Source organism: Miniopterus natalensis, chromosome 12, assembly GCF_054644295.1.
Source record: "Miniopterus natalensis isolate mMinNat1 chromosome 12, mMinNat1.hap1, whole genome shotgun sequence".
NCBI lineage: Eukaryota > Metazoa > Chordata > Mammalia > Chiroptera > Miniopteridae > Miniopterus > Miniopterus natalensis.
In genome coordinates, this window is record NC_142092.1 from 47852292 (window position 1) to 47986960 (window position 134669).

A 134669-nucleotide genomic window follows, 5' to 3' on the forward strand; every position below is an offset into this window, starting at 1 on the left:
CAACAGTAGAGGCTGTTTCCAGTCCAATGCTGTATCCCTAGGACCTAGGACAGTACCTGGAGAACTGGAAGAGGCTCAATAAATGTTCATTAAATGAATAGGCAGAGACTGGGAACCCCAAGCCCATTCTTGGGGTCCTCTCACTTGTCTCCTAGCACCCACTCTTCCCCTCCAATCCATGCTCCACACGATCCCTCAACATGACCAAATATGGGAATTGAATTCTGTCATTCTCCTGCTCAAAATATTTGATGCCTCCCGTTTGCCCAGAATACAATTCTCCCATCATTTTTACCAAATTGAACTGCTTCTTTTTCATAGCCTTGACCAAATTTGGCTACTTCTGTATTACTTTCTGAAGCAGAATTCATCTCTCCCCTAAACCTTATGGTAGTATTTGCCCTCACTCCCTAGATGGTGAGCTCCCCAGGACAGCAGCTGTCTTGTTCATTTCCATACCTCTAGCCAGGTGCCTGACATATGGTAGATGCTAAAAAAAAAAGAGTGAATGGCTGCCCTGGCCAGTGTGGCTCAGTTGGTTGGGAGTTGTCCCATATACCAAAATGTTGCCAAATTGATTTCCGCTCAGGGCTTGATCTCCAGTAGGAGGCAGCCAATCAATGTTTCACTCTCACATCGATCTTTTTTTCTCTCCCTCTTCTTTCCCCTCTCTCTTTTAAAAAAAAAAAAATCAATTAAAAAAAATTTTTTTAAAAAAAGAAAGAGTGAATAGCAGGCATTCCCAGCAGTGATAACTAGATGAACAAAGGTGGTCAGCGGTTTTGGGGAAAAAGGAATAGTTTAATTTGGCTGGAGTATGAAGAACAGTAGGAAGAGATAAGATGGGAAGGTCTCGGGTAAAATTTGAAGGGACATGGAAGTCAACTAGAGGGAGAAGATGGACAGATGGAAGAGACTTTGGGAGACAGTGGGAAGTTAGTGAAGGTTTTTGAGCAGAGGTGTAATATGATCAAAACTAAATTTAGTTTAAACCCATAAGAGTCCCTCTTGTACATAAACTCAGTTTTCCATTCATACTCAGATTTACCTCCCACCTACCCATCCACCCCCCCCCCCCCCCCCCCCCCCGAGCTCCTGCAGCAGCTTGCCCTCCCCCTTTCCTGCTCCCTGGCTGGGCAGGGGATGCACACATGGACTGCTCTCTTCTCAGCCAGCGGACATGGGGGCCCCAGCTCCCTGTCTTTCCCCTTCTCTGCCTGGGGCTGGGAAGCAGGCCAGTGTTAGCTGAGGCTGGCTGGCAGGCTGCCGGGAGGTGCCCAGGGAAAGCCTGCGCAGTGCCAGGTGGTGCCTTGGGTTCCAGGCTGAGCCCATGACCCCGATAACCTTGTGCCTGTGCACACACCTGCCCTCACTCCACCCCAATCCAGGCCATGGTATCGAGGAGGGGGCACAGGGCCAGGCAGACCCGAGGGACTTTGGCTCCATCTCTACAAAAGGGCACTCTGTGAGTCAGCCTGCTCCCCTCCAGGCTTGCTCCTCCCCCACCAGCTCCTGTTTCCAATGCACGTACAGCCCGCACACACCGTGTCTGGAACACCGTACAGTCAGCCACATGGCTCCCCTGTGCCCCAGTCCCTGGCTCCCTCTGTTGATCTCAGCCCCTGCTCCAGGCCCCACTGTGCAACTGCTGCTCTTACTGCTGCTCTTGGTACCTGCCCATCCCCAGAGCCTATCCTGGATGCAGGGGACTCCCTCCGTGGGAGGAAATTCATCTGGGGAAGATGACCCGCTGGGTGAGGAGGACCTGCCCAGTGAAGAGGATCTCCGTGGAGAGGCGGACCCACCAGGAATGAAGACTGAAACAGAGGAGGACTCTCTGAAGTTAGAGGATCTGCCCACTACTGAGACTCCCACTGACATTCAAAGGAACAACAAAGGTAAGCAGTCATCAGCCCTCCAAATCTAGGTTCCAAGAGGTTTGTGTCTCCTTTCACTAAACTCCCAGCCAAGCAGAGATTATTCAGGAAAGGAAAGGAGCCTGTACTCTGACGGTAGCTTTTCCCAACCCCAGGGGTTCCAGTGATACCAGGCCCTTCCCCCCTTTCAGAGCAAAAAAGGGGGCGGATGGAGAGACAAGGGTAGGAAGAGGTGGGAAAGCGAGGGGAAGGTTGCGGAACATGAAAAGAGAGAAAACGTTAGGTAAAGAGAAGTAAGAGTATGAGGGAAGTGAAGAGGAAAGAGGGGAGCGGAAGAGCAGGAAGGGCTTGTGGACATGGCCTCATCTTCAGTTTACAGGTGAGGAAACAGATCTAGGAAGAAGGAAACAGCCTGTAGGGGGTCCTGGTATCTTGACTCCCAAGCCAGGAACTTTGGGAAAAGAGTTGGAGACCAGAAAGGGAAGAGGGATGAGCAGGGAGGAGGGATAGGTAAGGGAGAAAGGAAAGATGCTCTACTAATTTGGGCCTGGGGACTGAGCCCCCCCATTTTACTAACACAGTGGTTGCAAACTGGCATCTGCAGGACCGGTAGGATCTCCGAGCGGCCGCCAGGCTGTGGTATTCTGTTTGGCTGCACACTGTTGTGCTTTACATCTGGTCAGCTTTGGGCATTTCTGTTCGCTGCTATGCCCACCTGAGTTTGTGAATTCCTGCTAGTGAGCGGGGCCCACTTCGTCTGGCCACTGGGGGTGGGGTGGGGTGGGGGCTGGGCTCAAAGACCCGACTCCTAACCCTTCTCTTTTGCGCAGGGGATGACCACAGTCACTGGCGCTATGGAGGTGAGACAGCCGGCGCGGCATAGGCCCAGCTCTGCCCATCTGCCTCCCGGCCATCACCGAGCTCCAGTCCTGGGCGTCCCCCCCATCCGCACCCGCCTGACCCCCACAGTGCCCGCTACCTCCGTCTGCGCACATTCCGATTTCTCTTTCCCCACTGTCTTCAGACTCCACCTCTTCGCTTGTCCCATCCTACTCCCTAAAAATTCCCGATCCTATCCCTGGACTTCCCGTCCACACTCTGCCACCGCAGGCGACCCGCCCTGGCCCCAGGTGTTTCCAGCCTGCGCCGACCGCTTCCAGTCTCCGGTAGATATCCGCCCGCAGCTCACCGCATTTTGCCCCGCCCTTCAGCCCCTGGAGCTCCTTGGCTTTGAACTCCCGCCACGGCCCAAACTGCGCCTTCGGAACAACGGCCACACGGGTGAGGCGGCCCCGGGCGGAGCCTCAGGCGAGGGGCGGAGGCTCTCTGGGGACCCGGCCTTGAGGAGAGGGACAGTCCCGCCGGCGCGGGGGGTTAGGCTGGCTGTCCGGGCGGCGCGGCGGCCAGCGGCCGGCTCACCCGCTCTCCCTCCGCAGTGCAGCTGACTCTGCCTCCGGGGCTGCAGATGGCTCTGGGTCCCGGGCGGGAGTACCGGGCCCTGCAGCTGCACCTGCACTGGGGGGCTGCGGGGCGCCCAGGCTCGGAGCACACAGTAGGCGGCCACCGTTTCCCTGCCGAGGTGAGCGCGCCGCCGCCTGCAGAGGGACTAAGGTGGGCGTGGGGGGAGGGGATCTTGCCCATTCCTACCCGCCTGTCCTTTGCAGATCCACGTGGTTCATCTGAGTACTGCATTTGCCAAAGTTGACGAGGCCTTGGGACGCCCAGGGGGCCTGGCCGTGTTGGCCGCCTTTCTGCAGGTACCAGCCCTGTACACCCCCCACACCCTGCTTCCCAATGCTCCCCCCGGGCTCAGTATGCATATTCACCCTGGCAGCACCTCCTTATCAACCTCATTCACTCCTTAGTCCATTCATTCAACACCCACTGTGAGGGAGGCACTGGGCTTAAAAATGGATTCAGAAACTTGGATCCTTGTCTCTAAAGACAGCTGATATGGTAGACATATACAACGGGACAGAGTAAAAGAAGTGGTCAGGGAAGGCTTCTCAGAGGAGGTGAAACTTGAAGACTTCACTAGTGGGAAAGAAAAGATGTTCCATGCAGAGCAAATGGTATGTGCAAAGACTCAGAATATGGCCCATTCAGGGAATGACAGATGCAATAAAGTGGACATCAGGAAGAGTAATTTCTCTAATGCCCCTATAACAATAATGTCCCCTTTGTGAAATGCAGTCAAGTCTAGAGAAACATTTAGTGACCTCTTTGGACCTATAATGATCAAGGCTACATACACAGTGATTAGAGGAAGCTACTAAAATGAAGGGACCAGGACACAGGTGCTAGGTTCACTCATACCCTAACTAACTCAACGCCAGCTTCAAATCACAAAGTTCAGATAAGTGCCTCGGAAATAACATGTCTTTCCTCCAAGTCAATCACATGGATTATTAATGTGAATGCAGAGGTAACATGAGTACAAAGGTCATTATGGTTTTCAGGAATGGGGCCCAGGTCATGAGGGCCTTGTATCCTCATGATACGAGTGGCCCACCTTCCTCCTCCTCCGGCTCCTCCAATTTGCCATTGAAAACTAGCCTGCTGAGCTTGTTAGGTTAGTTTGCAGAACAAGAGTAAATCAACTCTGAGTAATACATAAGATTTTGTTTCCTCTGGCATTCTCAGAGCTGAGAAACGAGGGAGGACTGTGGGAACCCCACCTCACCTTCAGGCCTCTAGCTGTAGCCCTAGATACGTGTATTACCTGTCTTGCACTGTCATCTCCTAGGAAGGCCCAGAAGAAAACAGCGCCTATGAGCAGTTGCTGTCTCATTTGGAAGAAATTGCTGAGGAAGGTAAGGAGATGAGGGTCCCTTCCATAGGGAGAGTGTTGATGTGTGAACTGAATGACTAGGATCTTGATAGTAACTATGAAGCTGAACAGAGGCAAACAGGCAAAGGCAAACTTCTGCTCACAGGTTTTATGGTTTAAAAACCAAACACCAAACATAAAAAACAGAGTAAGACCCAAACCAAATAAGACAAAAAAAAAAAAAATTAAAAAATAGTGTTTGGAACTTCAGGGGTTGAGTCTGGAGAACTAAAATTTTTCTGAAAACTATCTATTCTCCTTCATAAGCATCACATATTTTAAATTTGTAAATACTTTTGTGGGAAATCTTTTTCTTCTCAGTCACTCTGGGTCATTTTAAATCTCACCCTACTGGACCTTAAGTTTTGCTAAACTAGAGGGAGCTGTGCTTTTTGAGTTTTGTGTGTGTGTTTTATAGTTATAAACATATTTATTTATAAGTTATTCAGCTCATTTTCCTTTTTTATCTTCTCTGGGCTTAAACCTGTGGTCCAGCATGTTATCATAGTATGCAAAGTAAGAGTGGAGACTCTGAGGGAGGAACTAAGGAGCAATTCTCTTACTCTGTGAGGCCCCAAAGCCCTTTGCTTTCTCCTAAGTTGTCTATGCTGAGTTTTGGGAAGGGATACGCCTAGTGAAGAAGTGGTCTCAGGGAACTGAGTCAGCGTGGCTTCTGGGATATGAAACTGTATCCCTACACCCAAGCTTTGGAGGGGAGCCATCTAGGTGAGATTCCAGCACAGGTCCTTTCCACAGACTCAGAGACTTGGGTCCCAGGACTGGATGTATCTGCACTGCTGCCCTCCGACCTCAACCGCTACTTCCGATATGAGGGGTCTCTGACCACCCCCCCCTGTGCCCAAGGGGTCATCTGGACTGTTTTCAACCACACAGTGAGACTGAGTGCTAAGCAGGTGGGGCTGAAACGTGTGGATGTGGGGGATGTCAGGAAAGGGGTCTAGAATGAGGTGAGGAAGAGGAGGCATAGTGAAAGGGCCATGTGGGAGGAAGAGGGGAACATAGAGGGTGGAGACCTGATGCGTGGGCTGTGAGTAGGCCTATGGTCCTTTCGTTTTCTTGTCTTGAGCCCCCCTTCCACTGTCTAATGACCTCCCTAGCTCCACAGCCTCTCTAGCTCCCTGTGGGGACCCCGGGACTCTCGGCTACAGCTGAACTTCCGAGCCACGCAGCCTTTGAATGGGCGAATGATTGAGGCCTCCTTCCCTGCTGGAGTGGAGCAGACTGTGGAGCCAGGTGCAGCTTTGTCCGGTACCCCATGTTACCGTGTTCCCCAGCCACAGGTTTCTCATCCTCCCACGTGTCCTCATTTGCCTGTCACTGTTGTCACAGCCCCGGCTCTAACGTCTCCTTTTCCTCTTCAGTCCACCTGAATTCCTGCCTCGCTGTTGGTGAGTCTGGGCCTCTTCTCTGGCTCCTGATGCTGGGGACAACCCTTGGCACAGTTTAGTCCCAGGGGCTAGTCAGGACCACATCTAGGGCCTCTCCTGTTCTGCAGAGCAGACCTTCAACCCCAATAGGACAGAGTGTCAGATCAAGGTGGTGGTAGGGGGTGTCCTTTATTGTCCCCAAGGGCAAGAGTTGGTCAAATGAAGCTCCAAAAATCTCCTAGCACCCTCCTTCCAAAACAGCCTTTTACTTCATTTTTAGGGGGGGGAAAGGGTAGTTATTTTACCCCTTTTTTTGTACCCATCTCCATCCCGTTGCTGGTCTCTTCTAGATTCTGATGTGCTGGGGGCAGCTGGAGAGCTTAGGGCCAGGGTGGGGAGATATATAGAAGCAGGCCCTGAGGGAACCCTGACTGACTCTCTTCACTCCCTGAGGCAGCCTCTCCGCTCCCTACAGGTGACATCCTGGCCCTGGTTTTTGGCATTCTTTTTGCGGTCACCAGCGTGGCCTTCCTTGTGCAAATGAGAAGGCAGCAAAAGTATGTATTATACTGACCCTCTCGCTCAGGCACAGCCCCACTGCCTATGTGGAGTCCAGAACAGCTTCATGCAAACTGCACACAAAGGAGCTCATCCTGGGCCAGTTTTCTGATTAGGCTTCCCTGTCATGTAGACATCCAAGTGGGACCAGAGGGACCGCCAGCTACCATCCAGCAGAGGTCACAGAGACTGTTGCCTAGAGGCCTGGAACTTGGAGAAAGTGCAGAGAAGCCAGCCAGAGGAGTCTGAGGGGGAGCTGGAGGCTTTGTTCTGTCCTTCTTATTACACCACTTCCTTTTTAATCACCAAAGATTTTTTTTAAATAAATGTTTTAAATAAAAATATGTGGAAGGTAGCTTTGTTCCCTAAATCAGGATGGTGTATCCATTTCTTACTGCTGCTGTAACAAATTATCACAAACTTCACGGTAATGTGAATTTATTCTCTTAGATTTCTGGAGGTGTTGGCAGGGCTGGTTCCTTCTGGACACTGAGGGGAGACTGTTTCCTTGCCCTTTTCAGCTTCTAGAAGCCAAGCATTCCTTGGCTTGTGGCCTCTGCCTCCCATCACTCCAAACTCTTGCTTCCATTGTCACTTCTCCTGCAACTTTGACCTTCTTGCCTCCCTCTTATAAGCACCCTTGTGACTATATTGGGCCTATCCTGATAACCCAGGATAATCTCCCCATCTTACAATCCTTGGCTTAATCACAAGGTCCCTTCCCACGTTAGGTAATATTTCACAGGATTAGGGTATGGACATCTTTGGTGGTGGTGGGGCATCCTGCTATCAGGAAGGGAACAGAACTGACTGAGATTGTTGAAATGGCCGTGTGTGTGTGCGCGCATGCGCACGCATGTACATATATGTAGACCAGTGTATGTATCTGGGAGTAGGGCAGGCTTAGCATCTAGGCTTAAATTCACATTGAGGCTTTGGGGCTTTCACCCTGCTCAAGTAAAAGCTGTGTAGCTTTGCAGTTTTGCCTTCAGATTGTGTTGTCCAGCTCAGCCACCTGTTGGGATGGGGCAGTCATGCTGACAGCAGCTCCTCTGCTCTTTGAAGAGTAAGGGCCTAGATGTAACCCCAGCCCTACCAGTCCTGTCTGCTTCACCCAGACTATTCACAACCCCTCCTAAATGAGTGCAGCACCCCACACCTTGGCTACTATGGAAAAGGAAGTGTCACAGAGCATGGAACCGGGCCCTGCTCACTCGGGACCTTCCAACTCCATTGCTCCCCTCAGGCATCCTCTCAGCCTTCTCCACTTTGGAAAACCACCACCACCATTGCCAACACCAAAGAAAGGCTTAAAGGGCCCTGCAATGCCAGTAACATCAGTTTTATTGGGTGGGGCGGCAACTGTAGCCTGGCTGGAGGCAGGGCCAACCCTCACAGATTGTTGAGCTCCAGCAGGGTCTGGTCGAGGGTCTGGTGAATCTCCACGTTCTCCTCCTTGGCACTGGCCAAGGTCTCTGCGAGAGGAAGCAACACATGAGGGGAAGGGGGGACATGAGGAGAGAGACATGGGGAGGCATGGACAGGGGATGTGGCAGACAGACATGGAGGGGGTTGGCGGCTCATGAAGACACAAGCATTCAGGGATCTGAGGACCCCGTGGTAGGGACAAATGGATGGACTGACCAGGACAGACACGGATGCCTCACTCAAGACTCTGGAGTCATGGAGGTGGGATGGGAAGGCCTGAGTCAACAACTAACTTACCCTCATCCTTTAGAAGGTTTAAGAGAGTTGGAAACAGAAGGAAGGACAAAGACTGAGCCAGGAAAGGGAGGGATAGACAGACAGACAGATTTGAGCAGAAAACAGACCTGCAGTGAAAACCCCATGTTGCTGGCATCCAATGTTTTTCCAAACTTCATCTCAGACCTTTCACAACCTGCTTGCCCTCCCCTTCACCTCACCACCCCATTCCCTTCCGGTCATTCCTTGAGATCCTGGAACCCCAGCTCAGCGCTTCAAGGTCAGTGACAGGCCTGGGTGTGCAGGGGCACCAGAGAGCTCACGGTGACTGATGGAGTTATACCATGCTCACATGCAGCAGTGACAGAGCGACAGACTGTGAGTGCTGTGCAGAGGGGATTTCAGTGTGGACCACAGAGTTTTGTGGGTGTCACAATATTGGGGTGACTATAAGAGCCAAGGTCTCAGCAGTGCTCTTGTGGGGGTAAAGGAAGTGTTCTCTGGAGGGCAGGAAAACAGCATGGAGACCAAGTTGAGTTTATTAAGCAGCAGAGAGAGGTAGAGGCTGGCGGGGGGAGGGGGAAGTGGGTGGATAGAAGGAAGAAGCCAGTGCCAGGGTGGGCAGCACATGTGATGGGTGCTCTCCTAGGCTGTGCCCAGCCTGGCTGTGCAATGCTGGCAATTTTTGCTCCTCCTGACTGATCCCTCCTCAGAGAGAATAGAAAGGGGAGGAGAGAAGAGGGGCCACACTGGTGAGGGGCTCAGAGAGAGGTGATGTCATTGAGTGCGTTGTCCAGCTCCTCACTGATGGCCTTGTACTTCATCTTCTGCGCATAGACTTCGTCTGGAGGGGTCCAGGGATGGGTGGGAGTGTGGGGAGAGGGAATAGAGGGAAAGAGGAAAGGAAGGAGAGAGGATAATGGAAAGAGAGAACAAGAATCAGAGAGGTGGACAAAGATGAGAGAGAGAGAGGCCAGAGAGCAGGCTAGACAGTCGTCAGGGCCCCCTCCTCCCCTCTCTGTACCCGTCTCTTTTGTTCTTCTCTGTACCCTAAATTGGTTCTTCTCCCAGGAGTTCCTGTCTCTTCTGGGGACCTGAGGGCATAGTCCTTTGGATAAGCAGGAGTGCTTGCTTCAAGGGAAGGGTGCTCAAGCCAGAAAGACCTAAAGTCTTACAAAGTTGGAGATAAAACTGATGCTTGCCCAGCTGGCATGGCTCAATGGTTGAGTATCGACCTAGGATCCAGGAAATCATGGTTTGATTCCCGGTCAGGGCACATGCCCCGGTTGCGGGCTCGATCCCCAGTGGGAGGTGTGCAGGAGGCAGCAGATCAATGACTCTCATCATTGATGTTGCTATCTCTCTCTCTCCCTCTCCCTTACTCTCTCTGAAATCAATAGAAACATATTTTTTTAAAAATGAGGCTTGCCTGAGAAGGCTGGAAGCAAGAGAAATTGGAATTATGAAAGTGAAGGGTTATCGTACAATAGAAAGGAAAGACAGTTTTAGGTACAATATGATAATGAGAAATAGGCATAGACTAGCAAATACCTGGATGATTATTTACACCAAATCTAGCTTAAAGTAGTACTTTATATCAATGTTGTTTTGCAAACCTAGATATTAAACCAAACAGCTCTCTATGTAATAAAGAAGTCTCTGTGATATAGCTCTACTGTGTTGCACTTGGAGATGGAATAGGTGCTACTCAAAGTGTGGTCTGAGGACCAATCAGCAGCATCAGCTTTACCAGAGAGCTTGTTAGATATACAAATTCTCCAGCCCAAAGTCAGCAATCATTTCCGAGTAAGACCCAGAAATCTGCATTTTAAAACCTCTGGGGAATTTTCAAGCATGCTCAAGTTTGAGAAGCACTGGAGTTGTAGCTGGTTACAAATATGTAAATAAATGGTAGGCACCGACCACCAGAGTTTGTAGAGTCCTAGGTGGTCCAACCCTAATTTATCTGTAGCATATATAATGGGATGCAAAGATAAGGGGCAGACTGACAGTCATGGGGAGTGCAGTTTGGGGGTACAGGGGAGATCCCCTTTACCTTCCAGGTCATCGATGGTTTTCTCCAACTTTGCCACAGACCTTTCGGCAAACTCTGCTCGGGTCTCAGCCTGGGAGTAAAGGCAAGATGTGGAAATGACAAAAAAATGAGGCCTTCCTTCTCTTCTATCACTATCTCCAAATTTTCTGCCACAGGCAGTCTCTGGTAGGGACTGTGGGGCTTGAGGGGAGGGTGGAGACTGGAAGGACTCACCTCCTTTAGCTTCTCCTCCAGCAGTTTGATCTCCTCTTCATATTTATCTTCTTTGGTGGAATACTTTTAGGGACATACACATGCCATTAGTAGATTGTCCCCATAAATCCTTCATTTCTCCTGAGCCCCACAGGCTACTCATGATCTTGTCTCCATGGAACACCCAGCCCCACCCTGCCTGGGCCCGTCGCCTCCCTCCCCTGCAGGACCCCATCCTCACTGCCCCTCTACCCCCCTCTACCTTGTCTGCTTGGGCTTCCAGGGATTTCAAGTTGTTGGTAACAATTTTCAGCTCCTCCTCTAGGTCCCCACATTTACTGCAGGGGGTGTGTGGCAGGGTGGGGTGTGAGGGCACAGTGGGGGGAGACAGTGGAGATGGCACAGTGGGGGAGGGGGGAGGAGAGAAGAGAAGAGCAAAGTTGTGAGAGTGACAGCAGGCAGAGTTTGGAAGCCCAGGCCCTTCCCGACCCCCAGCAGATGAGAGAGAGCAGCCTGAGATGGAGGGGAAGGTGAGATGAGAGAAGGCGCCATTGCCCAGAAAGGTCCAGAGAGGTTACTACCTCCTCCTCTGAGGCCATCAGGGACTTGAGGGCCTGGTCCATGGTTCGAAGTTCCTCCTCCAGCTGCCTGGCTCGGCTGGGGGCAGCGGGGAGGGGTCAGATGACAGGACCTGACCCTATGGTCCCAAGTCTGAGAAACTGCCTCCCCACTGTGCAGAGTGCCCCATAACCAAGGGCTCAGGCTAAGTCTCACTTGCCAGCCCAGCGTATCCTTACCTCTCAGCCACCTCAGCTCTCTCTTCTGAGCGCTCCAGCTCTCCTTCCAGGATCACCAGCTTCCTGGCCACCTGGGGTGAGGGCGGGGAGAGAGAAGGAATAGATCCATGGTGAATGACTGGGGGTGTTTGGGGCTTGGGAGTGACAAGGAAGTGGAGCAGGGCTGTCACCTCCTCATATTTGCGATCTGAGTCCTCAGCGATGTGCTTGGCCTCCTTCAGCTGCATCTCCTGCAGCTCCATCTTTTCCTCATCCTTCATGGCTCGGTTTTCAATGACCTTCATTCCTCTGAGAGGCAGGGAGAGGGGTGAGAGTGGGGTCAGGACCAGCAGAGACAGCATCCCCCCTCCCTGGCTCAACGCTGAGGGCCCCCTGCCCACCTCTCACTCTCATCAGCTGCCTTCTCAGCCTCCTCTAGCTTTTGCAGGGCTGTAGCCAGGCGCTCCTGCGCCCGGTCCAGCTCCTCCTCTACCAGCTGAATGCGGCGGTTCAGGGAGGCCACATCTGCCTCGGCCTATGGGTTAAAGGTTAGAGATCAGAAAGGCTTTGTCTACCTTGGATGAAGATCAGCGAGGCTCCAGAGGATGGTTAGATTCTTATTAGACAGAGTCTATGCTTCCTGTCTTCCTATTTTTTACCCTCTAACCAACCATCTATATCTTCTGCCCAGACTCTATGCTCCAGCCCCAAATATGCATTCCTAGACAAGCTCCACTCCTCTGCTACAGGACCAATTCAGGCACTGTGCATAATTAGGCTCCCAATGGTTATCTGCATGTAGCTCTGTCCCCACAGAGAACACTCCAAGTGTTGGGACCAGGTCTGAGGCAGCCCCGACTCCACAGCAGAGCCCGCCAAGGTAAAGGAGTGGAGAAGAATCAGGCCAACCTAAAAGCAATGCTGCTTAAAATAGCCAATCATAGACTCAAGCTCAGTGACGTTACTAGTTGCCAGGCAGACTCCCAGCAAGGGGTTAGGAGGCAAGCCCAACCTGTATGGAACATCCATGGCTGTAGAAAGGGGTTCCCTGGCAAAGCAGGGAGGCAACTGGGGGCGGTACAAGGACAGTGTGAGTGAGGGATACTCAGACACTGATCCTGAAATACAGAGGCAAAGCCATGCAGGTTTTGGAGAAGTTCCATGGAAACTGATGGTATCTTGAGAAAAAGAGAGGGCAGACCTAGCCAGTTGGGCTCAGTGGTTAGAATGTCGATCTGCAGACTGAAGGGTCCCGGGGTTCAGTTCCGGCCAAGAGCACATACCTGGGTTGCAGGCTCAAACCCTGGCTCCAGTTAGGGCACATTAGGAGGCAACCAATCAATGTTTCTCTCTCACATAGATGTTTCTCTCTCTCTCTTCCTCCCTTCCACTCTCTCTGAAAAGCAATGGAAGAAATATCCTTGGGTGAGGATTTTTAAAAAAAGAGAGAGGGCAGAGCAAGAAGGGCCCCAACAAAAGAAAATGAGAGAAGCAGTCCAGTTTGGTGTTAAGAGAATCAGCTCTGATTCAGACTGTTTTCTTTGAGCCAGGCTCAGCCACTCAACACTTGTGTGATCTTGGGCGACTTATTTAGTCTGTCTAAGCCTCAGTTTCCTCCTTTTTAGATCTGAGTTGACAATAACAGTTCCTTCTTTGTAGGCTGTTAATAGGACCACCTAAGGGGCTTATATAACTAAACAGGTTCTCTAGCTCCTTGCTAGATCCACTGAACTGAGATCTCCAGGGCAGGAACTTGGAAAAAAAATTTTTAAGCTTCCAAGCAATTCTGATGATTTTGGGAAATAAAATAAGATGCAAAAAGCACTTGAGCACATTGCCTGCAGAGTCCACACTCCAGAAACGTTAGGTTATCCCTGGCTCTTCATCAGAGACAAAGACATAGAGACCCTGAGATTTAAAAACGGAGAGGAGAAAGGATTAGTATAGGGGAAGAAGTGAGAGGGAAGAGACGGGTGGCAGCACTGGAGGCAGAGGGGGTAGAAAGCAGGTCCTGGGTGGTACTATCGGGTGGAAGAAACATAGTACCATATATAGAAAGTAGTCGGCTTGTCCTCCAGGTGCTGAAGGCCACCTACAGTGACAAGAGCCCATCAAGGGCATAGGGCCAGGTGACTCAATGTGGAAAGACTCTGTGGATAGCACTGGGGGTTGGGAAGAATGACATGGGGACATTGTGGGGGTCTACTCTAGAGAAAGTTGAAACTTTGAAAGGAAAATGCTTCATGATAGTGGAGTGACAAAATAACTGAGAAGTCCTGGGGTCCTCATAATAGGACTAACATTGACCATTTTCTGCTTTTCAAGCTCTTCTTGGCTATGGATACTGCTCTCTAACAATAGACAGGCACTACTGTCCCCACTGGACAAATAGGAAGCAGGAAAGGGAGAAATGGAGGAAGGAACTCTGTAAGTTAAGTGCTGCGTTCAAGGTCACAAAATAAGTTTGGGCAGTTTTCTTTCTACTCCTGGCACTGCTGCCCAGCTTCCCATGCTCTGTCCCTGTCCACCCTCCTCCCCTCCAGCCCCCACCCAGCTCCTTGGGTTTCCAGTTCTGCCTCCAGCTGCACTGGGCCTTGGTTATTTATAGAGTGTCAGATGTCCAGGGTTGTCTTTGCTAGCAGCTGCAGGTCAGCTCCCTCCCAAGTGCCAAGGCTGGTGGAGAACCAACACCAAAGGCCGGAGGTCAGAGAAACCAGCCTAGGGTGGGAATTGGGGGAGGGAAGTGGGAAACATGGGTAATGGTCAACACAAACAGTAATGCCATTTCTGATCTCATGGTCAGACCATGCTTATGCTAATCCCCCATCCCACCAACACAACAGTAGGCTCATCTTAAACTTAAAACAATCCTGGGTACAAGGCAAATGGGGAAACTGAGGCAGAGAATGGTACAAGTAACTATGTCCAAAGTCTTATGACCATTCTACTACCTCAAGGTGGGGGTTGGGGATGACAGGAGCTAGAGAAGTCTGCTTAGGGGGTGTGGGGTGGGCAGAGAAATCTGAGTAAGCAAGACCTGCCAAAGTAGCTGCCCTGGCAGTTGTGGCTCTGTCCCTCTGCCCCGTGGCCTGGCATGGTCTCGAGGCTGACAACTTAATGAGGGTAAATGAGGGGCCTTTTAAACCTGAGCTGGGGCCCCAGTGCACAGCAGGGCTACTAGAGCCAGAGGTCAGGACCAGGGAATTTCTAATGCCCCCCCAGGAGTGTAACTCAAGTCAGGTTCCTCTCCTCCTGCCTAACAACACCTACACAAACACCCCACACCCCACAAATGTAGCTATAGTTTCCTCTCCATTTTCAGCTGGAGGATTAATTGAGGTGGATGGTAAATTCTTCTACCACCCAACCCCACGATGACTCACTGTTTGAACACTGTACATTCAAGGAGCTGGAGCCAAATGGAATTACAAGGCTACTACGTCCTCTGGAGGAAGTGGTAGGTGGTTTTGATTTACCCACTGCTTGGGATTATTTGTGCAAGCTTGCCCTGGCCCGGGTTCCTGAGGGAAAACATTTTTGTCCTGGTCCTGGGATATGTAGCTCCCCACTCCCTTCATCCCCAAGTCCAGGACCCCTCCCAATGCGCAAACTCTCCACCATCCCCCAGGTCCACACTCACGTCGGTAGCCTTCTTCTCGGCCAGCTCCAGTTTCTCCTGGGCGTCCTTCACTGCCTCTGAATACTTTTCCACCTCATCCTCAGTCCCTTTCAGCTTCTTCTGGAGGGCCTGCTGTTCCTCCTCCAGCTGGGAGACAGAATCCTCGGTCAGCCAGGCCCAGGCTCAGAGAGGAGGCAGGGTGTGTGAGGGGGTACTGAGAGACATTTAGAGGCAGTCAGGGAGAAGGGCTAGCAGAGGAGGGACAGTGCAGCCAGGAGTGTTGGAGGGAACTGATGGGGGCAGAGAGAGTGTCCAGCCCCGGAGAAGCAGGGCCCATTATTGCTGTGCAAGGGCAGGAGTGGAAACTGGGGGACTGTGGCTCCCCAGGCTATGGTGGGTAGCTGAAGTGTGGCTCTGGCTAGGTTCCTGGGGGTACTGTGAGGGTCCAACCTCCCGGCACTGGGCTGAGAGAGAGCCTTAGCGAGCAGGCCCTAGGATAAGGGGCCCAGGGCAGGGCAGGGCCTATCCCACCCTCTTTGGGGTGGGGGTGGGGTAGGGGGTTGCACTAGGCCCCGGGCCCCCACCTGCTTGCAGCGGTCCTCAGCTTGCTTCTTGTCGGCCTCGGCCTGCTCGGCGCGGTCGATGGCATTTTCCTTGTCCAGCTTTAGCATCTGCATCTTCTTCTTGATGGCGTCCATGGCTGCGGCGGGGGACGGGCGGGCCGGCGGCGGTGCGGACCGGGAGGAATGGGCTGGCTGCGGGCTGGCTGCGCGGACCGGGCGCGCGGGCGGTGGGCGAGGAGCACCAGGCGGGACTGGGGTGTTCCAGCCGCGCGAGTGCCTAAAAGGAGGGGAGGAACCGGGCGGAGCCGGGGGCCGGGACCCTCCCCTGCCGCGACCCAAACCTTGTAGGGGCAGAAGCGCTGCCCGGACGGGGGCGGGGGGGTCGGTCGCCCCCCGCGCCCACCCCCGCTGGACCGCCTCCTCGGGGCCCCGCCTCCCCCCCCCCCAAGCCGTCGGAAGGGAAAGTAGCCCTGACGGTCTGGTAAAAAAAAAACCCTAACTCTGGGGAGGGGAGGGGAGGGGAGGGGAGGGAAGGAGACCCTCGGGCTGGGGGGCTCTGAGCAGACTCTGAGTGACAGCCCGGCAGGGTGGCAGCTGCGGCTGGGGCCCCCGGGGCTATTTCAGGGCGTGAGCTCACGGCAGCTGCCCAGGCCCAGGGACCTGCGTGCCCCCCCTTAGCTGCAGCAGCCGCAGACCTTAATTTAGAAGTTTCCTGTAAATCCCCCCCAGATTAAATGTCTCTTGGGAGGCGGGGCTCCACCGCGGTTCCAGTGCCTCAGTTTACCCGGAGTCCCAGACTCTGGATTTGCGTTACCGACGTGGTAGTGATAACGGAGAGCCTCACCAGGGACTTGGGGAAACTGAGGCAGGAGGCGAGCCCAGAGCCCTGGTCGCGGTGCAGAGCGCGGCCCGGGGTTGCTGCCCCCAAGGGCGGGCTTGACCTCTCCTCCCCTCGCTTCCCCTTTCGGCCCCAGCCCCAGGAGCCAGGGCCCCTCCTCTACAGTCGCCAGGCGGCTGGGAACCCAACTCCGAGCCCTGCCCGCCCCGCCCCCACGTGCCCCGCATATTTTCCACGCGGCTAGAGCCGGGCGGGACACGCGCGCCGCCCGCCCTCACCCCCACCCGGGGCGCGTCCCTGCCCGCCCCTCCTCGCTCCCCTCCTCGCTCGAGGAGTCCGACCGCCCCTCCAGTCACCCCTACCTCGCCCCCGCTTTCCCTCCCTTCTCCCTGCGGGCTCTCCTCTCTTCCCCGTGGGCCAACTTTACGCCGAAATATCTTTTCTGCCCTTTTTTGGGATGTTTCTCCGTGGGGAGGCGGGGCTGGTCTGGGGCGGAGGAGGCTGGGGCCGTGGGGAAGAGTTACTGGGCCCCGCGCCGGGAGCCGGGGAGAGGCGGCCCCCCTCCTCCAGCCCGCACGGCGGGGAGCAGTCGCCGGAGCGGGCTCCTGGGGTCGGGGAGAGTGGAGCCCCGCGCGGGGCTGTTTTCGTCTTTCTCGGGATGGGGTGGGGAGAGGAAGCGGAGGCGGCCTCGGCGTGGTTAAGGGAGACCAGGCGAGGAAGCGGGGCGCAGCGCTCCGCCTCGCTCCCCGGCGGCGGGGTGGGAGGCCTGGCTTTTGCTGGTGGGGGTAGGAACCGTGGGAACCGGGGCGGCGGAGGGGGGGGCACGCAAATGCATTGAGATCTGTTTAGCTGCCTGCCGCTACTCGGGGAACTAGCCTGACCGTATACTAACTCCCTGCTTCCCTCGCTTTCCCCAAACTCCTGAAGGTACCTCCATCCAGCTGTAGCCAGTGCTTGACCCCTGGGCATGATCAAGCGCTGCCCTGTTCCTCACTCCCCACATCCACTTAATCCTGTGGATTCTGCTTCCTACTTAGGAGGTTCCTCTTCAGAGTCCCTGGGGTGGCCTTGGGCAGTTCCTTTTATTACCTCCTGCCTGGGTCTGTGGTGGTCTTACTCCTGGTTCTCCAACTCACTCATTCAACTAGTCCTCTACATTGCTACCCAAGGTCTTTTTAAAATTTGGTGCAAAGAGGATACTAGAACCCTCCAAAACCCTCCCTACTCCCTCCCTCTAGGATAAAAGTCCAGATTTCTTAATATGGTATAGACGACGGCCCTTTGTTTTGACCCCTGCAGAGCTCTCTAGCCTCATCTTTCATTCTCAAGCTCACCCCCAATATACAGACTTGTATTTCTTGCTGCATTCATATTGAGCTACTGTAGGCACTGGAAATAGCCATACTTTTCTTAAAGCCTCTACCTTTTCTGCACTCTGTTCCCTCCCCCTAAAATGCTCTCCCTTGGCTGAAATCTGGTGGCCCTATGGACTCACATGAGTGTCTGCTCTTCTGGGAAGCATCCCCTGGCTACTTCCTCTTCCACCCCCTCCACTTAATAGGTGTATGCTCATGGTGCAGGCTCCTATCACTCTCATCATAGTCCCTTTTATAACTGTTCTCATACCTGTTTGTCTCCTCCACTAGTCTGTGAGTCCTTCAGAACAGGGACTGTCTTTTTAAATTCTGAATCCCCCATGCCTAGCACGGCACCAGGCATAAAGTTGGCACTTGATAAACCTTTGCCAGGTGAACTTTTTATGCATTATATTCCAGGAATGCAAAGATACCAATACTATGAGGATCTAGAACTCATGGTCTAGTGTGGCAGTTCTCAAACTTTTTGTCTTAGAACCCCTTACACTCTTAGAATTTAAGGATGGCATTTGAAAATCCAAAAAGCTTTTGTTGAAGTATGTTGTATCTATCAATACTTACCGTATTAAAAAGGAAATTGAGAAAAATTTAAAATATTGTCATAGAAATACACAATCATGTTAACATGTTTTTCATGAAAAATAACTATATTCACCTCCCCAAATTAGTGAGGATGGCAGTTATTTTACATTTTTGCAAATCTTCTTAATCTCTGGCTTAATAAAGGACAACTGCTTTCTCAGAATCTACTTGGCTTTCTATCTGTTGCTATACTTTGGTTTGTTTTAAGTACTATACAGTGAAGAAAATCTAGTCTCAGAAACACAGTGGGAAAGAGAGTAGTATATTTATAGCTTTTTCAGGTAATTGTGAATATTCTTCTTGCTATGACACTAACACTTGACAAATGGTAGTTTCTTAAGGGTTAAAAACCCTTAACCATAAGGGTTCATGTGGAGCCTGAAACCATATCTATAACTTTTATTATTTTACATTAAAATCCATTGGTCTGTATTGCACTTTGGTTGGATCTTTCACCCAGGGGTAATTTTGTAACATCATGCATTGGTCATTTGGAAAAAAACATTGACTCACTGAGCTATGCAGATGTTCCAAATGTTGATACATTTCAGTATGCATTATTTAAAAAAAAAAAAAAAAAATCATGTTCCTAAATATCAGGATTGGTTTCAACAGCAAAGTCTGTTTTACGTTTTGGGAAGTTGTGAAGTTCATGGTGGCAGATACAGGTTTTCAAAATTCTAATTTTTACTTGAAAGCTCCAGTGCTATCATTGGCAATAAATACTGTCAGGTTTTTCTCTGAATTGACAGACTCGCTTTGTTCCTTTTTGGGAAAAGGTCAGCCTGCTACCCGTCTGATAATCATGCTTTGTCTGCCAGTTACTCTTTCAAGTCAATGTGGAGCTCCATGAAAAAAGCAGCTGGTTCAGTTCACAACTCAAAAAACCGCCCAAGTGCTTTCCTCAAGACACTGTCATACTCTCGAGTCCAGCAGAAGTGCCCTGTGCTCACTTCCCAGTTCATCACAGAGAACACTGAGAACACTTGCTACTCAAGGAATAAGATGAAATAAAATCAATAAGGTTTCACTGCTTCATTAAGGACAGTCTTGAGTGAAGCCAGCATTTGTTTTTTAAATTGCTAGTACATGGTGGTGAGAATACAATGACTATTAGTACACTGCCTTGATTTGTGTTAAGGTAGTTTACCCAAGGTTTTTGCACCATCAGCACAAATGCTAACACTGCGAAAAAGGAAAATAATGTCCTGGTATTACAATGAAAATAATCTTCACCTATGGACCCCTGGGAGGGTCCTGGGAACCCCTATGCCTGAGGACATTTTAAGAACTGCTGGTCTAACAGGTATTCGATTCACTCTCCAGAAGGCTCCCTGGGGCATCACTGGTGAGAGGTATGTGATCGGGGACGTGGAGACATGACAGGGAAGTGGTAGCAGGAGTGAACAGCTGTCCTGGGCTCATAGCTGAAGTTCAGTCTGGACTACCACTTGGGGAGGTTGGAGAATGGATTTGATCCCTAAGATCCTCAACTCACAATGCTAGAACACAATTTGGGGTTAGAGAGCCACAGCAGTGTATTGGAGTTGTCGGTCCTCTGCGTCAGGGAGGTGATAATACATCTCTATGTTCCAGTACTTAGCACGGGCATCGCTTAGTAAATATTGAATGAATCAAAGGTGACGGGGTAGTGGTAGGAAGTTGGCACCTTCCTCAATGCACTGCCCTGGGAAGGACAAAGTAATTCCGTCTACTTTATACTGACTCTTAACAGGGTGGGAGTAGGTGTCATGGCTTCAGGGAGGCGAACGGTGCGCAGAGTAGCAGCAGATGGGAATAACATACTGGGCAACAGGGCTGGCTAAAAAAATCACGCATGAGAACAGTGGCAGACCTATGGGGTCTTCCAGATAGTCCATGCAGTGTGGACAGAGGGGATGAATGCAGAAGGAAGTGGAAGCACACATCACTCACCTCCTTCCTCCCTGACCACCTCCCTCTGGGAACTTCCAGATCACAGGGCAGCTGGAACAGGGCGCCCAGCACTGGCGCGGCCACTAGGGGAGCTCTGCTCCTAACTGTAGTCTCACACCTGGGTCAAGCTTTTTCAGTTTTTCTTCTAGTGCTGTTCTAGGCAGTGGGATAAGATCTCAGAGGGACTAAAAGTGCCCCAGTTGGATTTTTCTGCTTGTTAAATGCCTCAACCAAATCTGTACCCATAATTCTCTTAGGCTCAGACACTTGTATTTTATAGGCTTATTATTTTTAGCTTTTGAAAATTCGAATTTGGCCAGGAACTGGATTTGTTCACATACTCTGAGCAGTTATGAAGAACAGTGTGTCCCTGGTAGCCACAAAGCACAGTGGCAGCTGTTGTCCTTGCCACAGTAGAATGACAGTTGGTGAGGCATGGGCACTGGCCAGTGAAATAGGGGACAACAGGAGTATGACTTCTCTGGGAGAGCTTCCCAACTAGGATGACTTTAGGAATCTGGGTGCAAGGAAGAGGAAGGGGCCTCAGAGGGCAGATTGCCACAGTCTGCCCCACTCCATTCCTGAGTCAGATCAAGCTGGTGACAGAACTCAATCCCATTCTCTCCCCACTGTCCTGGGGATTCTCTCATCTCCTCATGATGCCGGGCAGAGTTGCAGGCAGAATCACCTTTATTGGAGCATGACCTGTTTGGGGCTTCTGATCCCACAGCCACCATCGGTAGCTGGGGTGTGAGGAGGATAGTATCAAAAAGGATGAGTAGAGCTGAGGCTGTGGGGACTTGCCAGAAGCTGCTGGCAGGTGGAATGGGCTGGGGCCCTGGCAGGTTCAGATTGAGGTACAGCAGCGTTAATACTCTTGGAGCGTTAATACTCTAGGGAGGGGCAGGCACTTAGGGGGCCCTAGGGCATGAAGGCACTTGGAGCTGGGAGGGGACGGGGATGTGCAGCGGGACTGGGCGGGGCCAGGCCCGGGGTTTGGCAGGCACTTTGGGGAGTGCTGGGATTGGGCAGGTTGGGCCCGACAGCCCAGAAGGCTTTGGTAGTGGCAGGCACAGTCTCTGGGCTGGGTCTGCGTTAAATAGAAGCGGCTACGTTAGTGCTCATCTCGAAGCTCTGAAGGCAGGAACTTGTACTGTTGCTGTCGGATCTGGGCCAGCTTCTTCCGTGCCTCTTCCAGCTCTCGTTCCTTCCGGAGCATCTCTTCCTGGGCGGCAATGATCTGAGGGATGGAGGTCAGGAACTCAGTTCAGTGAGTATGTGCATTAGGGTACAGGGTAGCTGGGACCAGCACAGGCAACGTTACTGCCCTGCTGACAGTGTTGCTGAGTGTCTGGGGCAAAGCTCACCTGGGCAATGCCCCCGACCATCTTCTCCTTCACCACCACTGTCTCATTTTCCTGGTCTTCAAAGGCTGCGGCCTTTTGCGCCGCCTTCACCAGGTTGTCCGAGGCTCGCTTCACCGCATTGCCGGCAACCTGGGCAAAGAGAAGGGAGCAGGAGGTTGAGAATTCAGGTAGGGTCTCAGGTGAGAGAATCCCGCCCCCCGCTCCCCGCCCCGAAAAGCATGCCTTGGAGGGGACAATTTAAAGCAGCACAGCCCAAGGTTCAATGGGATGGGTGAAGGTTCCTCACCTGAAGCCGTTTCATTGCCTCAGAGTCCTGGTCAGCCTTGACCTTGCAGGCCACAAGGAGCTGGGCTGTGGAGGCAGCTACTTGCTTGGCTGATGAGATGAGCTTCTCTTGGCTGGCGTGGCCTTGTACAGCTGCATTGGCTGCCTCACACAGATTGTTGGTGGCTGCAGCCACCATCCGGGCCTAAAGTGAGAAAATAGGATTAAAATGTGCCTCTTACCCTGGTCCATCCCCTCTCTAGCCTTCTCAAGTCTTTCTAGCTCAGAGAGACCTAGTGGGTGTTGTATACTCACAGCAGAAATGAGGCCCTGGGACCATTGCCCATCATCCAGTGCGTTGGCTGGAATGGCACCCACCTGTGGAGGAGGGAGGAGAGCCTGCTCAGACCTGTACTCTCTGTATGTATGTAAAAGCCTCCTGTTACAAAGATGCTGCTGTCCCCATGCTTCTGGGTATCCAAGTACCTACCTTCCCTTGGGCTACCAGCTCCCTCTGGGCAGCTGATGCAGCCTTTACTAGGGCACTTGTGGCAGCTGCAATGGACTTGGCAGCTTCCAGTATCTGTTCCTCAAAGTTCAAGGATTCATCCGCCTCCTGCAATGGAGACAAAAGTTGCAGAGAGAGATGCAAAATAAGAGGGGGCTGAAGGTGGGGACATTCTGCCATTAGGAGGGTAGGAAAGAGGGAGGGAGCAGGACTGACCTTGGGTTTGGCCCGGGGCTTCAGCTGCTCCAGCTTTTTGGCTGCAGCCTCAATGGCAGCTGCAGCTCCCAGGAGCTCATTCTCAGCAATGACTGTGGGGTCCTCTGGGTCTACCCACTCTGTTCCTGGTGGGAAGAAGTGGGGAAGGAAGGGGGTAAGCCAGAGCAGGGAGGTCAGGAGCACTGGGCAGCATGGTTAGTATCACCAGGCCTCTGGCACCTGTGGGGAATACTGGCAGAGGCTACCTCAGAGAAGTCCAACCAGGAAGCAGGGATCTCCCCATGACAAAGGTTTCCCTTTCCTCCCTGGCCCTGGTCACCCCTCACCCTTCATGGCCTCAGCAGCCTGGATGAGCTCAGTGACTGAACCAGCTACACGTTTTGAGTGTCCTGTCAATTGCTGCTTCAATTCTGGGCTTGGCTTCTGCAGGGTCTGGGGAAGAAAGGGGAAGGGAACAGAGAGCATCAGACCTTAGCTTCTACCCTGACCTAAAAATGGGGCAGACCATGGCCCTCAGCACCATCCCTAAACCACTCCATACCACAGCCCTGAAACACCACGCTGCCTATCCAGGTGCACTCGGCACACATGGTCAAGACAGTGGGCTGCATGTCACTCACCGGCTGACAAGGAGCAAGGAGAATGATGAAATGAGAAGAAAGAAGAGATGATGAAGGTAGAGAAGGAGGAGGTCAGGTGGGAAGAGAGGAGATAAGAAAAAGAAGAGAAAGAGGTGAGTGAAAGGACCAAAGATGCTAAGAATAATGGGGCCCTGGTGGAAGGGAGGCCTGGAAATAAGAACAGATTTGGGAAATAGGATGAATGGGGTGGGGTGGGGATTTGAACGAAAAATTAGAGCTGGGTTTAAGGCATGTGGCAAGAGGACTGTGCGTTCAGGGAAGCTGGTATGAGGGGCAGGTGACTTCCTCCTTACCAGGAGCACATGGTCCAGCAGTTCCAGGTAACCATTGGCACATTCCCGGCCATAGTGCAGGGCTCGAAGCCGCACATCAGGGGCCACTTCTGGGTGGTAAGCAGCTTCCTATACCACAGAGTAATATGTTAACTTTGGGATCCCAAAGAGCTCCAGGTCTCCCAAGCCTCTGTAGTTTCTCCCCTACCATGTTCTGCCCTAAAGGTGCCTCACTACCAGGGCTACTACCTTGCAAGCCCGAAGCATATCTGCAATAGCACGACGACTCAGGTTGGCTGTGGCAATGACATCCTCCTGGCGACAGGAGTTGCCAGCGGCAACAGCCTTGGCTGTTGCCATGGTGATACCCTTGGTCATTCGGATGAAATCTTCTGGGGTAGAGGTCTTGGCAGGCGGCTCTGGGGAACAGAAGACCTATTGGGGCAGAACAAGGAAAAACATTTTATAGTGAGACTGTAAGACAATGTAGCACTTGGCTAATCTGGTTCATTCATTCATGTGTTCACTCAGCAAGCATTCACTGAGTTCTCATCGTAGGTCAAGTCCTCGGAGAAGTTCACAGACTCAGCTAATATTATAGCAGGCAGCAGGGTCCAGCAGGGTCATCATTTCTGACTGAAGTAATTGGGGAGAGTTTGCTTGAAATTAAAGAAGCAGCTTTTGAGGTGGGCTTCTTATTCCTAAGCTACAGAGGAGCCTGAAGGGGTAAGTGGCTGAGGCAGGGCAAGAGGGCATTGGGTCTTAAGAGATACAGGGAACAGAGATATTCACTCTCCCTCACGGGCCTTTCCCCTCCCCATCCCTCTTATTCCCCCATAGGCATGCATTTCCTAAACTCTCAAGAGACCCCAGCAATGGGCAGCAGCAGTTCAGCAGTTCATCCTGGGCAAGCCCCCTGAACCTGTCTCAAAGGCCCCTTTTTCTCTGACTTCTTAGTGAGTCAAAGCAGCTCAGTCTAAGCTCACTTCCCCACCTAGTCCCTCTCCTATTATTCTAGACCCTTTCTTGTTTCACTGTCCCCAACTTCAGTGAAAGTCCTCTAAAAATAAAAATTATAAAAAGAGATATAGGTAACAGAAGTGTATTTTAGGTAAGTGGTAGGGCATGAGTAACCAGGATATCAAGCAGGACAGTATTAAGGAGTATTCTAGACTATATGGATGGTGGAAAAAAGGCTGTTGGGGCCTTGAATATTAGACCAAGGAACTTAGAATTTTACATAATATATAAAAGTAATAAAAATATCTCGATGTATGTGTCCCTCCAACAAATTATTACAGATCAGCGAGGTGGCAGATTCTATGTGAGGTGCTAGGAATGCAAAAGGGGAAAAGGTAGACAAGATCCTTATTCTTGTGGAGCTTATATTCTATTTTGGACAGACGAAAAGTAAGTAAACAAGCAGAAAAACTAAAGACATGATCTGGGCTTTGAAGAAAATAGAGAGGATGCTATGATGAGAAATAAAAATGAGGTCCTATTTCAGATCAGTGGTCAGGGAAGGCCTCTCTAGTGAGCAGACATTTAAGCTGAAGCCTGAAGGATTGGAAGGAGCCAAATGTTAAAATAGCTGGAGAGAAGCAAGTGCAAGGGCCTACACTGGGCAAGAACTGACAGAGTGCGATGGGACTAGGTATGGAAAAGGAGAAGAGAGGGACAGGATGGGTTTGGGAAAGTCAGCAGGGGCCATAGGAAATGGCCAGTGATGGTAAGAAGTGTGAATCTACCACAGAAGCCAGGGCAGTCACTAAAGGGTTATAAGTAGTGAAGTGACACGACCTAATTTATATTTTAAAAAGATAATTCTGGCTTCTGTGTAGAGAAAATGGATTGGGAGGGGAGGCTGGTGAGTTGTAGAAGCAGGGAAATAAGATTGAGGCTATGACATAAATACAACTAAGGACTGATGGTTGTTTGGACAAGGTGCTGGTAGTAGAGATGAGGAAAAGAGAAAATGAGATCCGAAGAGAGCACTAACAGGACTTGCTGATGGGCCTAGATGTGGGGAACAAGAGGAAAACATTAAAGCTGGGTTTCTGGCTTTAGGAACTGAGTTACTAACAGGTGACATTTACTGAGATGGAAAGAACGAAGGAATGATCAGGTTTGGGAAGCAGAAAGTTAAAAGTTTCAATTTGGACATTTCCAAGTAGAGATGAAAACAGATTATCAGAAGGATGAATTCAGAAATGAGAAAGATGAATAGGAGAGATGAGACTGACAGAGACTAAAGGCAGGGAGACCAGGTAGAAAACTGGTTCAGCAGTCCCAGTGGGGGAGGGCGGGGAGGGGTGAGACAAAAAGAGAACGGAGAAGGGTAGTTGGAGGACTTGGCAATGATCTGATACGGCAAATAAGACAGTGAAGTCAGAGATGACTGAGGGGAATCTTCATGCCTGGAGGTTGTTACCACCATTAGCAGCAAGTAAGCAGCATGTCAGGAAGAACAGCTGGCTGGAACGCACTGCATCTCGGTGGTAATGTCAAACAGGCGTTGAAAATAGCTAAGCTTAGAATTGGAAGTCAACTTCTTAGAGAACATAACGAAAATGGTTGAATTTGACAGAGAGTAGAGAAAGAAGGCTATCTGTAGAACTTTGGGAAGGCCTCTTTGTTTACTAGGTTGAAGGTGATGCAATGATGATTGTAGATGATGTGTCAGGCAAGAGAAAAACCAATGTCCAGAAAGCCAAAGGGAGAAAGAATTTCAAAGACAGGCTTACTACCACTCAAATGTTCTGGAAATGTGTGAAGAGGATGGAGGCCAAGAAGAGGCCACTGAATGTGGCAACTAATAGGCCACTAATGATGGGAGAAAATGGGAGGATGGTGGTGAAAGAAGATAGTTGTCAAATGCTAAAGAGTAAAACGGTGAGGAGGGAAAGATCTGAGTATAGCTCCATTAAGAACTTGTTTGGTGCCCAGCCTGGCCGGGCATAGCTCAGCAGTTGAGCATCGACCTAGGATCCAGGTGATCAGGGTTCAATTCCCGGTCAGGGCACATGCCCAGGTTGCGGGCTAGCTGATCAATGACTCTCTCATCACTGATGTTTCTATCTCTCCCTCTCCTTTCCTCTCTCTGAAATCAATAAAGATATATTAAAAAAAAAAAAAAAAAAAAAAGTTTGGTGCCCGGATAGAGTGGCTCAGCAGTTCAGCATCGACCTAGGGTCCAGGAGATTGCGGTTTGATTCCTGGTCAGGGCACACACCCGGGTTGTGGGCTCGATCCCCAGCAGGGGACGTGCAGGAGGCAGCCAATCAATAACTCTCTCATCATTGATGTTTCTCTCTCTCTCTCCCTTCCTCTCTCTCTGAAATCAATAAAGATACATTTTAAAAAAAGGTTTGGCAATGAATGAGGAGAATGTGTTTACATTTCTGTGAACACGTGAGATACAGCTTCAGTCTAGCACAACCCCTCTCTTTCACTTGAGGTCCTGATGCCCCAGACTCGTGCTCACCGCCAGTTCCTGCCGTATGTGTTCTGTGGTTGCCTCCAGGGCCCGTGTGCCTTTGGTAGCCTCATCTTCCACAGCTTTCACAGTCTTGAGCAATGATGTCACATTGGTCACCATCACCTAGGGGCATCAGAGTAGTGGGGGGAGGGATCATTTAAGGAATGGGGGAAGCACGTTGATGTGCTCCCTCTCCTGAGGTTGCTCTCATTCCCTCCAACCTTGGCAGAGTTCTTGAGCTGCCACACAGCAGGGTCATCCCCAACTTTGCCAGCTGCAGCCTTTGTTGCACTAATGAGGTCTCCCAGGGCCTTGGCCACATCTTTCACTGCATTGATCAGCACCACCTGTGTGGGAGAGCAGAGGCTCTGGTCTGTGGGAGGAAAAGGGGGAACAAGAAGTGGATCTGACCAGAATTAGGGGTGTCAGGTGAATACCTGGGTCTCGGGGTCCTCAGCTCCCAGGCTGGCTGCACCCAGCTTGACCACATCAGCGAGGCGGGTGATAGTGCCTACAGAAGACTGGGCGGCCTGTGCCAACTTCTCCTGGCTCCCAGCTGCATTCTGCACCAGGACCTTGGTGTCCTCCACCAGCATCTTTGCAGTCTTCAGTATGCCCTCCCTGAAGGAGGGCCCGGCCCAGTCAGCTCTCCTCAGGTCCCCTGCCCCTCCATCCTCTTCTGGCCCTACCCCCACCCTGCCTTCCTGAGACCCCATTCCCTCCTCACCGGTGGTCAGCAAAAGTTTCAGCACCCTCACGGTTGAGTGTGCCGGCTGTAGCGAACATGATCGTGGTGTCAAGGTCGGCAATGATGCCGGACACAGCACTGGCCGCCGTGATGCAGGCCTGGGTGCCACGATTCCCAGCTTGGAGTGCAGCCAGTACATGGGAGACCTAGGGGTGGGAAGTCACACAGTGACTCTGGTAGGTGCCATGTGAAATGGAAAGGTCACTGAGTGCTGGGAGAAGGAACAGAGGAGAGGGCTGGGAAAGCTGAAGGATGGGAAAGGCTGCAGGGCTGGAGGGCCAGTCCCCCAGTCTGCATGGATGAGCACTGTCACCTTTTCAGAGACTCTCCGGGCACACTCTATGAGTTCCTTCTTGGTGTAGGCATCACTGGGACTACATTGCAGGGCACCTGCCTTGGTGACGAGAGCAGAACAGCCATGCCCCAGCTCCTGTACTCGGTGCTTGATGTGGGCTCCTATCTGTGAGCAGATGGAAAAGGGAGATGGATTTTACCAGAGGCACTCAGACATTTCCACTGTGCTTGGAAGTCACTGAGTATCTAAGAAAACATGCATCGCAGCACAGAGACTTTTCCTGTTTCACATCCTTCCGGCAGGAGGTCACCTCCTACACATGGATAATAATAGCATGTGGGCACCAGCTGGTGAGGATTGTATTAAGCACAGTGAAGAGGAGAGGGGAGAAGCACTTTATGCTAGGGTATTTGAAATCAGAGGGCCATGGATTACAACTTGGCCTGTATGCAGTTGTGGAGGGTTTTGGGGTTGGGGATTAGGTGTATCTTGCTGAGATCCAATTACTTGCTTTCTTGGAAAGCCAGGAGCTTAGAGAAGGAAGAACTAAGAAGAGAATACAGACTTGTAGTAGAGCAAAGCAGCAGTCATAGGCCCAGAGGAGAGCGGGCAGAGACAACAGTGGCAGACTGGGATATCCTAGGTCACAGGCCCTGAGGGTGTGTTCCTCATTCTATGAAAGACTAGGTGGAGTTGTGGGTGGGACAGCCACAAAGGCTGACATGGTGGGGACAAGGGATATGCCACTGGGGTTCTCTGTGAGAAGCAGGGGGAAGGTCACGGCTGCCTCTATGTTTACCTCTTCATTTTCAGCAGCCACAGCTGCAGGCTTGGCCTGTGAGGCCAGACGTCCGTAATCACTGGTCAGTTGGTTAGCAAGAGGGCCCAGCTCCTCAGGGCTGGTGTTTGACTTGGTTACCTGGTAATAATGGAAAGGATGAAGTTATGTCCAAACTCAGCTCCCCAAGGGAAGTCCTCTTAAACTCTCCCAAACTTACCATCTCTTGAACGGTGACAGCAATGGCTTTGGCTGTCCGCACCATAGTTGTCTGGTAATCCACGAAGGAACCTTCTGGTTCACCCATTGGTCCTTCATCTAGCTGAGGGGGTAGCATAAGGGAAGGACAAAGATTGTCAGGGTCTCTGGAACCCTGGCCCAGGGTAGCCTCAGTGTTCACAGGCACCCCAAGACTCTAACCTGGTTGATGGCCTGGGTGATGGAGTCCACCATGCCCCCAACGACTCCAGCAGCACTGGCTGCCTCATTGAGGGTTGTTGTCAGGTCCTCTACGGCCTCTGTCATCATCTGCACAGCCTCCTCCAGGGCTTCCTGGGTGTGAGCTGCTTGCTGTGGGTTAGAGTGAGTGAGTGGAGGTGGGGTCCTGTTCCCGCTTCTCCAGCCCTTAACTAGCAGCCCCTCCCTCCCAGCCCTCAATACCTTGGGGTTGCCGCCAGCCTCCTTGGCTGTGTACAGCAACTGCAAGGCAGACTCTGCCAAGGTTTTAGTCTGGTCCAGGAGTGCCATCTGCTGTGGGTGGCTCAGGGTCTTGGAGGCAGCACCCACTGCAGCCAGGGTGAGTGGCTCAAAGTACTGGGCCATCTGAGACACCTGAAGCAAAGTGTTGGAATAGTGGTCAGCTGGACCAGGTACCCTCTTTTACCCTACCCCTGGGACTCCCCACTTGTCTCCCCAGATACCTTGTGTCCCAGCTGGGAGGCTTCAGCTCGGGCAGCACTGGCCAGCGGCTCAATAAGATGGGAGATTTCCTGCACTGCAGTGAGCATTTGAGTGTGCAAGGCCTGGAGAGGAAGCAGACTTTAGCCTTGTAACCTAGAATAGGACCCTCTACTTGCATAGGACCCCATGCTTCCTTCCATACTAACCTAATTAACTAACCCCCTTGGCATGTTCCAGCTTCTTGATGTCCCTGTGAAGCCCATTCTGGAATCTGTCTCCTTCAAGTCTGTCCTCTCTCTTCCCAGACACCACTTTGCACATAACCCTCTTCCTCCTTACCTCCTGAGAGATTCCCTCACGGGGAGCAAGCTGCTGGCTGACTGCAGCAAGGGAAGCCTGGTCTAGGTCCCGTAAACAGCTATTCAGAGCTGCAATGGCCGTATCACACTCCAGCTGCCCTGGAGCCTTGTCCCTGCAGACACATCACAGGCTCTAACACCAAGAATATCCCCTTAAAACAAAGCTAGCCTATCTATCCCTATATCCCCCAAATCTGATAACAGGAGTCCTCTAACACTATCCCATCCAATTGCACTTAAGCACCCACCCCTCCATTCTGCCACAGTGTATGTACCCGTCACAAGGGTTCTCCATCCCAATACCTCATGCTTGTAATAAGCTTCTTAATGGAGTCCGAGACAGTACGGGAATGGCCAGCCAGCACTGACCAGCGTGGGGGGTCCCGGGGATTGACTGCCAGGGCTCGAGCTGTCTGGATTAGTCCCCCAGCACTCTCCAACATTGTCTTGGCAGAGATTACAATGGGCTCCATGGCAGCCCGGCCCTGGGGAGTGGGGAGGAGGGAGGTGAGTCTTGCAACTGACAAGGAGATGAGGTGGATGCTGGCCCACTAGCTCTCCTTTCACGTCAACCTCACCTCAGGGCTGATCTGGGCAGGAATGCTGGCGAACTCAGGGTTGGATGCAAAGGCACTCAGATTGTCCACAGCCTCCAGTAGAGGGGCTGTTGCTGCCTGGCACTGGGCACGGTTCTCCTCTGTGAAGGCCCCATCTAGTGCCTGGAAATGGGTGTAACAGAGGCCCTCAGGAGGGACTAGAGGCAAAGGAGGCGTAGCCCAGGTCTCCCTCCTGGGCGTAAAGGTGCAGGGACAGGCTGGTAATGACCAGTATAAATAGGAAAGGGCTTGGGCTCAGGAAGGAGGGATTTGGTAGAAGGCCTTGGGGAATGATTGGGGGGGGGGGGGGGCAGTTCAGGGGAGAGAAGACTGGATAGGTCAGGGAAAGGCTGAGAATTCAAACACTGGGAACCTTGATGGTCTTGACAAGATTGGCTGTGCTGTTGGCCACCTCCTTGGCTGACTGGACAAACTGGCGCTTGGCAGTAGGATTGGCGGTACGAGCAGAAGCCAGGCGGCAGCTGTTACACAGTGCAGAGGTGTGTTTGGCCACAATGGTGGCTGCAGAGAGCACCTGAGGAGACAGACATGTGGAAGAGCCATGATGAGGGCAGGAGGGAAGAGTACACACCCAGGGAAGAGTCAATTTAGGTTGGGGGATGGAGAGCAATACCTCTGGAAGTCTAACTAAGAAAGATCTGGGAGACAGAGACACCCAAAGATGAACAGGGTGTGAGGGAGGGGGAAATGACAGACACAATAATGGAGAAATTGTAATAGGGTCAGTAGGAGAGTAAGCTCAAACATCTACAGAGAAGTTGTGAACTTAGCAGTAACTGAAAGAACTATGAGAAATGTGGCAGGAAAAGACAATCACCCAAAGAGAAGCTGTGTGTGGAAGGTGTGAGATGGCGCTCCGCCCTCTCCTTCCCCACGGGGCCAGTCCATCCTGGCTCGGTATCCTTTACCAGACTTGCCCATGGTACCTGTTCCCTTGAATTACCTGGGCCTGGGTACAGCCAGGCTCCCCCAAACTCTGACAGGCCATCTGAATTGCCTGGTTTGCACGGGCAAACTGTGTGGGCTCCACCAGTCCTTGCTGTCCAGCTTGGCTGTTGGGGTCAGAGACACCAACCAGATATGCAGCCTGGGGAGAGAGAAATAAAGAATATTCCTCAGGTAGAAGTCAAATAGGGATAGTGGGGACAAAAGAGAGTAGGAGTAAGTTTAGTGACCAGGGTTCTATGTGAGTGGAGGTATTAACAAACTACACAAATTAGGTATTAACAACTTAAGTTATTAAACAATGTTAATGAAATGATTACTAACAAATAAACCATCACTAATAAGTTAATAACAAATTAAAGGTATTAACAAACTATAGTGACACAATAGAAAGCTCCCCAGCCCACCCCCTGCATGCAAAGCCTCTTTTAGACATAGTTCTAAAACTATGGAGGTTGTTAGCCTAATTAACATTTACAACACTTCCAAGCTTTAACGATTTGGAAAGAGGAAAGGGGAATGGGTGTAATGGTTGCCAAAATTTTTTTATGCTTCAAAGACCATCATAAGGTTTGGTTCGTAATTCAACGCATGATAGCTGTGCTTTTTCCTCTTTAAGCTCTCCCAGAAATAAGTCAAGCCATTTAGAGGAGGCCACCCAACAGAAAAGGGCAATGGGAGGTAGGGGAGATTGAGGGAGCTGAAAGGTAGGCTTTTAGGGAAGCAGTCTGAGATGATAAACTCTCAAGCGAGTATTAAAATTTTATATACTAAAGCAAAATACTCTCAGAGCTAATAGGTTACTTTATATTTTATAATGTAGAAAAAGCAAAGTTAAGTGGTAATGCAGATAACTGGAAATTTAGTCACTGATACTATTTTAATAAAGTAATAAGTATGTGAAAAATTATTGACATATGCTAATTAGTATATACCAAGAAAGCCAGGGCTGGAAAAGGCCCAATGGTAGGACAGTGTAATCATAACCCAAGTACCTGGGTTCAGAGGTGACAGTGATCAGAACTGTTGGTGTTCTGATTACTGACAAACCTCTGTACTTCAGGAGGGATAAAGAACCCGTTTCCATAGAGTTGGCTTTGCAAACATAATGTGTGTGTCAGGCTGCACAAGGTGGGGAAGGGAAAGCAGGGGCATTTCAGGAACTGAGAATAACCTGTGCAGCTGCCTCAGTGAAGCCACAGAGGGCCTTGGAAGCTGTGGCAATGGCCTCTCCAAACTCCGGCAGGTTTCCATTCTTGGCATTTTGGGAGATGCCAGTCATGGCCTCACCCAGTACCTGAGGAACAGAGGGTATCAGGAGTCAGGTTCTATCATCAGTGGGGTAGAGCAGCCCCTGGTTAGTTCCATCTTCCTGCCCTTTGGCCTCCTGGGTTCCCAGCTGCACTTACCTTTGAATTCTCCATTACACTGTCCAGGCAGCCAAAGTAGGACATATCGTTGATGGGCTGGACTGGGTTCTCTAGGAGTTCCCGGACCGTCTGTTATAGGTGGAGAGCAAAGTAAGATACCCCTCATCCCAAACTCAGAACACCTTCCTCAACCTCAACCCTGCCAAGTGCCCACCTCCAATTCTCGCAGGGCATTGTCACACTCTTTCTGGCCTGGTGCCTGCTGGGTGCACATGGTGATGAGCTGGTTGATACTATCAGTCACAGCCCTGGGAGGAGCAGAGTGCTGAGTGAATGGGTGCACAGGTTATCATTCCTACTAGTTACTTCTCTTCTGTATGGAACCACTTCTAAGCCAGGGACATCTCAAGAAATGCCCCTTCCCCAGGCTCTCCAATGTTCTAGAACTGGGCTTCCCAGGTCCCACTTACCGGGCAGCTGCAGCCAGCTGACTCTTGAGGTTGGGAGCAGCCGGGTCTGTGGACAGAGCCTTGGCAGCCAGAAGAAGTTTACTTGAAGACATAGAGATGCCCTTCAAGTTGGACACAACCTGGGCTCGGTCCTCTTGGCTCTGTTGAAGGTGAAGAGGTCAACACAATGTCCAGTCCCTTCTTACCTGTCTCTAAAAGGTATCTTCTGTCCACTCACTGAAGTACTGCTAGACACTGGGGAGGGGAGGGAGCCAGGAGCAGGGCAGGACTCCATGGTCACACAGGTGCCTCCTATCTAACCCTTGAACCAGACCCTGTGCCTCTTCATACCGGAGCCTGTCCTGCCATCTCCACGCCAGCTTCCAAGAAGGTGCTGAAGTCCTGTCCAAATCGGCCTGAGGCTCGAGCCAGGTCCTGAGGGGTTCCCCGAGAAGCCTGCACCAGTTCTGTGGCTGCCTGGTTCAGCCCAGCAGCAGCTTCATTCAATCGGCTCTGAGCTTCTTGAAATGTCCCAGTGCTGGGGGGAAGCTGCAGGGTCAGAGAGAAAGTCAGATGCAAGAATGTGAGGGAGACCTTGGTAAAGGAGTGCTGGGAGGTGGTTCCAGAGCTTGGGAGCAATGAAAAGGAATAAATCTGGGAAATCAGGCTCAAGGAGAGGTCTAGAGATGAAAGAAGCTTGGATTTCTTGGGCTCCTATGTTCCCCCCACACCCCTAGTCCTACCTACCGAGTCACTGAGGAGTCGCTTGCTGGCATCTCCCACTGCTCTCAAGGCGTTATCCACATCTCTCTGGCCAGGCAGGCAACTGACACAGCGATTCAGTGCCTGGGTCACTGCTTTAGCCACCTGAGGTAGGAAGGAGATGGGACACTGTCAAAGTGGAAACAATTTGGGAGATTCCCTCTTCCACCTATGGGACACAAAAGATAACTGCTCTACTGCTTCTGAAAGTGAAAGGGGGAAAGGGGTGTTGCAGCTGAGTAGGCTGAAGTTAGAGTATCAAGTAACAGCGATCAAATTTCCCAAACCTGGTGTTTAGATGTGCCCCTGCCTCAGCCTGAGACACGTGTACTAGGATGGAGAGAAAGTATGGGATCCAGGAGGAGATCTCAAGAGCAGAACTGAGAAGCTGTCCCTTCGTCAGTGCGGATGAGGCTTTGCCCCATCGGAGTGGGCCTTCTCATGGGATCTGGGGGAGAGGGAGGAAGTGGCCCCTTCCCAATACCTGACCTGGGCAAGCCGTTGCTGGCTCTCAGGGTCCCCTGGATGACCAGTTGCCTTTTTTGCCTCCTCAATGAGGCTGCTGGCCTTGTCCAGTACATCACTGGCCGTGTCAAGCACAATGGCCTGCACTGCAGGATCTGACGTCAGGGCAGCTACGCCCCTAGCGGCCTGGGCCAGTGACCGCAGCCCACCTGCCACATCCCGTGCTGCAATGCCTGGGAAGACAGGAGAGGAAGGAAAGGGGAAAAGGTACCTTCATGAACAGGCCCTGGTCCCAGTGGTTTCCTGTGAGGCCCCATCCCTCACCCAGCTCCTTATTCCCCCACCCCCCTCACCATATGTCCCATTCCTGGCCCTGCCCACAGACCTGCATAATTTTCATTGCCCTGGGCAACCTCCCCCAACAACTGGGCGATGGCGGAGCTCACTGCTTTGGTGCTGTTGCCCAGGTCCTGGGCACATTTCTCCATCTAGGGTTAAATGGGGAGTCTCAGGGGGGTGCTCAGGTACAACAGGAAATGGAAAGCGGGAACGTGAGAAGCTATGTGGGGACAGCAGCAGTTTAAATGAGGTTTTGGGCAGCTCTGGGGCATAGGTGGGAAGAAAGACATCAGGGTTTGAGTAAGAATGAAGTCTTAAGAATACTTACTGTCTCTCCAGGTAAGGGTTTAAGTTTGCCGTCTCGAGCAGCTGCCTTCACCTCCTGCAGGTCTCTCTCTAGATTCTGTACCACACTCAGTGCAGAATCCATCTCCAAAGGCCCACACGCTTCCTGAGCCTACAATGACATGGGGGTTTGGGGTGTAGGAGGTACTGCTATATCCCACTGATGCCTCAGGTTACATGAGTATCCGTTTTAGATTATTCTACAGATTCCCCATTATCACAGGGCTCTACCCTCATCTTCCAAAAAGCAAGCCAACTCCCATACCTTCTGGGCAGCGGTGCGGAGCTCAGCCAATGCGGTGCCAAGGTTTTTAGCACACTGACTCAGCTGCATGGCCGAAGCCTGGTCCTGAATTGTGGGTACTGAGGCCTTCGCAGCTGCCACCATCTTCCCACCTGGCTGTTGGGGAACAGGCAGGCAGATAAAGGGTACCATCCTTCCTCTGAGCTTGGTACAGGGACTAATGACAGGATGTGGTGAACACTGGGGCTCAGTACTGGACAGAGGCTATTGGTAGAGATTTAAATTGTGGGAGCTCTAGGGGACTCAGGAGCGTGGGAAGGGTTTGGTCTGAGAGGTGGGGAGAGGGTGCCTTGCCTGAAGGAAGCTCTGGCTGGCAGCAATGAGGGCTAGCTGAGCACTGGGACTGTCAGGCTGGGCTTGGCTCCCTCGGACGCCCTGCACCAGTAGTGGAATCTGCTCTGCCACAGCCTGTAGAAGAAAATGTCGTGAGCATCACCCCCTCTCCCTCTAAGGCTGGGGGAAAGTCCCTCTCCTCCCACACCTCCTCCCACCCTCACATGCTTCAAGGGGGTCTCACCTTGCAGCTCTGCACCAGCAGGGGCTGGGGGCCAGCAGAGACTTTGGGGGTGGAGGCTGCATGTTGGGCCGCAGCGATGGTCTGCGTAGCTGAGGCTGCAGCCTGTTTGGCTGCGTGCTGTGAGGACAGAGTAGTCAGGATAAGCCCCAGGCATTTCATACCCAGTCCCTGGCCTACTCTGCCCATGACATCCTCCAAGGAAATATGAAGTGACTCTCTCTTCACATATCCCTCCCAGTTTCAGGCCCCCCACAGGACTCACACTCTTGCTCCTGGTTTATTTCCCAGCCTCACCTCCAGGCGCTGCACCAGCTTTTTCTTGATGGCATTCTGTGCAGCCGCATTAGTTGCCATGCGTAGACCCTCAGCTGCCTCCCGTAGCCGCTGCTGCTGCTCCTCACTGTCAGGGTGGGCAGCTGCTCCCTAAAGGGTGGAGAGACAGACAGTCGTTATCCAGCATCCCTGTGGACCCTCAATAAACTCTGCTCTGATCTCTCCAGACTCAGACTTTTTCTCCTTAAGTCATTTCTAATATCCCTACTGAAAGGTAATCACCACTGAGAGGAGACACCTCAGGCAGGCGAATGGGAAATCTTGGGTGGACCCTGGATTCCCTGTGGGATGCTGAACTCCCTTCTTTACGTGAAACTGTTTCTTTCCTTCTTCAGGAAAAAAGCCATGTTTCTCCCCTGACTCCCCACAAAATACTACTAGCAAATGGGGGTAAGCAGGATTCTCTGGACAAGAAGAATGCAGTTTAGAGCAATACCAAAGCAGGGGATCCGATTACTCCTGCAAACTGAAACACCTGAGCTCAGGGGACCTGGGAGTCTTTCAGCTTCTTCCTGGTAGTCCTCTGCACCCTGTGTCCCTGTGTCCCACTGCCTTGTCTTTGCAGTGCTAACAGTGGAAGCCCTGGGACTGAGGCCTATGTGCATTCATAGGAGAAACCAGGAAGCAGAGGGATCCCAGGCAGGTGGTGGCAGCAAAGTAGGGGGAAGTAGGAACAGCAAACCTTGGATTCAGAGGAAGAAAATGGGTATAGTTGTCAATCAGTCAGCAAGGACTCTGGAAATCATATAGGCTGGAAGCCTGGGCCACCATCCACCGGTAACTTAGGGACACATTTACTTCCTAAGTGCTCCTGTGTTTGTTCTCTTGTATTTTCTGCTTTACCTGGGTCTTTCCCATCAAATGAAGGTGACCATCCGGAATGGTCTACTTCCTTTCAGGGCTGGGAGTCTACACAGAAGTTCTGTACCTTGGCAGCCTCCACCATCTTGGCTGTGGCATCAGCTAGGATCTTGGCAGCACTTAATAGCTTGCGGGAATTCTCCAGGTCACTCTCCCCTTCAGCATCAGCCTTGATGGCATTGACCAGGTCAGAGGTAGCTTGGGCTAGGATGCGGGCCTGTCGCACCATCTCACCTGAGGGGACAGGGCTCAATCAGGTGAGGAAGCCAGAGACACTGAGAGGGTCCCAGGGGCGCAAGAAAATGGTGCAGACAAAGTAGAGATGAGGCTTTTTGTCACCACAGAGACTGGGGGGAAATTCTCGTGTGATCTCCTTGGAGTTATGACTTTCTAGGCTTAGGATCTTGGTGAAAAACAGATTTCCCAGTGGGCTTTGATGGGAGGGAAAATAGTCTTCAATGGGTATTTTCAGCAAACAGTTTTGAGAGGATGAGACACTTTTTGTAAAGGCTTTTGGGGTGATGGGGTGGAGTTGAGTGGGGAAGCCTATCTCCTAACAGTGCCACTTTGCATGTGTCTCTGTATACACTTTCATGTACTCTTTAATGTGCCATGGAAGGCAGAGCAGGGATTCTATTCCTGCATTACAAATGGGGAACCCAGTCTACTGTGCTGAGTCCTTAGGGGGAGATGTCAGGTCTGCAAGGGAATGTCCAGTGGGCTTGGTGAACCTCAGTGGGGTTCTCTGTCTTCCCAGAGGTGGTGTCCTTACCAGCATCACCCATGGAGCTGAAGATGTTCTCAGTGACAGTAAGAATGGTGTCAGTGGCCTGGTCATAACGGCCAGCAGGCCCAGCCCCGGAGGCATGGGCCCTCACATGCTGCAGCAGCTCATTCAGGGCCTGGGTGACAGATGTAGCTGCTGCTCCTACCCCCCGTAATAGCTGCCCATCCTCTGTTGCTGCCTGGGAAGCAGACACACAGCCCTCCACAGCTTTGGCTACTAGTCGTCCGGCCTCCACCAGCTGCTCTTGGCAGACAGGTGAGCTGATTGTGGGTGCCACCACCTGTGGGAAAACTGAATGTCAGAAATGTAGGCAAGGGAAAGGAGTCCTGAGGTGGGGTGTTTGTCACTGGGTTAGGTAAAGAGGCTGCAGGAACTAAAGAGATAAAGTGAGAGGCTCTTGTGTGGGTGGCAGCACCACTCTTCGGCATGGGCTAGAGCAACCTTTGGGACTCACCTTGGTACAGGCCACCAGCTGGGAGGTGGACAGGGCACACTGTGTTGCTGCAGCAATAACCTGGGTCTGAAGCCCTGAGTCCTCTGTCCGCTGTGCCACACTCTTGGCCTTGAGGACCAGGGCAGCTGCAGCACTTGCCACGGCCTTGGCTAGTTGCATTAGCACCTCCTGTGAGAAAAAAGCAGTAAGTATGGTCTGAGATCAGGCGTGGATCCCTGGACCCTTCTCAGAGGCGTAAGCTGGTTCATTATTCCCACTGACTCCAATCACATGACAGTGTATGCAGAAGCAACCAGAACCTACCCCAAGCCCCTGCCTTCAGCACCCAGTAGGACAGAACCCACACCAAGAGAAACAGAGCCTACACCAAAGGGAGAAATGTGTGAGGCGGATACACTCGGTCAGCAATGGGAGGGAAGGGCAGCGCTGTTACAGCAGGATGGAGAGAGGAGGTACTTTTAGCAGTCCCTCCCATCCCCAGCTTCTTTTCTTCATTTCTTCTCATTCTTGGTTGGGAGCAGTTACCATGGAGCCTTGGGAACAAGTCCCTGCACTACCCTCCCGGATCCCATTTCCCAAGCCCTGCCTCCCCATCTCCCATCATGTCCTGCTCCCCCAGGAGGCTGGGGGAGAGGTGCAGAAGCGAGTGTATGCGGCTCAGAGGACAAAGCTGGGAAGGCCCAGGCCAGAGGCCATTACCGTGGGGGGATCGTGGGGAGATCGAACCCCAGACCCTCTGGGTGCACATATCTGCATGGGAAATCCAGGATGACAAGTCAAATGAGGAAACTGGCATGGAGTGGGGAAAGGGGGGGGGGGCTAGAGGAACAGTGTCCTCAAGGTGGTAAGGTCTAAAGGATTGGAAGGGGTTTAAGATGTTCTCGAGTAAGGGCTGGGGTTACATATGGGAAAGACAGGGAAAAAGATGACAGACGGCTAAAAAATATCATCAATTAGGGCCAAGGATGAACTAGCAGGTTAAGTTTGGACTCAGAGATTCTGAATTCTCATCTCCTAAAAAAAAAAAAAGAGTTGAAGGTTCCCAGTATCATTCCTGGAAACAGGTTCAGGTTAACTCTGAGGGGTCAAGTCAGAATAGCAGGACTAGGAGCTGGACTCAGGATCAGAGGTCACCTCTTCAAAGCTGGGGTTCTGGGGGTTGGGTAAGTCACCAACCTGGAAGTGGGGGTCAGTATCACTTTCCCCAATTTGTTGCAACAGCTCCCCACTGGCCTGGCCCACGTTCCCAGCTGCTTGCAGCAGGTTCTGACGGGGCTGTGGAGAGTGAACACCAGTCAGAAGCTGCCCAATCCCTTCCCACACGCCCACAGGTCCTACGTGCCCATGGATCCCACACTTTCATTCTGTAGCTTGAACTGTCCCCTATTCCTTGGGCTCGAACCATCTACCCTCCCTAGCTCCATCCCCGTGGACCCTGACCTCAGCACTGGCTGGCTGGGCACTGCGCAGCAGTTCTGACACTGCCCCCGCAAGGCCCTTGGCTGCCTGCAGCAGGGGACGGCCACTGCTGCCTTCATCCTCCAGCAGGGCAGCGAGCAGCTTCACACCACGGGACATCTCCGTCAGGTTGGAGGAGATTGTGGTGACTGCACAGCCCACTGCAGTATAGTCTGTCTCTGCAGGGTCCCCTGAGGGGAGGAAGAGGAGCATGTGTGAGAGGCAGGGCAGACTAGACGATAGCTGGGAAGGAACACAGTCACAGGCACTTACTCACACACATGTCCCGAGACATACACACACAGTCCCTTCCATGAGTCAAGGTGCAGTCACACCCGAGCCAGTCACACTCATGCTTGCACACCCTCCCCCTCCCCCTATCCCACTACACACAATGAGCTTGGCATCCAGCCTACCCGCTGTCAGGTTCACCACGGAGGCAGTACCGGCTGTGATGGCATCTACCTGGGAGTGGATCTCATGCTTTGATTCATCCATCTTGTTCTTCCGCCAGGCCTTAGAGGCCTGAGAGAAAGAGAAACAAAATTCAAGATCTGCTCTGTTTTGATTAACCCCAACCCTGTTCCTTGGAGTCCCAGCTTCAATACAGTTGGCCTCTCTTCCATCCCATACTCACAGCATCCTGGCCCAGAGGGGGCAGAGTGTCAAAGTCATCCAGAGTGGCCTGGGCAGCCTGCACAGCCTGCATGCTGGAGTTGATGGTTCCAGTGAGTGCCTGCTGGGCTGAGGTCTACAAGGAGAGGAGTAAGAGGGAACACTTAAGGGAAGAGAAGATAAATGAGGACATAAGGCTAGAGAGAGGAATACAAATAGGGACAGGGGAAAAGACTGCTTAACTTGTGACTAGGCTCAGCTGAGGGTGGGGGCAGGGTTAATACTGTGGTGGCAGTGGGGGCACTCTTACCAAAGGAGGCATGTGTCCTCGGTGCATCTGGCCACTGGTAATCTGCTGCTGGGCAGGTGGCATGCTGCCCATCTGGAAATTCTCAGGACCAGAGGCTCCAGAGCGCATGATGGCAGGCAGGGCCACAGAGCCATGCTCCACTTTCCCCACCCGGTTATATTGCTGCTGAAGGACTGTCGACCTAGACAGGGGAAATACTGAGGAGCACTCAGAGGTCTTCCTCTCATCCCCTTCCCACCCAGCTCTACCGCCTTCACAGGTTCTGTGGTCTGGGGTGTGTGTGAGGTCTCATTACAGCCTTCAACTAGTTAAAGAACCATCCTAAGGATTCCATACCCCCTAACAGTCTGTGGGGTCAAGGCTGGCCTTCCTGCCCCTGAAGGATGGGATGAGCCCTGCTCCCTTCATACTTTTTGGGGGAAACTGAGTCCTCTAGCATAGTAGACTCCTCATCTCCTTCCATCCCAAAATGGTCTTTGCTTTTTTTCTGTAAAAAGGAAAAAGGAACAAGAGTTAAACAGGAAGTGAGGGAGAGGTAGCCTCCTTTCCCAAATCAGCTGTTTTCCAGAAGCGGGGTCCCCATTTCTAAAGGAGCAGCTTGGGGAGAAGGTGAGATAAAGAGAAGGCTGGTGGGGCAGGAGTGCACACCTTCTTCAGGATGATATCGATGTAGCCGGCAATGAGCTGTGCGATCTGCTCCCCCTCAGTTGTCTGTACTGAGTAGTAGCCATCTTGGTAGTCCCCGAAATCCTAGGGTGATAAGGTTGGGCTCAGTGGGAAAGCTTGGCAATCTATCCAGGATGGGAAAGGGCAGGATGGGAGCTCCAAGGTCAAGCTGATAAGGGTTTCTCCCCATGCCAATAGCCCTCTAGGAGGGAAATATTTTATTTCTGAGGAGTGGTCTTTATGCTACACATGCCATTTAGGAAATCTCTTTTCTCTCAGGATAATAAGATTAGAAGGACATTAACATTTACCGTTAAATGACCACACTTGAAGGTTAGCACCAGCTTTGAAAATGGAAAACTAGCATTTACTAATTTCTCTCATTGGGGTACTTCATCAAGTTAATACCAAAATATAAAGCCAGAGCAGAAAATTACAGTGTACAGTTGCTGCTGAAAGAGGGAAAGCATGTTTTTCAATTACCTTTTTCTTCCCTCTCCCCAAGTTTCCTATGATCTCAGCTTAATGTTTACAATTTTGTTCTGCTGATTTTAAAGAGTACGTTTCATTTAAGCATCACTCAACTCTCCAGCAGTTTCTCCTCTACTCTAACCTCCGTGCTCCTGCAATAGTTCCAAAGTTTTCTTTTTTTTCTGGAGTTACATTCAGTGCACCTGCCCCAAGGGAGGTAGAGAGACCTCTGCAGCTGCACCTTCTCTGAAAATTCCAAACCCTTTCCCCTCTGAGCCCCCAGGCTCACCAAGGTGAAGCTCTTGGGAGAGGCAGCCCAGCGTTTGATGTTGGTGAGGTTCCATTCCTGGATCACCTCTTTGGTCTTCTCATCCACTCGCATCACACACTCCTTAGTGATACCCAGAAGCCTGGGCACCAGCTTATTCTTTCCTTTCATCTTTTCCTGTGAGGCAGAGGTTGTCATTGGAGTTATAGGTAAGAGGTTGAATGAGAAGTGAATGGTCAGGTCAGATCAAGACCACAAGGGCGTGCTGAGGTGGGAAGGAGTACTAAACTAGGGTGTCTATGGATGTCCCCGGACAAAGCTACTTCAGGGAAAACGGAAAGGGAGGGAAAACACAAGGTAGGGAGAGAAGTGGTGGTGGAGAACTGACAATGGAAAAGTTTTCACAAGGTAGAGAATAGGACTCTTAGGGAATGCTGGGAAATGAGACTGAGGGCAGGATCAGACTTTCAGATAGGCAAGGGTAAGAGTGGAAATAAGAAGGGCAGTGAGAAGGGTCCATAACTCCATAACCCACCTTAACCAGGAAGAAGGAGACACCATATGTCTTGAGAGAACGTGCTAGCTTCACATAGCGTACCTTGGCCTCAATTTCACTCATCTGTCCACAATTCTTGTGTGCCTTAGAGCATGAAATGAGAAAAGATTTAGCAAAATATGGGGAGGCTAATATCACAAAGAGTTAGGTTGGGATGTTAACTATAAAGGTTAGGGGGTGCAGGGTATGAGAAATGAGAGGGTGAAGCTCTGGGGGCTGATAAAGGATCTGCAGAAGCAAAAGTTCAAGGGATATAGTTAGGGAACTTGCAGACATTCTGGAGATGTGAATGGATAGTTAGAAAGTAGGTCAAATAGAAGGCCTTTTGGGCTGAATATTCAAAGAGTGGGGATAACACCTTATATTTGTACAAAGACATACTTTTCACACTAATTTCAGGTATACTATCTCATACGATTCTCCTATCAACCCTACGCAGGGAAGGTACTGTTATCCCACGTTAGAGGTAAACAAAAGAAAACAAGAATATTGAATTGAATTCCAAGGCAAATGTAGTGATGGAGCTGAGATTAAAAGCCCAGGTCTTCTGCTTTCTTGGCACAGGAAAGGTGGGAGAAAAGCTTGGTGGTTGGAAGCGAGGAAGGAGCAGATGGGGAAGGGGCGGGGGTCCATTTAGTCAGTAGGATTAAGCAGCAAAGCTCCCAGGTCATACCAAACACTCTCCCCTGTCCCCATTCACCTGGAAGATCTTACGCTCTCCCTTCTGCTTCACATACTCCTTGGGCAGGAAGTCCTTCAGGCTATACCAGAAAAGGGAGGATCAGCATGTAGTGGACAGCATCAGGGATATATGGACCATGGACTGTGGGCCTAGGGGTGTGAGGAAATGTCTAGGACAGTGTTATCTTTGGGAAGGAAAACTCTGAGCGAACAGAGTCCAAACTGTCCCTGAAATTGAGGTGACTGAGCATTAGCTCTTGAATGCAGCCTGTGTCTGTCCCTACAGGGAAAAGGACTGAGGGAACTTGAGTTGGAAGCTCAGTCCCTGAGGGAAAGAGGGTCAGGAACAGAATTTCAGGCAACCAGGTACAGAAGGCACTCACTAGAAGGATGACCATGCCTGTAGGAAGCTGAGAAAGTCAAGCCAAACTCTACATTCTGAGCAACACCAGAGGATGAAGACTTGAGACTTTTTAAATGTAATGTTCCCTATGAGTAAAAATGTACCCTATTTCCCTCTGGCGACTGCAGTAGAATTCTTCAGACATAGGTAGCAGGGGCAGAGATTTGGACTATTTCGTATTCCACATGGGACCAGTAAGGAGATAAATGGCTGATGGAAGCTAAAAGGGTACCTATGTGGGTCAAACTCTGGTATCTCAGGAGAGAAAATGGGGTGAGAAGGCCTGGGATGGAGACAGGATGATTGGTGTCACAAAGGCAAGAGTCCTAGGCCCAGATGGGGTGTGGAATGTGAGTCACTCACTCAAGGAAGCCGGCCTTGTGCTTCTGCTCATTGTGGGGCCCAAACTGGATCTGGCATTGGAAGCCAGCAAACTCACAGGCTTTGTCAAATGAGACAGGGTGGGAGCCATTCAGGATATCATCACGTGCCTGGAGAGCACAGGGAAAGGAGGCAAACTTTGTGTGGGCAAAGGGATGCCCTTCATGGTCCCCTCTCCCTACCTCCACCACCCCAGGCAAGTCCTCTCCACACCTGCACATAAAGAAGATTCAGCTGTACAGGGTCCCGGGAGTCCACGTTCTGGTCCGAGTAGAAGAACTTCCTCCGCAGCAGAAGCGTCTCGTTCTCCTCCACTCCCTGTTCCCTTAGGGTGCGGCCATGGTCCAGCCAGTTCACTGGGACACACACAGTCTGCTCAATGCCAAGCCCCCACGGCCCCTGTGCCGCCTGGTCTCTGGATTTCCGCTTGTTCATTTCTTCATTTCCTACCTCCTCTCACTAATACGCTATGTTCTGTGAGTACAGGACTTTGTTTTCTTACTGTTGCATACCCGGTGTCTAAAACAGTGCTTTGTGAAAGCAGGTCCTCAATAAATAAAAATAAATGGCTGCCCCCTGCCACCCTGACCACTTCCAGTGCCCTCTCTTTTCTACTTCTGCTTACACTCGTCATCTGTGTGCAATTTCTGCTTTAGTTTCTCCATCTTCTTTTCATCCCGTAGCAGAGTCTTGTCCTTCCGTAAGGTGCCGGTCACGTCCTCCTTCTTCTCTTCCATCAGCTCTCGAACCAGAGAATATTCATCATGGTTGGTGATGCCTGGGGGAGGGGGAGGGGTTGGTAGCAGCATCTTTTGCCAGAGTTGGAGTTCCCTGCCCAAGCCGTCAGCCCCACCGAGACCCCTTACCAATGCGGGCACAGATGGTCATAAGCATGTCGGTGACAGTCTTAGAGTCATCCACCATGATAGTCTTCACAGTTCCATCCAGCATACGGATCTTCAGGGGCCTCTGTTTCTTCCTGTACTCCATGGTGTCCTGTTGGGGCAGGAATAGGAGGTAGGGGCCCACTTAAAGCTAGCGGTATTACTTCCTTTTAACACAGTCAGAGGGGAGGAAAGATTACTAAAAGGACTACAGTGAGTCACTCAAAAGCAGGTAGTATGACTGTCTGTGATAGAAAGCACGGGAGGGGTCAGAGACAACAGATGTGGGTGCTGAAAAAATAGAAGGTGGAACAGGGAAGTTGACGGAAGAGGATGTTGGTGATCCTTGATGAAGTGATACTCACCCCATTTCGGAGCATGTAGTAATCCAAAGCTTTCCCGGCCTCCAGCCATATACCCTTTTTGGGGTCATCATCTGACAGAAACAGCCCAAAGTCGCTGGCTAAAAGAGAGAATGGATCACCTCAGACTTATGAGGACCCCAACGTGGCTGAATGGCTGTGCCACTGCCCTTACTATTTCCCCAGTGATTCAGGGCTTAAAGGTGAGGACGGGAACCATGGAGCATAGACCTGAGGGATGAGTAGCCTTAGGGGACAATAAATAGGGTCATCCTTCAAGGCCAAGAGCCTGGGAACAGAGAAGGGACCGAGGACTCCCACCCCAGCCACATGGATAATCAGACTCACGAGGGCCAGCTGGGGCCTCTGGGATACGTTCACGAATGATGCGACAAGCGTCGTACACCATGGTAGACGGCTCGAACTGCATCGTCTTCACCACATTCCCAATGCTGATCTTCAGCGAAAGTGCAACCATGGTGGCAGCTTCTCCTCTCCAGGCTGGCTACACCTGTCCCATGGCATCAGGGCATTAGAACACCCTCATAGGAGGAGAGGAGGTCCCCCAGATGGAGTCCCAGGAAGGGCTGTTTTTGAAAGGAACTCACCAAAGCAGATAGCAATGAGGTTGTTTTTGTTTTATTTAATTCTAAAGAGTGAAAGATTAGTTACTTCAAAAGGACCAGTACCAACCATCTAAGATATCTGAAGGAAAGGCTGCTGTGCAAGGTGCAAGAGCAGGTCTGAAATTCAATGTTACCTGAGCACAGTGCCCTGTCCTTACCACTGGAATCTGTGCCTCCCTTCTTTCTTCCAAGTGTCTCTCTCTTACCTTGTCCCTGCTCCTTTCCCAGCCCTGACTCTGCCTTGTTTTCATCTTTTCCTGGTTCAGCCTTTTTCTCTCTGTCTCCCACTAAATCCTGCTGGCTTTTCCCTGTCTTGGATTTTCAGAGCTCTGCCCTGACTCATCGCATGACCTTCCCTCTCACAGCTTCAGCTTCCTTCTCTACAAAATGAAGATGTTATATTAGATAATTCCCAAGGGCTTTTGAAGCCTGCAAACACAGACTCTAGCTAGTCTGGCAGGGAGATCAAATACTGGCCATTCAAGCCATCTAGGCCCACTCCTGTCCCAGCTTTCCTTTAACTTGGGATGCTGGGGGGCTCCCCAAGGAGCTTGGCCCATATTTGGCTTCCCTGGAAATCAAACTAGAATAATGACCCTCTAATCCAAAGGGATCTCAGAAATTATCCAGTCAACTCTTCTATTTTGCAGAAGGGGAATCAGACCCTGTGGAAGATGGGGAGAGGGGGAAAGTTCAAGGCAGGCCAGAGAGAGAACCGAGTCCTTCTCAGTCCCTGCTCCTTCTAAGTCAACAAATCCTCACAACTCCTCCTATGCTAACTCCTCTTCAGTAAGTCCTTCAGAGACTTTGCCCTCAGTCTCAGAGGCCTCCCCTGAAGGTATTTTCAGTGCTTCTCAGGATGCTAGTCCCAACCTGCCCCGTCCCCACACCCTTCTGTCACCATCTCTTAGTGGGCTGGAGGAGCCACTAGAGGCAGCAGGTGGCGCACAGTGCACAAGAGGACAAGTCTGCCCGGCAGCTGATGATGTGACCCAGCTCCATGAGGGGATTGGTGCTTCTTAACTAAGAGAGTGAGCACATCTAGGCTGCTCGTTCCCCTCCTGGCCAACTGCTAGCCCCAAGGGAAAGCAGGACTAGGGGCAAAAATGGAAGCAGAAGTGGGAGTGTTGGAGTACAGAAGGCAGTTGAAAACCAGGGAAGTTGGGAAGGGGTATTTTTTTTGGGGTGAAGAGGTTAGAAAGCATGGGTTGAGGGAGATTGAAAATTTAGAAAGAAACAGGGGACAGGAGGCAGAGGTGGGAAGGGTCTGGGTGAGGATCTGATGGACCATTTTTGACATCCTCAATAGTCCAGAGTCTCAAAAGAGAGGAAACCACAGCTCACTATCTTTACTCCCAAAGAGAGAGGACCCTCCCAGTCTCCCCAGTTCCAGCTCTCTGCCCACCTCCCCATTCCTCGGGCACTTCTCCCAGGAGTTGGACAGACCTGGATGTGGGGTCTCTGGAGGGTTGGAGCGAAGCTGGTAGAGGAGTCAGAGGAGCTGAGGGCAAGACTGAAAGGACCCTCCACCCTAAGCTGAAATTGCACATCTCTCCCCATTTCCTCCGGACATATGGACACCCCCTTCTTCCTCAAGTACGGAAACCTCTGCTGAGACCCCGATAAGGGAGTTGAGTCATGCCTACCCTTACTCTCAGGCTGGTTCTAACTGGATATCCACATAGCTACAAGAGGGTGAGGGAGGAAAGGGAACTGAGGAATGAATTGGGGGTGATGAGGGCATAGAACAAGTATAGGGAGAAGCTACCCAGTTCCTGCCATAGCCTGAGAACTTTGTTACCCTCTCCATGTTTTATGGAACAGCAACAACACCCCCCCATGTCCCCCTCCCAGGGAACTCCTCCTCCCTCAAGACATTCCTGAGATACATTCCAGAGGAGTTGGGCAATTGGAGGGGGGTGGGGGAGAGGAGGACAGGAGGTCAAATCCCAGCAAGGAATGGAATGTAAGTGTACTGGGGGTAAGGAATTTGGGGCACATGGAGAATACAGTCAGAGCAGATACCCACAAACAGAGTTGCAGAAAGACAAGGGGTTATAGAGAGGTACAAAGGGAGAGAGAAAGCCGAAGAGAGTCAGAATGGAAGAAAGTTGGGGGAGTAACACTCAGTCTGTTACCAAATTTGGCCTCTGAGTCCGCAACCACGAGGAGGGGGGTAGTGAGGGTTGTGGGTGAGACTGACATATCCGGCCTCACGTTGCTGGAGGCTCATTTAGGGTTGGAAGGGGCAGCTGAAGATCTGGATCTGACCTCCCACAACACAGCCCCTGCTCACCTACATACACCCTTACCCATGCATATTCATTCTCCCCAAATGCACCCCAGCCTATGCACAGAGCTCTTTCCCACAAAGCTCCTTACATTGTTTCTAGGTACACGCTATCTCAAACATGCAGCCCCTACACAGATCCCATCACAACCACATTATCTTCCCATAAAGACCTCATCCCACACACACAGCTTCCCCACAAATACACCTCTTATCAGCAAGCACAACAGTCTCCCTACATCTCTTCTCCCATCATATAGACATTCTCCCTCCATTCATCCAGTAAGCATTTCTGAAGACCTGTGGTAGGGAAGACCCTGGGTCAAACTTTTAGTGGCTGGGAACCAAGAGTAAGCCCTACCTAGCCTTTGCCCTCAAGGGGCTCCCAGTCAGATTAGTGGATAACTACAGAATTACACCACGGGGCAGGATGTGGTAAGAGGTTGTGTGCTCAGGGGAGGATCCCTTCAGGTTAGGGAAGGAGGACAACATAGTCTTCATGAAAAGTGTCCTTAGAAGTCCGGATTTAAAAAAATAAAGATAAAATAATAGTGAGCTATCTTTTTATTAACTATTTGTCCATTGCTTTGCATACACAATTTCACTTAACCCTTACAACAACCCTGCAAGGTAGGTGTCATTATTTCCATTTTTACAGATTATAAAAATGAGGTTCAAAGAAGTTAAACACTTGTTCAAGATATTTACCCAAAGTCACACACCTAAATTGTGAAGCCAGGATCCGAACCCAGGTCTCTCTGACTGCAAAGCCCAAGCTCTCCACTACACCAGCCGCAGATGAGTCAGGGGTAACATTCCAGGCAGAGAGAATAGCATAAGCAAAGGTGAAGCAGCAGGAAATCACGGAGAGGCATTCAGGGAAGTGAGTAGACAGGCTGGCTGAAGCACAGGGTACCTGCAAGGCAGCAGTGATGGGAAAGTCAGGATTAGGATGAAAAGGCAGGGGAGGACTAGAGAGAAGTATGAGGGATTTGACCTACGAGAGGGTGACATAAGCTAAGGGAGGCTGTGAGCAGAAAAGACATAACCAGAACTGGATTTTAGAAAAATAACTCTGGCAGTTACCTTGGAGATTAGTTAGAAAGACACTGCATTAGCACAAGTGAGAGATAATAAAACCAGAGATAGAATAGTGGAGAGAAGGATGCCACTCATTAGAAATTTTAAGAGGTAGAACAGACAGGACCTGATGACAGTCTGTCCTGTCAACCATAAGGGACCAGGACCCAAAGTCAGGTTGGGGTCCCATAGCTTCTTGTCATTAGCAGCCGTTCAGTAGCTGGGGCAGCTTGAGTGTAGGTAAGAAACTGGGAAGGGGGAAAGAAAGGATCAGGCTGAGCTGGGAATGAGAAGATGAGGCTATGGTTAGAGGATGTGGCAAGGCTGTAGGGAAAAGGGGATGGGGATGTGGTTAGTACCAGGTAGGGGCAGAAGGGATGAGGTTAGTGTACTGTGTCAGACGGGTACTAGACTTATCGGTATGATCACTTTGTAAGGTAAATAAATAAATGCCTAAACACTGTGTTGCAAACCTGAAATTAATATAATATTGTATGTCAACTGTAATTAAAAAAAATAAAATGCATGCACATATCTCCTCTTAAAATTAAAAAAAGAAGGGATGGGGTTAGTGATTATATCAAGCTGGAAATGGGGAAGACAAGGCATAGAGTAGGGGTGGGGAATGTCTGGCCCCCAAAATCATTTGGTCTAGCCCTGCCAAAGCAACTGCAGGTGGGACTTGAAATTCAATAAATCTAGGAGCTTTTTTCACAACTAATTTTTAAGTTGATAATTTTGTATGGCCTGCAAATGATGTTATAAATATCCAAATGGCCCTTGGCAGCAAAAATGTTCCTTACTCCTGGTATAGAGGAAGGCTGGGAAAGCTGGTAGTAGGGAAAATACTTATATAATCAGCCACTGGATCAGGCTGGAAGAAGGGGAAGAACAATTATGTGGACAGTGGCTAAATCAGGGAATGATGAAGTGAGGTCAGAGGCTAGATCAGGCTACAGAAGGTTGAGAAGAGATGGGGCTGTGGTCAGTGGCTAAATTAGGCTGGGATGGAGGAGAGTGAAGGGACACTGGTAGTGTCTAAGCAAAGCTGGAGTTGTGGAGGGGAGGAGGCGAGGCAACCAGTGGCTAGGTCAGACTGAGTAAGGGATAGTGCTTCGGTCAGTGGCAGGGTCAGGCTGGGAGTGAAATGGGGGTGTGGTCAGTGGCCTGGCTGGGCGTGGGATCTGCAAGACCCAGTTTCCTCTTTGGGTCTCATTTCCTCTTTTCTGTTTGGGGAGTGGGGGAAGGGGATCTACAACTACACCAAGAAATTAAGGAGGTTTACAATCAGGGGATGGCACAGAGCAGGGACCAGGGTTACTTGCCAGTTGTGTTGGGCTAGGGGTGGGGTATTCAGCACATGACTAAGGGGTATGCAGGTGAATGAGTGGGTGAAAGTTGCAGGAGAGTGCTATAAAATGATGGGGAAGCTCAGATTTGGTACTGTCAATCTTTTAAATTTTACCTGCCTTAGGTCATCGACCTTGACCTCAACTACAACGTCTAAAACTGACCCTAATTCCTAACATTAACCTTGACCCTAATTTGTTTCCTGTTTCCCAATACCGGCTTTGACATTCATTCCTTTCCTGACTCAATCCTTCACTATTTAGTCCTAAAACTGACTATGCCATGGTTCTCTAATCCCTAAAAGCTGAATTTCTAACCTAATTCCTGTTGTTGACCCTGAACTCTGACTTACGTTGGCCATCCTAAAAAACAAAATAATGGCCTTAATCCAAACTTTCCATACATAAAAAAGACCTGACTCATACTAATAACTCTAAATTTTAACCCTGGCTCTGTAACTTCTAAAGCTAACCTTGAGTTCACCCAATTCCACGTAATCCCAAACTCACCCAAAGCTTTCCTACTCACATAACCTGCTATCAGCTAACCTCAAAGTCGATACCCGCCCTGCACCTTACTGTCACCCCACTCCTCGCCCTCCCCAAAACTTATCTGAGACAGAGATGTGCTCCCAGAAAGGGCGTGGCTCCCGCAAAAGGGTCTACTTTAATTTCGAGCTCAAGCCTAGATAGACTGGACGCTGACCTCCCCAAGAAGACCCAAAACAGGAGGCGCAGAAGAGTCAAGGGCCCCGCCCGCCGGTCTCCCGGGCCTGGCCTCGCGGCCCCACCCAAAGGCTCCCGCTCGTCCCGGTCCGACCTACCTGCGCTGCCTGGATTATGCCCCGCCCGCCGGCCCGCTAGCCGGTTCGTTCTCTCGGTGGCTCTCGGGATCCGGCCTCGCCCTCCCTTCGGCACTCTTTAGGCCACTTCCGTCCCCGAACGTCCCCCACCCGTGGGCGGCGCCCTGGGCCGGCGCTCTATGGTTGCGGGGACTGCAGGAAGCTGCTCTGGCCCCAACTCTCGATGCTCGGGATCGCGCGGAACACGGGCCGCCCCTCCCCAGCAGGAAGCAAGGGTGCGGCGCAGCAGGGGGAAAACTCTCGAACTGCGCTCGAAATCCCCTTTAGTCTCGGAAACTTCGTTTCCCTAGCTTGGGGCGGAGGCGGAGCCGGTTCCCCAGAATGCCCGCCCTCAGGGTGTGAGAAGGCGGCAGGGACGTCCCCTCGATTTGCATAGCTCCCGGGACGTGGCGCGGCACCTAGGCCACTTCCGTGTCTCAGGGAACTCCAAGTCCCAGAATGCTTTGCGGGCACGCGCGTCACTTCCGTTGTGTTGGAAGCTGTGGAGAATCAAGATCCGAAGGCTAGAAGCTGGCTGAGGAGGGAGTAGCGTTTAGGTGGGGCCGACCGACAATCGGTGGGTGTCGTGCATGGGATTCGGGGTTGGGGCCAGGTGGAGGGGTGAACTCCTGTATTTCTACCCATTCTTTCCGTAGATTTCCCAGATGGAGCTGGCGTTGGACCCGGGTGAACAGGACCTACTGGGCTTTCTGCTAGAGGAAAGGGGAGATTTGGGGGCGGTGCCCGACGAGGTCTTCGAGGCTCCACTGGACTGGGAGTTGCCGCTTTCTGAGGTGGCTCTGGGGCTCTGAGTCGGGTTGGCGCAGGGCGGGGTGTTTATGAGGCATGAGGTGGTGATAGGTCAAGGACTATTCATTTGAACCCTGTGTAGGCACTAAGCGATTGGGACGTAGAGGATTTCCTGAGCTCCCTGCCGAGTCCCCCAGCATCGTTGAACATTTTCAGCAACTCTGATCCCCGTTTTGTCCACCATGATCACACCTACTCTCTCTCACAAGAACATGTTTCCATAGATCTAGGTGAGTATGAAATAGTGAAGTTTGGGGGGAGGGAGAGGACTCATGAACCTGGCTTTTCACTTTCCCTTTTGCAGATAGTGGGAACTGTGGAAACGAGGGGGCCCAGATGACTCCACTGCATGTGGAGGACCCTGCAGAGCAGGTACTTGATTTGATTCACGGGAGGATTATTCCCACATTGCAGAGGTGGGGACCAGATTCCTCATTCCCCTTGCAACTCTGCTGCCCACCTTTCCTAACCCCAGGAGACTGTTGGGCTGATATTGACAGATGAGGAAAAGAGGCTATTGGAGCAGGAGGGGCTTACTCTGCCTGGAACAGGTCCTCTCACTAAGGTAAGACTTCAAATGGTTGAGTAAAGGCTAGAGGGGGATTGTGAGTCCCAAGTAGGCCAGTTCTGTTAATTTTATCAGTAACTTGAAAAAGGACTGAAGTGAGAAATTTAGCAAACTTACTGCTAATAGGAAGCTGGGGGATATAGTTGATATGCTAGATGCGGGGACAGATCCTGGCTTTGTAGGGCTTACACAAATTTTGGTGTTCTCTTTAAGAAAGAATTAAAAATTATCAGTGCATTGGTATAGGGACTTGGAAAGGACTGCAAGCAAGGGATTTTGACACTTAAATTTCACTGGCTTCATGGTAATCCACCTGTACCTGACAGGTAGAATTAAGTTTTTAGGCTATACCAAGTAGTATAACAAGAATAAATCTAAATTCCAGAGTTTTAAGTTTCAAGCAATGAGTGGCCACTTCACAAGCACGATATTGTGATACTGTGATGAAGTCAATGTTCACTGACAGAAAGATTAAGGAATTCTAATTTAAAAGTATGAGTCAGCTGTGTGATATGGCTACTAAAAAGGTGAATGAGGTTTGGAGGCTGTAGAGGTATTGCCTCTAGAAGGGTAGTGCCTCTCTTGTTCTCCTTTGTACTGGCCAGACCACATCTTCGTGTCCAGTTTAGAGTCCAGATATTTGACATATTAAAAGGATGTGGTCCATCCTGAGGAGATGAGTTAAAATTTTTGCCCAGATTAAATGAGGAAATGTTGAGTGCCTTAAAAATAGCTAAGGGTCATTTAATTTGTTTTGTATGGCCCCAGAGATGAGGTATTAGGTAAGTCTAATGAATAGAAATTATAGAGGCAAATGTTCGCTCAGGATAAGGAGGATTTTTAATGAATAAAATTGTTTAAAATGGTCTGGCTTATGAGGGTGTTAACACCTGGTCCTTGGAGGCATTCAGGCAGATGCCAAGTGCCTATTGGTCAGGGAATTGGTAGAAGGGATTCCTGCATTAGGAAGATGATTGAACTCAGTTGCCTTCCAACTCTTTGGTCCAGTGTTCTGACGATACCCCCTTTCCTTGTATTCTCTCAGCTAGAGGAACAAGTTCTAAAACGAGTGCGGAGGAAGATTCGAAATAAAAAGTCTGCTCAAGAGAGCCGCAGGAAGAAGAAGGTGTATGTGGGGGGTTTAGAGAGCAGGTATAATGGGAGAGGGACTCTGGGGTGGGGGTAATAGAAATAGCTGGAAGTGGTAGGTGTTTGAAGGGAGGATATAGACCATATCCCCACATCCCTGTTACTCCCTCAGGGTCTTGAAATACACAGCCCAGAATCTGGAACTACAGAACAAAGTACAGCTCCTGGAGGAACAGAATATGTAAGCAACTCTCTAACATCCCTCCTTTCTCATCCCTCTCATTTAATACTGTCCCACTCTTTCCCTGCTCCACACTTGATTTCCAGCAGGGCAGCTCCCACACACAAGGTCTGGTGTTTGGCCTTTAGTGGGTTTCTGATTCTAAGAAGGTCATAGTAATGGGGAATAAATTCACACCTAACGAAGGGTAAGTTAAGTATCAAGAAAGACAGAGTAAGAAAGACCACATGGGGCAGATGACATTTGATAATAGATAGGATTCCAGGGGTAGAGGTAGGGATAGGAACATTCTAGGGAGAGCACAGCATAGTCCAGTTTGGCTGGAACCCTAACAGGTGAGTTGGGCCAGAGGTAGAGAACATAGACTGCCTGGTGAGGATTACCTGCATAGCTAATTAGGCAGTGTAGAACCACTGACTATTTGCAAAGGAGTTAAGTCAGGACAGGTGCAGAGGTGTGTGTTTTAATGATTAACAGGTATTTTGTCCACAGAGAGGAAGTTATTTGCAAAAATAGGGCAAAAAAGAGAGTTACTCAGTGTTTCTGGGTCTCTCATGTATACAGGAGGAATACCTGTTATTAAGTTAAAAAAAATTTTTTTTTTGGAGAGGTGGCCTTAACCGGAGGGTTTCATTGTATCTCAGTGCCAGGTCAGATGCTGTTCACTGTCCCCTTCTAGGTCCCTCCTGGATCAGTTGAGGAGACTCCAGGCCATGGTGATTCAGATATCAAACAAAACCAGCAGCAGCAGCACTTGTGTCTTGGTAAGGATGGTGATGGAAGGAGAGATCCCTCTCCCAGGTGCAGGGATGGGTGCAATCCAGCTCTCCATCCTTTCCTTTTCTTGTGTTCCAGGTCCTACTGTTTTGCTTCTGTCTCATCTTTGTACCTGCTATGTACTCCTCTGACACAAGGGGGAGCCTGCCAGCTGAGCATAGAGGTGAGGGGCTTGATACCATTAAGGGGGAACTAGTGGGAGAAGCTGGGCCTGCCTCTAAAGAGTCTTTTTCTCCTCAGTATTATCCCGCCAGCTTCGTGCCCTCCCTCATCAGCTGCAGCTGTCTGTCCTACAGTCGGAGGTACCAGAGGATAGCTCAGATCATGAACTCCAGGCTCCTGGCAACTCTTGCTGCCTGCCCTCGCACCTGCCTCAGGCTCCTGGCACAGAGCCTCCCCTGAAGTTACTACTCCCTGATTCCTTCTCAAAGTTCCCCTGCCCAGGTCCCATCCTTCCCCTGCATGCAAATCTCACAAGAGAGGGGGAATGGCTTCCTGCCCCCAGCCCCATATCTGTTATCTTGCAGGGCAGATACTCAGGCTAGGTGGGAGGCCTGGGGTCTCCAGTCTGCTCAAATGCAAAGGAACAGAAGAGGGCTAGTTTTAGCTTCTGTGCCCTGTCAGGAAGCCTCAGGGCTCAAACACATCACACTTATCAGCTTTCTGGGTCTTTTATTTGTACCCATGTATGTCTATCACCCCATGAATGGGCCTGGGGGAATCAACTGACCTTGAACATTTCATGCAGTGAGGGGATGGGGTGAGGAAATAAATAAGTGATTCTGATGCTTGGGTCACCCTCAACCCCTTTACTGGCATGGTTGGGTGGGGAGAAGGGACGGGGCATGATTGTCTGGTGGCTCAGGGTTGCAGGAGACTCAGGGATAGGGGAGGAGTAAATGCCAGGTGGAAGGCTAGGCTGTTAGTGTCTCCCTCCCATAGTTCAGAGGGCTCACTCTGGGCTTGGATTTGCCATGACTTCCTTTGGTCCGAGTTTAGACCCTGTGCTTAGTCCTGTGCCCTGTTCGGCTATTGGTCTGGAGGCCTTTTTATGCTGCTGCTGCTGCAGGGCCAGCTGCATGGCCCAGATGCTCAGTGGCCGCATATAGGCCAGAGAGCGGAACACTCGCTGTTGGCAGTATGCCTCAGGGGTCTGGAAGGCCAGGCCCAGGCGCTCCCACACAGTACGGTAGCAGCCTTCAGCTGTCTGGAAGCCCTCCCAAGTTAGGCCCTGTAGGGAGAGATGACAGTCATATTAGTTGGCAACTTCTGAATGGTCAGTTTAGCTGTACAGATGGACACAATAGGGTCTTTGCTCTCAGGCAGTTCCCAGCTAATGGGGTAGATAAACTTAACCCATAGGCAGAAGACTGAAGGTAAGAGATGGAATGCATGCCAGGGAAAAAAGGGAAGCTTTTTGGGTGAATAAGATGGCATTGGGTTAGGCAGTACAAATGTTTGAGGGCTGAGGAAGTGTGCTGGGCCATGGTAAAATGAGAGAGATGGGGAAGGTAGTGCATTACCTCCTGGATCATGGTGGCTGCCAGCCCATAGACCACACCCACCCAGACTTCATCAGACTGGACACTGGATCTATCAGGGACACCATGGGGCTGCATCCCATTCACAGCACCCATGGCCCCTCCTGCAAAGGCCTGGACATTGAACTCGAAGATAGTTTGGAGAGCACGAACCACGTGTGGGGTAGGAAATACCTAGAGGGGCAAAGCCAGAAACACGGTCTCTGAAATTTGCTTTGTACCTCCAGGAAAAACCCACCTTTCTGGTTCCTCCTCCTAGTCTCTCTTACCTCAGTGTCTCCTTCTCCTAGGCCACTGGCCCTCAGGAACCACTGGCCAGCACACTGGTCAGACATGATGCTACAGGACTGAGGTTGAGAGCTACAATCATAGTTGTAATAGCGACCTGAAGTGGAGGAAGGGCAAAAGTAAGTCTCCTTGTGTTCACATAGCTGCCTTAAGACTCTTTAGGATCCCCCAACTCACCATTCCACAGCAGTCTCTCATAGGCTTGCTGGCCCCGGCTAAGGATGGAAGAAAACTTATCTTGGATGTCCTGTGTCCCACAAAGAGCAGCCATCTGGACCATCATAGCCACAGCTGCCAGCCACAGTCCTCCACAGTAAGCACTGATCAGGAAAATAGGTTTAGGGATCAGACTGGCAGCTCCAGCCACTCCCATGCCATATAACAGGTGATGAGTCACTCTTCCTTGAGCCCACCATCCCTTAATGCTTAGTTTCCCACCTCAGACCCCCTAGAAGTTCCTATTCCCCAACCTGGGGCCTGTGGTGACCCATGCATCATAGGTCTGGTCTGCATAGCCTCCATTTTCAATGAGTCCATCTTGGTCCTTGTCAAACTTCATTTCAGACTCCATCACGGCCTAGAAAGGGACCAAGATACTGAAGACCTAGATACTAAGGAAAGACAATAGCCAGTTGTCTCTCCCCAAACACCAGTCATGCCCCTGGCACTGGCCACTGTACATGCATCCCTTACCAGACACACAGGCCACATGTCCCTCAGGAAGTCCTGGTCCCCCGTCAGGTAATAGTCCCGATAAACCTGCAGCACAAACTTCAGATTCAGGTCCTTCCAGTCAGCAGTATCATGGATCACATATGCATTGACCCGGAGCCATGGCTCATCATCTGCGGGAGAGAAGGAAACCTGGTTTATTTGCATTGGTGGGTAGGGTAGAAGGTGCAAAAGCTGAGGGAGGGAAGCTGACCTTGAGGTGGAAGGACTTTTACCTGGGTCCCCAATATCATGGGGGATGACATTCCTCCTTTTCACAGGTGCCATTATCCCACTCATCAGGTACCGTCGCCATGTCAGGTCTTCCCTGAGTGTGGCCAGAGCTGGGGGAGCAGACATACAAGTTGGGGGGTCAGAGAATGGGCAGGCTTGGGGTGGTACAGAGCTGTGTGTGTGACCCCAGAAGGAAACCAATAAACAGGATGTAGATATATATTTGGGGGAAAAGACAATCTGAGGGATCACAAAGGTTCAGGGGTATGGGGAGCTAAGAGGACAGAAGAGGCACAAAAGAGACCCTCACCCATGTCATACTGCAGGCTGAGCTCAAGTTTGGGCCAAAGCATGATGAGGGCGAAGGAAGCGTAGAAGTGGACATCATATGTGTTGTACATGCGATACTCCTGACCTGGAGGAATGAGGGAGACACACTGTTGCCAGAATTCCTGCTTCCCCTTTGTATTCCCCTCCCTCCCTAGCTTGTCCTCTAGAGTTAGGGGAGGGGCACCCATACCTGCCAGTTACCCCTCATCCCAACCAATAACTTGGGGCAGGCAAAACTTACCATCCTGCTTGGTAGTAGGGCACTAACTGGCCTCACAGATATGGCCTGCCATACTATGGCCCACCAGCAGCCGTACCTTCAAGGTAGCCAAATCGACCGTACTCTGTAAGGATGGGGCGGAGCTGACACATGCTCCCTGCCAGCTCCTCCGGTAGGGAGTCCTCAGGAACTTCCAGCCATATTGTTCCTCCATCAGCCAGGAAGTATAGTTCATTGAAGAGTGCAGATTTGTACCAGGCAGGCAAGGACCTGGGGAGTCAGGAGGATGGGATGGTCTAATGTGTGTGGACCTCCCGGGAAAGAAAGGACTCTGGGGTTCAGTGGGAGGCGGAGGGGCACCAAGTGAATCCTAGCCCAACTGCTGACTTTGGTGGGTGGAGAGTGAATCAAGGAGTCCTAGATGGAGTGTGAGTGCCTGGGACAAAGTTAGGAGATGGGCCCCATTGGTACCTGTCATCCAGTACTGGCCTCTGCCAAGCCGAGATCCTCTCTTCCCACTCTGGGTACTGGCACAGTGCATAGTGACTAAGGGCGGGTGCTGCATCACCACCTGAGCCAAAGAACCTTGTGTACCGCCTGGGGTGGAAAGAAAGGGAAGGGATGAGAACATGGGCTCCCGGTCAGAGCCCTACCACCTTGGATCCCTGTACTCTCTTGGTCCCCTCACCTGTAGTAGACCTGGCCCTGAGCTCCAAACATGATTCTGGGCATGTCCCAAGCCAGTGAGAACTCTAGGCGGCACTGGCCTCGAGGTGGCAGCTTACCCGTAACACACACAGCCCCAGCGATGCCTACCCCTTTCTGCGAGAGGGTGCTTCGACCTGAGAAGCACAAGAGGAATCAGCACAGGCACCCCCTTCAGCCCCAGGGCTCCTTAACATGAGAGCTTGGGAGCTCCCACCCTGCTCCCAAGACAGGGACAACCTCTCTCCCCACCACCTCCCTGTTAGACCCCCCATCACCAGCGGGGGAGTCCAGCTGTCCATCTTGAAGTAGATCCTGCCACACCTGCTTCCCAGTGCCATCGGGGTCAAAAGCTGTGACGTGGGTTACCGTTGTATCTGCCTGTTAAGGGGCCAAAGGCTGTGAGGGGAAGCTCCACAAGTATGCTGGCTTCTGACAAACACTCTATTTCCTGTTACATATTCCCACTTCCTCCAGGTTCTAGAGGCTTAAGGGCTGTGGTGAGGGTGGGACTCAGGAGATTAGCAAGTGAAGAGATCATGGTGGGATGGGGTGGGCTCGGGCCAGTTGGGGGCAGGGGTTCAGGGTTAAGGTATAGCATAGGACAGGCTGCTCCGTACCGTGAGTCGTGCAGCCACCGCCATCGTGTAGGGATTTGGAAGGGTTGGATGATGCAGCAGCAGCCCCTGTACAGACTCTCCATCACGCTCCAGACAGAAGGGCTCATTCCATAAACCCCCTTGGGCATCGTCCCCACCTCCCAGTCCATTCCGCATGGAGAACATGATGGACACATCCAGGGCTTCGTCCCCTTCATTTTCCACATCCCACACAAAGACTCCTACAGGCAGACTGCTGTCCTGGGAGCAAAAGATCAGACTCAGATGGTCCCGGTGTAGCCCCTCCTGGGCCCACTCCTCATGGCCAAGCCTCACACCAAGGGCCTGACTCAAATATTCACAATATACTCTTGATTTCCACTAGCATCTCCCCATATCCCCAGGCAGGCTGTCTACCAGGAGACAGAAGAACAGTTGGGCAGTGGTCCTGGGAAACCAGCATGATGTTCATGCAAAAAACCCCTTCTTTCACAGGTCATGGAATTTCCAGCGGAGACAGATCCCAGGGAAGGGAGGACAATGGAAGAAACAGGGAATCTCACCTGGTAGTCATGGGGCAAAATGGGTGTGATCTGGCGGCAAGTGAGGGTGACATTCTGGCCAGGAAGCCGATAGACAGTCCAGGCTCGGGGATAGAGGGCATGGTAGAATGCAAAGTACCCACACAGGCCCCAGTTCCAGCTGCGCAGGACACTCGGGCGCTCCAAGGACAGGACTTGCTGGTACACAGTCTGCCCTTCCCGACGCAAGCACACTGTGAACTAAATCAAGAAAGAAGAGAGGCTAGAAAGGGGTAACCCATAGGCGCTTAACTAGTCTCCCTCCTCTCAAAGTAGCTCCTCCCCTTCCAGAGCCTGCAATGGTCACCACTGCATCACAGCCTCGCTCATCCTGCAGGCCTCTCCTCCAAGCTCAGTGAGTCATCACTAATCCTGCCTCCTTCTCCATCTATCTCCCAGACTTCCTCTCCCTTCTTACTACTGTGGTCTTATTGCCCTAAGCCGGGCCCTCACTGTCTCTGCTCTTACCCTCTACCCCTACTCATCTGGAGTGATCTTTCTTATAGACAAATCAAGATATGTTAGTCTGTGTTTATGTTCCAGTGATTCCCCATGGCCCTCAGACTAAACTCTTCTACCTGGCTTTCAAGACCTTGATCTGGCCTGTCCCTGCCCATTAGACTCATTACCTGTTGAAAGACCTATATTCTGGTCATATCAAATACTCACTATGCCTTGAGCACACATTTTCTCTTCTACATACCTTTGCCCAGGCTCATTTTCCATCTGGTGAACCTCCCCCTCGCCCCCAATCCTTCAAGGCTTAGGCCAAATCCCATCTCCTCTCTTCAAGCAGAGTTGTTCTCCTGTGTATCCATCCCCCTAAGCCTTTAGTGTAGTATGTTATAATGTGTTTACTTACATTCTGACCTGACTGACTGCTCCATGGGTTGAGGACAGGGACCCTCTCTAGTTCACTGAGGTCACCCTCTCCAACTATGAGTCCCAATCAGTCAGGCAGAGTTGGCATGTGTAGGCAGAGAATGGGCATCCACAGCGGTGTCCCTTTTTTCTTAGTGTACTATCCGTCTCTCTCATTCTGGCATTGATGTGGTCTCACAGTCTCCATTTTCTCAAAGTCCTGTTCCCTTAATACAAATTTAAGCTTCGCCGTGGCCGGGTGGCTCAGTTGGTTGGAGTGTAAAAAGGTTGTGGGTTCAATTCCCGGTCAGGGCACATACCTAGGTTTCGGGTTCAGTCCCTGGTTGGGGCATGTATGAGAGGCAACCGATCAATGTTTCTCTCTCACATAGATGGTTTTCTTTCTCTCCCTTCCTCTCTCTCTAAAAGATCAATAAAAGCATATCCTTGGGTGAGGATTAAAAAAACCATTAAGCCTCTGGAGGTTGGGGCTCTGAGGGGTTGATATCTCTTCCCTTGGTTCAAAGTAGGCCTGATATTTTTAAACATATCTATAAAATAGTTTTTTTGTTTCTGTAATAGTAGATAATGGTTAAGACCATGAGCTTTTAACCACAGAGGGAATTGGTTCTGAATCCCAGTGCTTCCTTTACCAACCATATGATCTTGGGCATGTTACTAAACCTCTTTAGATCTTAGTTTCCTCATCTATAAATGAGCATAATAATGACACTTACCTTGTAGGATTGTCTTTAAATATTAAATATTACACAAAAATCCCAGCACATGTTAAGCATGCAATAATTACTTTAACTGTAGAGTCACCATTCTGGAGGGCATTCCCCTTGGGATACCTGAGGAATGAGCCAGAGAGGAAGCTTGGGACCATTGGGCAGGGCTGGTAAATCTAGCTAGGAAGGGCGCTGTCATTAATTGAACTCAAGGTCTGCTAGTCATTTCTCCTTTGAAGATGAGCTGAGGCTGGAGGCATCCCTCAGACAGGAAATAGGAACTTGGTGGACAACTCAACATGGGAGGTCACTAGAGAGAGATGATGAAAAGTAGATCACATGCCTCTGGCAAGCTTAGGCTCACGTGTGATGAAGGAACAGGGAAAAGAAGCAAAGCTTCAGAAAAGGGAAGGAGGCTAGAGATCTATGCCTGGGTGAGGAAGGGCTTCCCAGGCCCTCAGCCAGACAGAAGAGTGATCACCAGCAGAGGAGCTAACCTCTGCTTGAAGGCTGGCAAATCAGGGTGAGCAGTCGGTGCTCTATGTGCAGCTGTTTTCCCCATGCATTTGTAGACTTTGGTTTTATTTTCCCTTCTGGTCCTACCACATGTTCTTCCAACCAGGTGAAGTGATCTGGGGATTCTCTGCACTCTCTGTGGCTGAGTGCTGGCTCAGCTAGTGGAGCTGGGGCAGCAAGGAAGTAGGAGGCATTATTAGAGAAATGGAGGGCACAGAGGTGCCAGGGCTCTTTACTCTTTCAAGGAGCATGTGTTCTGTGAGGGTCTCATTCCTATAGTACATAGGGCTAGGCACACAGAAAGCATCCTGAAAGGACGTATTGGACTGAATCATGTACACATCTACCTACCACATCCTACACTAGCCAAGAGGCCCTTCCTGGCCTGGGAAGGTACTGTCTTGGCCCTCTCCTCCACTGCCTGGCTCTTACTTGGTCAGCAATGACTGTCCGGTGCTGGTACATTCCAGGATTAAGCTGCCAACGACAGAACTGGCCTCTCCAGCCTCGGGTGATAGTGCCTCCCCCGATGCCACCCAAAGGACAACCTAGAGAGAGAATCAGGATAGTTACTGAGGTAATGGGGGAAGGAAAACAAGCCCATTTCTCACCTTTTAGACTATAAAGATGGGTTCCTCTAAAAATCATGGGAATATGAAATCAATATGTTGTACACCTTAAATTATACAATGTTATATGTCAATTATAAATAAAGCTGGGGGGGAAAAACTCTAGGGGGTGGGGGCAGTAAAGCTTGCCTAAGCTAGAAGCATCATTGCCTAGCTCCATGCCCTCTCTGGAGGTTGGGCCCTCTATGAACAGGGCAGAACTGGGATGAGGCTCACCATAGATTTGTCTCAGGGGTACACAGTTGATGAGGTCAATGAAAGGTTTCTTCTTCTCCACCTGAGTCTTCTGGTACCACCACTGCAAGTACCTGAGGAGCACGAGGCAATGTGAATGAAAGGGGTTGTGGGTGTTGCCTCCTGGGCCGCAGTCACCTACCTCTTGACACCCAGCTGTGATTTCTTATTAAATGTTCCAGGGATCCAACACCTTTGCTTCCCAAATGTCTCCCCTCAACTTCTCTACAGTTAAAGGTGCCCTCATTTTTCCAGTCACCCCAGCTCACAGTGTGGGACTGTCTTTGTTTCTCCTCACTGTTTTCCTTGGGAGCTTTCTGGTCTTTCCTCACCTCTAACTCCACTGCTACTGTTTTAGCTTACCCCAGCAGCTTTTGTCTCAGGTGTTGAAAGGCCAATTATGGTTTCTAAACTGTAAGCTTTGTGATTCTGCTTTCTCATAATATCCCAGTAAAGTCTTCAAAAAACCCTCAAAGTTTTCCTGGGCTTGTCACAGCTCTATGTCCCACAGGAAAATGATTGTTTGGGATTCAATGACATCTGTCCTAGATCATTTTCCAATTTTACTTTCTACAAATTCCAATTCAGGGTGGGTCCTCACTAAGCAACCCCTGCCCTGAGAGACTCTCCCAATTCTACTCTCCTTCCTACCCAGCCATTTTATACCCACTATCCAAGCACAACACATTTAACCATGTAATTGTGTAAGTAACCCTTCTGAGCCTCAGTTTCCTCATCTACAAAATGGGGATACCTCCTGCCCTACCTACCTCATGGAATGAGCAAATGACATAATAGATAGGAAGGACATAAAGGGGAATACCTGTGTCAAGTATGATCATTACTTGTACATACACTATCTCAATTCCCAATCAGACACTGTCGTCATTTCTGCGTTCCTCATGTGAGTCTGACATACTGTTAAGTTCCTTGGGGAAAGGGACAGTGACAAAGACTAGTTGATTATTATCCATAGCTTCAAGCACAAGCAGGGCACATGGGCTAGTCAATAAATATTTGCTGAATTTACATATGATTGTACAAACAGTGGAGCATAAGAGAGATGAACACGGACAGGAGCAAGGAGAGAAGAAATGTGCTTCAGGAATAGGGAGGTATGTTCTGGGGGTAGGAGGAAAGGAAGGGAAGACAAAGGATGAGATGATGGGAAGGTAGGAGATCTTCCCTACCAGCTTAGAGGAAACTGGACTTTGAAACTAGAGGCCAGAAAGGATTGGTGAAGGGAAAGAGGAATGCAGTGGGGATTAGGGCAGCGATGGGGAAATGCAAGGTATGAGGATAGGTAGAACAAAGGAATATCTAGCATAGAAGTGGCACTCAATAAATATTTACTGAATGAATGGACTCTGGAAAGGAGAGCAATCAAAATTGAGTTCTTATCACACTGAGGCCAAGAAAACTCTGTCTTGCTGGAGCTCTTTAAAAAGAAAGAAACAAACAAACAAAAAATATATATATGTATGTGTGCATATATATATATATTTTTTGTTTATATATATATATATACGCACACATACATACATACATATATATATATATCTTTATTGATTTCAGAGAGAGGAAGGGAGAAGGAGACAGAAACATCAATGATGAGAGAATCAATGACCGGCTGCCTCCTGCACTCCCCCTACTGGGGATCGAGCCGGCAACCCAGGCATGTGCCCTGACTGGGAATTGAACTGTGATCTCCTGGATCATAGGTTGATGCTCAACTGTTGAGCCACACTGTCCAGGCTGGAGCTCCTGATTAGAGTATCCTTAGTTCAGCTTTCTTTTAGAGTCTGCCTTTCTCCCACTCCCTTAATTTAGCAGTTGGCCATTCTTCATTTATTTGGCCTTCCTCATAATTTCAGCCCCAACTTAAGAATTATCATTCAGAATTCTTCCTTGTCTCACTCCTGCTTTCTCCTCAGTACAGGACCTCATCCCATTCCAAAAGCCCTGTGTCAATGGCCACCACCCTATCCTGGTATTGGGAAGCCAAGGTCCAGGGGGCTGAGCATAGCTTCAGGCTTCTATGACTCAGCTCATACATAGGGAGAGAGGGGCTAGGATACCCACCTCTCCTTTTTTCTTAATCCTCACCTAAGGATATGTTTTTATTGATTTTTAGAGAGAGAGGAAGGGGAGGAGAGAGAGAGAGGGAGGGAGGGAGAAACATCAATGTAAGAGAGAAACACTGATCAGTTGCCTCCCATAAGTGCCCCAATTAGGTATGTGTCCTGACCGGGAATGTTTCAAACCTGCAACCTTTTGGTGTATGGGATGATACTCCAACCAACACAGCCACCCGGCCAGGACCCCACCTGTTCTTGACTTCAATGTCCCCACCACATGCACCCCAGTGTGCTTCTCTTAGCAACCTAGCCCTATTTTGACACAAAGATTAGGCTGGGTAAGTTTCAGAAGCAGCCTGGAGGGCGAGGCCCTTCCCACTGCCCAGGGCTGGAGTTAGGTAAATGGACTCCCCAGTCCCATAGTACTGACTGAGAAAGGGAAGTACCCCTTTATTTATTTACTTTTAAATCCTCTCCCTAGGATATGTCTTTTCATTGATTCTAAAGAGAAAGGGAGAGGGAGAGAGAAACATCGATATGAGAAACATCTATAGGTTGCCTCTCATGCACGCGCCGACTGAGAATCGAACCTGAGACCTGGTGCATGCGGATGATGCTCTAACCACTGAGCAACACAGGCCAGGGTAGGGAAGGATCCCTTTAAAGGCTGTCAGGGCTGGGTTTCCCAACCTTTATGCCTCCCTGCCTGGCTCTGTGTTTACTGTATGGACTGACTCAGGATGACCTCAGGGTGATGCTTTTTGTCCTCACATCCACCTGTTCCTGCTAATAGGTCTCAGCTTCTCATCACTAGTTTTTGAACTTGGTGGGGATCTGGAGGGATCCAGAGGAGTTCTACAGCCCAGAATAAGCTCTTCGGGTGTCTGCAATCTTTGGGTAGAGAGTGCGGAGGGAGAGGTCACCAAGGCAGGCTCGAAGACTTCCCAAGAGCTTTGGGGACACCTATGACAGTGCTGCTCTGATCAAAGGTCTTTGCTTTTTATGTCAGGGCCTGTCTGAGTAGAGTGAACAGCACTTCTCATCACCCTCTCCTTAGGGTTGAGAGAGCAGGCAGGCTCTTGCCGACTCCTTGGAACTAAAGCTTGATGAGTGTTGGACTGTAATGTGGTGCGCCTAAATGAGGTATAGAGAATACTCCAGATGCTCAGGAGAATCTGAGAACCACCCCGTCCCACATAAAACAACATTGTGTCAGTATCTCAGCAGCCACACTATCCTTTCCCGTCCTACCGCAAAATATAGCTAACTCCAAAGAGCAGTCTTTGGAAAAGAGGGAGTGAGAGGGAGCTTAATGAGAAAGGCTGACTGCAGCAGCCCTGATGCTTCTACTCTTTCCTGCTAAAAAGACAATTTACGGGGAGTAAAAGGTTGCAAAAAGGTGCGACCTGGTCTCACTCTCCAAAATCAGGGCTCAGAATATGTTGGGGATAGGGGCCACTTGACTGGGACAAGGCACAAACCTGCTTTCTCACCCTTCCCCAACCCTGCTGGAAGTCTCGTGCTGGAACACAGTGAAGCCTATGGTACTCTAGGCAATGGGATCTACTCACCTCAAGCCCATGCCCAGATGCTTTATCAGGTTTTTTAGGGAGATGTCATTGGCATTAAAAGGTTTCCTCTTCTCTGCAAACTCATGAGCCAAGCAGATGCGCCAGCCAAAGGAAGGCACCTGGTAGCCCTTAGCTTTACCCTCGTAGGAAGCCATCAGCTGCCCAGAGTCCTCTGGATTGCTGTAGCCCAACTCATGTTGGGATCGACTGTCCTCAGGTCTCTCGCAGTCAGTAACCTCCACAGCCTCAGTGCCTCCAGTATCTTCAGGACAATACACCTGTGGATCCCCTTTGGCACAGTTGGTCTGCTCCGAAGCTGGGGCTTCGGTTCCCATGTTCCCTGGATCCTGGGTCCCCACGACCTCGATGGCCCCAGGTCCCGAGCCTTTAGATACACAGTATCTCGCCAGCCAAGTCCAGATGCGGGTGCCGATTGTTAGGTGCCGTCCTGGAGGGCCGGGCGCTGGGGAAAGCTGAGGTGAGCAGGTGTCTCTGTTGACCCCGGGAACTGTTGCTGCAGCTGCGGCGGAGGCGACAGCAATGATGCCGCCTTGGGCTCCCCGTCAGTAGTCTCTCTTGGTCCTGGGCGGGAAGGGTCGGGCCTCGTCGTCATTGGGCCGCGATGATTAGCTTGCCGGGCCAAAGGGCAACTACTGGGCCCGCGGAGAGGGGAGGAGCCCGGGGAACCAGCCCGCAAGGCACCGCCCCCGGGACCGGCCTGGGAGCTCGCGGCAGCCTCCGCCTGGTCCCCGGGCCGCGGCACCAGGTCCCCCAGGGTTGGGCACCGGCCGATGTCTGGGGCGGCGCCCGCGCCCAGGTGCCAGGCCGTGGGAAGGTGACCCAAGGCGGCGGGACTCGAGCCCCTTCCGGTCGGGCCAGCCGGGCGCTTCCGGCAGGAAGGGGCTCGGTCCCGGGAGGGGGCTGAAGGGAAGTCCCGCCTCTGCCGCGGACGCCGCGACGCACCGGGCAGGGTCTGGGAGGGGCGACAGGTGAGGGCCTGGGTGTGCCGAGACCCCCAGTTTCCACCTTTCGAGGTGCCCGGCCTGGGGGCGCGAGATGACTAGTGCCCGTGGTCTGGGCCTGGAAAGTGGAACCTTGAGGGAGGGGGGCAGAGGCCGTGCTGGGGGTTCAGGGGGGTAGGGGACTAACCCGGCACTCAGAGAGGGGCGGGCGTCTGGGACCCGCGGTGACGCCCTCCCCCTATGCAGCTGCCCCCCCGTACCCCCCCCCGCCTCCCCGCCCCCCAGTGCAGGCGTTTCCCTCTGACACTCTGGTCCCTACCCCCAGGCTCCACTCGGACACCCCTCCCTGCCCTGGTACTGACTTCTGGCCCCTTTGTTTCCTTCTAGGTCCCATTCCGGAGCTGCCATGATTGAAGTGGTAGCAGAGCTGAGCCGAGGTCCTGTGTTTCTGGCGGGGGAGGCGCTGGAGTGTGTGGTGACTGTCACCAACCCCCTGCCCCCCACGGCCACTTCTGCATCCAGGTGGGAATGCTGGTTCGGAGGACGGTGGTCTTTCTGGGAGGAGGCCTGGTATCCATAGCACTAAGCCAGATCTCAGGTCGTCCTGTAGCTACACCACCACCTTCGTGCGCATTGTGCTGTCATTGCACGAAAGGGCTGGTGAACAGATGTGGTAGACATAACCCTCCACTCCCCTTTTCTCCCTTCCCCCCCATTCTCTTTTAGCCACAGTATACTTCTCTTTGTTTAGCAGTCTCTTTTTCTTTTTCTTTTCATTGAATTTATTGGGGTGACATTGGCTGATAAAATTATATAGGTTTCAAGTGTACAATTTTGTAATACATCATCTGTATATTGTGTAGTGTGTTCACTACCCACAGTCTTCCGTCACCATTTATCCCCTCTTTACCCTCTTCTGCCTTCCCCTGACCCCCCTTTCGCTCTGGTAATAATGGTTTCTTTTTGCGGTTCTGGATTTCCTGATCCCTAAGACAGCCACCTAACCATGTTGGTCTCTAGACAGTGTGGTAGGGAGTTTGGGAGAGCATTGGTGAGGTCAGGAACTCCCTCTCTGATGCCTCCTTTACTTCCTCCCATAGTGAGGCTCTGGCCTGGGCCAGTGCCCAGATCCACTGTCAGTTCCATGCCAGTGAGAGTCGAGTAGCACTGCCTCCCCCAGACTCCAATCAGCCAGATGTTCAGCCTGAGAGCCAGACTGTCTTTCTGCCACACCGAGGTTAGAGACGGGACATTTGCCTTTGGTGGGAATGGAGTAATTTTCACCAGAGGGTGAAATTTTTAAGTTGTCCAGTGGGTCATTATAGTCTCCGTGACTTGGGGATATGGGGGGATTGTAATTGTTACTTGGGGGTGTAAGATTGTTGCTATCTCACAGCAAGAAAAGAGGGGTAGCTCACTGTAGGCTGCCATTTGTTAGCAGTACTTACTACCCCCACTTGCTGTGCTAGCCTCGTCCAGTACTGGACACTAGAGTAATTAAACTGTAGTCTTTATCTCTTTTAGGTGAGAGGGGTCAGTGTATCCTTTCCACTCCACCAAAAATCCTATTCTGTGACCTGAGGCTAGACCCTGGAGAGTCCAAATCATGTAAGTGACTGTCTCCCACTCCTCCCAAGATTCCTGGAGGGAGGACTTCTGGCTGGCTGCCTCTGGCTGCCCTGACTACCACTTCCCAACCAGACTCCTACAGTGAAGTGCTGCCCGTAGAGGGACCACCCTCCTTTCGAGGTCAGTCAGTTAAGTATGTCTACAAACTGACCATTGGCTGCCAGCGTGTCAACTCACCCATCACTTTACTCAGGGTCCCTCTGAGGGTTCTTGTGCTAACTGGTAAGTAAGGGTTCCTGGAGGGAAGGGCTAGGGAAGACCCTCACCAAAGCAGAAATAATATTGAGAGAGCTTGTGAGCGGGAGGGAAGCTTCCTGGTCTTAGTGAAGGCGTGTGTGGGTTGTGGAAGGGGGGTTCTGGAGAAGGGATTTAGTGTGCACCTCAGCCACGGCTCCCCTACCTCCAGCCCCCTCAGGTTTGAGGAGCCTAACCTCTCCTCTTACGTCTGTTCCCTCCCAGCGCTCCTCTGCTCGTTCTCTCTCTAGGCCTTCAAGATGTCCGGTTCCCCCAGGATGAGGCTGTGGCCCCCTCCAGTCCGTTCTTGGAGGAGGATGAAGGTGGGAGGAAGGATTCACGGCCGGCGGAGCTGGCTGGGGAGCGCCTCATGGCTGCCACGTCCTGCCGCAGCCTCCGTGAGAGCCCTTTGAAACTGCCCTGTCCCATCCTCCCCTCTCGGTGTTCCCATCTCAGAGCAGGTTCTCCTAACTGCCATATGCTTCTGAGGGTCCACCGACATCTCACCCCAGATTCTAAAGAAAAGCCCTACCTTTTGGCCTCTGGCTCCCAGCCCTAGACATTCTCCAGTGTGGACTCCAGGCTTACACTGTCCCGTTTTCCCCAGATCTATACAATATCAGTGATGGCCGAGGAAAAGTTGGGACATTTGGCATCTTCAAATCTGTATACAGACTTGGCGAGGATGTGGTGGGGACGTTAAACCTAGGGGAAGGAACTGTAGCTTGTTTGCAGGTGAGAAGGGAGAGGGGCTTTTGGGGTGCTGGGCCTGAAGGGCTAGGGTAGGAGAAGGGCCTGCATAAAGAGGGGTAGTATGTAGAAGTGGATGGTGGGGTCACTCAGGGTCTTGGTAAAGCAGATTGAGGTTGGGCTGCCCTGTCACCTAGAGTCAGCAGTTCCCAATGCCTGCTAGCACACATTTTTCTTGCTCCCAGTTTTCAGTAAGCTTGCAGACCGAGGAGCGTGTACAGCCTGAGTACCAGCGGCGCCGTGGGGCAGGGGGTACGCCCTCTGTGTCCCATGTGACTCATGCCCGACACCAGGAGTCCTGCCTACATACAACCAGAACCAGCTTCTCTCTCCCCATCCCTCTCAGCTCCACCCCAGGCTTCTGCACAGCCATTGGTGAGACCCTGACCATTATCGGAGGTGGGGAGAGAGAGTAAAATATTGTGCTTGGGTACAGTGTAATGGATCCTGATTCCTAACAGACTCACAGACATACCCACATCCAGCTTCTGATCCTTAATACTTTATTAACTCCTCAGCCTGTTTCCTAGATGCACTGACCCCTAAACTCTTAACAGCTTTGCAGATCTTCTTTACCCATTTTTACTGGGACCCTGTGATTCACTGATCTCAGATTCCCCAGCACCTGTACTTCAGGCTCCCAAGTCTTGACTGCCTCACACTTGGGTTATTAGGTTCTTGACACTGCTATTCTTATTGTCATGTTGATGGTTAACACACTAGGTTTCTTCGGAGAAACCCTTGATCCTAGCTCCCTGTCCCGAGACTTCTCCCTCTCTTCCCGAATATAGGTTTTTGCTCATTTGCTAACTTCACCCCGTCATTGGCTTTTACTTCTGGCTTCTAACGCCTCTGCCTATGTCTTTTTTCCACAGTGTCCCTGAAATGGCGATTGCATTTTGAATTTGTAACATCCCGAGAACCAGGTTTGGTGCTCCTACCTCCTGTGGAGCAGCCAGAGCCTGTCACCTGGACAGGGCCTGAGCAAGTGCCTGTAGACACCTTCAGCTGGGACCTCCCCATCAAGGTGCTGCCTACAAGCCCGACCCTGGCCTCATATGCAGCCCCAGGCCCCAGCACCAGCACCATAACCATCTGAAACTGGCCCACCGCAGCACTACTTTCTTCAGGATACTGAGAGCTCAGCACCTGGACTCTAGTAGGGCCCATTTTTTCCACCTGGGGCCCAATGGCACGGACAATAAGAAGCAGGCTTTCAGCTGTAGCATTAATTTATTTATTCAGAATAAATTGGCAGCTGCTAGTGGTTTCCCTGGAAGTGGCAGCAGCAGTGGGCAGTCAGCAGAAGGGTGATCAATTGAGTTTAGCTGGAGTGGGGACCAGGAGCCCCAGGAACAGGGGTGTTAGCTGAGCCCCACTCTGGGTCAGGCCCTCCTCCTTTGCAGGGCAGCCGAGGGTCAGATTTTTGTACCAGGGAAAATTGGCAGGTTCCTGCCTCTTGTCGTACCTCACACTCAGCAGGGAAGTCGATGGGATGCTGGGACCTGGGGACCCAAAGGATGGGGAAGGAGTCAGCACAGTGAGGGCCACCATTATTCTCTCCCCATATTCCCTCTCTTCCAGCATTCCTCCCATATCTTCCCTTAGTGCCCCTTTGGTCCCCCTAACTAAATTCTCACCTACCATAGATGGAGTTTTTCATTTCATAGCAGGAATATTTCCCCCTAGATCCACCCCTCCCTCCCTCACTTTGTAGCCTAAAGCCTTCTCTCTCACACTCTTGTTGGTACCTTGAAGTTCGGCCAGCCTCAAACTGCTATTCTATTCATTCTAACAGGACAGAATCTAGTCATGCCCTGGCCACCTCTCAGTCACTCACATCAGAGCCATTCTCTCTGGCCATTTTTGGTCACTCACGTGTCACAGCAGCCCACACCGACAGGATGCAGACAGGTGCAGTGGAAACAATCCTTGCGGAGCCAAGACTCACCCAGGGTAAAATATTTCCCTTCATAGTGGCAGGGGGCTAGGGAAGAACAGGAAATGTTAGTGTGTAGGGGAGCTGTGGCGGCAGATGGAATCACCCTGGAGTAGGAGAGAGTTAAGTGCACACTGTGCCCATATTTAATCTCTCCTGTTTCTGAGCTGGAGGGAGTCCTGGTATTCTGATACAGGGTCATCTCTAAGCCCTGCTCCTCCCAGTGAATGCCCTCTGCTTCTCGCCCTTTCCTAATGCCTCGCCCAGCTTTACCTTGAGCTTGAAAGTAGCATTTGCTGTGGACTCCTGGGTGCTGAAGGAGCAGAGATATCACCAAGCAGATGATCCCCCAGCCTCCCAGGATCCCCTTAGCCTGTCCAGCCCAGAGCATCCTTAGGGCCATTTCGGTAGCACAGCCCTTTTGGACCCTTCTCGGCTTCTGTTCAGGCTACTCAGGTCTTGTCTCCTTGGCTTTTCTTTGTTTCTCTCCTTGAGTCTTAGTTTCTGTCTTTTCCCTTGGGCTCCTGTCTCACACCATCTCCGTGCCCTCTGCTCTCACAGGCTTGGAGATGTTTATAAAGTGAGGACCCTGGCCCCCTGCTGAGTAGAGCTGGAAAAGCTGTAACTCTGTTTCCTGGGGTGAGGGCATGAAAACAAGAGGTCCAGCTTTAACAAGCTGTGAGAGCTGATTCATGCCCCTGCACAGCTAGGGGGAGGGAGGTGGCCATGGAAGGGGCACTGGACTGGGCACTCCCCCAGCAAGGAGGTGGGAGGGGTGAGGGCCCCCAAGTGGTCCCCAGATCTCTTCTCTGACCTGGAGAGAAGGAAGCATTCCACCATCTCCCACCCCACCCCACCCCACAATACCACACACACTCTCTCCAGGGGTGGATATGCTGGGATCCCTGCCTGGACCGGAGGGAGGCATTTCCTGGGGATGGCTAATCCTGTGCCCCAGCCAAACCGAGGAGCTGCTGTAGGGTGCGACGGCCAGAGGCTCCAGGAGAGCAAACAGGCACCTGGAGTGGAGAATGTTTCTCTCAGACCCTAGGACAGGGTCTCCCTGAAGTATCCTAGAGACATGGCTGCCCCTCAGAGATGGGGGTGACGGGGTGGGGTGTCTCTTTTCCACAGGCATCCAGAGATGGCTTATCCATCGTTCATCACCCAAACATACAGCAGATACACGATCTCTCCCTATGGGGATGGTTCTTTCAAAGAGGAACATCTCTTAAGTGCTCTAATGTTATGAATCATTCCAGTTTCCCAGAGGTACTCCTCTTTCTTGTACACTGTGGAATGAGGATTTAGGAATTTATCCTTTGACGTCCTCTTTTGGGTTTCCTGCAGGTTGTGGAGAGCCCCAAGATGGGTGACTAAGAGCAGAGGTTGCAGAGTCAGACTACTTGGATTCACATCCTGACTCCACTTAAGAGCTATGTGACTTTGGGCAAGTTACTTCACCTCTCTAAACTGGTTTCCTTATCTATAAGTTGGGATAGCAATACTCATAGGGTTGTTAAGAGGATTAAGCTTAGTAGCGCATGTTGTCTGTCCCTAGCACATAGCCCTCAGAAAAGATTAGCTACTGAGGTTGGTGCTAGAGCTCGGAGACAAAATGGGTCCATACTCCTTTTAATGACATTGAGCTCCAGCTATCTCCTGGCATAGACCTCTGTCCCTTTCACACATGCTCCACATCATCCCACCGCCTCCTTCAAAAACTAGCTCCAGAGTATTTTGATTTTGGTCCTTGTAGTCTAGAAATCCTAAGTGTTTGGTCTGAGAAACAGTGTTGCTGATAAGACTTTTTCCTAGGCCAGTACCTCTCTTCCACCCTGGGAAGAGAGAGCATTTTCTTACCCTCCCAGCTTACTTAGGACCCCTGCTTTTTCTCATGGATTTTTACCCATTTCTTCCCTTTCTCACTCATGCAAACTCTCAAATTCTCCTTTCTGATCAGTCGAATGCTGGCTGTCTCTTCAATACTAATGGCCCCTGGCTAACCTAGATTTCTTTCATTTTTCTGCACTCCAGAGACCTCTGTTCCAGGTATTCTCCTCCTACCTACAGGGCCAATCACTTTGGCATGTATTTTATTTTTCCTTCTAAGTCTCCAGTTCCATTTACTCCCAAGACTCCCACTCCCTGTCATCCAGTGGATCCGATACAACCCCTCTGGCTGACTTTTGTAGAGGGCTACCCTGCCTCTCACCCTTTCACCTTCAGAAACAATTCCTCAGCCCACCTCAAACTTCGTCTGTTCTCTTCCAAGGAGACAGCATAAGTGGAGGGAGATGCAGACTACCGCACATTCAGCCTAGTCAGGTCTGATACCCTTTCCCTTTAGAGGAGTGCCAAGAGGCAGAAGAGAACTCAGGGTTGAAGCAGGGTGCCCTGATGAAGGCTGACGTGGGGAGGCATGGCCCTGAACTGCTCTCTGGGCTGGAGCAGGTGGATCAGAAGCCCTGCCACATGGGCCCGAAAGCCCTGTTAGTGGTCAGTAGCTGTGCCGCAGCCTTTCTGTGGGAAGTACACTAGCTGACACCTGAAGTCTGGACCATAGACTACCTCATGTTCCTGCATCCTGGAGCCAACCCAATAGGGGGTGGACACTAGAGGGGGAGCTAGAAAGCCTGAAGGTGGTGGTGGTGCTAGAAGGCAAAGGGGGCCTAGTGGGGATTGGGACTGATGTGAGGCAATGGGGACAGAAGTGAGAACTGTCTGTAATGAAGACGAGGTAGGAGTAGGGGGCTTCTGGGAAGAAAGGTTGCGGCTGAGCCAAGATCCCTTTTCCAGAAATTGGGGAGCGGCGGGGAGGTGTTGGTCGAACCCACTTGAATGCCTGGGGGAGTGGGGGGTTTGCTGCGCGCGCGTCTGTAGCTTCTCGGGCCCAGCTTCTGAATGAGCAAGTGTGTGTGTGTAGGGGTGTCAGTGGTTAGGGCTCAACCCCGTGATTCCTGCGGCCTTGGAGATGCCAGTTGCGGGGGCCGTCTCGGTTGGCGCGGGGGCGTTTGGCGGGCGCCGCCAGCGCGGGGACAGAAAACATCCGCCGGAGGCCCGGCTGGGCAGCGCTCCAGCGGTGCCGGGCAGGTGCGTGCTGCTAAGGAAGTGAGCGCATTCCGGTCCCCCAGCCGCCGGCCAGCCCTCGGGTGAGTCACCGCTGACCCCCACCGCCTTGGCCGGATAGGAGGGATTGGCTGCGGCGGCGGGGAGATTTGGGGAACAGGAGCTCCAGAGGGGCGCCGGGCAGGCTCGGGGAAGCACCGGGAGGGTGGTGGGAGCACCTGGGAGAGTTGGGGATGGGGGAGGGGTGTGCTGAGTGGTCCAGGTCCTGGTTTTGCCCCAGGTGAGAAAGACCTCATAGAGGCAGAAGGCAGAGCTTGTTCCTGAAAGGAGGCAGGCAGGAGCGAGCCGCCGGGAGGACGTCGTGGAACAGGGAGAAGGCCCTCGCGTGGGGAGGGAAAGGGGCAAAACGGAGAGTCCGAGTTCGGGAGGCTCAGAAAGGGGAGGGGGTCGCAGGGCTGCGGAGACCACAATGAGGACTGGGGGGCGGGCTGCAGGACCGTACCTCGCCAGTGTAGGCCTTGGCCAACCAGAGCCTGCAGCAGGAGACTCCTGTCCGGTAGGAAGGTGGAGATGGCCAACCCCTAGAGATAAGATCGGTCCAGAGGCCTGTGCACTGGGACCGTGAAGAGTAGGCGTAAGGAGTAGGAGGAGTTAGGGTTATTGGGGTACAGTTGTGGCTAGGTCATTAAAGGCTTTGAATGCCAGGTGTAAGGAATTTGGATTTGGTCTCTGAGCAGGAAGAGTAGTGAGTGAGTAGGCAAGATTATCTGTGTCTTGCACTGCTGCCTGCCATTCAGTCTCTGTAAGGAAAAAAAGAGTCACTTGCTACTTTTTGTAGTCATATAAAGTTGCATGACTACACTTTATCAATTTAATTCTGTTGAATTTTTTTAATTGAAAAATTTGATTCAGTATTTGACTTAAAATCCGAAGTGAGGCTATCAAGATTAGTTACATAGCGTTGATTCTTTTCCTTTGTCTTGCCTCCGTTTTTCCCTTATTGATTTGACTGAACTCTGTGTTGTTAATGTCCCTGTTTTCTGTATTAGTAGCATCGTACATCTAGTTTTCCTCTCCTTCATATTATGGTCTTTATTTTTAACCTTAATTTTTTTCTGTTCTGCTCTTTAACCTGCCCTATGTATTCTTGATCTAAGTAAAATATTTCTTGGAATGGAGGCATTGGGCTACAGTATACAAAGACAAGCAACTAAGTTTTACCATATATGTTAGGTTACATACTATCTTCTGTGGATTTGTATGTAGCTGCAAAGTTTATATATTTACCCTGTGGCTGATAAAGAGAGAAAGCTAAAGCTGTTTTATTCACAACGGTATTTCTATAGCATAGCAATTTGTAAGTCCAATTTCTCTTCTAAAACCAGCTCTAAAATGGTATTTGGTACTTGTCTCAGAAACTCACTCTAATTCTATTATTATCTTTATAATTTATGTTGTCTTGGGCCAATGGCAATTATAAGGGTTAGGATCTTTATAATTTATTTTAAAGATCCTTAAACCCTGCAGTTGCCTTTGGCCCCAAACAAGAAAATCTGGGTCAGTTAATTAAAAAAAAAATTCCTACTTTGGGCCCAGTTGCTTTCTCCTGTGCTGTTTCAGCTCCAGCCCTACCTTATTCCCAGTGGCCTTTGCCTTCATTCCTTCTTTGCTCTGCTGGGCATCTTTAGAGGAAAACTTCACACCAACTTCCTCTACTATAAATTCTCCCTCCCCTCAACTCAACACTTCTCTTTGCCAACATACACCACTGCTTCTTCATTGAATTTTATTATTTTTTTAAGCTCACAGCCCTTTCTGGCTCTTCTCCATCTTTAACACTCTCTTGTTGAAATCTTCTCTTTTTTCTTCTTTCCCTTGGGAAGACCTCAGATTTTTAAAAGGTTGTACTTTCTTAATTCTGCTTGATCCACTTCTGTCTTCTATCCCCTTTTTCCCATTCTGGACTGTTTGTAAACTCTATTGTACTTGCAAGGCTTCAGCCTTCTTTTTGTGATTAAACATTCTTCTAGATATAGAAAAGATACTTACGTTTCCATTATTTTTCCTACAAGAAAAAAAAGTTTTCAAATTCACATGTACTTCAGTCTCTTCTTCCCACATTCTGCATCCAGAAGCATGACATGCCATTATTGTAAAGTCCACTTAAGCCTGGTGTAGGACTAGGCACTGTGTAGTGGACTTCATAATCTTAGTGTCAGATTCCTAAATGCTTATCAAAAGTAGATATTATCACGTGTGTGCATAAATGTTCTCATGTTCATACACACACACACAGACTAAAATGCACAGATTATAGAACCATAAGTCAATATAGGAGTATGAATATGGCCCTTACTGGCATGGTTCAGTGGTTAGTGTCAGCCTGAGCACCGAAGGGTTGTGGCTTCGATTGCCGGTCAAGGGCACGTGTCTGGGTTGCAGGTTCAGGATGCCTGTGGGAGGCAACCAGTCAATGTGTGTCTCTCTCCTCTCCCTCCCTTTCACTCACTCTAAAAATCAGTGGAAAAAATACCCTCAGGTGAAGATTTAGCAGCAACAAAAAAAAGAACATGAACATGTATTTAGTATATTACATTATATTATAATCAGGCCAAATGTATTTTGGGGTGGAAGATGAGGATGGATCAGTTTATAGGTGGGATAGAAGTTTAAGAGAGCATCGTTTGGCATTCTGTATAGACTGGGTAGGGCTGAGAGGAGAGCCATTGCTGTGAGGATGAAGAGACCTCGTGAAAGAGGCTGTTTCAGGAGCTGAGAGAGACTTGTAAGGCTGTGGTGAATGGCAGGTGGATGGGATGGAGGGGCCAGAGTTTCAATAACATACAATTGCTATACCCGAACAGCCCAATAGTCTCTCTGGCAGAGAATAGAAAAGATTTTATGGTTGTAGTTTTGATTTCAGTTATAGTTAAGTTTTCATTAATAATCCACATTGAAGTTTTCCTACCTCATCTCTTCCCACTGGAACCATTCTCACCAGATTTTTCTGGTTTTTTGTTTTTTTCCCTTGCATTCATGAGGGCCCTTACCACCAATAATTACCTCCCCCCACCCAGTTTTGACTAAATTCCTTGTCTATTTGCTTTTATTTTTCCTGCCTGCTCCACAATCTGCTTAATGCAGTAGTAACTTTTAAAATTCCATTTATGAGACACTTTTATCTCATTTGTAAATTGCTCTTTCTTTAAAATTATAGACTCAGAACTAGATAGGCAGAAGGCATGTAGTTCTTGTTCCTGAAAGATGATCGATAGGCTTTGCTTGACTGTCTCTACTGAAGGGGATGGATTACCTCCTCCTGCAGTGGAGGCTGCCAGTTCCCCTGTTGTCTGGCTTTAGTCCTTAGATAGTTGTTAAGCTGAAATCTGTCTTGCTAAAACATCTCATATTTCCCCTTAGTTTTGCCCTTTGAAACAATATGGAAGAAATCTACTTCTTTTTCAGTGTGGCAGCTCTTTAAAGATTTGAAAAGGGTTTGGTTTTGTTAGCTTATTTGTCTAAGTTCTTTTTAAAAAAAATTTTTTTTTTTTCTTTTTACTCCAGCACTGTTGAGTAGAACTTTCTGCAATGGTGGAAATGTTCTTTACCTGTCCTGTCTCATCATTAGCCACCAGCCACTTGGGGCTATTGAACACTGTACGTTTCTAAGCGTGACTAAGAAACAGGATTCTAATTCTACTTAATTTTAGTTAATTTAAATTTAAATAGCCTGATGAGGCGAGTAACTCTTGTGTTAGCTCTAAAAACTCTGTTACTTAGTACCTTGTCACATGGCTGTCTTTTGGCTGTTCTAAAACGTCTTATGGTCACCTCAGACACAGGGAAAACGTGTAACTGGGCTCTTGATCTGTTTGGAAGCCAGTCTTACATGTTGTCACAACTGAGAAAAAACCCAAACTCAACTCCAAAGAGTCCTGATAGTAATGTCAGTTTTTATGGAAGATTTCTTAGAAAGGGGAGAAGATGAAGGTTTTATCTCATCCATAACTCAAAGCAAAAGTTCAGAAACTTTCTCATTTAATCTCTCTCTTTCCCCAAGAGAAAGGGTCCCGAAAGTCCCTTTCCTGACAGTGGCTGCTAAATCTCTCCCTTCTCTTTTCTTTCTCACAAACCGCTTTCCTCCTCCTCTTTGTGCCCCAGTCCATTGTCTCAGCACCACTCCCGCCCTCTTCCCCTCTGAGGAGAGTTCTTCGGTGTGCTCATGTTTCTCCAGCTCCTCTCCCCTTCATTAGCTCTGCTCAGGAAAACCAAGGAACTTCTTCTGGACCCATCTTTCTTGGGTGTGATTGGGGCTAGAAGATCACAAATAACAGCTTTTTCCTTTCTCACATAATTCTTGACCTCCTAGGAGTCCTCTCATATTCTTTTCTTAGCATTCTTTTCAGGAGTTTCTCTAACATCTTTTCATTCCAGATCTATGCTTGACAAATCCTAAAGCTAATTCTTCACAGTTCCTTTATCCATTTGTCTTTCATTTTTTTTGGTTTTGCTTCGATGTTAATTTTAATAAGTTTATCGCCTCTTTACCAGCCTTCTGCATGTGAGTAGGCTGTACCCGAGGAGGGAGCAGCATTCATTTCCCACTGCTGTCACCCAGTGCCTCTTCCTCCCTTGATTCCCTCACCATTGTTGTCCATACCTCCCTCCCTTTATTGTCTATTTATCTCATCTCCTCCTTATCCAGATTTTTAATAACATTCACTATTTTTAAAAAAAATTATTTTTGGGGTATCAATTTTTCCAGGGGATCTCTCATAAGTCTCTGTACTGTGACATAAAACTGTGTACAGAGCATTGATTTCTGTGGATTGGGGGTGATGGGGTTGAGGGGCAGAATATCCTCTCAGTCATGGCACCACTGTTGTGGGCTGGGTAATCTCTTGTCGGGGTGTGGGGCTGTCCTGTGCAATGTTTAGCAGCATCCCCAACCTCTACCAACTAGACAGCAGAGATACCCTCTCAGTTGTGACAACCCAAAATAGCTCCAGGCATTGCCAGATGTGCCCTGGAGGGCAAAATTTCCCCACCCTCATCCCTTGTTGGGAACTACTGTTCTAGAATATCACCTCTCTGAAGTTGACAGATGGTTATACTTTTTCTCCCCAATTGTGTGTGGTTGTTTTCTAATCCTCACCTGAGGATATTTTTTTCCATTGCTTTTCAGAGAGAGTGGAAGGGAGAGAGAGAAACATGTGAAAGAGACACATTGGTTGCCTCCTGCGCGCAGCTGGAGTGGTGGCAGGGATGGAGCTTGCAACCGAGGTACGTGCCCTTGGCTGGAATTGAACCCAGGACCCTTCAGTCTGTGGGCCGACGTTCTAACCACTCAGTCAAACCAGCTAGGGCCCCAATTGTTGATTTGTTTGCTTAGCCTAGATTTTCAAAAGTGTGGTCTTTGTCTTACTTGGTAGGAGGTAGCCTCTTAAAATTGCAGGTTCCTGATCTCATCCTAGGCCAACTGAATTAGAAATGCTGGAAGTGGAATCTGGAAATCAAGTTTTTACATGACAGTACCCCCAGCCCCTACCCAAACAGGTAATTTTTATGCCCTAGTCTTGACCCTCCTGTGGCATAACTGCTGCATTACCCACATTTTTTCCCTGCAAGTCTTCCTGGTGTTCCAGCTTTGCTTCCGCTCTTGGCCTCATGATGCCAACACAAATAGGGAGGCCTCAGGTTACCAGGACAACTGGAGCACAGGAAACCGTAAAGGCTGAGCGCTCCCACAAGGAATCACAGACTGTGGCTATGCCAGCTTGCTTTCTCCTTTGGGACTCAGTCATACTTTCTACTCCCCATTCTCGAACTACCCAAAATGGCAGATACCTAGGCCCAAGCCCCAGACCCTGATTTTGCAGACCTGGTAGTGGAATAAGGAATGGGTGGGATGAAGAATGGGGAATGAAGCTTTTTCACATTGATATTCCATGTTATGTTGGTGATCATTGAATTTTGTACTGGTAAGAATTATATTCCCCTAGGAGTTGGTAAGATTATAAGCTGTAGAGTCATTTATACTTGCTTCGTTGGACCTTGAGTCTTGGATTTCTTTGGATTCCGGGCTAGATGTTTTCACAATTTGCTTTGGGTCAAAGATTTAGCAACCTACTTCTGATACACTGGGAGCAGCTCATGTTTAGCAAGAAAAGAATAGTTAACATATAATGAATTTGGGTTCTATTTACATTTCGTTATGAAGCTAGGCATTTATTGTAAGGAATATCATCTGGTTTAAGTCTTTAAACCCACAAATAAATGAAAATCTACTTGCATTTAGATGCTTAGAAAATGTTGAATTGACCCAGACTGGAGTGGACCACCTCTGTGGAACATTCATGGCAGGTCAGAGCAAGAGAGAATCAAGGGTAATAAGGCAGACTTAATAGCTCTTTTCAAACAGTTGAGACTGTCCTGTGGAAGAGGGGTTAGATTTATTTGGTTTAGTTTCAGAGGTGGAACACAGACCTTTATTTCAGATGACAGTGATGGGAGACAGAATTTGGCTTACTAAGAAGAACATTTGAATAGTCAGAGGACCTCAAATTGGAATGAGCTGAATTAGGCATGAATTATTTGTGACTAAATTGTTTATAAAGAGGTTAGATTACCATTTGCACAAGATTTGGATGAGATTTTGGATATTAACTTGGGTTTGGCCTATAAGCAGAAGCAGGCAAATTTATTGGAAGTCAGTTCACCCTTTCTATTATATGATTTTGTGGCAGCTATTAAAGTCATTGCTATTTTCCTAGGCACCTGTCTCTGCCAGTTTTACCCCCTTGAGTCATTAAATATTAGAGTTGGTAGTAAAGTCTTTAGAGATTTCTCAAATGTTGTTCCCTAGTCCTCTGGAGATTCTTCAAGAATGCCTCTGAGGTGGCTGAGAGGTGAAATTAAGGATAGCTGGTGCTCTGAGCCCGTTAGCCATGCTTCAACCAGAACAATCTTGCTTTTTAAATGTTTTTTAGAAAAAAAAAAAAAGGGTCCTTTTGAAAAATAATCTTAGAGGCTCTGATATTCCAAGTTCTTCATTTTATTGACAGGCAAACTGAGATATGGAACAGGAAAGTGCCTTGCCAAAAAGTCACAGAGCTAATAAATTCAGAGTTGGAATTCAAATCTAGCTCCTCTAATTCCAGTCATTTGCTTTTTCCACTGTATTAGTCTACCTTCTTATAATTCAGTAAAAGTTTCTTTCTGTTTCACTGGCCATGGCTGTAGTCCAGAATTTTGTTTCCTCAGCACTACTACTTCCTATTAGCCACTGAACTAGTCTCCCTGCCATCCAGTCTCTCCTCCTTCTGATCTATATCATATACACTGTTGCCATGTTATTCTTCATGAAAGGCTATCTTCATCATGAGATTTCCCTGCTTAAGAGCCTTCTTACTGTCTAAAAGAACTTTTCAGCCTGACACACTGTTAACATTCTTTAGGATCTTCATTGTTCAGCTGAACTGAGCCCAAATCCATCCTGTTATGGGTAATTAATGGGCCATATTATAGTGAGATTGAGCCCCACCCTACCCCTAGACTTTAACTTTAGCAGGATTTTTGCATATAGTTTTAATCAGGAATGATGAGAAGATACAAAAGAAATAGACAATCAAATCTCATAAAAAGTTGCATAACAATATGTTTAATATAATCCTATTTGTAGTACACATCCATGCATTTTTAAAAACAAAAATGAGATGTATATAAGTTGTCTGGAAGAAAACACACCAAATTGGTAACAGACATTAACCCTGATAAAGTGGATTGAGAAAGGAAAGGGGATGGGGAGGAAGGGGAGACTTAAAATATTTATTTCTCCACTTAGGAGAGCCTCACAGGATGGAAGGGAAACCTATGGAACCAGGCTTGGAGCTGACAGAGAAGCAACTGCTCGACTCTCTTGCTTGGCTCCACTGCAAACCATTTCTTTACTTCTCCAATCACTCAGCTACAGAAGACAAGTCTCAGGAGACCATTTGATTGGTCAAGTTTAGATGGCTGTACCTGGATATAGGAAGAAAGCATCTGGGGGAAGGAGCCCAGAGGGAAACTCCTTGGTTTTTGTCAAGGGAGGGCAAACATTTGATTTTACTCTCCCAACAAGGCTGTACCCAAGTGGGAGAGTTAATTGCCTGAAAGGACATCCGAGTACTCTTAGCAAGGGGACATGGATGCTGGAGACTACAAAGACAAATGTCATTGAATTAATCACCTCTGCCCCCACTTCTTATCTATAGCTTCATCCTAGGTGTTCCTTTACTTTTCGCCCAACCCAAACCTTCTGGTGTGGTTTTAACACTTACTGGGGGATGAGGGGGCCAAGAGTTGAGGGGATGGAGGTGAGGAGAGGTGTAAGGTAGGGCAGGCAGGTAGAGGGCAGTTAATCAAGTTTTACTTTGTTTTCTCCCCTTCCTGTGCTTACACAGAAAGCTTTTCCAGTGCCTGATAGTTTTTAAAATAGGTTAATATTATTGTTTATTGATCTTAGAGGAAGGAAGGGAGAGAGAGAAAGAAGTATCAATGTAAGAGAAACATCCATCATTTGCCTCCCGCACATGCCCGGAACCAGGGATTGAACCCGAATCCTGGGTATGTGCCCTGACTGGGAATCAAACCCACCACCTTTTGGTGTCTGGGCACGCTCCAGCCAACTGAGCCACACTGGCCAGGCCAGTGCCTGATAGTGATCGGAATAGCTCTGGCTGGTGCAGCTTAGTGGTTGGAGCATCATCCCGTGCACTGAAGGGTCTCAGGTTTTATTCCCATTTAGGACACATACTCAGGTTGCAGTTCAGTCCCTAGCTGGGGCGTGTGTGGAACGAAGCTTCTCTCCCTCTCTCTCTCCCTCCCCCCGCTTCTCTCTCTGGAATCAATGAGAAACAAAAACATATCCTTGGGTGAGAATTAAGAAGAAAAAAGTCATCGTAATAAACATTTGTAAGTCGAGTTACACCAATAAAAACCTGATAAAAACATCTGGCTATTCTAAACCTGCTCCTTGATTGTGGAGCCACTGTCCCCCTATGCCATGTAGAGTGTGGCCAGGGAGCATTTCTGCCGGTCGTGTGTGTGTGTGCGCACCTGCCAGAATACATCCAGATGATATTTTGCCTTTGGAAGGTCCAGCCCCAATCAGAATATGTACTAGAGGTGTTCTGTTTTCCCACAATGGAAATTCTTCACTTTTGAAGCATTAACTTTCTGATAAAAAAAGCTTTTTAGAAAATTCATCATAGCTCAGGTCTGATTAAAAAAAAAAAAAAAATATATTGACTTCAGAGAGAGGAAAGGAGAGGGAGAGAGAGAGAGAGAAACATTAATGATGAGAGAGTCATTGATCGGCTGCAGCCCACAGCCCGGGCATGTGCCCTCACCGGGAATTGAACCCTGATCGCCTGGATCTTAGGTCGATGCTTAACCGCTGAGCCATGCCCGGCTAGGCTAGGTCTGATTTTTAAAAAATTAACTCGGGTTAATTATGAGAGGATGTGCAGACTCACACTCTTAACTTCTGTGAATTGGAAAACAGATTCTCTAATCTCCATTTCCTCTGGGCAGAGAATCCAGTCCTCTGGTTGGTTTGAGAAGGTTGCTGGCTCGAGGATGATCCTGTGCTACCGAGGGGCTGATTAACCTCTGTAATGATTTATTGGCTAGCCACTATTGATATCAAAAAAGACTTCAAAATTACTCCTTAACTGTTGCAAAAGAATTTTGAATTTTATTGAAATATAATTTACATACAAGACAACACACCTATTTTAAGTGTACAATTCAGTGAGTTTTGGCAGATGTTTGTACCTGTGTAACCATTTCCCCAGTCAATATATAGAAAACCGTTCCTGTCATCCCCTAAATTCCCGTTATCCTTTGCAATCAGTCTGCCCCCCACCTCCTCCACCCCAGACATTCACTTAGCAAATTTCCATCACTGTCGAGTAGTTTTGCCTGTTATAGAGCTTCATATAAATGTAATAATAGAGTACGGATTCTGTGTTTGGCTCCTTTAATTCAGCATAACATTTTTGATACTCATCCATGTTTTTGTGTATATCAATAATTCATCCCTTTTTATTGCTGAGCAGTTTTCCATTATTGGATATGCCACAGTTTATCCATTCATCTGCTGGTAGACATTTAAGTTGTTTTCCACTTTTTGGAAGCTGCTGGGAACATTTATATACATGTTGTTTTATGGACATATGTTTGTATACATAGGAGTGAAATCTTAGGTTTTATGGTAAGTGAATGTTTAACTTGAAAAGGAAAAAACCTGCCAAGCAGTTTTCCCAAGTGGCTATACAATTTTATGCTTTACCAGCACCGTGTTGTGAGAGTTTCTGTTCCTCTGATTCCTCATCAGCACTTGGTATTACTAGTTTAAAAAAAAATAAAAATCATCCTAGTAGGTGTGTGTTGGTATCTTGTTGTGGTTTTAATTTGCATTTCCCCAGTGAGTAATAATATTGAACACTTTTTCATATCCTTGTTTCCACCAATATGTCATGTTTGCTTGAGTCTATTTAAATGTTTTGTCCATTTAAAAAATTGGCTTCTTGTTATTGCATTGTAAGAGGTCTTTATGTATTCTGGGTACAGTCCTTTGTGAGAATATGAATTAAAAATATTTCTCCCCAGTCTGTGGATTGGCCTTTTATTTTTAATGATTTTTTAAAAAAATGAACATTTCAGTGTCAACGTGGCTTCATCTGTATCACCTTTTTATTTACTTTATGGTGTCTTTTGAAGAGCAGAAGTTTAAAATTTTGTGAAATCTAAGATTGAGCCCACCACCTCGCATGTGCCCTGACCCTCAACAACAAGCGCACAGGCTGGACTGGAGATAAACATATATATATGTGGGGTTTTTTTTGTTTTTTTTTAATGTATCTTTATTGATTTCAGAGAGAGGAAGGGAGAGGAAGAGAGAGAGAGAAACATCAGTGATGAGAGAGTCATTGATCGGCTGCCTCCTGCACACCCCCGACTAGGGATCGAGCCGGCAACCCGGGCATGTGCCCTGGTGGGGAATCGAACCAAGATCTCCTGGATCACAGGTGGGTGATCAACCACTGAGCCACGCCGACTGGGCTGGAGATATATTTTGAAAGAGGCATCAGTGAGACTTTTTGAAAACATCTGACCCTGGAGGTCAACATGTGGGGCATTTCCCACATGCACAGGGAAAGCCCTTGGTGCAGAGACTGTATGAAGGGTTTCTGTTGCGTCTGTGCTCAGTACACAGGCATCGGAGGGGTGTGATAGGTATCACAACTAGACTCAGAAAAATAATGCCAGGGGAAGACAGTGCAGTGTATTTTGCCAGAGGGCACATTCAGGCTATTTTTAGGCTGAGAGGGATCCTAGGGTTATACCAGCCACAGAGTTGGGCTGTGATTGCCAGCAGAGTAAGCAGCAAACGGCACAGAAACACTTCCCTGGATGTAGGAAGCCAGAGGACCACTTGCTCAAGGAGTCCAACTCTCCTGCTGCTGCAAAGTCCCCTTCCCCTCTTACATCCATCTCAGGTAGTGACGCAGGGGAGGGGCAGCTCTCTGAGAGACCAGTTTTTATTCAGGAGAGTCTGAGCAGTGCCTTGAAGACTTGAAACGATCAGACCTGACTGTGTTAAACTGGTTTGGGGACCACTGAAAGATGTGGTATCAGCAACTGTGAAGATGTAGAAGATCTTCATGTGAGTAGAGGGTACCAGTTAGCTCATTCCACCTTTGACGAGGTAAGGCAGGACCGAATGTAGAATGATGCAGGCCCGTGTACCTGTTTCCAAAGGGGGCTGATTGGGCCCACCCAAGGAAAGTTAGGATAGATGCCAGCGGCATGTGGCCTGGCTGGGCAGGTAGCTCCGGGCACTCGGCTGCATGCGTACCTGCCTCAGCACCACCACTGTCCCAGCACTGGCTGCACCCATTGCCAAGGAAGAACCATGTGGTTGAAACACATCCACTACGCCTGACCCTGTCAAACCCATGGATAGATTCTTGTGGTCTGTTATTTCTGTTGGCACCCACTTTTTCTGCATGCTGTACTTTTTCAGTAATAATCTATGGAGCTCTCCACCATATGCTTTTGTTTGTTTCCTGCAAGGATTAGTCAGAAATTAGCCAAAAATTGCTGTCTTCCTGTTCCAAAAGTCTGTAACTTTTATGTTTGGGCACTGGGTGCAAGGGATGCCTATAGACCTTAGCTTATTTCAGGACCCATGATTAACATACCCTGAGTATAAATAATGAATTTGTAGGCCCAGTGGTGTCTTGCAATTTCTATATAGGAGAAGCTTAAGGACAGAAATCTGATTGGAAGGCGGAGGGAGGCAGAAGATTTGTCTTGAAGCTGAGTCCACATAGTAATGTGATTTGCTGACTAGGACTGACCACCAGAAACCGAAAAGATGGGAATAATAAACATGTACTTTGTTCATATAAGCGAGTTTTGTAAATGTAGAATCTAGGACCTTTTTAAAAAATCTTTGGCTGATCATTTCATTTACTTAGTTTCTTCTATCTCCAAACCAGATATGACACCATTAACCTGACCATTTCAAGCACATGCTTTGCTGACTTTTTTTTCAATTTATGTATTTTTATTTGGTTTACTTTATGGGGAGGGGGAAGGAGTTCATTGCCATTGATGCCAACAACTCTTCCGCAGATCCTCCAAGCAATCTTTCCCTTGTGAGCTGTACTGTAAAATTCTAGTCATTGCTGTTGTGCAATATCAAAATACCTTATACATGTAGCAATGACAGCACACATGTCCACACCCAATGAAATAAGGTCATGTCCCTGAAATTATCCCCATTGAGGTGATAGCTAATGCCATGACTGTGGGTGAACTCACCAAGGAAGTGAGTATGGGAAGGAGAATGCAGAAAGCCGAAAACTAAGGCATGGGGGTGGGAAGCCTACAGTTCAAAGGAGGAAGAGGGTCTTTGCTGGACTGAGAGATCACCGGGCAGTGAGATGGAAGGATGACTGGGAGAATGAGCTGTGGCAGAAGCCATGGTAAGAGTTTTAAGAAGAAGGTGATGGGAAGCAGCCCAAGTGCCCATCAGTAGATGAGTGGGTAAAAAAGCTGGGTGACATTTACACCATGGAATACTACGCAGCTGAAAGAAGGATCTCATACCCTTTGGGACAGTGTGGATGGACCTGGAGAATATTATGCTAAGTGAAATAAGCCAGGCAGAGAAAGACAAACATCACATGATCTCGCTTATATATGGAATCTAAAGAACTTAATAAACTTATGACCAGAATAGATTCAATGACATGGAAGCATCGATGAGACTGACGAATGTCAGAGGGATGGAGGAGTGCAGGTGGGTGGAGGGGAAGAGAGTAACCAAAGAATTTATATGCATCTATGCACAACCCAAGGACACGGACAATGGTGGGGAGAGGGACTGGGGAGGGACATGGAATGGGGTGGAACGGGTCATTGGGGAGAAAAAGGGACATCTGTAATATTTTAAACAAAAATTAAAAAAATAATAATTTAAAAGAAGGTGGTGGTCAACAGTGTCCAATGTGATTGAGGTATAGTGGAGGAGCTTGCTGCCATCTATAAACTGGGAACTTCAGTGTTCTTCCTCATCTAGATTGTTTATAAAAATTTTACACTAATTCGATTCCACAAATATTTGTTGAGCTGCATGCTGACTGCAGTAGGGTTGTATAAAAGGCATAAAGTGTTTTAGGTAATATGTCTTTGTAAACAAATATACCAGTAATTTATATATAAAAGCTACATGAATTTTTATTGGTATATTTGTTAAATGGAAACTACAGACTTATTTTAATGATATAAAAATTTTTTTGGTATCTTTTCATCGCCATGACACCTTTTAAAAGAGAAAATACCCTCATATTTCTTACTACAAAACCAATACATAATCATTGAAAATACAGTTAAATATAAAATTCTAATCCATACTGTCCAAGGATAGCCATTCTCAACATTTTGATTTATTTCATTCCAGATTCTTCTGCGTGTGTGTGTGCTTTTAATGAAACTGGGTTTGTTCCATACATCTTTCAACATTCTATTTTCACCTGATGGTGTGTGGTAAACAATTTTTCTTATCACACATCTCTGGAATAGTGTTTAATGGGCCACTTGGATTTTAATGTATAAGGGTAATATAATTTAATTACACAGTGCCCTATAATTAGAAATTTAGATCTCTCCTAATTTTTCATTATTAAAGACAAGACTGTGTTAGTATCTTTGTGGCTAAATCTGTGATTTTCTTTAGCTAAATTCTTGAAGTGGAATTGATGGGTTAGTGGTAAAAATGTTTTAAAGGCTTTTGATGGAGATTGCCAAGCTGCTTTTTAAAGTTATACCAGATCATACCTCACGAACAGTTATGAGAATATCATTTTCCTGCACACTTGCTAGCATTAGGTATTATTATTTCTAAAACAGTTTTTATAGATGAAAAAATAGTTTTTCATTTTAATTTTATAGCCAGTTTAAAATTACACATATGGCACTTGCCAGTTCGGCTCAGTGGTTGTTAGGGCATCAGCCTTCGGACCAAAGGATCCTGGGTTCGATTCTGGCCAAGGGCACGTAGCTCCGTTGCAGGCTCCATCCTGAGCCCTGGGGGTGCGTGCAGGAGGCAATCAGTTGATGTGTCTCTCACATTGATGTTTTCCTCTTTCTCTCCCTTCCACTCTCTCTGAAAAGCAATGGAAAAAATATCCTCAGGTGAGAATTCAAATATAATAAAAAATTTAAAAATTATATATATGTATATATGTATACATATGTATATATACATATGTGGTAAATAATAATTCTTTGAAGATAAATTTTATCAAAAGAGCTAAAAATTATTCTAAATTGGTTTAATGAAGTGGATGACCAATCTGGGTGCTACTGTTTTTAGCTGAATGTAGATGGGACTCTGAAGTGATCATATCCCTGTTCTGTCACTTACAAACTAGGTAGTTGTGGGTAGTTGGTTAATGTCTCTAGGTCTGTGTCTTTACCAAATGGGGACTATAATAGTACCTGTCTTAGAGGGTTGTTAGGCAGGTCAAATAAGATACTAGATGCAACACTCATGGCACAGTAGTTGGCATAGGCACAAAATAAACATTAGCAATAGTTATTAGTGAGACTGATTGAAGGCAGCATCACAAGTGGAATTCAGAAAGAGTTTTTTAAAGATATCATTTTGGAAGTAATCATCTAGGCTCTGAAGGATAGTGCTCTTTCCATCAACAAATACTCTAGGTGCTAAGGGGATCCAAAGATGAATAAAACATGTCTTCTGTTTTCAAGTAGCTTACTGCCTGGCAGGAGGGATGAGAAGCACCCACATTACTCAGTGCAGGCCAAAAGTGAAAGCCTCCACGCAAGAGATACAGATAAGACACTGAAGGTTCAGGTGAAAGACAATCCTCTAACCCAAGGCAGCATGTGAACCAGACCTTGAAGAATGGTTAGGATTTGAATACGCAAAACGGGATGGGAGTGGGGAGGGCGTTCAAGGCAGCAGGAATCAGCAGGAATCACATAAAGGCAAGTAAAGCTGGAGATAGAAATCTCGGCATTGTCAACCTCTGGCACTAGCTAAAACCATGAAGGTGGATAAATAGGTAATTGGTACAGAGTGCACAGCCAGACTTGGAAGTGCAGAGATTTTGAAATTTTATTTTTAGGCCTGATGTTTCCCTCCCAGGGATACTGTATCTTTCAGGTATATTTGGTCTGATCCAGAGAGAAAGAAAGGGCAGGGGGGGAGGAGAAGAGAGAAAACTAAGATTCATAACTCCCAGTCCAATCTGAAGCTCCATCTCCGGGCTTTCTGCCTATTCCCTGCCATGCACGGCCAGGCCCTTGTAGAAGAGGCTTGTGTCCTTGTTATCAGTCTCCTCTGGGTCACTTCCTCTCTCTGCAACAAAGCTTGTCTTGCTCTCCCCTTCCCCACAGTTGGTTCAAAGAAGATGATGGCCAGTGGTGGTTTTGATAGATGGTGCATTAGCTTTTTACGCACATGGATAACCCCTTAGACACACATGCATTGCATATCTCACCACCAGCTGGTGAACCCTGTACATCCTCTTGCTCTTCCAGAAAGTCCTGTTAGGGTTGGCACACCAGCTCGCCTTCCCTTCCAAAGCCCACAGCTCCCGTTGGGACCACGTGAATTTAAAAATCCCTTCTCATCACTCCTGGGTCCTCAGGAGACAGCCTCCAGCCGCATGCACCATCCCTGAGAGGCTGGCCACCAGAGCTCTGGAGAGGGCAGGCTGCAGGGGCCTGTCACTGGATGACCCAACGGGCAAAGTGTGTGCCTAGGGCACCGGGAAAACAAGGCCACCAAACAGATTTGGAGGAAAAGATTTTGATACATATTTTAAGTGTGAAACATCTGAATTTATTTCATTTCCTTACACATACATTGTACGGATTGATTTTATTTTCATTTATTCTTTAAGGGGTGGGATACAATAACCTTTCAGTGTTTTGGGTTTCTAAAGGTCTTAACCTAGCTCTGTGCAGGTACAGGCTCCTCTTGACTCATCCTAAATTTTAAGGGGGACTCAATCATGTCCATGTCCTTATGAGTGTCAGCAGTCCCCTCCCCATATTATCCTGGGGGAATGAAGCCCATAATACTCCTTTCTCTGTCTTTCCCCCAAATTCCTTTTTTCTACTGTGTTCTTTTGGGAGAAGAGAAAAATCAATTCACTCCTCTGTGTAACTCAGTCTGGACTCACAACAAGAGCAGTGAACTTTGAATTTAGCAATTTTGGAATCAGAGCCTTTGCTCTCAGTATCAGTGAATGCATTTTTGATTTAGCTACCACATTTAGAGTCCAGCCAGGAAAACAGAAATCACTCTAAGTATTTAAGCCAAAGGGAGTTTTACCCAAAGGATTAACTATGAAAGTGAAAAAAGAGCTGGGAAGCCATTCAAGGGAAGGTGAGGCAACCCAGAGATTAGCAACAGCAGGAATTTTCTGTCACCCCTAAGCTGAAGGTAGGAGGAGAGGGAACCCAGGAGCCAGGATAAGTTAGAGGCTGGAACTTGGAAGGGCCTACCTCAGGGAAGCTGGGGCCATAGGGGACACACAGCTTCTGTCAGAGATGTTGGCCAAGGCAGAGAGAGCAGGGGAAGAAATGCTCTTCCTTCCTTCTGACTCCAGTCTTCTGCGGATCTGATAAACAGGCGGAGGACTGAAGGGGTTGGATAGGGCCGGGAGGGGGGGGGGGGGGGAGACTCACATCCATTTACGACTTCACAGTCATATATATAACCGCTCTGTCCCATAAACTGGCTCTTGCCCCTTCCTAGTTGGTTTACTTCCTAAGGGTGGGTGGGGCAGGGAATCAAATTACCTCTGAAGGCCCTCAACAAATACTTGTTATATTGAACTGAATTTAACAGTTTCTAAACTGTCTTCTGGTCGTGTCAATGACTTTCTCCCCTCCTTAGAGTTTTCAACAAAGAGATAAAAGATTTGAAAACCTTTGCATGATCTTAAGAAAATAAGTAAACTCATTCTTTTAGAACATCTCACCTCTCTAGAATATGCCCTTAGATTGCTGATGGTAGGGACAGCCTGCTTCATTTTGGGGTAGGAAATCGCCACAATGATTACTGTGATAATGGGCACTTATCTAATCCTTTTCAATTTAACAAGGTACTCAGACATTTATTGTCATTGTAAATTGGTTTGAATATGGGGTTCTTGGAACCTGTTTATTGACCTCTGTCAGGTTAGTGTAAAGCTTAGATTTGAAAGAAAAACATTAGGGCTCTTCTCTTGTTTTCTTAACTGCAACCTTCTCTGCTTTAGTTGTTAGACAATTCAGTTACTTACATTTTTAAAAATATATCCTCACCTAAGGATATGTTTATTGATTTTGGGGGGGGGGAGAGGGAAACGTTGCCTCCCATATGTGCCTGACTGGGGATCAATCAAACCCACGACCTACGTATGTGCCCTGATCAGAAATGGAACCTGCAACCTTTTGGCGTATGCTACAACCAACTGAGCCACCCGGCTGGGCCTGAGTTACTTTCAATAATTGGTCGGAGATTTTCTCAGCTGTCATTTGGTGGGAGAGGCTGGTGTCACATTACCACTCCATTTTTCTCTCTTAGGGACCTAGCAGGTGTTTGAGGATGATGACTGACTCATCTATTTACATGGAGTCTTTGCAGTCATGTATATCATACCTGTTGTTTTGGGAGCCCAATTTTCATCCAAATGTGTGTGCATGTATGTATTTTAATAAGCAGCCCTGAAATAATATGCAAAATTTTTTATATGCATATGTGCCCTTTTTTTATTGGAAAGAAAGTGTCCATGGCTTTCATCCAGTATTCTATCCCCAGTCTGTCTCTGTCTTCTTTCTTTATTCTGCCTGAACCTTCAACTCCTGGTTCTTTCTCTCACTCAGAAGATGACCTTGCCTCTTCATATAGGAATGCAGTTGAGCTCCTTATTTCATATAATCTTTCCTTCACTTCAGCATATTGTAGAACATATTGAGTTGATTTTTTCTATTTCCCTGAAATTAGTTACTGGGGTTCAAAGACGGGGACAAAGAAGCTCTAAGTACCACACATTCTAGAGAGAGTTGTTAATAATTAATGTCAGATACTCTCTCCAGGGCTTATAAAGAGGTTGCAGAACTAGCCCTGATACTTCCAACAACTAACCCCACCCATCCCTCATCAACCCACCTCATTCCCCGTCTAAGATACAAGATAACTCAAGGGAGGGAGTCATGAGCCCAGCAGGGAGTACTTCCCCCCCTCCGCCCAACCAAGCAAGAAGGTATCAAAGAGAGTCCACATGAAAGAGACCGATTTCACATTCCCTGGTTAGGCTGTATGTTCGGACAGTGGACTTTGTCAGCTTTGCATTTATCTGGGAAGAGGAAAGGAAATTAGAGAGAGGTGGAACGACAGGTGGTTCTGGCGGTGGAATAGCCTGTATTTATTTCTGTTTGGCTTAGCAAACGCACATGAGTTTCTTGTGGTCAAAGGGACGCTGAGAAAGCTGACCCCAGCGGTCTTGCTGGTAGCCCATCCAAGAGGCTTCCTGCTGGACAGGAGGTAGAAAGGGCTAAAGGAGATGACTTGGAGCAGGGTTGTCTGTATTAGAGCTCAGTTCAGTGGAGAGGCCTCACAGGACTTTCTAAAGAACACACACAAGTGCACCATAAGAGGTCTGGCATTTTGACATCTGCCGGAAAACGGGCTGGGATGGCCTGTCATCCACAGCCAGCAGTGATTTGCAGTAACTACCCTGTTAACTGAAGAGACAACTATCTCTTTCCTCTCTGTTTTCCTCCTGGTGCCCAACCCCTGAAGAGCTAGAACCCTTCTAGAGAACCTTCTAGAGAACTAGAAGAGGAAGAGGAGAAGCCACAGAAGGGACCATATTCTCCTGCCTACTTCAGGTTCCTTAAGTCATGGCTCAAGCTTGGACTGGAAAAGGGGAGGAGATGAGTTCTACATTGGACCGCAGATTCGAGTTTTAAACCATTTGGATTGGACTGAGTTTTTTCACATAACCAAAAGGGAGCAGAGAGTTGTAGAATCTGTTCATGCTGTTGTGACGAGTGGGAAGGAGACATTTGTCATGGCATAGATAAAGAAGACTGTGATAGGGTGGGAGGTTATGCTTATACCTAAGTTCAAAGCTCAGTAGATAAATTTAGCTATCACTAAATCCATCCTTGAATCCATTGTCCCATCTTTGCCTGCAGTCTCAGGGGAAATATTCCTTTTCCTATCAAGTGAATCCGTTCATCTGTACTCTTATTTACTCATTGAGAGAACATTTATTTGACTCTAAAATGTATTGCCAGTGTTGAGGCACAAAGATTAAACATGATAGCATTCTTTCCTTCATGGAACACGCAATCCAGTGGGGTAGGTAGAAAGTAGCTGCCTATTTTAAAAACAGTGTATGAAGGGTTATAAAAATTGGGGTGGAAGGACTCAGAGAAGAGTAGTTAGAAGTCAAGGGAAGATAAGACATTTCAGGCTGATGAACTAATGCGGCCCACTTAGAGAACTAAGAATAGTTCTGCATGTTTAGAAGGCAGACGTAGCAGCAGGGGAGGCTGAGAGGAAGGCCAGAGCCGAATCCCAATGGGCTGACATGCTTGCTCTCTACCCTGTAGGCCAGTGGTTCTTAACAGCAGTGGTACTGCCCTGGAGGGGCATTTGGGACATTTGTGGGGCATTTTTGATTGCTATAGTGATAGGAGGTGGAATTTACTGGCATTTTAGTAGTTGGGAGCTACAGATGCTGGACTCTGTGCAATGTGCAATGTGAGAACATTTCCACATAATTAAGAACATATTGTTTTAAAATAAGTATTAACCTTTCTACCTACTCCTCTCAGTCAGGTATTCCATGAGAGAAGAAATTTTATCCTGTTAATCTTTGTACTTCAACACTGGCAATGCATTTTGGATGTCAAATAAATGTCCTGAATTCTGTATGATTTAGAAGTCCTGAATCTTGCATAATTTTCTAATGTTCCACCAAACTTTTGTACAGGGTGTTTTATATAAATAAATCTGGTCTATGATTGCTTATCCTAACACTAGTGTTTAATCTAGCACGTTTTTTAATGTAATGGCTTCTGATCTTAATTCTCTTACACCCTAACTTACTCATTTTTTATAGTTATGTACACACATCTGAGTGCTTCCTTAAGTCTTAAATAGTCAGGTCCAACCATTTATGATTTGAAATACCTATTATTATTATTGTCTTTTATTCCTCTTTTATATTACAGCTAGGACATTTTTGGTGTTTTGAAATTACGTGTATAGATAGGTTGTGTTATCTATGAATTTAATTTTAGATCAGTAAAGGTGCTGTTATTTAAAATATTTATTTGAAGAAGAGAGACTTAGGTCTGATAGGGTTGAGTTACTATGTAGCCAATGATTTTCAAAACATTATTTTGAGCCCCAGAGCTCAAAACTTTTTTGCTCATGAGCTCCCTAAAGTAATAATAACCCTCTTGCACAGTTTTAAGTGGAATTCTTACATTTATTATCACAAGTTTAAATTTATGACTTGTTAACAGGAGATAGAAAACATCAGTCACTTTATAAGTTGAAATCAGCTGAGGATTGACTGTAATCATAATAAATATCTCATGATGACTTGATAAAGTAGACTAAAACCTTACTGAATCAAGCATGCCAAATACAAAATAAATTACTTAACTTTTATCCACGCTTTTTATTCAGTGTATTTGAACTTTTTGGTAGCCTGCAAAACTTTCCAATTACAATTTTTGTTTGTTTGTTTGAAGTCAAGTCATTGAACTATAATTTATATACAGTACAATACAACTATTTTAGTGTACTCATTACTTTTAAAAGGAAGTATGTCACTAATGTAGTCTCCTTCGGCTGTGCTGATTGTAGGGAAGCCCAGCATGAGCTAAACACCCCCCATTTCCAATGCCAAGTTTTACCCTTAACAGATGTATAAACATGGTGGGAGAAGGCAGGAAGCCCCATTAGTTTAAGTTACCTTGATTAATCTTTAAATTTCCCTAGACTAGTATCTTCATTTATACATCCCTTTGCTTTGGGTCCCTGCCGTTTTTACACCCTAGAACAGTTCATCATAATAAGATTGGCAAGGGCAAGGGACAAGCCTTTCTTTTGTAAAGTGGGAGGAGGACTGTGTGACACAGGCCCGTTCTCGGGCAGATCAGTTTTAGGGAAGAGTGCACGTGCAAGATGAGGACCTGGAAATGGATTCCTTTGAATACCCCTTGGGACATCTTTCTGTGCTGCCCCTTTTGAAGGGCACCACCCAGAGGGTCAGGGTCTCGGAAGGCACTAAGGGCAAGGGACCCTGTTTCTGGGTCTACCACTGCTACTTCATCTGTAACAGCTGGACTTCTTTTCTGTTTTATGCTTAAGCTTTTGTTTGAAAGAAGGGTTTTGCTGCTAAAAATAACAGTTTGAAAAACACAGCTTTCATGGGGAACCTTTTAAGGATTTTAAGCAGTGAAGTGACATAATTAGGTTTTTGTTTCAAAAGGTCACTTTGGCATCTGAACACACTGTGGAGAATGAACTGGAGGGAGGTGAGATGGGAGGCCCAGGGATTTGTCACAGAGGCTGTTGCAACAGTCCGAAGGAAAAATGTAAGAAATGGCAGCTCTGGGCCCCATCCCACAGTGGCGGCACCCACTTTAGAGGGAGCAGGGCTTTCTGGTTTGCAAATCGCCACCCAGCTGCTTCTCACACTTACATTCTCTGCTGGCCTTTGCCTCTGTGATCCCTGCCTTAGAGAGTCATCTTTCCTCTTTATCCAGTAGATCCTGACTACCACCAAGTCCTGTTGTTTCTTCCTTCAGATTATCTCATATTTGTTTCTCTCTCTTTATTATTGGTCCATCATCCCAGACAGGGCACTTAGCATCTCCTGGTTAGATTTCTCCAGAAGCCTCTAAACTGGTCTTCCTGCCTTTAGCCTGTCTGTCAACCAACCCTACATCACCACGGCCAACTACTCTTTTTGTTTGTGTTGACATATTGCAGCCACACAAAAGAATACAGTTTTGTCAAACCTTGCTTCAGATTTCCCCTCCTCTTCCAGTCTTTGGCTTCTCTAGAAAAATTCTAAGTAGAGCAGAACAAAATAGTGATGAACACATGTCAGTTCCCTAGAAGCTGTTGTGATCATGCTTCCTTTGTTGCTGCTTTTTAAAAAATCCTCACCCTAGGATATTTTTTCCATTGCTTTTCAGAGAAAGTGGAAGGATGGGGGCGGGGGGATATAGATGTGAGAGCACATTGATGGGTTGCCTCCCGCTCGCCAAGCAGGGCTGGGGACTGTGACCTTGGCCGGAATTGAACCTGGGGCCCTTCGGTCTGTGGGCCGACACTCTAACTGCTGAGCCAGACCAGCTAGGACCCGTTGCTTCTTTTTATGTGAGATATTTGTAAATTGAGCAGGACTTAAAAAGTGAGGGAACGCATACCACTTTTTCTTAGTAGAAGTTTTTGTGCAGACAGAATTTTAAGTGGCCTGGAGAAGGAAATAGAACAGAGAATATTGTAGTTGAGCCTTTATGCTATCAGATGATCCCCAGGGGTGGTAATTACTGGGCTTGATAATAATGGTGAAGGGTGCTAATAGGAACATAGGGAAGCAGTACATGTACCTGGGAAACAGGCCAAGTGTGGGAGAGCCACGGATGCCACTGGGACCTTTCTGGACACTCACAGAGGTGCTGCTTTGAGCTTGGTTGGAGCAAATGAGTGAAAAATGAGTTCGCTTGGACCTTGAATCATCTTGAAGATAAATTCTCCTGACAATTCTAAAATTCCTTTTTAGGAATCACTGGCTCTCTATGAAGGATTTTCCATAGAAAAACTACTCTTCTGGACTGTCTTTTCACAAAACTGGTATTTCTGACCCTTAGAGTATGGTATCAGTTCAACTCTTAGAATACATATCTAGACAGGTAAGTTAGAAGGTGAGATATGATTTGAAAATATTTTAAATGTAAAAACTTTTTAACTCTAAAAGAAAGCAGTGTGTAAATTCGAAGTAAAAACCCTGACTCTTTAAACAATAACAGCAGCTCTTTAAGGTTATTGAATATTATGAGAAGGGGAATGAACTGGACCTAAGGTCTAGAACCAGACTGCGCTGCTATATGGAGAGAGGGAAGTAGGGAGGGGAGGGGGCCACGTGAGCAATAATGGGGGTTTGACCTGTTTTCAGGATTCTCCCTCTCCCTTGGTGGGGCTAAAAGAAATAATGCAGAATTTTAGTAAAGTTTTTCTTTGTCATCAGTATATTTCACTATGTTTCTCTTTTTACACTGCTTCCTCCTCTCCCTCATTGAAATGCTGCATTTGAAATGTATCTTTTCTGCCTCATTTTATCTTAGTTTCCATGGCTGTTCTCTTCCCTCTGTTGGCAGGTTCTCCTGGACCTGTCTGTCTTGTGTGCAGTAGACAATCACATATAATCAAAGCCTTGTTCAGCAAGTCAGGTGAGTCAAGCAGAGAGAAGGCTGGAAGGTGTTTTGTTTCTCTGGAATCATAGACCCAAGGCATTGTCTGGTGTAGAGCAAACCTGAGGGTCCAGAGTTAGCTGTAACATCAGGTAAGTTATAAAACTGCTGAATGCTGAACTGGGAGTCAATTTGCAGCATCAAGGCTTGTCATGGAGATCAGCATGAGCCTAAATCCTACGGTGGTTACAGGACTCAGCAAGGGTCTTGAGGTTCCTTAGGCCTGAGAGTGACTGAGGTCAGGATTTCTTTCCACTAAGGAACAGGGCAGCTTGGAAACCACAGCAGCGTCTAGCAGCTAGCTGATCTGATGTTCCACAGTTTTGTTCTGGATTTGAAATGAGGTGTTTGGGCTGGCCCTGGCGCAGAAGAAATTATAGATGGTGTCTGCAAAAGAGGCATTATCAACCTGACAGAGAGAAAGTTGGATCCTAACTGGGTGCTACTCAGGCCAGCAGGATCTTTAGATTTCCCAGGCTTTGTATGAGCTGCAGTGAAGTCACCAAATATAGCCAAAACCTTACTGTCCACATCAGTGAGAGCAGTGATGACTTAGATAATTTGAATGTATAGGTAACCAAAGTTTTCATTTACCTAACATTTTCAACCCTCTTTCCCCAAATGAAAAACAAAACCTTTTTACTGCCTTTCATACATTAAGCGATTAACTTTTCTTTCTCTGCCCTTTCCCCCTTTTTAGTATTAGTGGCCAGCTGGAAGGAAGAGGGAGTGAGAAAGATGCTTGAAATGACATACCACTCACTTGAACTTGTTTGGGAGTCTGGGCAACAGTGGTGATTGGTCCTTAGTTGGGTCTGCAGGTGTTCCAGAGAGACTTGTCTGGGTCTTCAGTGGCCATTACCCTGTAAGCTTGGCTTCACATGGTGAGTTCCATGAGTCAGTGGGATAGCTGTACAGAGCTCCACCTTAGAGACCAGCAAACCTGATTTTAGTCTCTGCTCTGTTATTAAAAGCCAAGTCGGGTTGGGGGAGGAAGCTATGTGACTTCCCCCTCTGGGACTCAGTTTCAATTATCTTTACAAGAGGGGACTGAACAACATATTTATAAAATTCCTCCTAGCCCTGACATTCTGTGATTCTGGCAGAGATTGTGTCATTTGGGATTTGCTTCTCTCATTAAGCTGTGTGTAGTTGCTTTATAAGTGTTATTTGGTTGGCTTGGTCTAAAGTTAGGGCCATGTCTTTCCCCATCACCCTTCTATCCTTCTTTTCCTTGCTCAGAGAAAACGAAAATCCTTTTCACTACCAGTGTTGGAAGCTGGAACTGGAGTTGCCATCCCTCCTTGTTAAAAAAGGAGCTTACTTCTACTTCTACTGGGCTTGGGGCAAAAGACAGTTGTTGGGGGGCTTGCCTTTGGTCTTGGACCCTCAGGGACCCAATTATATGTTCCTTAAAGGGAAGGGCTGCATCATTCAGCCCCCTTTTTTTTTTCCTTTTAATTCACCCCTCCCTGCCACTGTGCTAGGTAGCCAGTGTTCAATAAAGAAACAGCCTACCTAAGAATAAAATAGCATTGTCCTTAAATTTCCCCCCAAAACCACTAGGTGTCGCCTTCATCTCAGAGAAACTACACCCCCTCCTCTCCCCGCACTCCCACCCTGGCCTCCCTCCCACTACCCAGAAGCTCTCTCAGCTTCTTGGCACTGTGATTTCTGGAGAAGCAGCTTGAAGGGGGAGACAAACTGTGGCTCTTGGCAGGGGGAGGAGAATGGGTTTATGTGCATGTCCTTTATGACAACTGAGAAAAACTCCCCAAGGTCCCATAGCAGTCCCTCCCAGCAATCATATCACCCCTCGCAAGCTGTTCCTCAGAATCAGATCAGCACTCCAGATATGGGGTATCTGGGGTGAGCCTTCTAGGTTGGAAGCTTGGGAGTGGCGTGGAACCCAAGGGGGATACAGTAGACTTCTCTTGCTGGGGGACTGTTCTGCTTAGTCAATCCATGAGCTTTTATCGGGTGCTAGCCTGTGCTGTGTCGCGACACAAAAGAGACAAGAGTCTGTTCTGGGCTCCTGCCCTGGAGCAGATGGTATGGTGGGAGCCCAGTGGGCTGTGGCGGGCCGGCCTCTAAGGACACGGAGGGCACGCGGGGGGCATGGGGTGGGAAGAGGGAGCTCGGAGGAGTGTTGAGTCCTAAGGAAGAAGGAGACTCATGGGCATTGTAAGAACGCAGGAAAAATCGATCCTGGGTGCCCCTTGGTCCTGGAGGGGCCAGTCTTCAGCCAGCAGGCATGTCTTACTGGTGCAGGAGCGAGAGGTTCCTGGCAGTGAGGAGGGTGGTATGGTTTCCTAGGTGGAGGACTCGCGAAGATTCCAAATAGCTGGGGATTCCTGGCTGCTTCCTGGAGACTGGAGTGTTTGAGGGACCCTGCGGAGTTAGGAGAGGGGACCCTAACAAGGGAGGGCCCCTGAGGGGTGTGGGAAGAGAGGCTCCGGGCCGGCAGGACAGTGTGAGATGGAGAGAGCGAGCGAGCCCAGGGGCCTGGGGGAGACAGGGGTAGGCCCTTAAACTGAAGGGACACCCGGAAACCTCGCCGGCCTGCGAGGCCCCGGGTGGAGCCCCCGAATTGTCACCGGGGGGTTGAGACCTGGGAGGTCCCTTGGCGCCCCGTTGGGGGGTGGAGGCGGGGAGACGGCAGGCGCCGGAGGGTGGGGCGGGGCCGCGGGGAGGGGGCGGGGAGGCGCGGGCGGGGCGGGCAGCTCGCCCGGGGAGTCACACTGGCCGCCGCCGCCGCCGGCGCAGCGAGCGGAGACGGGCCGGGCCGCGGCGACCTGACCTGGACGAGCGGCGCCGGGGGCCCCGGCGGGGGGCGGGAGGAAGCGCCGGGCAGCGCCTGCAGCCCGGGCCGGCGGAGCGGAGCAGAGAGGAGCTGGGACGCGGGTGGGGCCGCCGCAGCCCCGGATGGGACCAGCGCCCTGGGCCCGTTAGTCCGAGCTGGAGCGTCAGGAGAAGCCTTCACAGGGAGCTTCACCCCTGCCTGACTCCCCTCCGGCCCAGGCCTCGCTTCGCTCCCCGCCCGCCCATGGTCCCAGTCTTTCCGCGGTGCGGGCCCCCTCCCACCTTACCCCCGTGGTCGCCGCTCTCTGCCCTCCCAGCCCCTTCGGCTGGGAGGTACCCCCAGGCCTTTTCTTTTTACCAGCCTCCCCCCCAACCCCCACCCCATCCCAGCCTCGGATCCCCTTCTCCTTCTGAACTGTAGATTCAAAAACCTGCTTCACCCCTCACTGCCCCCATCCCAGTCGCAGCCCCCTCGGCCCGTCCTCCTCCTGCCACCCTGCTCTTGGTCCTGGGTCCTTGCCCTAGGCAGGCGGGCAGACCCACTCCTCACCCACCCTGGGCCTTCCTCCATCTCCTCCTCTCCCACCCACCACTTTTGATCCCTGCCTGTCTAGCTTGCCCTCACTTCTCTCCCCGCCGTCTTCCCCAGGTTCCAGGCTGGGTGGTGCTTGTGCCTCCAGGGTAGGCCAGAGTGGCCCCAGGCTCTGGGGGGGGTGGGACTTCTGCTTTCTCCCCATGGCACTGCCATCACTCCTGCTGTTGGTGGCAGCCCTGGCAGGTGGGGTGCGTCCTCCCTTGGCACGGAACCTGACGCTGGCAGTGGTGCTGCCAGAACACAACCTGAGCTATGCCTGGGCCTGGCCACGGGTGGGTCCTGCTGTGGCACTAGCTGTGGAAGCGCTGGGCAGGGCACTGCCCGTGGACTTGCGGTTTGTCAGCTCTGAACTAGATGGCGCCTGCTCTGAGTACCTGGCACCGCTGCGCGCGGTGGACCTCAAGCTGTACCATGACCCTGACCTGCTGTTGGGCCCCGGTTGCGTGTACCCCGCTGCCTCTGTGGCCCGCTTTGCCTCTCACTGGCACCTTCCCTTGCTGACTGCGGGTGCTGTGGCCTCTGGTTTTGCGGCTAAGAATGAGCATTATCGTACCCTGGTGCGCACTGGCCCCTCTGCTCCCAAGCTGGGTGAGTTTGTAGTGACATTGCACGGGCACTTCAATTGGACTACCCGCGCTGCCTTGCTGTACCTGGACGCTCGCACAGACGACCGGCCGCACTACTTCACCATCGAGGGCGTCTTTGAGGCCCTGCAGGGCAGCAACCTCAGTGTGCAGCACCACGTGTATGCCCGTGAGCCAGGGGGTCCTGAGCAGGCCACCCACTTCATCCGGTCCAACGGGCGCAGTGAGTGTGGCCCGGGCTATTTTAGGGTCAGGGGAGGAGGGTCGCTGCGCTCTTGGAGCTGAGCACTGGGGAACTGTAGATGGAGACAGGCGTTGAGGAGCTGTTTGCGGTGGTTGGGATCAAGCAGCACGTGTGGACAGGGCACCTGTGTGAGGGCTAAGGCATTGTATTATGGGAACTTGCTGACGTCATAGGCAGACGTAAACAAGGAATGAGATAGTGTGAGGGCTGAAGCATGTGTCGGGGAGAAGGTGGGGTTGGGGGGAAATTGCATTTGTGGAGCAATGTGAGTGCCCTAGAGTAGAGAGTGAGGTGCACTCAAAATGTGTGACTATCAGACTGGGGAGCCAAGACCCCCATAGTGTGGGCCTATGATAAATCACTAAAACAGTGATGCCTTTATAAATGGGCTTGGGGATTCAGCAGACTGGGTTGGGAAAGACAAGTAAAGCTCATACTGAGAAATTCTGAGCAGCCAGTGCCTTTGAGTCTAGAGAAAGGCAGGGCAAAGTGGGGGAGTGAGGAGGGCTGGGTGGGGAGCAGCAGGCAGGGGTCTGGGAAGAGAAGGAGCTTCAGTCTGATAGCTCCCTTCCTCTGGGGGCTGGAGTCGGGCCCTGACCTCTGCCAGATGGTTCATACAGCCCGAGGGTACTTATGACACATACTCCAAGGGGGAGGGATGGGGAGCATCTGTTGGGTGGTTGATAGGTTAGGGCACTCTTCCTTGCTAAAGATGGAAATGCAGATGGTTTTAGAGAGGGGGCTGTTTGGGGACCTGGAGACGTTCTCAGAGTGCCCCTCTGTTGTATACCTGCTCCCAGTTGTATATATCTGCGGCCCTCTGGAGATGCTGCATGAGATCCTGCTTCAGGCCCAGAGGGAGAACCTGACCAATGGGGATTATGTCTTCTTTTACCTGGATGTCTTTGGGGAGAGTCTCCGTGCAGGCCGGCCCTGGCAGGACAATCGCACCTGGGAACAGGCCCAGGCCCTCAGAGAGGCCTTTCAGGTATCATTTAAGCCAACTTGAAGGAGGTGGGGGAAGTGGAGCTTCTTTGGAGATTCTCTGTCTCTCACAAGACACCCCCTACCCAGAAACCCCCCAAACAGGGCAAGAATTGTGAGCTGAAGGAGTGAAATGACTCTTTTTCAGTGTGTCTGCCCAGACTACCTCCCAAGATCCCAGAACACTGACTTTCCTAAGTGCCAGTAGTAGACTATAGTGTGGGGGAGAAATGTTCAGGAAAAGATCTGGTCCCAGGTGGTAGGAGGGCTTCTACCCTTTCTGGAGAGGTGAGGCATGGTGTGATACAATTAGATACAAGTGTGCTAAAGGATATGATTATGTGTCCTGGAGCAGACACTAGGAACTTCAGTGGTTCAGAGGAAGGAGAATCAGTATGTATGGCTGGGGTTAGGGATGGCTTTTATAAAGGAAGTGAAGCTCTATTGTGACTTTAAAGATAGATGTCATATTCCTAGTCAGAGTGTGAGTGAGGATCCAGGCAGGCTGAGCAAAGAGTAAAAGATTGGAATGGGCATGTTTGGGAGACCAAGAAGATACTGATTTGGCAAGCAAGAACAGTTCACCTGAAGTGGATACAGAAAATAATATTGTAGAGGTATAATCAAATTAAGGAGAGCTCCAAACCTAAGATTAAGGCACTTGGACTTGAATGTGGTCTGTGAGTTGGACTGGAAGAAGAGGAGGCCAGAGGCAGTGAGACCACCTGTAATAGGTTAGAATGGAGGGAGGTGATAGGACCTTGAACTAGGGTGATGATAGCAGGAATGGAAAGATGGATTTGAGAAACAATTTGTAGGGCAAATTGACATTACTCTGTTCATTTCACTCCTCTTATCAAAACTTTCAATGACTTATTTCCTACAGAATTAAGTCCCAACTCATTATTTCATTTAAGACCTTCTACAGTCTGCCCTCAACCTACTTTTTCAGTCTACCTCCTAGTACCCTTCATGCCAAGTATTCCAGCCTCCGACCCCTGGGCTTCCCTGCCCCTCCCACTCCATCTTTGTGACCTGTGATCCTTTTGTCTGGAATACTCTTCCTTCCCTCCCCCCAAATCTCTGCCTCTCAAGATCATACCCATGAATTGTTCTCTGATCCTCTCACTAATCTTTCACTAACTTATGTACATAAGTATTTCTTAATTATTTACCCATATCCATCCTTTCCTCAAAAAGGATTTGAGATGGTGTCTGGGATAACCTTAAGGTCCTTGCAGCCTGGAGATTCTTTAACTCTAAGTAGATGTGTATGAGGGCTGGTCTTAGGTGACTACCTTTCCCAGTGAAAAAGATTTCATGAGTAATATTTGTGTATGCGATCGTGACTGACTAATGTGTGTCTGACCGTGAATGACATCTGTTTGCGTGCCTGAGTGTGAGTCTGTGACTGTCACACTTGAACATAGGCAGTGGCAGGACAGGTTTTGCTTATGTCATAACTTTTGCCTAAAACAACCTTTTCACCTTTGTCCATCTGGGTAATGCTTAAGTGTTCTTCAGATAGACTATTTTTCCTTCTAGGAAACAATGCCTGAATCTCCAGGTTAGACTGAGTTTTTCAGTGTCTGATTCATTTGAAGACTGATTTTTTTCCTGTTAGTGTTTATTGAGCACCTATTATGTCCCACTCACTGTGCTAGGTACTGTTGTACAGTGGAGAACATAACAGATGTAGTCCCTTCTTTTTTGGAGCTTTCATTTCGTAGGATAGACAGACATTAAGCAAATAAATACAAATATAGAATAAAATGTGATGTGTTAAAAAAAAAAAAGACAATAGACTGGTATAAGAAGAAAATAGCAAGGGGATTGTATTTTAGCTAGTTTGATCAAAGAAGGTCCCTAGGACCCTCCTGGATGGGAGGATTCCATAGGCTTTGGGATGTATTTTTCTCTGTGGAAGGAACATTTCTGTTTCTTATGTGAGAATTTCTATCAGTCAAGGGGCCCCAGCACTTAGGGTAGGGGAAGGAGGGATCTTGTCAGCTAACAATCAGTTATATAAATTAATTTTCAGTTCTCCCACTCATTGCAGGCATTATTCAGACAGAAAAAGAGGAAGAGTTTGCTTACAACACAACAGAAGGGGAGAGAGGCTGTCAAGAATATGCTGAGGGGAAACCAAAGCTTTAGGGTGGGATGGGGGTGACTGGGTGGTAAGATGTCCTCTGGCAAAGCTACTCTCCTCCTTTTCCAAAGCTGAAGCAGGGCAGGGGTAAGGGGAGTTGGGTCGTCAGCCCAGCCAAGGATTAAAGTGCAGAGCACCCTACTCCAGAGATACCTGGCCCACTCGGGTCCAAAACCAGGCCAGTCTGAAAGAGGTGGCAGTAGAGGCGAGGAGTCCTTGGTGCAGATGCTCAAAGCGTTTCCAGAAGGGTCTCCTGCTCAAGGAAAGGTCCCAGCTCATGTTAGATAGCTGCTTGAGGGCAGGGATCATGTTCATCTTTGTATTCCATGTGCCGAGCACGTATTTGTTGAATTAAAATGTATGTTGGGGGGAGCAGGGAGAGGGCTAGGAATTCCTCTTGACGGGAGTAGAGCTCGCAGGTATTGTAAACCAAGATGATCAACCAGCATAGGGAAAAATAAGCAGACGCAGTGGAACTAAATGAGCAAATGGCCAGGCTCTTAAGGATCCAGAGGCCCAGGCTGAGCATTTGAGGACTACAGGGTCAGAAGCCCAGGCAGAGGTCACAACCTGGATGACCAGGGTGATATTGTGCTACAGATGGGAGACAGCAGCAGCTAGAATGGAACAAGCACTAAACCAAGGGCTGTGTGTGAGGCCGAACCTCTTCGGGAGACCTTCCTTTGTCTTTTTAAGCCACAGTTAACAGGGCCTCCTGTGGCTGGCTGCTGGAGCAGGTCGCAGTGGGGGGGCCCACAGGCAGCGGCAGGCGCCTGCTGTCCTTGCACGTTTCCTGGGTGCACCCCTGGCTTCCAGCCACAGCTAAGCCCACTTATGGCAGCCTCTGCTTGTTTCGTGTGTGTTTTTTCCACCGGGGGTCCGCTGTGAAATGGGACACAGTTACTTACCCTCACCTTCTTCTCTTTGACTCCGGCACAAGCACAGGGGCTCTATGGAAGTTCTTCTTTTTTTTTTTAAGTAGCTAGTAACCACAGCAAAACAGAGTCTAGCAAAGCAGTTTTTAAAGTGTGGTCTTGGGATCCTGGGGGCCCCTGAAGTCAAAACTATTTTAAAAATTAGACTAAGATGTTATTTGCCTCTGTCACTCTCATTCTTCCATGATTGTACAGTGGAGTTTTCCAGAGGCTACATGACGTGTGATGATGTCATCACTCTGGCAGCTATGGGACACATGCTTGTGTTTTAAATTTCTGTTGGTTTTAATTTCTAATATTGTAAATATGATAGATATAACCCAAATAAATAAAAACACTTTGGGGTCCTCAATAATTTTTAGTAGTGTAAAAGAGTCATGAGACTAAGCAGTTTGAGAACTGCTAGTCTAGCAAACAAACAAACCTCTCTAGGTTTAGTAAGTGTTTAAAAAGCATTAAAAATCTATCATTAACCTTTATGTTGAAATATAAATTGTGTTAAACCTAATCTCTTCCAGCTCTTTTAGTGACTTTTTACATTGTTTGCCAACAATATCCTACCCTTCTATTTTTCTTTTATTCTTGGAACAGGTGTCACTGAATGAGCCCTTCCAACCCCATCCTCAGTCCCTCCCTCCTTTTTAATTTCTCCGAGAGCAGGAGAGTATTAGAAGTGTGTGATCAAGCATCCAAGTGCTCCAGTAAGAATAATTATGTCATAAAGCAAACGCCAGTCTAATATAATGAATGTACATTAGAAACTGATCTCTCCCGAGCCGGTTTGGCTCAGTGGTTAGAGCATCGGCCCTCAGACTGAAGGTCTTGGGTTTGATTCCTGCCAAGGGCACACACCTTGGTTGCAGGCTTGATCCCCAGCCCTGGTCGGGGCCCGTGCAGGAGGCAACCAATCCATGTGTCACTCTCACATTGATGTTTTTCTCTCTCTCTCTGTCCCCCCCTCTCCCTTCGAATCTCTCAGAAGAGCAATGGAAAAAAATATCCTTAGGTGAGGATTAAAAAAAAAAAGAAGAAAGAAACTGACTTCATTATTTCCTACCTGGAATGAATTGATATATAATAGATTGTATGTGACCAATGTGTATCTCTATGATCTATATGTGCTTTCTGTAACAGGAATTAACAAAACTGATAGAAATGACTAGGTTTAAATCTGTCATTTCACAATGTCACATTTCACGATATATATTCATCTGAAGTCTTTCCCTGAAGCTGCAGTGCCAGTTTCTTGTCCAGGTCAGAGGCTGGTCTCAGTGATTGTGCAGGACTGGAGTGGAGGTAGAGGCCAGTGTGTCTGTCAGCTAAGAAAGGGGAAATGTGTGAGGCCAGTGGGAACAAGGCAGCCAGCCAGCCCAGTGAGAGAAGAGACATGCCGACTTGTGGCCAGTGAGATGTGTACATGGCTGAGATCAGATATGTCATTAGCTTATCTGTGAAATGTGTGTAGGCGTGTGACTATGTGTTTTCGCTGTGATGCATGTCTATTACTTAGTGACGTGTAGGATCGCGCCAGTATGCAGGACCGTGCTGCTGATGGTAGGTGTTCCACACATGTTAAATGAATGGGCTCATGGTTTTTCACAGATGGAATCACTGTCGCAAAGTATTTCCCCCAGTTGTCATAGGATCTGAAATATCTTTGATTCACTGGGTGGAGGCACTGTGTTCAAATGTCCCAAATGGAAATGTAAACATTTTATTGATAACATTAATAGTAATTAACACCTCAGATAGGACCTGTTACTCAGTGGCCCTCTTGATTGTGAACAGGTACCCAGAAAGGATGGGACAGAGATGCTGTGAGTGCTGTGGCACCCCTAGGTTGTGGTAGGGGCTTCAGGAAGATGAGGGCCTGGGTTTTAGGGATGGAGTTGACTTCATCTGTTTTCCAGGCTCCACCATCCCAGAACCATCCTATCTACCTTTCATGGAGGCGTGCCACTCCCTCTCCCCAGATGTATTAAACACACACTACACATACTGTCCCCCCGCAACAGGCACATAACATAGAGTTTAGTATCCTCTCAGCCTTCAGACTCATCCATGTATATTTTATATCATGTGTATTTCACAAGTTCCCCTCTCCTGCTTCCTCTCTTCTAATGCCCATCTTGAATATCCTGTTCACTCTTCCCCATGTGCTGCTGGTACAGACCGTATTGGTTATCACATACCGAGAACCCCCAAATCCTGAGTATCAAGAATTCCAGAATCGTCTGCTGATAAGAGCCCGGGAAGATTTTGGTGTGGAGCTGGCCCCCTCCCTGGTGAGTAGATCTCTTTCCTGAGAATCAGGCCAGGCTGTGAGGGAAGGCTTTTCTCTCTAACTCAGCATTAAGTCGTGGCCGTGGAGCCAGCCCTACTTTGAGGGCTGTCCACTTCCATGCAGGATTTTCCTTCTGCCCTAGCGTCCAGTGAGGTAGGGATGGCCCCTTAGAAATGAGAGGAGGAAAGAAAGCAAACCAGAAGAGAGAAAAGGTAGAAGGAAACCCCAGTGATGGGAAAGGGGGCTGGGGAAGGGGGCCTGGCAGAGTATTTGGAGAGCACTGTTGGAGTTACCACCCCCAGATGAACCTCATCGCCGGCTGCTTCTATGATGGGATCCTGCTATATGCTGAAGTCCTGAATGAGACAATCCAGGAAGGAGGCACCCGGGAAGATGGACTTCGAATTGTGGAAAAAATGCAGGGACGAAGATACCACGGTAATAAAGAGGGTCAGATGGAGGCCAGAGGGCTGCTATCAGGCTCAGGAGTGAAGTGGGCAGAAGAAAGTACAGATACTGGAGCAGGGAGGAGAGTTAGTAGGGATTAGAGAACATGGCAGAGGTGGACACATATTAAAAGTGGGGTCAGGAGCTCTGGCCAGGTGGCTCTGTTGGAGTGTCCCATGCACCAAAGGGTTGCGGGTTCAATTCCAGTCAGGGCAGATACTTAGGTTGCAGGTTCGAACCCTGGTTGGGGCACATAAGGGAGGCAACCAATTAATGTTTCTCACATTGATGTTCTCTCTCTCTGTCTCAAAGAAAAAAAAAAATCAATAAAGACATATCCTCGGGTGAGAGAAAAAAACCAAAACAGGGTCAGGGAAGGACTGTGGGGAAATTGGAGGGACTGTAGAGATAGGAGAAGGGCCTAAGGTAGATCTTAATGTAAGGGCTACGCTTTTCTGTCTTAGGTGTAACTGGACTGGTTGTTATGGACAAGAACAATGACCGGGAGACTGATTTTGTCCTGTGGGCCATGGGAGACCTGGATTCTGGAAACTTTCAGGTGATGGGGGAGCAGACAAGGAGAGTGTGGGCCTTGCAAGTCCAGCTTTTAAGGGTTCAATGGGGCAGAACCAGAGGTACTGGAGGCAAGGACTTATTTTCTCTGCTGGAGTTGCATCCTGGGTGGGTAGAAGGTTGGGGAGAAGAGAAACCAAGTAACGGGGGTCCTGGGGAGGAGGCTGGTGGGAGCAGGCCCGTGGGCCCAGTCCTTTCCTTCCTCACAGCCTGCAGCCCACTACTCAGGAGCCGAGAAGCAGATTTGGTGGACGGGACGGCCTATCCCCTGGGTGAAAGGGGCACCCCCCTTGGACAATCCCCCCTGTGCCTTTGACTTGGACGACCCATCCTGTGATAAAAGTGGGTGTGTGCAGGGACTGGGAGAGATCCTTCCTCCCTCTACTTCCCGGTCTTCTCCCTGCCCTCACGATTCCCCACCTTAGCTCTACTTTTACCCCTACTCCTACACCCCTCCTTACTTCTTCCCCTCAAAAAACCTGTCTACTCCCTGCATCCTGAGCATCACCCTCCCCATCTTACAACTCCACACACAGTCTTTCTCAGGGTCCCCCTCTCCCCTTTAGCTCCGCTTTCAACTCTGGCCATCGTGGCGCTGGGCACAGGAATCACCTTCATCATGTTTGGCGTGTCCAGCTTCCTCATCTTCCGGTGAGTTCTGGGCTTTCCGCTGACCGCGTCCCTCTCTCCCAGTTGCCACCCTTCTGGCTGAGCCCTACCGCCTGGGGTGGGGGCAGGCCTCTTAATTTGGTGGTTGTCTCTTAGACCTAATGTCCTCCTCTCTAGCCTTTTTTTTAGTTGTCTTTTAGCCTCAGTGTTGTTTTCCCACTTTTGGTTCAAGACTAAGTATATTAAATAGTGATTTTGAGTGGGGTGAATTTTCCACGGATGCTACTATTTCAAGTAACAACTTTTTCCTTCAGCCTCTGTATTTCTAAGTGAACACAAGGCGTGTGTCAGATATGCCGAGAACGCCACCTTCTCTCTCAGTCCTGTGTCTCAGGTGTAACAATCGCAGCTTCAGGAGCTGCAGGGAAGCCCCTGCAACCCCACTGTTGCTTTATGGGGTGGTAGAATTGGGCTTGCCAGTCAACTGAGGTGTACAGTCCTTACAGAAAACTGATGCTGGAGAAGGAGCTGGCTAGCATGTTGTGGCGCATTCGCTGGGAAGAGCTGCAATTTGGCAATTCAGAGCGATATCACAAAGGTGCAGGCAGTCGCCTCACACTGTCGCTGGTGAGCCCCCGTCTCAGCTGTCCCTCTGCTTTCCCTTGAGTTCCCGTCCTTTCTTACCCTGGACCTTTCCCAGCACATTGGCCTGTAATGATAGCCCCTGCACTACCACCATCATCTAATGTTCCTTTCATCCTTCCGCCTCCATGTTGCCCTTGGCCCCAGCGGGGATCCAGTTACGGCTCGCTTATGACAGCCCATGGGAAATACCAGATCTTTGCCAACACCGGTCACTTCAAGGTGAACAGTCATCCGCTTGCCCTGGTCCCCACCATTTCATCCTGTCTCATCCCCATCTGTCACCTCTTCCCATGAACCTCTGCCCCTCATAATGTCCAGCTGAGCTCCTGGATGCTCCCACCGTTCTCCAGTATTCTGAGCACCCAGAAACTCCTTTTGATATTAATTTTCCCTTTTCTCCTTTCACTCCCACTATCAGGGAAATGTCGTTGCCATCAAACATGTGAATAAGAAGCGCATTGAGCTGACCCGGCAGGTTCTGTTTGAACTCAAACATGTACGTAAAGGTGTATGGGTTGAAGGCAAAGGCTAAACAGGGATGGGGAAGAGAGTGGGGAGGACTGTGGAATAGTGAAATTGGCTAGGAGGGCAATGGATTCATTTATAAACGACTTTAAGTTGTAAGTACAATTAAGAGAAAGGTCATCTCATACAGTGGTCGGTTTCTGTATCTACTTTTCAGCTTTTTCAATTCTCTTTTCCTTCCTCCTTTTTTTCCCCCCTAGATGAGAGATGTTCAGTTCAACCATCTCACTCGCTTCATTGGTGCTTGCATAGACCCTCCCAACATTTGCATTGTCACTGAGTATTGTACTCGTGGGAGTTTACAGGTGAGGGATAGGTGGAGATTACAGGGGTGGGGGAGATAGACCCAAAGTTACATTGACTCGCTGCAGGTGATAGTTAGTGGGACTAGGATAGTCACATAATCCATTTCATGTCACTTGCCAGGATATTCTGGAAAATGACAGCATCAACTTGGACTGGATGTTTCGCTACTCACTCATTAATGACCTTGTTAAGGTGAGTCTTCCATACGCCTCTTTAAAGAGTTCATCTACTTTAAATGCCTCCATCTTTCTATCTTTGCTTATGCTCTGAAAGTCCCATACTCTCCATCCCCCTATTCCTATTGTTGGGTAATAATGGGTAAAAAAGGGTCTGAGGTTTTTAATTGGGGGGAATGAGTTTTATCTGCCACAAACAGTCCTGTACTTGTAGAGAGTTTCTGTTTTTCTGCCCTAGATATCTCAAATCTCCATTTTTATTTTTTTTTAACCCTTCGAGAGCTTATATTAAAATCCCTCAGCAGGGAAAAGATGAATGGGGTCTCAAAAAATATATATATATATATTTTTTAAGTTTCCTTTTTAAAAAATGTTTTTATTGATTTCAGAGAGAGTAAGGGAGAGGGAGAGAGAAACATCAACGATGAGAGACAATCATCAATCTGCTGCCTCCTGCACGCCCCCTACTGGGGATCGAGCCCGCAACCCAGACATGTGCTGTGACCAGGAATCAAACCATGACCTCCAGGTTCATGGGTTGATGCTCAACCACTGAGCCACCCTGGCCGGGCTATCTCAGTTTTTTCATAATTTACTCTCTGACCAATATTTGGCATATCTTCTCTTTTGTTCCAAAAAACTGAAATGTAAAAAAGAACATTTACTAATAAAACTAAGAGAAACCAAAGACAATGATTATAAACCTTTGGTATCTTCTGATTAGTATGTTTCAGCTATTTTTCAGGTGACCCAGAGGTCCATGAATTTGCAAGGGTATCAATTTGAATCTTGCATGGGTTTGACAGGTGTTTAGAAACAAGTGCCGTAGCCAATGAGCTAGCCTAGCAGATCATTCGTACCACACTTGAAGCTGGCTTTGATTTTTTCTGCTTAATTTTCATGAAGTTATTTTAATATCTTTTGTGTGTGTGAAAGCTTGCCATCAAATGAAGGACAAAAAGTTGATGTAGCCCGGCCATTGTCCCATGCACCAGGAGGTTGCAGGTTCAATTCCTGGTCAGGGCAAATGCCCAGGTTGCAGGCTCATTCCTAGTAGGGGGTGTGCAGGAGGCAGCTGATTGATGTTTCTCTCTCATCGATGTTTCTATCTCTCTTTCCCTTCCTCTCTCTAAAATCAATAAAAACATATTTAAAAAAAAAGTTGATATGGTGCCCAACTGGAGGTATGATGATAAATATAAGAAAAACATGATTTGAGAGAACAGTGATTTGATGCAAAAGTGATTTAGGCCCTAGTCAGTTTTGCGCAGTGATTAGAGCATCAGTCTGCGGACTGAAGGGTCCTGGGCTCAAATCTGGCCAAGGGCACGTACCTTGGTTGCAGGCTCAATCCCGGGCCCTGGTTGAGGTTGGGGTGCTTGCAGGAGGCAGCCAGTCGATGTGTCTCCCTCACACTGAGAAACGACGATGTTTTTCTCTCTCTCTTTCTCTCCCACTCTCTCTGAAAAGCAATGGAAAAAATACCCTCAGGTGAGGATTAAAAAAAAAAGGTGATTTAGAACAAAGGAGAAGTCGAATCATTTCTGTATTCACAAATTTGGAGATTCTCAAAGGTTTTGTTGGTATCAAAAAGAATAAAAAGGAAGAGGTCACAGAAGCTGGTGTTAGGAATTTAGTTTAGGCAGAGGTGTTTTGGTTAGCATATGAAACATTGTACCCTTTTTCCACTCCACATGAACTGACTAGGGTGGGTCCCAGGGTTTCATTTTGCTAAACACTGCTCTGCCCTCTTAGGACCTGCCTTATAATCCTGTATAGGCAAAGATTCTCTCCTATCAGCTCCATGGGGCCAGAAGTGTCAGCCTTCTGCACTGGCTTGGCAGCTGTCTCCTACTTTGGTCCATTTTCCAGGCTTTCATTTTTTTCTAGGTTTTTCTAATTTACTTCTTTCTACACTTTCTCTTTGGCCCAGCATCCCCGCTGGTAGATCGCTTTCCTCCTGCATCCTGACTTGCCTGCCTACACATGGGTATACATTAAAGTTTACAACTAGTTAGTCTTCCTTGATGCATCTAGGCACTCTTGATACCTGCTTAGGTCTTAAGCCATGTCTTCCTACACAGTGGCTATGCATCTGAGGCAACCATGGGTGTCATACCATTCTTGGAGTTCACCCTCATAGTTCCGTTCCCTTTGCTACTCAGAAGACTGACTGCCCTTTCCAGGATAATAACTGATAGCTACCCTTGTCCTTCCTCTTAAGCATTTCTCCTACCCCTGGTACCTGAGTACCAATAGTCTGCATACGGTACAAAGAAGGGATGGCTCTCCTATTCCGCCTGCTTCCTCGGTGGAAACTGTGCTCAGGAAGCCTTCCACAATTAGCTTACTATTTTTATGGTCCCAAGATCTTTAGACAGCTAGTTAATGCCCATCTCATGAAAAGGGGGTATCCTAAGCCAGAAACTATCTAATCCCATGACTTGATCTGTGTCCTGCAGGGCATGGCCTTTCTCCATAACAGCATTATTGCATTCCATGGGAGTCTCAAGTCCTCCAACTGTGTGGTGGATAGTCGTTTTGTGCTCAAAATCACAGACTATGGCCTGGCCAGCTTCCGATCAACTGCTGAACCTGATGACAGCCATGCTCTCTATGCCAGTGAGGCCTCCCCCTACCCCCATCCCTCAAACCCACTTTTATATTGCTCTTCTAGCCCTGGTCATTTCCACCTAGGGAGGGTGGGAGAGGGAGATGGAGTGACAGTATGGTGAGCATTGTGGGAATGAGCCTAGGTGGTCTTGGGAATACCCTTTTTGAGAGCTTGACCAGCCTATTCCTTCTTTTCAGAGAAGCTATGGACTGCCCCAGAACTGCTCAGTGGGAACCCCTTGCCAACCACAGGAATGCAGAAGGCTGATGTCTATAGCTTTGGGATCATCTTACAGGAGATAGCACTTCGCAGTGGTCCTTTCTACTTGGAGAGCCTGGACCTCAGCCCCAAAGGTGAGAGTCAGTCATCTACTACACCCAACCTCCTCTGCCTGGGGCTCCTCTACCTGGGGGGGGGGGGGGGGGGGGGAGGCACTGTTCTTTATCCAAACTCTTTATCTCCTTCAGAGATTGTTCAGAAGGTCAGAAATGGTCAGCGGCCATATTTCCGGCCTAGCATTGACCGGACCCAACTGAATGAGGAACTAGTTTTGCTGATGGAGCGATGTTGGGCCCAGGACTCAGCTGAGAGGCCAGACTTTGGACAGATTAAGTGCTTCATTCGCCGTTTTAACAAGTGAGAGGGCACTGAGGGGCAGGGGCTCCCCAGGGATAGAGCCTCATCAGGTTTAATGGATGAGGTGGGGCTGGTTGGGGCCAAGAGTGTGGGTTGGGTAGAAGAGTCCTGGGAGTCTTGAGAATCTTGGAGCAGGTACTGTATTCTTGCTTCCTCCCCCAGGGAGGGTGGCACGAGCATACTGGACAACCTCCTATTGCGCATGGAGCAGTATGCCAATAACCTGGAGAAGCTGGTGGAGGAACGCACACAGGCCTATCTGGAGGAGAAACGCAAGGCTGAGGCTCTGCTCTATCAAATTCTACCCCAGTGAGACTTTTGTCCCCCTTCCTGACTTTTCCTTTGATATTCTGCTCTGTTGGATTCTGCCTCATCAATCTCCTAACTTGCCTCCCAACTCTCAGAACACTGCTTTGTTGCGTCTGGCCACAGTGAGCCTTCCTGGCTAGAGACTGTTTTCATTCTGTCTCCAAATGAGCTGTGCTGCCTTCTTCTTACGACACTGGTCTACATGCCTTTGCTCTAGCAAGTGTATGTAGAACAATCCCAACTTGAGACATTTAGCCACCATCCCCAGGGAGCCCATTTCACTCACCCATTACCTTGTGCTAGACCGTGATGTCTTCCCAGCCACCTTCCTTCTCCTCCACCAGGCTCAGCTTTCATGTTAGAACTCATTTCTGATCCGGCCACACACTCCTTTCCGTCCTCCCCGTCTCATCATCTTTCTGAGTTGGCTCAAACTACACCCTTGCTTTCTAGTTCAGTGGCAGAGCAGTTAAAGCGGGGAGAGACTGTGCAGGCCGAGGCCTTTGACAGTGTTACCATCTACTTCAGTGACATCGTTGGCTTCACAGCTTTATCAGCAGAGAGCACCCCCATGCAGGTGAGACCATGGGTGAGGTTAGGGGGTGGGATAGCGACCTGGGGGAACTTCACTGGGTAATAGGGATCCTTGATAATAGGAAAGATTAATTTGTTTTAGAGTTCCTGTATCTTGTTCTGGTTCTTGGGTTAAGAATCATTAGAAAGTTGGGCACAATTCTCAGGGCCTCAACTTTTCCATCCATTAGGTGGTGACACTTCTTAACGACCTGTATACCTGCTTTGATGCCATAATTGACAACTTTGACGTCTACAAGGTGAGAGCTGGGGCCACCTTCCTACTGAGACCCCTTTAAAACCCAGTCTCCCTGAACCCCACATGCCTTACCTGTTCCATGGTCAATTTTCCCTCCTGAGTCTCCAGCATCCTAGTGCTGGAGTGCCCTTTGTAGACAAATGAGGCTCTGGCACTCTAACTGTATGTTCCAGTCTAATTTCTTGGGAATCCTTAGGCTCCCTTAATTGGAACCGTTACAATATTTAGCCCCCATCTGCTAAATTTTCCTAAGGGTATAAATGCAACCCATCCATCTTTTCTCTTCTCTCCATCCCCCCAGACATGGAAGAATCATACAGGATGTGGGTACAGAATGATGCATTGGGGTGAGGGACAGACTATGTTGTAAAAGTTTTTTGTTGAAGTCAGTGAGTTGGCACAGGGTGGGCTGTATTGTGCTTGGGAGTAAAAATTATTTGAATATTGGCTTTGTGGCTAATTGTATGGCCTTGGGCAAGTAACAGAAACTCCCTGTGCCTCAGATGTCTTACTTATAATATGGGAACTACCTAACACTGTGTAGTTAATAAATATCCATTCCTGTCCCTTCCCTTTGGATTTACTCTACCATCTCTGTTATAACTATAACAAAGACCTCCCATAAACCCTTTACTCAGATTCACCAATTTTTTATATTTCCCCCATTTGTTTTATTTTAAAAATCTATATAATTACTTTCTGAATCATTTGAGAGTGAGTTTCAGACATAGTTTCCCCTTTTCCTAAACAGTTCAGTGTTTAGTTCCTAAAAACAGGACATTCTCTTACACAGCTTCAGTACAATTGACAAAACCAAGCACCTGTCTTCTAACCTTTGACAGTTTATGCTGTCTGAGGCCCATTTCATTGGGCCTACTTGACCTCCTCCAGCCTCTGTGCTCTTCAGGTCAGTCTTGTTTTCTTGCTTCCCATTTTCTGACAGCAACCTCTTTGTCCCTGTCCTGTTGCAAACAGTGTCCATTCAGCAAACATTAACCGAGTATTCACCAGGTGCTGGGGTGGAGCAAGAGGATTTAGATTCCCTTGACTTCCCCTTCCTTGTCCCCTTATTCTTAGGACCATGGCACTTATTTTTCTAGTCAGTGTCAGTGTTCTGGCCTCCCAGGTTGTCAGGATGACTTACAGTGGTATCCAGCTTGTCTCCTTTTACTCTTCCCTATTCCCATTGATACAGATAGAAGTGACATTTCAATCCCCCTCTCAATCAGGTAGAGACGATTGGAGATGCCTACATGGTGGTATCTGGTCTCCCAGGCCGAAATGGTCAACGCCATGCCCCGGAAATTGCTCGTATGGCCCTAGCATTACTGGATGCAGTTTCTTCCTTCCGAATTCGCCACCGACCCCATGACCAACTGAGGCTACGCATAGGGGTCCACACGGGTAAGGTTAACTCTCACTCCAGCCCTAGTATCCACTTTTCCCAGGTTCTCCCAACCTGTTTCTTCTCATAGGCCCAGTCTGTGCTGGGGTTGTTGGCCTGAAGATGCCCCGCTATTGCCTTTTCGGAGACACGGTGAACACTGCTTCCCGAATGGAGTCTAATGGTCAAGGTGAGACGTTAGCCCTCAATCTTAGCTTCAGTCTCAACCTGTGTTGCCCTTTTCTTCTTTTCAGAATTCCTCAAAATCTCTCAGTCTGAGACCACAGTTCCTGACTGCCCCATCCTTGGACATATTTAGGGTCTGGCGCATGGGCACTGGGAAGACAGAGCCTCCTGAGGGGTGGTGGTTGGGTAAATCTCTCTCTAACACCACCAATTCTTCTGTTGCCTTTTCTTTTATTCTTCTTTCCACCATTCCCCCGTCCCACCCCAGCCCTGAAGATCCATGTCTCCTCTACCACCAAGGATGCCCTGGATGAGCTAGGATGCTTCCAGCTAGAGCTTCGGGGGGATGTGGAGATGAAGGTGATGGCAGGCCATGGGGAGGGGGTCATGGAAAGGAGGATGAAAGTGATTATGGGGATCCTGGGGGAAGAGAGGGAGACAAAGGGAATAACACAGAAGAATCTGAATTATATCCACTCCCCTGCTCCCAGGGAAAAGGAAAGATGCGAACTTACTGGCTCCTAGGAGAGCGGAAAGGACCTGCTGGACTCCTGTAAACCCCTATTCTTTTCAAGTCAGACAATCTCCTGCTGCTGGTACCTGGGTAGGCAGTGGCTATCATCTCTCCATACACCAGAAATGGACATTGCCATATGAGATGGAAACCAGCGTGCACAAAAACCCTACCTTATATGGAAGTTCTTGACCTTTGCAGCTCAGCCTTGTACATATACCTGCCCCTCTCTGGCCTGGTCCTCTTCTTCCCTTCCTTCTGTAAATATCTGTATCTAAACCAGAATATTTTGGCCAAATATAAAACAAACAAAAAAAATCATGATGTCATAGTCTGGGTTAAGGGCAACTCCAAGGGAATGTTATGGGGTGTGAACATGGAAATTCAGGGAATCACTGAATTAGCAGACTGAGGATGAGAAAGAACCCTTTATGTAAAGCCCCTTCACCAAGTACAAACAGAATTCACTTCCTCCCCACCTCTCCAATACAGACAGAAGTAGATTCCATATTCCAGACATCACTTCCCTCCTTAACCCTTAGACAGTTCTACCCCCTCTGCAACCCTGCCCTCTTCCCTGACAGCCAAGAGAAGAGATTTCTCCCAATTGGTGGGAATAATTCTCAGGGTCATAGGGCAAAGGCTCCCCCAGGGACAAAGGCACTGGTGTTGAGAAGCTGCAGTTCTTCCGGAATGGCGTGTCCCGTGTCTTGATGTTACTGACACCCTGCAGGAATGCCAGAATGAGGACAGATCCTACTCTCTGCCAAGCCAGAACAGAACAGCCTTTTCCCTTCCTTCTCCCCCACTCCCAACACCTAGTCACCCTCACACACTGGTAGCTGTGGTGCCCTCTGTATCCAGAAAGTTTCAGGCTGCTCCTTACGGTAGTCATGAGGCTGTGAGAGAGAAATACTGAATAACTCTTGGCGTGAAGTCCCCTCTCTTAACCTCTGGGCCTGCTGCTTTCCCACAGCTCCCCCTCCCCTCCCCTCCCCCCCGAGCCCAGCTGTACATGTGGGGTGGGATGGGTTCTCACCTTTGTTGGGGCAGGAGGCCCTGCCTGCACCAGCTCCTTCTGGTAGTCATGGTGTGTCACAGACTCCATCTCAGAGTGCTTCCTTGTGGGTTCCTGCTCTGCCTGCACCTCTTTACTATACAGTCATGGGAGCATCAAAGCCATTCTTCCCTGGTTTTTGTCCCTCCCCCCCTTCCCCTTCACCCAGCCTCTCACCAGATCTGGTGGCACAGGAGCATCTCCAGCATGGCTGTACGCTTTCCTGTGGGAGGGCAGGAGTGGACAGAGTGAGGGAGTCTGGTTAAGAAGCAGGTCCAGAATAAACGAAGTTGAGAAAAGGAGGAAAATCATGGGGTTTTGCCCTTAAACCCACTGGACAATCTATAGTCCCACTAGAAATCCCTTTCTCTCTTTTTTCTCTGACTAGTAGACTCATTCTGGTCCATTGCCTCATGTTTCATACCTTGCATTGGCTGATAGCGGTTTCCTGGGGGCTGGTATGAGTCTTTCATGGTGGTGCTGAGGGGTATGGGTGACTGTGGCTGCAGAGTTAGCAGTCCTTGGTGTCCATGTCGGAAATAGAAACTTTCGGAGCCATCCTGAATGCTTGGGACTTGATCCAGGTGGTTGGTGGCTCTCTGTGGGCCCCAAGTTGAGTGGTCATATCCTTTCTGGTACCCACTCTCATCATACACTAATTACTCCCCCAGGAAACTGGGGGCAGCCTTCAAGAAAAGGGAGCAGGTCAAAACCTTAATACCTCTTCCTCCCAGTTGTAGAGAAGGGAGTGGCCCCGTGGCAATGTTTCATTCAGAAACTCATGCTTCCCTTCAACTCCAGGGGGCTTCCATAGGCTTTCACTGAGAAACTTATGCTTCCCTTCAACCTCAGGCAGCTTCCATAGCCTTCCAGCAGCAGGTTCTGGTACTGGCAAAAATTTCCAGGTTTGTTTCTGAGGCTCCCAGTTTTGGCTGTGATTCCAGGAGGCATAATTAGGGGCCAGGTTTGTCACAGGATTTCTGAAGCTTTTAACAGTATAGGGCCTGAACTTAGGGTCATTGCCAGAGCCTGGAGCAGGCCTAGAGTCACAGGCAGGACAAGGGCGAGAATCAGGATCAGTGCCTTGACCAGAGCCAGAGCCATGGCCAGTACCATGGCCAGGACCATAGCTGGAGCCAGGAACAGGGCCAGGGCCAGGGCCAGGGCCAGGAACCGGGAAAAAGCTAGAGCCAGTACAAGGGTCAGGGGTAGAGCTAAGATCATTTGTAGTACAAGGGTCCCGAACAATATAGGAAACATCAGGCTTAAAGCCAAGTCTCCCATGGACTATCTTGTGAGTAAAATTGGGTCCAGGGCAGGGCGTCCCAAGAAGACTGTCAGAGGAGGGATCCGTGAGAAGGCTTCGCTCAGAATAGGGCACATGGGTCTTTGCAGATAATACAGCTGCTTTGGCGGTGGAGGCTGCTGCACTGGCTGCAGCAGCAGCTGCAGCTGCTGCGGCTGCAGCTGCCAGGGCAGACCTAGGAGCGGCATCTGAAGAAGGAAACGGTTCCGAAGAGGACTCCAGTCCTTCGGAGCTGGGCTGTGCTGGTAAAGATCTGAAAGAAAGTGAATGCGTCAAAATTGTCCAAAACTCGGCAGAGGAAGTCCACTGACTTTCCTTGTCCCCTAATGCCTGCAGTCAGAGCTGCGTCTCTCACCGTGACCACGATCCCTCCTCGGTAGAATCAAGGGTCTCCATCTTCAGACACCAGCTACCGGGTTGCCATAGAGACGGCAAATAATTCCAGGAGACTGCGCAGAACCTGAGCTGGGCGGACTGAAGGGTGGGGAGGCGGAGGCAAATTCCCTGCAGGGCGGAAGTCATAAATCTGGTGCGGGGCGGAAGTCCAATTTCCGTCCGGACTACATTCCGTCTCATCCCCGGCTTTTAAGGTTCCGCTGATCTAAGGCCTCGCCCTCTATACCAAAGCATGATTCTTTGAGGTTTTCTAAGGTGGTTGTATTGGAGACAGGCACAGGGATGTTATGTAGTGGGTAACAGCAGCTTCCCCTTAGCTCATTCTCAAAAGTTGGGGGAGCCTTTTCAAATATTTTAAGGATGAAAATACATCAGACAACAGCTTAAAGGCAAAATGGTGAGACTCGGGGCTTAGTCAAAGGGTAGCAGCTTTTCTGGGGTGTGATTACTTCATTCCCAATGAAAGGCCCTTGCATTGACCACTCTCCTCCCAGAACCTCTTATAATTTATTTGGATTGGCAGCTGGATAAGGGCCAGGATTGAGCATATCTCACTCCTGGGATTCAGTCTCTTCATTTAGGCTTATTCCTACTGCTACTTGTCTAGAAGCTTGATTCAGGTGGATCACTAGTCATGAGGACTCACAGATCTATATAGACAAATGCTTTTTTAACTACAGAATGGGCCTCCTTAGTGTTTCTTACTCAGACCATAGTCAAAGGGGATCATAACCCTTTCTTTCCTATTTGTGGTAAAACCTCTCTATATATTTAAGACAGGGATCCAAAATTGAGGGAGAGCAAGTTTATTAGCATCACAGGGTCCCTTTCCCTCTACCCCATCCAAGCATCCAGGAATGGGGTCCTTGGGCAGTTGGTAGGTTCAGCCTGGAGGCCACTGGAGCTGTCGGCCCCCAAGTACGTGAATGTGCAGGTGATACACAGATTGTGCTCCCAGCTTCCCATCATTGATCACTGAAATGGAGCTTGGGGTTAGTGGGTCAGGATCATGGGAAAAGTCAAAGAATGAAGATCATATTAAGAAGTGGGTATGAGAATTCATTGGTGAGGGGCTCAAGGGCCAAGCCACTCACCAAGTCGGTATCCATCTCCCAACCCCTCAGCCTTTGCTGTCTTCTTGGCCACAAGGAGAAGGTGTCCCAGAAGCTACAGGGAAAGGGGAGGGAGACAGGTGGCTTTATTTGCAAGGAGCAAAACCTTTGGCTGAAGCCAGGGCTCCCCCAGCCAAACCCTGGCCCTATTTTTCCCACCTGCTGGTCTTCTTCTTCAGCCTGGCTGATCCGAGGAATGGGCTTCTTGGGAATGACCAGGAAGTGCACAGGAGCCTGAGGGGCCACATCACGGAATACGAGACACTGGGAGCAGTAACAGGCCAGAGGCCACTATGTTACTTCCACAGGCTGGGGTATCTATGAAATTCCAATGGGATGGGCACTAAGGGCACCCCACCTGCTGGTCCTCATATAGAATATCAGCTGGAAGGCTTCGATCCAGAATCCTCGAGAAGATGGTTGGGGCTGTTCCCTTAGGAGCTGCCTGCTGGGCCTTGGCCACTTCATTCCCATCATTCACACCTGCAGCTCCTCGGACCTGAAGGTGGGTCAAACACATCTGAGGGAGAGATTTGGTAATACCTCTCTCATGTACTCAGTTGGGGCTGGCAGAGGCTGGGCTGATGGTCATTAACTTCACCCTTCTATGAACCTATTAGTGGTTCCCACCCAAAGAAACAGTTCCTCGGTTTCAGAGCATCAGCAGCAGAGTAGGGCCAGAGAGTGCTGGGCCTGGTTAGATAACAGGCAGTACCGTAATGCAAGATTCAGCAGTCCAGTTGATTTCTGCTTCTAAAGTGTTTAGGAAATCTAGCACTGTTCAGGGGGAAAGATCCAAAATGAGAACCTGGAACTTAGTTCCCAATTCCTATTTACCAGTGATTTACTTTAGATAAATCCCTTCTCTTGGCTTCAAATGTAAAATAAAGGGAGCTGTTTGCATCATTTCTTAATACCACTTGGAGTTCTTTCCATATACTTTCACCTTGTTAATGTTTCTACTTATTTCCATTACTTGTTTTCTGATCTTTAAGCGATGTTACCTGTTTTTTCAGGTTTCAATAAAATTGCCTTTTGACACAAGGGCGTTTGGGTGTCACATTTGACCTCTTACAGCGATTAACTCCAGACCCTTGAATCAGTGGAAGAGTTCAGTTAAGTGAACTCAGACCCAGGGGAGTGAGGGTAGGCAAGTCCCAGTTTCTCTGGGACTCAGAAAGGCTGAAGTTAGTGCTGTCACGTTGTGGGAGAAAAGGACAGGATGAATCTGACCCCTCCAGTAGCTCTGGCAAAGTGGGAAAGATGAGAGGTTAACACTAGTACTCAATAGAAGGCCAGCAGCCTGAAAGAGGACAGACAACTGGCTGCAGAGACCAGAAAGCTCACTTCCTGCAGGGGGCACTGAGGGGGCTGCCCGGACCAGGCGTCCGGTCGGCTGGGCTGCAGGCAGGTTTAGAAGGCAGCAGCGGCTGCACCGACCCTGTCCGGACCTCGGCGCCTGGGGCTGTGCAGGGCGTCGGTCATCGCCACTTCACTTCTCCTGCGTGGAGGACGCCAGGACCACCAGTCCGACCTCACCGCGCAGCCCCGGACTTTGCACCCCGCGCTCCGTCCCCGCGAGGCCGCAGGGCTGCGCGCGTCTGGGGGAGCCGGGGAGGACTACGGCCGCCGGCCCCGGAGGGCGTCAGAGCCCACAGTACCCCCTCCTCGCCCCCTCGGCCACTTCTCACCTGCGCCCCCCGCAGCCCCGCGACCGCCACAACCCTGCGCGTCGCGCGCAGCCCGGCTGCCAGCGCCAGGGCAGCCGCCATCTTCCCCTCGGCCGCGGGAACCTGTCACCGGGGCCAGCACTGGGCTCTGCTGGCAGCCGGCCCGGGTAGCTCCGCGAGATTGGCGGCGAGCGAGCGGCGGCGATTGGCTCGGCCAGCAGCCACCGGCGAGTCCTGCCATCCCATTGGTTGCTCTCCTCCAGGCCGCCCCTTAGCCCGGAGGAGCTTAATCTTTTCATCCCGTTGGCGCCTTTGCCAACTCGACTATTTTTTCACTCCATTGACTCCGTCTTCTCATCAGCGTGAAAGTCCCTTTTCCATTGGATCCCCTAACTAGTTTCTCACTCCATTGGAAGGAAAAGGAGACCAAGAGGTGGGATTTTCCCTGCAATTGGCTCTGATTCACACTGAGGCCGCGTGTAGGTGCGGCGCTGGAGGGGGCGGGGCTTTTGCTATTCCCGTCAGGCCCCCGCTGCTGGGCCCGCCGGGGAGGCGGCGCTGTCACCTGCCGGCAAAGCCTGTGAGGCTGTAGACCAGAGATTTTCAACCTTTTCCGTCTCATGCCACACATAAGTTACTGAAATTCTGCAGCACACCAAAAATTTTAGTGATCTGTTAAAAAAAAAAAGTATAATTTTGATTCATTCACACCTGACGGCTATTGTGTTGGCTGTTGTCATTTTTTTGACTGCCGGGAAAAGAGGTCCAAGTCAGGTGCCCCTGACTAAATAGTCAAGTATTGCATGTTTTAAAAATTCTTGACACACACCGGTTGAAAATCGCTGACCTAGAGGCAACTCCTCCTTTATGTTCTCGTTAATATGTTCATTCCAAGGTGAAAGATTCTGCAGTTTTAAGGACAGCTTTTGCATTTTTCTCTCTACCAGGCAGGGCTGGGTATGTGTCCTATCTTGGCCACAGGACTAATAAGCAACTGTCCTTTCCTAATTAGAAAAGGTGGGTGATACGGTTAACTCTGTGCCTGATATTTTCAGTGAGTAGAGTTAGGAGGACAAGGGAAATGTGTCATGGCTAGGTCTGAAGTATATTTTGTTCTGCTGGAATACATATCTTTGACATAAGAAATACGAGGGTCATGAAATGCGAATATACTTATACCAGGTAAGTTTTAGTCTCATGTTTAACATAGGATAAAGGTCTCCACTGTAATTTTAGTTTTTTTGTTTTGTAGCATATGGCCTAATTTGCAGAATGAATAACATTTGTTTTCTTTTTCTTTTATAGTATAATACATATATATTGCATATTTTATTTTTCCACTTAGAATTTTTCATATTATAGTCTGTGTGAATATACTGTACTTTGTAAGGGCTGCACAATACTTCCTTGAATGTGTTTATTATAGTAACCATTCCTTTATCATTGACTATTAACTTAGTTTTAGTGAATGGTCATCATGGTGCTAATTGCATGTAACCAGTGAGGAGGAACTCTTTACTTCTGGAACTAGTAATGATCTCTTTGGTATAGCCGTGCTATTATTTATTTTAAATATGTCTTTATTGATTTCAGAGAGAGGGAGGGAGAGGGAGAGAGATGGAAACATCAATGATGAGTCATTGATTGGCTGCCTCCTGCACGCCCCCTACTGGGGATGGAGCCCGAAACCGGCTATGTGCCCTGACTGGGAATTGAACCTTGATCTCCTGGATCACAGGTTGATGCTCAACCACTGAGCAACACCAGCTGGGCAGCCATGCTATTATTGTTAGAAAGTCCTTTCTCCTCCAAAGGGCAGACATTTGACCATGTGATTTCCCCCAAGAGTTCTGGCAGTCCAAGTTGCATTTCTTCTCTTGGAAGGATAGACAGCCTCCCCAAATGTGAGGAAATGTAGATGAGCCTTTTCTTAGTGCCCTAGAGGCTACAGTTCTTAGTGATGCCTGTTGATTCCAAGAAGGAATATACCTGCCAGAAGAACTCCTTATGGTTAACTGGGTTCAAATTTATAATCAGAGTCCAGCAGCCATTGCTGACAGAGGCCTCTAACACACACTGCATTTCAGGGGAAAGCCACAAACAGAACTGCCAGCCTCCTGGCCAGTGTTCCAGCCGGCTGAGCCCACCCTTATAAAGGAGTTTCTGGAATTATCTTTCAACCAATAGGCTGAGACCTACCTTATCCAATCAGAATTGCACAGCTATATCCTTATTTGCATATTTACTGACCAATCAGAGCAACTCTATAATGACCAATCAGATTTAGTGATTCTGACCAATCAGGACAATGCTATTTGGACTAATGAGACTGCAAATTTGGATTTTTCATCTGCACAGAAATGGACCAGTTAGGGATGGGGCAGGAAGGAACTTTATAAAAGCAGGCCTCTTTGGTTTGGCAGAGTGTACTTTCCGATTCTGTCATAGGCTGTCTCCCTGGTTTACAAACTTTACCTGAATAAAGTTTCTCCTTTTATTGCACCCCAGATTGGGGACTCCTGTTATCATTGGCTTGAGTGCAGCACCTTTTGTTGATATGCTTCTCTGAGAGCAGCAGCCCCTAAAGCTGCTCTGGAGAAGGGCAAGAGATAAGAGGAACTGGAATTTGAGAAGAGGATGGGTAGTAGCCAGGATGGGCAGGTGAATGCGAAGTACTTTGAAACTGGTTATTTCTTTGGGTTCTCATAGGAGGCAGCACAGAGATTATTCCTGTTTTACAGATCCACAAACTGAGTCCCAGAGAGGGAAAGTGACTTGCCTAGGATCGCAGAGCCCATTAGTGTCAGAATCTCCTACACCCCATAAGAGCCACCTATGGGCTTTCAGGTCACACTCGCTGACATTCACTGATTTTGGCACCTGGCCCACAGTCTTCTCTAATCCAAGCCTTGTAATCACCAGCAGCTGCTCTAATCTGAAAGCTGAACCGCTCTGCAGGTCCTGACCACTGTTTCATGTACTCCCATCCCCACCACTACATCTGCTACTGGACCTCACTAGAGACTTCTTTCTATTCCTTTGCTTCCTGGCTTCACTTTCCCCAAGTGTATGGTCAGCTCCCTCCACATCTTCAGTCCTTCTTTTGCCTTATTTTCCTGATGATTATCCTCCCCCGCATCAAAACCCATTAATCTAAATATTTTGCTTCTCTGCTTTTCTAACTAGGTTCCTGTTTCCAACTGTACCTTAATCCTCAAGCACCCCACTGATCAGATTTTTCTCCAATTCCTCACATTAGCCTTCTCAAACCTTCACCTCTTTTCCTGTCTCCTACTCTCCACTCTTAGCCTTCCCTCCATCCCCACCAGAAACTGACCTCACCTCCTACTTCACAGGGGAACTGTCATGAGATCCTGCTCCCTGCAGTGCAGTGAAGGCCCCATCCTTTCTTCTTTCCTTCCTCTTGGTTTTAGGAAGTAGTGTCTCTCCTGTCCAAAGCAAATCCCTTCACTTCATCCCCTCTCTCCATCTCTGGGATCTTGTCTCACCAGGCATTTCTCTTTCTCTTCTGCCTCCTTCAAGGTCTTTTTATCTACTGGCCTCTTCCCTTTTTTCTTCTTAAAAAATGCTTCCTCAACTCCACATCTCCCTCTGGACATTGTCTAACTTCTCTACTGCTCTTTTCATTCAAGTTTCTTAAAGAAACTCCTGCCTCCACTGCACCACTGAAATTACTCTCTGAAGTCCTCGAAGACCTTCTAATTGCAAAATCCAATGGGCACTTTTTAGTCTTTATCTTACTGGCAACCACAGCTGCATCTAACGTCACTGCACACTCTATCCTTGAAACCCCCTGCCTCCTTGGCTTCTCTGAAGCCACTCTTTCCTAATGCCAGGTTAAATGTGGGTATGGTGAAGGTAGATGGCTGGATCCTGCCTCTCTCCTGAGTGGTGCTCTCTTTTGCCCCCAGTAGGTGCGGACTCTAAGGTCTTAGAATGTCTGTCTCTGGGCTGGGCTCCAGCTGCCCCAAATAGAGCCAGATCAGAATCCAGTAGCTTCTCCTTTATTGCCGATTTGGGCCAGGCTCACAGAGGCCTGTGCCAGGTGTTGCCAGTGTCTGTCCCTAGAGGGGGGAAGAGCAGAGGTGAAAGGGTCAGGTATGGGGGTTAGATGTAGGGCCAGGTTGGAGGTGGCGTGGACCAGGGAGCCCAGGGGGACGAGGGTGGGAGCTGGGATGGCCAGAGGGCCCCTGCTTCTGTAGGGCCTCGAAGTCAGTGTTGCTGATGATGGTTTCTTGGAGGGTAGGAATCTCTGCCAAAGGCACATAGTCTGCTCCTAGGGGTGGAAACCAATGCAGGCATGGGATGCAGGGGGTAAAGGTGGGGAGGTAGTCTTAGATGGGATGGTTGAGGATGGGAGTGCCTTTCTGCCTGGTTTTCTGACTACAGGCCCTGGAATGGTTCCCTTTTCCAGGTTACCCCCCTCACCGTGAGGCCTCCCTCCTCGTCGCCGGGTCTCCTCAGTCTCGAAGTAAGTCTCGTGTTCCTCCCAGCGCCGGTCACAGGCCGAACAGAGGAAATTAGACTCAAAGCAGTTGCAGCGACAGCCTAGGGCAAGAGGACAGCCAAGAAAAGTATAGGGAATTGGGGCTTCCCCATGGGCTGACTACATTCTCATCTCTTCTTCACCACCCACAAAACCAAGTCTCTCCTACCAGCTTCCGTATCCTTACTTCCAAACTATATGCATCCTATCCCCACCCATGCCCACCTCTGCACTCCCTTTGTTTTAGAAGGTACCTTTGACCCTGCAGGGGTGGGACCCGGTAGCTGCATGGTTTTCATGGCTGTGTTTGCAGCGACATTGAGCTCTCCAGGCTTTGGGGTCAAAGGTGGCCCGTCTCTTGAGCCAGAACTCACCCACCTCCTCTGGGCGTGATGGGATAAAGCAAAACATGAGGCAGCGACACTGGCTCACTTTGCAGGGCACAGATATGTCTATGGGAATGGGGATGGGTGGTAGGATTAGACCAGCACCTGATAGGGCCTGGCATTCCCATGCCAACACCCTCTTCCATACCAACACACACACACACACACACACACTTTCTCTCATACATCCCAACACATGACAGTACAGTTATCCCGCCTCACCTACAGGGGCTGGGAGGGATAACTCAGTTCTCCCTACCTGATATGATCTGGTGCTCTCTCAACAAGTGTCCACAAAAGCACTTGGACTCATCCCCAACCCGGAAACAGTCCCATAGATAATGGGGGCAACGCCAGCCAATGTAGAGACCTGGAATTGGTGGGATTGAGTAATAGGACAAGTAAGAAGGAAAAATAGTCTAAGCTCCCCCAGGTGTTCTCACCTATCTCCTGGTGGGGCCTCGCCTCTTCCCCCAGGTGTATTTATCCCTGCCCATTTAGATTGTTTTCCTCAAGGTTTTCTTATCGCCCATAAGTGTTTTAGTTCCCTTCCCACCCCAGGATCTACTCCATCTCTGTCAACCTGTCAGAGATGCCTAAACTTAGTCTTCAGTTTCTGAGCAGGAAGATTATAAATGAAATTTTGTTTGAAGATGAACATGAATCTCAATGAGTTTTCTGTGACTGTTGGGATTCTCATGTCATCTACCTTAGAGCCCAACTTTGGTTTCCATGAAGTGTCTAAGGTGAGGGAAAGAGAAGATGATTGGCCAGGTGTAGAATAGATGGTGGGGGTTGGCTACTAAGGAGCATGGTTGTTGAAGGAACCTGAAGAAGAGCATGATGGAGCAGGCATGGAGCCAAAAGGAGGGCTTCCCTCATTTCTTCAGGTTGTCACCTTCATACTTTCCTTCTGTGTTCCTGGTATTATTGAACTAATGCTCTCTATGAACTGGAGAAGGACTCCCTAGGGCTCCCCAAGGGTCAGGAGAAAGAGGTAGGCCACAAGTCATGAGTGGAAAGACCAAAAAATATAAGCTTGTGAGACTAAGAAAGAAGGTGTGGAAAGGAAGGTGAGGCTAGGAATTATTCCTGAGCTCAGGCGCCAGCAAGATGCCACAACCTTTAGAGCCTGGTTTTAGTAGTGGGATCTGAAAATGTCTGGTTTCATGGTCAATCTCACCACAAGCAAGGGTGGTGGTGCTGTGTAAATATGGGAGGAGAACCAGAGAGCACCTCCCACTCAGATTTTCTCATTCTCCATGACACCTGAGAGTACCCCAACTTCTAACCAAGAATTCTGTGTAAGTCCCCATGGAGTGGGACCTTCAGCTGTAGGACTCTTATTCCAATTTAAAGGCTGCAATAAAGTGTCGCCTCCACCAAAAAATGTCCCTGACTTCCCCTTTTCTAGGGACCCCTCCTTTTTTTTTTTTTTTTTAAATGTCTTTATTGATTTAAGAGAGAGAAAGCGAGAGATAGAAACATTAGTGGTGAGAGCGTCATTGATTGGCTGCCTCCTGCATGCCCCCCACTGGGGATTGAGCCCACAACCCGGGCATGTCCCCTGATCGGGAATTGATCCTTGATCTCCTGCATCATAGGTCAACGCTCAACTGCTGAGCTATACCAGCCGAGCAGGACCCCTCCTCTTGCCTTCCATGGCTCCTGGTGCTACTCTTATCACAGCACAGTGCATTGTAATGAACTGTTCACTTGTATTCCTGTTAGACTGTGAGTTCCTCCAAGAAAGGGCCTATCTTTTCACCCATATCTCTAGACCTAGCACAGGTCCTGGCACAAAACTGCTTGACTGAATAAATGAATGAGCAAATTCCTTCAGGAGGGAAGAGAATTCCTTCAGTATTCCAGGCATAACCCTGACATTCTATAAGGAGGATGAGAAAGAATTAGTGTCCTCTGGTCTTTGACTCTGGCCAGGGCCATAATCTACAATTCTGTGCCTAATGGTAAGACTAGGTTTTCTTGTATTACCCATTGTCTCTCAGGATCTAAAGCCTGTCCAGATGTGGCTTTTGGCTTTGCTGCTTCTGCCTTGATGCTGATAGCTTGTAGTTCTAGTGCCCCATTACACCAGGGAGTCTTGGTTGACAGGGCAGGGTATAGGTAGAGTCACAATGGAGATAGGTGGGGTCCAGAATTCTACTAGAGGAATTCTGAATTCTATCCAGAATAGCAGGATACACTGGGTGAGCAGGTGTGGTGTGGAAGTGAACAGGGGTCAGTGCCCAGAGATCAAGGCCTGGCATGAGAGCCTGAGAGAGTAAAGTCCAAGCACTGATGTAGGAGTCAGTGTCTAGCTTTCAGATGAAGAAGGCTGAAGTTTGAAGATGTAGACTGGTAAACTACACTTCAGACTCTTATTACAGGTGTCAGCATCCTTTAAGTGGGACAACTGACATCTGGTTGTGTATTTCAGAATAGTGCCCTGATTCCAAATCCTCTTCTGTTTGAATGGACAAGGACTGGCAGGGGGAGGAGACATTACCTGGGATGCCATTTTGATTCTGCACAACACAGTCAATTCCATGATCACATAATCACATTTGCATGATAACATTTCTTTGTGCTTAGAATGTCTGCATACAAGATACAGCTGTTTTTATATGAAGGATGTCTCCAGCCCAGACCTCTTTCCTGAGCTTTGGACCCATATAGCCAGTTGTCTACTAGACTCTTTCACCAGCATGTTCCACAAGCACTTTAAATGTGTTATATCCAATTATTCCTTCCAAACCTGGCCCTCATCCTTTGTCCAACACACACTTAGCAAGCATGTACTCCATTTTAGGCATTCAGTTAATGGCACCATTATCCAATCAGTTACTTAAGCCAATAACCTAGATGTCATTTCATGCATGTCCCTTCCTCTTATCCAATGATCCAAAGGTCAGTTTTACCTTCTTAGCATTTCTTGAGTTTGTCTACTTCTTTTCACCTCCACTCGTTCATTTCTTACTTGGATTATTACCAGTGCCCCACAATGTAGTTGTCCTGCCTCCAGTTCTTTTTAAAAATAGTATGTTTTTATTTTTTTTGGTTTGTTTTTTAGAGAGAGAGGGAGAGGGAGATAGAAACATTGACCAGCTGCCTCTTGCATGCCCCTTACTGGGGATGGAGGCTGCAGCCCAGGCATGTGCTCTGACGAGGAATCGAACCAGCAACCTCTTGGTGCTTGTGACTGTGCTCAACCACTGAACCACACCGGCTGGGCCTGCCTCCAGTTCTTGTCTTTCTTTAGTGTACCCTACTGCCAGAGTGATCTTACAAAAACCCGTCTGTTCATGCTATTGTTCCATTTAAAATCTTTCAGTTGCCCTCAGGATATAATCCCAGCTCTTGAGTTTGACACAGAAATGCCTGCACAATGCTGCCCTTCCATAGCTGAGCAGGGCCACTCTGCCCAATACTCTATGCAGCAGGCATAATGCATTGCTTACAGTTTCCTACTGATGCCTTGCTCTGTCATATCTCACCGTATCCCATATTTACCTGGCTACCTCTTCTTCAGCTTACAGATTCCAGCTGAGAAGTCATTCCTTCCAAGGGTTATTCCTCAAGCTCCCACAATTGGGTGCCTGTCCCTTTTCTCTGTTCAGGCTGAGCTCAATGATAGCAATTATTAGAATGAATTATGATTGTCCTTTTACTTATTGGTGTCTCTCATTAAAGTGTAAATTATATAAGCGTTTGTTTTTTCCTTGGAAACCCCATCAGCACCACCACCTCCACAGCTAGCATTGAGCCTGGTGCATTGCTGGTGCTCAGTAAGTGTTGAATGAGTAAGAGAAAAGCTTACACTTCTCTACAGAGCACATATATTGGCTCTCCAGGGACAGAAGATCCCCAGTATTAGAAGAGAACCCAAAATATCTTTGTCCAGGATTGCATGACACTTAAATTTTAGTATAAAAATGCCTGTTTAAACAAGAAAGTGAAGTCCAATCTCAAGTACAGTGGCCTTGAAGAGTGGGGAGGAGAAAGGAG

At 49.0% G+C, this 134669-nt stretch overlaps 11 protein-coding genes across 17 annotated transcripts in view; 4 read left to right on the top strand and 7 right to left on the bottom strand.

The window, feature by feature from the left end:
* Positions 1 to 1572: 1572 nt before the first annotated feature.
* Positions 1573 to 7564, top strand: CA9 (carbonic anhydrase 9). 2 transcript variants are annotated; one of them, XM_016223082.2, is made up of 11 exons: positions 1573 to 1898; positions 2708 to 2737; positions 2988 to 3158; positions 3314 to 3456; positions 3542 to 3634; positions 4624 to 4690; positions 5464 to 5621; positions 5826 to 5976; positions 6090 to 6116; positions 6571 to 6652; positions 6787 to 7564. In XM_016223082.2, the coding sequence occupies exons 1-11, from the start codon at positions 1574 to 1576 to the stop codon at positions 6851 to 6853; spliced, it is 1314 nt and encodes a 437-aa protein (XP_016078568.2). In that variant the 5' UTR covers position 1573; the 3' UTR covers positions 6854 to 7564. The 2 variants fall into 2 exon arrangements, with proteins under 2 accessions (XP_016078568.2, XP_016078569.2); XM_016223083.2 differs by having other exon boundaries at positions 5826 to 5961; positions 6787 to 7563.
* A 400-nt stretch (positions 7565 to 7964) lies between these two features.
* On the bottom strand, positions 7965 to 15811 carry TPM2 (tropomyosin 2). 4 transcript variants are annotated; one of them, XM_016223052.2, is made up of 9 exons: positions 15585 to 15811; positions 15022 to 15147; positions 11783 to 11916; positions 11573 to 11690; positions 11403 to 11473; positions 11187 to 11262; positions 10627 to 10689; positions 10414 to 10483; positions 7965 to 8128 (listed from the first exon to the last, which is right to left on the bottom strand). In XM_016223052.2, the coding sequence occupies exons 1-9, from the start codon at positions 15696 to 15698 to the stop codon at positions 8046 to 8048; spliced, it is 855 nt and encodes a 284-aa protein (XP_016078538.1). In that variant the 5' UTR covers positions 15699 to 15811; the 3' UTR covers positions 7965 to 8045. The 4 variants fall into 4 exon arrangements, with proteins under 4 accessions (XP_016078538.1, XP_016078536.1, XP_016078535.1 ...); XM_016223050.2 differs by lacking the exon at positions 11187 to 11262 and adding an exon at positions 10868 to 10943 and having other exon boundaries at positions 7967 to 8128; XM_016223049.2 differs by lacking the exons at positions 7965 to 8128; positions 11187 to 11262 and adding exons at positions 8144 to 9201; positions 10868 to 10943.
* A 5155-nt stretch (positions 15812 to 20966) lies between these two features.
* TLN1 (talin 1) lies at positions 20967 to 51996 on the bottom strand. The gene is made up of 58 exons (XM_016222887.2): positions 51893 to 51996; positions 49362 to 49555; positions 46072 to 46234; positions 45727 to 45824; positions 45344 to 45473; positions 45103 to 45255; positions 44691 to 44833; positions 44460 to 44587; positions 43713 to 43773; positions 42992 to 43096; positions 42478 to 42633; positions 41700 to 41801; positions 41462 to 41538; positions 41052 to 41232; positions 40764 to 40877; positions 40543 to 40651; positions 40109 to 40317; positions 39845 to 39943; positions 38669 to 38836; positions 38200 to 38494; positions 37495 to 37661; positions 36528 to 36656; positions 36234 to 36350; positions 36011 to 36124; positions 35678 to 35812; positions 35396 to 35524; positions 35114 to 35216; positions 34753 to 34961; positions 34249 to 34368; positions 33853 to 34050; positions 33523 to 33662; positions 33267 to 33360; positions 33092 to 33181; positions 32857 to 32979; positions 31681 to 31824; positions 31090 to 31251; positions 30699 to 30839; positions 30424 to 30605; positions 30101 to 30233; positions 29782 to 29883; positions 29522 to 29692; positions 29282 to 29431; positions 29082 to 29183; positions 28883 to 29002; positions 28102 to 28248; positions 27768 to 27934; positions 27478 to 27661; positions 27262 to 27387; positions 27047 to 27163; positions 23812 to 23997; positions 23584 to 23691; positions 22976 to 23081; positions 22650 to 22774; positions 22416 to 22541; positions 22241 to 22303; positions 21948 to 22130; positions 21662 to 21790; positions 20967 to 21534 (listed from the first exon to the last, which is right to left on the bottom strand). Exons 3-58 carry the CDS (start codon positions 46199 to 46201, stop codon positions 21409 to 21411), a joined length of 7626 nt encoding a protein of 2541 aa, XP_016078373.1. The 5' UTR covers positions 46202 to 46234; positions 49362 to 49555; positions 51893 to 51996; the 3' UTR covers positions 20967 to 21408.
* A 573-nt stretch (positions 51997 to 52569) lies between these two features.
* On the top strand, positions 52570 to 56181 carry CREB3 (cAMP responsive element binding protein 3). Its single transcript, XM_016222885.2, has 9 exons — positions 52570 to 52704; positions 52803 to 52950; positions 53025 to 53092; positions 53196 to 53285; positions 54334 to 54440; positions 54550 to 54618; positions 55298 to 55382; positions 55474 to 55558; positions 55636 to 56181. The coding sequence occupies exons 1-9, from the start codon at positions 52576 to 52578 to the stop codon at positions 55938 to 55940; spliced, it is 1086 nt and encodes a 361-aa protein (XP_016078371.1). The 5' UTR covers positions 52570 to 52575; the 3' UTR covers positions 55941 to 56181.
* On the bottom strand, positions 55068 to 67772 carry GBA2 (glucosylceramidase beta 2). The gene is made up of 17 exons (XM_016222880.2): positions 67225 to 67772; positions 63558 to 63649; positions 63145 to 63260; positions 60587 to 60805; positions 60045 to 60284; positions 59703 to 59805; positions 59408 to 59561; positions 59191 to 59316; positions 58817 to 58989; positions 58480 to 58584; positions 58172 to 58279; positions 57918 to 58069; positions 57695 to 57801; positions 57402 to 57544; positions 57206 to 57321; positions 56919 to 57110; positions 55068 to 56626 (listed from the first exon to the last, which is right to left on the bottom strand). The coding sequence occupies exons 1-17, from the start codon at positions 67557 to 67559 to the stop codon at positions 56348 to 56350; spliced, it is 2760 nt and encodes a 919-aa protein (XP_016078366.2). The 5' UTR covers positions 67560 to 67772; the 3' UTR covers positions 55068 to 56347.
* A 404-nt stretch (positions 67773 to 68176) lies between these two features.
* On the top strand, positions 68177 to 72063 carry RGP1 (RGP1 partner of RAB6A GEF complex). 2 transcript variants are annotated; one of them, XM_016222882.2, is made up of 9 exons: positions 68177 to 68213; positions 68574 to 68708; positions 69287 to 69423; positions 69711 to 69794; positions 69888 to 70037; positions 70301 to 70447; positions 70657 to 70784; positions 70985 to 71174; positions 71675 to 72063. In XM_016222882.2, the coding sequence occupies exons 2-9, from the start codon at positions 68593 to 68595 to the stop codon at positions 71896 to 71898; spliced, it is 1176 nt and encodes a 391-aa protein (XP_016078368.1). In that variant the 5' UTR covers positions 68177 to 68213; positions 68574 to 68592; the 3' UTR covers positions 71899 to 72063. The 2 variants fall into 2 exon arrangements, with proteins under 2 accessions (XP_016078368.1, XP_016078369.1); XM_016222883.2 differs by lacking the exons at positions 68177 to 68213; positions 68574 to 68708; positions 69711 to 69794 and having other exon boundaries at positions 69294 to 69423; positions 69824 to 70037.
* Positions 72064 to 72077: 14 nt separating this feature from the next.
* MSMP (microseminoprotein, prostate associated) lies at positions 72078 to 73141 on the bottom strand. The gene is made up of 3 exons (XM_016222886.2): positions 73012 to 73141; positions 72678 to 72786; positions 72078 to 72304 (listed from the first exon to the last, which is right to left on the bottom strand). Exons 1-3 carry the CDS (start codon positions 73139 to 73141, stop codon positions 72124 to 72126), a joined length of 420 nt encoding a protein of 139 aa, XP_016078372.2. The 3' UTR covers positions 72078 to 72123.
* A 29694-nt stretch (positions 73142 to 102835) lies between these two features.
* Positions 102836 to 120570, top strand: NPR2 (natriuretic peptide receptor 2). Of its 2 annotated transcripts, none has more exons than XM_016222895.2 (22): positions 102836 to 104095; positions 104917 to 105104; positions 110359 to 110472; positions 110774 to 110909; positions 111383 to 111477; positions 111701 to 111833; positions 112058 to 112142; positions 112598 to 112727; positions 112890 to 112964; positions 113164 to 113241; positions 113471 to 113575; positions 113697 to 113768; positions 116215 to 116374; positions 116564 to 116719; positions 116834 to 117002; positions 117165 to 117311; positions 117765 to 117888; positions 118076 to 118144; positions 119373 to 119547; positions 119619 to 119717; positions 119982 to 120073; positions 120205 to 120570. In XM_016222895.2, the coding sequence occupies exons 1-22, from the start codon at positions 103429 to 103431 to the stop codon at positions 120268 to 120270; spliced, it is 3135 nt and encodes a 1044-aa protein (XP_016078381.1). In that variant the 5' UTR covers positions 102836 to 103428; the 3' UTR covers positions 120271 to 120570. The 2 variants fall into 2 exon arrangements, with proteins under 2 accessions (XP_016078381.1, XP_016078382.1); XM_016222896.2 differs by having other exon boundaries at positions 102838 to 104095; positions 112607 to 112727; positions 120205 to 120569.
* SPAG8 (sperm associated antigen 8) lies at positions 119962 to 123355 on the bottom strand. Its single transcript, XM_016222898.2, has 7 exons — positions 122946 to 123355; positions 122006 to 122843; positions 121709 to 121883; positions 121462 to 121507; positions 121267 to 121381; positions 121064 to 121126; positions 119962 to 120954 (listed from the first exon to the last, which is right to left on the bottom strand). The coding sequence occupies exons 1-7, from the start codon at positions 123164 to 123166 to the stop codon at positions 120766 to 120768; spliced, it is 1647 nt and encodes a 548-aa protein (XP_016078384.2). The 5' UTR covers positions 123167 to 123355; the 3' UTR covers positions 119962 to 120765.
* Positions 123356 to 123505: 150 nt separating this feature from the next.
* HINT2 (histidine triad nucleotide binding protein 2) lies at positions 123506 to 125403 on the bottom strand. Its single transcript, XM_016222901.2, has 4 exons — positions 124457 to 125403; positions 124258 to 124362; positions 124081 to 124153; positions 123506 to 123961 (listed from the first exon to the last, which is right to left on the bottom strand). The coding sequence occupies exons 1-4, from the start codon at positions 124616 to 124618 to the stop codon at positions 123870 to 123872; spliced, it is 432 nt and encodes a 143-aa protein (XP_016078387.1). The 5' UTR covers positions 124619 to 125403; the 3' UTR covers positions 123506 to 123869.
* Positions 125404 to 129678: 4275 nt separating this feature from the next.
* Positions 129679 to 134669, bottom strand: part of FAM221B (family with sequence similarity 221 member B) — a 9112-nt gene continuing 4121 nt past the window's right edge. Inside the window, exons 4-7 of the mRNA XM_087822762.1 lie at positions 130921 to 131031; positions 130530 to 130727; positions 130218 to 130337; positions 129679 to 129853 (exon numbers count right to left, since the gene is read on the bottom strand). Of these exons, the coding sequence (XP_087678888.1) occupies positions 129816 to 129853; positions 130218 to 130337; positions 130530 to 130727; positions 130921 to 131031 (467 nt within the window). The 3' untranslated portion in view covers positions 129679 to 129815. The remainder of the gene's footprint in view (positions 129854 to 130217; positions 130338 to 130529; positions 130728 to 130920; positions 131032 to 134669) is intronic.

Excerpts from the sequence above, each read along its gene's own strand:
- CA9 (XM_016223082.2), top strand. The coding sequence starts at position 1,574 with ATGGCTCCCCTGTGCCCCAGTCCCTGGCTCCCTCTGTTGATCTCAGCC. Across the intron at positions 3,635-4,623 it reads TGTTGGCCGCCTTTCTGCAG|GAAGGCCCAGAAGAAAACAG; the intron begins GTACCAGCCCTG and ends GTCATCTCCTAG. Across the intron at positions 6,117-6,570 it reads GAATTCCTGCCTCGCTGTTG|GTGACATCCTGGCCCTGGTT; the intron begins GTGAGTCTGGGC and ends CGCTCCCTACAG.
- TPM2 (XM_016223052.2), bottom strand. The coding sequence starts at position 15,698 with ATGGACGCCATCAAGAAGAAGATGCAGATGCTAAAGCTGGACAAGGAA. Across the intron at positions 11,474-11,572 it reads CAGATCGCAAATATGAGGAG|GTGGCCAGGAAGCTGGTGAT; the intron begins GTGACAGCCCTG and ends CCCTCACCCCAG. Across the intron at positions 10,690-11,186 it reads TGATGGCCTCAGAGGAGGAG|TATTCCACCAAAGAAGATAA; the intron begins GTAGTAACCTCT and ends TGTCCCTAAAAG.
- TLN1 (XM_016222887.2), bottom strand. The coding sequence starts at position 46,201 with ATGGTTGCACTTTCGCTGAAGATCAGCATTGGGAATGTGGTGAAGACG. Across the intron at positions 41,539-41,699 it reads TCGATATCATCCTGAAGAAG|AAAAAAAGCAAAGACCATTT; the intron begins GTGTGCACTCCT and ends TCCTTTTTACAG. Across the intron at positions 38,837-39,844 it reads ATACTGACCCCCACTTCCAG|GAGGTGCTAATGCAACTAGC; the intron begins GTTGGTGACTTA and ends TTTTTCTCACAG.
- CREB3 (XM_016222885.2), top strand. The coding sequence starts at position 52,576 with ATGGAGCTGGCGTTGGACCCGGGTGAACAGGACCTACTGGGCTTTCTG. Across the intron at positions 52,705-52,802 it reads GGGAGTTGCCGCTTTCTGAG|GCACTAAGCGATTGGGACGT; the intron begins GTGGCTCTGGGG and ends AACCCTGTGTAG. Across the intron at positions 53,286-54,333 it reads GAACAGGTCCTCTCACTAAG|CTAGAGGAACAAGTTCTAAA; the intron begins GTAAGACTTCAA and ends GTATTCTCTCAG.
- GBA2 (XM_016222880.2), bottom strand. The coding sequence starts at position 67,559 with ATGGGAACCGAAGCCCCAGCTTCGGAGCAGACCAACTGTGCCAAAGGG. Across the intron at positions 59,562-59,702 it reads ACAGCTGGACTCCCCCGCTG|GTCGAAGCACCCTCTCGCAG; the intron begins GTGATGGGGGGT and ends TGTGCTTCTCAG. Across the intron at positions 58,990-59,190 it reads AGGCCAGTACTGGATGACAG|GTCCTTGCCTGCCTGGTACA; the intron begins GTACCAATGGGG and ends CTGACTCCCCAG.
- RGP1 (XM_016222882.2), top strand. The coding sequence starts at position 68,593 with ATGATTGAAGTGGTAGCAGAGCTGAGCCGAGGTCCTGTGTTTCTGGCG. Across the intron at positions 69,795-69,887 it reads CCCTGGAGAGTCCAAATCAT|ACTCCTACAGTGAAGTGCTG; the intron begins GTAAGTGACTGT and ends CTTCCCAACCAG. Across the intron at positions 70,038-70,300 it reads GAGGGTTCTTGTGCTAACTG|GCCTTCAAGATGTCCGGTTC; the intron begins GTAAGTAAGGGT and ends TTCTCTCTCTAG.
- MSMP (XM_016222886.2), bottom strand. The coding sequence starts at position 73,141 with ATGGCCCTAAGGATGCTCTGGGCTGGACAGGCTAAGGGGATCCTGGGA. Across the intron at positions 72,787-73,011 it reads ATGCTACTTTCAAGCTCAAG|CCCCCTGCCACTATGAAGGG; the intron begins GTAAAGCTGGGC and ends GTTCTTCCCTAG. Across the intron at positions 72,305-72,677 it reads GGTGTGGGCTGCTGTGACAC|GTCCCAGCATCCCATCGACT; the intron begins GTGAGTGACCAA and ends TTGGGTCCCCAG.
- NPR2 (XM_016222895.2), top strand. The coding sequence starts at position 103,429 with ATGGCACTGCCATCACTCCTGCTGTTGGTGGCAGCCCTGGCAGGTGGG. Across the intron at positions 113,242-113,470 it reads TTCTGTTTGAACTCAAACAT|ATGAGAGATGTTCAGTTCAA; the intron begins GTACGTAAAGGT and ends TTTCCCCCCTAG. Across the intron at positions 117,312-117,764 it reads CTCTATCAAATTCTACCCCA|TTCAGTGGCAGAGCAGTTAA; the intron begins GTGAGACTTTTG and ends CTTGCTTTCTAG.
- SPAG8 (XM_016222898.2), bottom strand. The coding sequence starts at position 123,166 with ATGAGACGGAATGTAGTCCGGACGGAAATTGGACTTCCGCCCCGCACC. Across the intron at positions 121,508-121,708 it reads CCGCTATCAGCCAATGCAAG|GAAAGCGTACAGCCATGCTG; the intron begins GTATGAAACATG and ends GCCCTCCCACAG. Across the intron at positions 121,382-121,461 it reads CTCCTGTGCCACCAGATCTG|TAAAGAGGTGCAGGCAGAGC; the intron begins GTGAGAGGCTGG and ends ATGACTGTATAG.
- HINT2 (XM_016222901.2), bottom strand. The coding sequence starts at position 124,618 with ATGTGTTTGACCCACCTTCAGGTCCGAGGAGCTGCAGGTGTGAATGAT. Across the intron at positions 124,363-124,456 it reads TTCTATATGAGGACCAGCAG|TGTCTCGTATTCCGTGATGT; the intron begins GTGGGGTGCCCT and ends TACTGCTCCCAG. Across the intron at positions 124,154-124,257 it reads CTGAAGAAGAAGACCAGCAG|CTTCTGGGACACCTTCTCCT; the intron begins GTGGGAAAAATA and ends CTTTCCCTGTAG.